Consider the following 126,179-nt stretch of genomic DNA (forward strand, 5'->3'; position numbering starts at 1 on the left):
ACTGCTCACGGTCGTAAAGCAGAGAAGCAAACGTACTCTGCTTCACGGAAACATGGCTTCACTCGTAAATTCCAGACAACGCAGTGGACCTCACAAATCATGTGCTTATCAGAGGGGACAGAACAGCAATCTCAGGTAAAAAACGTGCCGGCAGAGTATGCATGTTTATCAATAACACATGGTGTGATAACTGGGTGGTTAAGGACAGGATATGTGCCAAAGACTTTGAAATGCTTGTTGTTGGATTACGCCGCTTCTACTTGCCAAGAGAATTTGGTCAAATCTTCATTTTCTGTGTGTACATTCCCCCACAGGCAAACGTTAAAGATGTCAGTGAGGAAATTGCTGCTAAGGTCAATGAAATTGAAAATTTATCACCAGACTCTCCAAAAATTATCCTCGGCGATCTTAACCAGTGCAGCTTGGACTCTACACTACCAGCATATAAGCAGTACGTGGAACAAAACACTCGAAGTAACGCCAGGCTGGACCTCTGTTACAGCAACATACCAAACGCATATCGATGTATCAAGGGTCTGCCCTCAGCTTGGGAATTCTGATCATTGCACTATTCTGTTACGCCCAAAATACCGCTCACCTTTCAAGGTGTAAGCCGGTGACTGGAGAAAGACAGGTTTGGAACACAGAATTGACTGAAGAGCTGCTTGCCAACTTGGAGTGCATCGACTGGGAGGTTCTCCTTGACTCGGCGAACACAGTGGAGGATATGGTAACCATCGTTAATCATTATATTTTGTTTTGTGTCCAGTCTACAATCCCTATCCAGAAGTTTCGAGTTTATCAGAACAACAAACCATGGATTACAAAGGAACTGAAGGGTCTTCTGAAGCAGAAACATGATGCCTATTCTAAGGGTGACACAGTTTTACTGAAAGCTCTACAAAAGAAGATAAGGAAACAGATTTCAATTTGTAAAGCAGATTATAAAAGGAAATTGGAACAAGATTTTAGGAGTTGTGATGTAAAAGCAGAATGGAAGAAAATGCAAACGATTACAGGTTTTAAACAGGGTCCTTGTAAACAAGAACTTGGTAAAGATGTCATAGATGAGCTTGGTGAATTTTACGGCAGATTTCATACTGATGATTTTTCTGGTTTAAATGCTGCTGCGGAGGAAGTGTTGAATATCAAAATCACAGAATCTAATGATGAGTTAAAAGTTTATGTTCATGATGTTCGTAATTTGTTTGCGAAAGTTAAGGTGAATAAAGCAACTGGTCCAGATGGGATTACAAACAAAATCCTCAAAGTTTGCTGCCAACAACTTGCAGGTGTTTTTACACATATTTTCCAAGTCTGTGTAAACTCTGGGAAGATTCCACAAATATGAAAATCTTCAATCATAATTCCAGTATCAAAGGTAACCAAACCCACAGAGTTGAACCATTATCGACCGGTTGCTCTCACCTCTAATGTAATGAAGCATTTTGAGAAAATTCTTGTCAAACTTCTTAAAGGCCAGACTGGCCTTTTTGATCCAACTCAGTTCGCTTATCAAACAATGTTGAAGATGCTGTACTTGTTTTCCTGCATCGTGCCAACATTTAGAAACTCCCAAAGCTTTTGTACGGTCTGTGTTTATTGATTTTTCAAGTGCTTTCAACACCATAGTTCCACACAAATTAGTTGATCATTTGCTCCATTCTGATGTTGCTCCTATGCTGGTTAGGATAATCCTCGATGTCCTTGTTGATAGACCACAGTGGATTCAATGCAATGAATTATCCTCTGATGTGAGAAAGATTAGCATAGGTGCCCCACAGGGCTGTGTACTATCTCCTCTGCTCTTTTCTCTGTATGCTAGTGACAGTACATCTTTGTTCTCCAAATGTTCTGTAATTAAGTACTCAGATGACACAGTAATCAGTGGATTTTTGAGACAAGATTCCACAGAGTTTTTTCAGGAAGTTCAAGTTTGTTGACTGGTGTGATCAGTTCAGTTTGGTTCTTAATGCCCAAAAGACCAAGGAAATCATCTTTGATTTCCGTCACTCCCCTTCATCAGATTACCCACATGAGCCTTTGATGATTCATGGTCAACCCATAGAACAAGTGTCAGAGTATAAATACTTGGGAACAATAATTGATAACAAACTGAATTGGAATTCGAATTCACAAACAGTGGCAAAGAAGGCAAATCAGAGAATGTACTTTCTAAGGAAACTCAAGGAATTCCGAGTAGATAACACCATTCTTGTATTGTTTTACCAATGTCTGATACAGAGTGTCATAACTTTCAATCTGCTTTGTTATGGAGGAAATTTGACAAATGAAAATCAGAAGAAGTTTGAACGAGTCAGGAAAGTGGCGCAACGAATTACTCGGTCAGAATTGCCCACTTTTATTATGTTGTATCAAAAGCAAGTTTTTATGAAGATTCACAGAATTATGCAAGATTTGACACACCCAATGCATGATATGTTCAGATATAACCGATCTGATATTCGAATAATTGTTCCTAAAACTCAGCGATGTAGATTTAGACAATTACTTGTTTCAAATGCTATACATATGTTTAACAACTCTGTGAAACGTTAGGATAAGTTTGGATGATATTGTCCCAAAGTTATTTGTATATGTTTAAATTTTAGGAAAGTGGCGCAACGAACTACTTGGTCAGAATTGCCCACTTCTGATGTTGTATGAAAAGCAGGATTTTATGAAGATTCAGAGAATTATGCATGATTTGACATACCCAATGCAGTATATGTTCTCATGTGATAAGCATGAAGTATTATGTGGAATACCAGTAGTGTATCAGCTTTTCTTTCTTGACGAAGCTAGATTAGGGGGCGCTTAATCACCTGCGTTGCTACGCAACATACATTCCGGACATTTTACGAATGCGGCACAGTGTTTATGTTGGGGTACGCACGTGCCTATGGAATCAGTGCAGTGCAATACATGGTGTACTCAGCGCCTTGGTCACCGCCTCCTGGGCGTGGCGCGCATTATAATTAAAGGTTTAGGGTCTGTTGATAATACTCTTGCTGCCTCACTATTAGCCGACGCTGCACAGGACTGGTAAAGGGAATGCAGAGTGGGAGGAGTTTTATTTTGGGTGAGCCGCCTGCCCTTCGCGGCTTTCTCTGTGTAAACTTGAGCAGGGCAGCGCTATGTGCTGTGCTGTGATGTTTGGTGCTGGCTGCTGTTTTGTGCTGGCCAAGCACCTAGGCGAGTGCCTTAGTAGTTGGTAGTTTAGACGTGGGGGTGTCGGAGGAAGACAATGGTGATTTTAGTGTATGTTTGTTACTACATGTCTCGTTTAACTTACGGGTTTTTGTGTACGATTTATTTTTTTTGAAGGGTAGTCTTGTGTTAATTGTTTTACTCTTGTTAAATGTTGGTGTACATGTATTTCCATTTTTGGGGTCTTTTTATTGGCCAGGTGCTTTTTAAGCCCCTCCTCATCTCTCCCAGTCAATACCTTCGATCCAGCTTTCTTCTTCTCCTAACTTCTCTCTATGACATGATCTTTTTCCCTTTCATCTACTTTTTCATCATAACTTGCAGAGGAAATGGGAGGGATGGGGAGGGGGACGAGAAGTTATACAGATATCTAGGAACTGAGGAAGTGTGCAACTAAGGTCTGGTAGGGTATTTTTAGACAGCTTACGTGTGTGTGCAGGTGTGTGAGTGAGTGTATGCGGGTATTCATGTGTGTGTGAGCAGGGAGATGACACCTCCCTGGTGCGAGCGTGCACATGTGTATGTGTAACTTCGTGCGGGAGTTTGTGTATATATTCTTTTATATAAATTACAGAGATTTTTATTGAAATCATTCAAGACACTGTCCATTCAATGCTTTTGTTTGTCTGTTTGTATACCACTATTATAATACGTGCAATATATGTTGTCTGCTCCTTTTCTTTTGTTATGCCAGTGGAAGACAAATTTCTGTATTTTTAACAGACAATAAAGTTCTTTGTATCCTTGTATCCTTGTACACGTCAATACAGACACTATTTGTTGGGTAAACATTTCACAATCCGTACTGACCATGGGAGCTTGACATAGTTGATCAACTTCAAGGAGCCATAAGGCCAATTGGCCTGTTGGCTTGAAGAACTTAGTCAATATGACATGAAGGTTGAACATCGACCCGGTACGAAGCATCAGAATGCAGACGCATGCCCCAGGGTGACTTTCTCTGTGAGAATTATCGCCTGGGCATGGAGCCAGATGATCTACCTTGTGGTGGATGTTCACATTGCAGAAAGGCACATGACAACTGGTCCCTTTTTGCTGATGTCATACATGACGTTGTTCCACTAGCACAAAGAAATAACATCTCGGAGATCACAGTGGATCAGAGAGTAGAAGGGAACCTCTTAGTTACCCATTTAGACATAGATTGTCAGGAAGGTTCCCCCTCTCTGTCCATTAATGGAGTGGCAGATGTCCCTCAGTCAACTTAGACTCGACAGACTTCCTACAAAAAGAGCAGGAGGCAGACGCCCAACTGTTCCTTCTACGTAGGTGGTTAGTAAGTAAGGAAGAGCCGGACGAGGGCACAATTCTCTTGTTGGAGCCCGCCAGCAAATTCCTCTGGATCAACCGAGACATGTTTTTCTTAAAGGACGGCGTCATTTGAAAACAGGATGATGAGTCTTTGCTGGTGGTGCCAAAATCATTGCACAGCAGGAGGTGATGAGATTAAATCATGACCTACCCTCCGCAGCACATGCAGGTGTGACTCGACCAAAAAGCAAACTAAAGTCCAAATACTTCTGGTATGGCATGTCACAAGACATTCAGGAGTATCTCAAGAGGTGTACCACCTGTAAGCGGAGCAAGAAAACGGTCAGGTATGGGAGGCACCTCTTGATAAACTACAACATCATGCGGGAGCCCCCATGGAGCGAGTACACCTGAACTTTATTGGCCCACTGCCCAAAACCACACAGGGCAACGAGTACATTCTCATGATGGTGGACCAGTTCACCAAATGGATAGAATGTGTCCCCCTGCCCTCGCAGACAGCTGAAGTCACGGCCCAGGCTGCAGTTAATGAATTTTTCTGTCGGTTTGTGTACTCCTTCCAGATCTTCACTGACCAGGGCAGAAACTTTGAGAGCAAGCTGTTCACCAATATGTGCAAGCTGTTACGCATCTACAAGGCTAGGACAACTCCCTACAGGCCATCAGCAAACGGGCAGGTTGAAAGATTCAACCGAACCTTGATGGATGCAGTACGCTGCTATATTGATAAGTCCCAATGCCAGTGGGACCAGTATCTTGCTCAAATAGCAGGGGCCATTCGTTCCACTGTGAATCGCAGCACCGGATTCACACCAAACCAGCTGATGCTAGGTTGGGAAACCAACCAGCCCGCAGAACTAGTCTACCCCCTTCCCCCATCCGTCCCAGTCGGATCACTGGATGAATATTCATCTACACTGGCGGAAAATATTCGTCGGGCACATGACACTGCCCGAATTACACTCCAGTCGACACAGAGACGGATGAAGAGGGACTATGACGTAAAAACACATCTACGTCAGTTTCGGGAGGGAGACAGGGTCTACTTGTTGGTTTCAGGTACCCCCAAGGGGAAGTGCAAGAAGTTACTATCCCCATGGAAGGGTCCTGCCGTAATCCACAAAAAGTAAATCCCCTATTGATATCGAGTCGTATACAGGAATAAGGTGTTTACCATAAACCACAATAGACTCAAGGGGTGTACAGATCTCAGTGAGATCCCCAAAGTAACTTTTGGAAAGACCTGTATTGTTTCTGCAGGAAGCCTGATGGTGGTTCCCTTATGATCCAGTGTGACGGCTGCGATGAATGGTTCCATGGTGCCTGCGTCTGTATCACGGAGGCAGACAGCATGAACATAGACAAGTATTTTTGCCCCTTCTGTAAGCAGAAGAAATAGCGCTTTTATATGAATGTGGGCAATGCTTATTTACCATTTCATCCTGCAGGTCATAACCATGGAAGATCTCCACGAGGTAATGGAGGACCTGCGTGTCTTCGACGCAGAAGATCCAGCAGGAGGGGAGCCGCAGGACACAGTCACTGAAAAAGGGGAATTTGTGGAGGCAGGACCTCCTCCACCTCCTCCATCTTCACCTCCATCCCCGGGGGTACCTCCCACGCGGGCGAGGAGGCGAACCCATAGGAGGAGAGCCCGATGCCTCAGGGCAAGGTCCAGTGGGCCCCAAGCCCCAGCCCCCCAGCCCTCCCAAGCCATGGCTCGGGTATGGGAGGGGATGGCCCGGGGTAGAGGCTCGCCCAAGGGCTGGAAGCTGTTATCAGGACGTGACCCAGAGACCTACCTGGACCTCGACTTCGTGGACTGGGTGGTGGCGACTCAGGACGGGGGCAATGCCTGGAAGCTTGCCCTGGGGATACATCCCAAACATGCCTTCACCTATACCGACCTGCATTGGCAGGCCCTCTTACACCACTTAAGTCATCCCCGGGTGATAGGGCTAAGCGAAGTCGGTCTTGACTTCACTGTGCCCCCCGGCAGTGGCCAGAACAGGAGAACCTGTTTAGGGCCCTCCTGGATCTAGGCACGAGGGGGAGGATCCTGATCCTCCACCTCAGAGGTGGGGGGAATCAAACGGGCATCAATGCCATCAGCCGGCGCCTTATCCAACGAAGCTGCCCGGTCGACCAGCGAATCCACCTCCAAAGGTATGTCTTTAGGTTAAATTTCAACGTGGCCAGAGCTTCTGCTCATCAGATCTTGACTTCAGTTGAAGGGCATTCCACAGAAATGTAACTGCTACATTGTACTGCAAATGCCTTTCCTTACAATTGTCATTATTACTATTGTTGTTGTTATTTACAAGTAGAGATTTAGCATTTAGTATCGAATTATTATTGTTTTCATAAGATATTTGTACCTCATTATTCCTTAATTTTCATAATTCCTTATTTTTCCTTTATTCCACTTTTAGGTGATCAGGAAGAGGCATCAGAACCTACTCCGAGTTCATCAAACACCAGAACCAAACAGTCCAAGACAAGTAAGTATGATATATTATTGTGATCACCATAGTTATGTAATTTGACATTGGAAGGAGTAAGCCAATTCCGTAAATTATATTTGCCTGTCAACAATTAGGCCTTTGTTTGGTAAGAACCATTGTACGAGTGAAGAGTTGTGATTAATTTTCTTGCTATCAATCTAAATAAATCATGCTCTAGGTTTTCTATGTTTTATATTATCGCCCCTCCCCATCTACCTCCATGCTGTGAGTGTGTATATATATATCTTACAATTATTATTTATTTATCACAATGCTTTTAAATGTAGGTTTTCAAACCATGAAAATGGGTAGTGATCTAAGATATTTCTGTAGTGATAAAAACTCTTGCAAAACTGCTGGAAGGTGGTACAATTCTATAAACCTAATTCTAGACATACATGTATTTTGTTTTTCTTTCAGGGTTTGGTACTTTGAAGAAAACAGTGGAGGAAATGGAGTTCCAAGCAGCGTTCATCATGAAAGAAGCATTGGCTGAGCTAAAAGTGGACCCATTGTACAATGACACTGAGTTTGGGAAGACAGTGATTGGTCTTGCAAACAATATTGCTGACACTTCAAATGGGTTTGAAGAAGCGGCCAAGTCTACCGTGAGGGACATTGAAGGAATCTTTTCATTAGCGAAAGACAAAGTAGTAGGACCAATGGCTAATACTTTTATCTTGACAAAATTTCACGCATATCGCACCGATACAAAGACAAATGAAATTTTTCATGGAATGATGGGACCCATTCCAGCTGAAGACAAGAAGCAAGCATCATTCTTCCAACAATATGTTTTGCGATTAGTTTTGGAGAGACTACTTAAATTGTGCAATACTGAAACTCATTCTGAGATGGAACATGCAACACTCACTGTACATGATGAGCAGGTACTGCGGTATGTAGCAGGATATGTCCCATATGCCCTCGTAAAACATTATGGAAAAGAAAGCTCCCAAGCTGCGAAAGAGATCACCAAATTTCTGAACAGTTGGAGAAAGGATGATGATGACACAACAGAGGCGGACTCATTTCTTGAGTACACAAATGTATGGATTACGATCCAGAACCGCGGAGGGTTGTTTCTTGTGTCTGACAAAGTATACACATTGTTCCGTGCCATGGAGTTAGCTACGAGAAAGCAGTTGCAGACACGGGCACTACACAGCTCAACTGACACGATCAAAGACAACATAATGAAAAACATCTATGGCAGTCCCCACGTGCAAAGCCTCTGGTTTGCATTATGTGCTGATCTCCAGGAAGAGGTGTCAACTGCTTTGCTCACCACCACTGTGAACTACTGTATTGGTCCAAGATCACAGTCACTGCTTATGTCAAGTTGTACGTCATCATGCTTAAACAGTCGAGTAACAAGAAAAAGCAAGGGAAAAAGGCACTCCGGAAAGAACTAAAGAAGAAGCATGAGGATAGATAATATGTTATGGAACTGAAGTGATGTCAGTACCCAAAACATGATAGCATGCAGTGTACAGTCAAACTTGCATACACTGTACGTAGACCTTCCATTAAGTCAAATATTTGCCCATGTCAAAGCAATTATTTAGACCGTATTATGCAGAACATGTTGTTTACCTCTTCCAGGTGGATCAGATTTCTGTGCTCTCAAAAGATTCTGCTTAGAGGCATAGTTTCCTGAATACAGGTGTATACATGTACAATGAAACACCGTTATAACGAGTTCGGTTATAACGAGGAACCGCTTATAACGACGTGATCGTGTCGGTCCCGTTTTCCTTTGCATGTAAACCTATGGCAGAACGAATCGGTTATAACGAGTAAAGGTCTAAATTGGGTGCATCATCTCCCGCTTTAGGCAAAACTCACGAACGGAGAGCCAAAAGAAGTTCCAAACTGGAACAGCCCATTCAAAAATTTTCTATGGCCAACAGAGAAAATTGAGCAAGAAGGTATGCCAAGGTGTTCACGGCAACATCACAAAATGGTTGAGGGAGATCAAATCAGTTGCTACTGAAGACCATAAGGCATTTCGGCGACTGAAGAACTATGAAATATCAGGAAAAGATAAAAAATGTGCCTACTTACAGAATTGGTGACACAGTTCTTATTCGTTTGAAAACAAAAAAGTCAAGAGTAACTCACAAGGTAACAATATGCACAGGAACGGTTGTCAAAAGAAAACTGCGCAGATGTACATTGTAGGTACAGAATTTAATTCCTTCATCAAGTTACTTAGAAAAGAACACTGTAATGGATTAAGGTTGAAAGGATTAATGTCACTTATATTAAGGGCCAAGACATACCCAGTTACTTTAAATTGTCTGTCAGCAAAGTTGACCCTACCAAGTCAAATGAACGGAATTTTCCGGAAAGGCATTCAGCTTTAATAATGAAAAGGAGAGGGATAACTGTTATAAAGAGCTCGCCACATCCTCCTCAATCTCAGGGAAAGGTAGAATACTCACATACATGTAGAAATCTAAAGCAAAACATGCTGTTTGATCTACACTGTAGTATCATGCGAGGATAAAGGTCTCAATCAGGTGCGTCATCTCCCACTTTACGCAAAATTCATGAATGGTGAACCAAAAGAAGATCTAAATTGGCACAGCCCATTCGAACTTTTTTGACAGTTGACAGAGAAAATTTAGAGAGAAGATATGCCAGGATATTCATGGCAACATCAGAAAATGGTTGAGAGAGATCAAATCAGTTGCTACTGAAGACTATAAGGCATCACGACGACTGAAGAACTATGAAACATCAAGAAAAGATACAAAATGTGCCTACTTACAGAATTGGTGACACAGTTCTTATTAGTTTAAAAACAAAAAAGTCGCAAGTTTCTCACAAGGTAACAACATGCAAAGGAACGGTAGTCAAAAGAAAACTGTGCAGATGCAGGTATAGAATTTCATTCCTTCATCCAGTTACCGAGAAAAGAACACTGAAATGGATGTCTCTAGCTGATATGACAGCAGACACTCTTGCTAAACAAAGAAAAAGGGGAGGGAGAATGGCACACGTCAAAGGATGATGAGACGCCAGCATTTCAGAAAGTATCATCATGATCCGACACATACCGACAGGACAAATGCCATTAAATGTAATTTTGGATTAGAAATCACATAATGACCCTCAAGGTGATGGCAACTGCCAATTTAGGCCCCAAGCCCCGGCCCCCAGCCCTCCCAAGCCGTGGCTCGGGTATGGGCGGGGATGGCCCGGGGTAGAGGCTCCGCCCAAGGGCTGGAAGCTGTTATCAGGATGACTCCAGCTCCAGCCATAGGTTGGGGCAGGGGCCTGCTGAGGCTTGTCCCTGCTCCTGAGCCCCTGCTGCGGTATGACTCTCATTTCCACCCAAATCGGTTGCACAACAGCATGTGGAGTCAACCGAACCCTGGCAGGGGCCCCGACCACCCGGTGCACTTGGTCGGGGGGGGGGGGGGGGGGGGGGTACTCAATTACTGTGACCCAGAGACCTACCTGGACCCTGACTTTGTGGACCGGGTGGTGCCGACTCAGGACGGGGGCAATGCCTGGAAGCTTGCCCTGGGGATACACCCCAAACATGTCTTCACCTATACCGACCAGTAAAGTTGACCCTACCAAGTCAAATGAACAGAATTTTTCGGAAAGGTGTCCAGTTTAATGAAAAGGAGAGGGATGACTCCTATAAAGGGGGGGGGGGGGTACTCAATTACTGTGACCCAGAGACCTACCCGGACCCTGACTTTTTGGACCGGTGGTGCCGACTCAGGACGGGGGCAATGCCTGGAAGCTTGCCCTGGGGATACACCCCAAACATGTCTTCACCTATACCGACCAGTAAAGTTGACCCCACCAAGTCAAATGAACAGAATTTTTCGGAAAGGTGTCCAGTTTAATGAAAGGAGAGGGATGACTCCTATAAAGAGCTCTCCATACTCAATCTCAGGGGAAGGTAGAATGCTCACGTAGAAGTCTAATAAAAAAATGTTGGTTTGATCTGGTATCATGCGAGGATAAAGGTCTTAAATGAGTGCATCATCTCCCGCTTTATGCAAAACTCATGAAAGGAGAGCTAAAAGAAGTTCTATTCTGGAACAGCCCATTCAAATTTTTTTATGGCTGACATAGAAACTTGAACGAGAAGGTATGTCAAGGTGTTCATGGCAACATCACAAAATGGTTGAGGGAGATCAAATCAGTTGCTACTGAAGACCATAAGGCATTACAGCGACTGAAGAACTATGAAACATCAGGAAAAGTAACAAATTGGTGACACAGGTCTTATTCGTTTAAAAACAAAAAAGTCAAGAGTAACTCACAAGGTAACAATATGCACAGGAATGGCATGTCGTATGCACAGGAACGGCATGTCGTATTGACATGCGGCCGTTGGTGAGAGCAGACGCATAACTTTCATTCCCCAGCCACCGCCTTACACCGTCTGCAGACAGCACATTTACTCTTTAGTTTTCTTTGTTTTCTTCGCTTATTTTGCACCAACCTCATTTACCACATTTAAGTTACTGGTACGAACCTTGACTACTGGTCTCACGCCAATTTTTTCAGCAAATTCTGTTTCTACTAATTAAGCACAATTATGCCCATGTCGACCAGAACAACGGTGCCACGCCCATCTGCATGCAAGCAGCCGAGCCGCGATCCTGCTACTGCAGCAGCAGGGGAAGCTTCCCCAGGCCAGACGGCGGTTGTGGAAACTGCCCCGTTAACCCTGGAAGACTTGCAACGCAATCTCACGCAGTTTTCCGCGAGAATTTTTGGAAAACTAGACCAACTTTCTGATGACGTCAATGCCATGAACAAGAAATTTGATGAGCTGGAGTCAAGCGTCAAGTTTAACTCTGCCAAAATAACCGAAATGGAAATGGAGGAGCTACCCAAAATGAAAGCAATGCTCGACGAGAAAATTGAAAAGCTGGAGGAGAAGCTGATTCTTCTGGAAATCCACAACCGGAAATCCAATCTCCTGTTCTATGGAATTGAATCTCAGCAAGGTGAGGATATACTATCTACTCCACTCTTAGGTCTACCTTCATCAATCTTGGAATAGAGAAACGCGTAGCCGACAGCACTGTCATCGCCAACGCTCACCGCCTGCCGAGGTGCAACGCTACCGTCGAAGGTCCTGTGCCTATTATCGCGAGATTTTGCTACATGCATGAACGCGACCTTGTACTAGGTGCCTACGAGAACCAACAGCGACAACCACAGCGCGGTATCACTGATGGTGCTCCAACTCAACCGCGTCCGCGAATCTCGGTGCGAACCGATCTGCCGCCCACCCTCAAGGCCAGACGAGGAACCCTCTCGAGTGTCGCGTACAAAATGCGAAAAGACACGGGTCTTTCAACCAAAATCGCCGTCCAAGGTGCCAGAGTAATCCTTCAGTGGAAAGAAAAAGGCTCGTCGAAATGGAATCTCTACACTGACTGACCAGAACGCCAGATCATGATTCTCGTGTAAGATTGTTCTTATGCCCTTATTTCACTCATTTTTTGCTCTGATATCTCCTCTTTACGCATTAATTCTGTATGTAAGTTGGTTCCCTTTCAAGTAATTTAACGTGTCTGAATGGAAAGAAATGAAAATGCCTTCTGTACATTATCACGTAGAGGAATGGTTCAAGATTTTTAAGTGCATAATAGGTCTATTAATATGTCATTATTGACATAGGTATAATTTACACTGGTTCATTTTTGCTTAAAATCAGCATAACCATATATTGTGTGGATTTGTTTATAGAATTGAATGTTATTTTCTTAAATATATTTCATAAAACTGCAAAATTATAGTATTCATGTCACTTCTTTCTCGAGCGCAGTGCGCAAAAAATTTTGTTTGTGTATCAAGATATTACTTCTTGTCTTTTCGTTTGTTTGTTTGTACCAAAACTCATGTGTTATGCATTGAGACCTAAAAAGAACGAAAATATTTCTCCCTTTTATCACTAAGCTGAACCAGCCGATTACATAACATCCGAATGATTCAAAAAAAAAAATCATACATAAACTAAAATATTTCGTATGGAATATTGATGGAGGATTTCTATTTCCGCCTTTTTTTAATGTCCTTGTTTCATTCCCCTGATAACAAGCAATGAAGTTTCGTATCTACCGCAACTTTGTTTGCTGATTTTTTGTTGTTATAGCTGATTTATATAATAACATAACAAAGAGTGACACAGATAATAATGCTGCTCAACTGAGAGTAGTATGTAGAATTTGTCTACTATTTAATAGTATAATTTTCACATTGGATTTATTCAGCATATCTTGACGCATGCTTGATATGACAACTTTTTCCGGACTTTTTTTCTTCTCTCTCCTTCAATACCTTTACTCCCAGTCATACGACTGTTTTTGCTTGAAATGATAGTGCATATTATTTTTTCCCCCATCTTTTCTTGTTTTATGTGTGTTTTCAACTTAATGTACTCACACATACTGATTTCGATGTTAGAGTCTGCTGTATCTTGCGACCCTCCAGACTATCGCATTCTTTTCTAGGCAGATCCTGACGTACCGCGAACATCTGATGACGAACGAATGTTCGGAATGTATTTGTTATGCAAAGGTATGTAGATAGCATTCCCGAGAGTAAGACTTTCTCCTTCAAGACCTTTATTCCCCGTCATATAGCTGACCCTGCCTGAAGTTACAGTGCATATCTTTTTTTTTCTCCATCCTTTCTCTTGTGTGAGTGTGTGTTTTCTACTTACCGTCCTCATACATCAAACATGATTTTGATACTCATTAGAGTCTGCTGTAGCATGCAACCTTATACAATAGACCATCGCGTTCTTTTCTAGGCAGACCCTGGTTACGTATACCGGACTTCCGATGGGAAACGAATGTTCGGAATGTTTTTATCATGTAAAGTTATGCAAATAATTTTCCTTGAGTAAGACCCGCCTTGTATTTTTGTAGTCTGTTCATGATTCACAGTATTCTCTTACCACCATTTTTGTTTTGACGCTCATTGTAGTTTAATCATTATACGGTTACCCCACATACTGACTCTCACTTGCGTATAGGCATTATGCTTTACTCGAGTCACTTCTTTTATGTGACACTCAATACCCCAATGAGATAAAATCTGCAATTATTATGTCATGTGATACGAATCAAATTTTTTTCTTGCTTTTTTTTCATCCATCATGTTTGGCTCTTCTTAGTTTCTCGTAGAGTAAGCTTCATATTCTTATACCAGTAACCGAAACATGACGTTTTATTATTCCATTGATTTAACCATTCTACCATTGTTACACATAGTTTTGTCGTAGGAAATATAGAGCTTTAAATTAGGCGGTAGCCTAATTTGTGCCATAAATTGTGAACTTCATAAAAGAATTTAGTGACATTTCTGTTGATTTATCTCACTGAATAGTTTATTCCAGCATTTATGGCATCTTTCGTCCGCAATTGAAAAAAATATATGCAATTTTTCTGTATTAAGATGTTATCTGCCCTGCTTTGGCAAGGGGAAGCGAGTCACAAAAGTGACATTTCTCGTAAAAGAGCTAAATGTGTCTATTATTTACACTGATGTCAATGGACTAACATGATGTCTTATCTAACATATCCCCTAGTAGGATGAGTGTTTCTGCACGAAATTTGGCCTGAAAGAAGAACTCATTATATGAATTATGAAAACATCCATAACTTTGTTCTTCTCTCTCATCGTTATTGACCCTTCTAGCCCAATTCATTCTGCATTCTTTTACTCCCAGTTCCCTTCCTCCGCAATGATCCTCTATTTATTCAAGTCTTTACACAACCCATGCACACTGTTATGTGCATCGATTATTTCCCGCGCCTTGTCACATTCCGTCTGCCATGTCTGCTCGCTATTCTCCCATTGCATAATAACCTGGCCTTCCTTCATTACAGCGCTACTGTTTATGCAGGTTCATATCTTAGACAATTTCATCTTTCGTTATGGCTGATCTCTCGAATGCACCCTTTCATTCCGTGCCAAATGACGATTTTTTTTAATTGTATAGGCTCACAACATCCGAATCTGACTCAGTTGATGAGACACCAGTAACACAAACAACTCCTTATGACAACTTCGTTGCCGATAATCTTAATTCAGCAGTAAATGATCTGCCTTATGATCTTAGTAATGATTTAAATCTGAACATGTCATGTAATTACATAACAGTTAATCAATTCAAAGATATGTATTTTAATTTCTCTAAAGACACGTTTTCTCTGTTGCATTTTAACATAAGAAGTTTGAATAAACATTTTGATGAGTTAAAATTCTTATTAGAATCCGATGCTAGCCAATCACTTTCTATCATTGGACTTAGCGAAACCTGGTTGACTTCCACTACGGAAGATTCCTTTGCAATTGACGGATACAATATGTATGTCAGTAATAGATCGGACAGAAGTGGAGGCGGTGTTGCATTTTATGTATCAAGTATTTACAAATGTATTGTTCACAACAACATTTGTAGAATGGACAACACTGTTGAATCTCTTTTTGTAGAAATTTCTATCCCAGGATGTAGGAATGTGTTATTGGGTATAATATACAGACCTCCTAATTCGAATACTTTAGATTTTGTGACTTATCTTTCAGACCTGGTAAAAAACCCAGTTTTTAGAAATAAGGATTGCTTTCTACTTGGTGATTATAATATTGATTTGCTGAAATCTGGAAATGATTATATCTCAAGCGAGTTTCTTGAGACACTTTTGTCTTCATCCTTTCTGCCACTCATTACTAAACCGACTCGTGTCACGGATCACTCTGCTACTTTAATTGACAATCTGTTTTGCAATATCTTACCTCTTCCCGATTCTTTTATAATTCTCTCAGATGTGACCGACCATTTCCCAATCATGACTCATTTTACTTTGAAAACTTTGGCTAATGATGCTAAACCTTCGGCTCCTTTATGCAAACGTAGAGTCTCATGTGAAAAGTTAGCTAGTTTTGATGCCGCTCTTGATAATGCTGATTGGTCACGAGTTTATGAAAATGATGATGTTAATCTGTCTTTTGATAATTTTATGGAAATATTTAATTTTCTTTTGGATGATATTATTCCAAAGCAAAAAAGTAAAATGGATAATTATAAAAAGACGCCTAGGTTACCGTGGATTTCAAAATCAATTCTTCGTTCAATTAATAGAAAAAAATGATTGTATTATAAATATAAAATGGAAAAAACTGAATGATCAAAGAACAGATATACAATATATAAAAACACATTAACTAGGATTTTACGTTTGGAAAAGAAAAGGTATTATTCTCAGCAGTTGTCGAAATTTAAGTTTGATATTAAAAATACCTGGAAAGTTTTAAAGCAGGCAATGAATTTTCCGAATAAAAAAGCAGAAATAGATGAAATAAAGTGGGATGATGAAATAATTGATGACCCTATTGATATTGCAAATGTTTTTAATTCTTATTTTTCAAAAATAGGTGAAACGCTTGCTCATGGTGTTACGGCTACAGAACATAATTTTACTGAATTCATAGGCCAGTGTAACCCCAACTCTATTTTTTTAACTCCAACAAATAGATATGAGATTATGGATATTGTATCCTCTTCAAAAAACAAACATAGCTCCGGTTATGATGATATAGATAATTGTATCCTTAAGGGTGTTATATCATCAGTTGCAGATCCCTTGGCTCACATTTTTAATCTGTCAATTTCTAATGGTATGTTTCCTGATAAACTGAAATTGGCTAAAGTAATTCCAATATTTAAAAAAGATAATAATCTGGATGTCAGTAATTATCGTCCAATCACTTTATTATCTTCATTATCGAAAGTTTTAGAAAAAATAATATACACCAGAATTACCAAATTTTTAAATGTGCACAAAATATTCACAAATTCCCAGTTTGGTTTCTGAGAAAAACATAGTACCATCCATGCAGTTCTTCATTTTATTGATAAAGTCGTTAATGCAACTGACAATCATTCTCATTTAATTAGTATATTCTTGGACTTCTCCAAGGCCTTCGATACAATTAATCGCAACATTTTACTCCACAAGTTATCGCACTACGGAATACATGGGAAGGCCTTGGAGTGGTTTAAGACTTATTTAGCTGACAGAAAACAGTTTGTTTCAATTAAAGATATAAAGTGTGGTGTTCCACAGGGAAGTCTTTTAGGGCCACTGCTATTCATGATATATATCAATGATTTTTCCTCTGTTTCAGAGGTACTTTCCTTTATACACTATGCTGATGACACCAGTGTTTTTCTTGCTCATAACGATATCAATGTTCTTGTTCAACAAGTTAATACAGAATTGAAAAAAGTGACCAACTGGGTCAGAGCTAATAAGTTGTCATTGAATGTTCAAAAAACAAAATATATGCTTTTCAGCAATACTGTTGATTCTTTGAATTCAGAAATAGTTCTGGATGATTGTAATTTAGAAAGTGTGTCATTTTTCAAATTTCTTGGTATTTTTGTAGATAATAAACTTTCTTGGAAAATACATATTGATCATATTTGCAAAATCATTTCTCGTAATATAGGTGCTATGAACAGACAAAAATTTTATATTCCTGAAAAGACATTACTTGTGTTATACTCCTCTTTGATACTCCCTTACCTTCATTATGGAATTTTAGCTGGGGGCAATACTTATCAGATGCTGCTGAATAGAGTGTTATTACTGCAAAAGCTTTATGCAAAACTCATGAAAGGAGAGCTAAAAGAAGTTCTATTCTGGAACAGCCCATTCGAATTTTTTTATGGCTGACAGAGAAAATTCAGCAAGAAGGTATGTCAAGGTGTTCATGGCAACATCACAAAATGGTTGAGGGAGATCAAATCAGTTGCTACTGAAGACCATAAGGCATTACGGCGACTGAAGAACTATGAAACATCAGGAAAAGCGACAAATTGGTGACATAGTTCTTATTCGTTTAAAAACAAAAAAGTCAAGAGTAACTCACAAGGTAACAATATGCACAGGAACTGTTGTCAAAAGAAAACTGCACAGATGTACATTGTAGGTACAGAATTTAATTCCTTCATCAAGTTACTAAGAAAAGAACACTGTAATGGATTAAGGTTTAAAGGATTAATGTCACTTATATTAAGGGCCAAGACATACCCAGTTACTTCAAATTGTCTGTCAGCAAAGTTGACCCTACCAAGTCAAATGAACGAAATTTTCCGGAAAGGCATTCAGCTTAATAAAAAGGAGAGGGATAACTGTTATAAAGAGCTTGCCACATCCTCCTCAATCTCAGGGAAAGGTAGAACGCTCACATACATGTAGAAGTCTAAAGCAAAACATGCTGTTTGATCTACACTGTAGTATCATGCGAGGATAAAGGTCTCAATCGGGTGCATCAAAATTCATGAATGGTGAACCAAAAGAAGATCTAAACTGGCACAGCCCATTCAAACTTTTTTGACAGTTGACAGAGAAAATTTAGAGAGAAGATATGCCAGGATATTCATGGCAACATCAGAAAATGGTTGAGAGAGATCAAATCAGTTGCCACTGAAGACTATAAGGCATCACGACGACTGAAGAACTATGAAATATCAGGAAAAGATACAAAATGTGCCTACTTACAGAATTGGTGACACAGTACTTATTCGTTTAAAAACAAAAAAGTCGCAAGTTTCTCACAAGGTAACAACATGCAAAGGAGCGGTTGTCAAAAGAAAACTGCGCAGATGCAGGTATAAAATTTCATTCCTTCATCCAGTTACTGAGAAAAGAACACTGAAATGGATGTCTCTAGCTGATATGACAGCAAACACTCTTGCTAAACAAAGAAAAAGGGGAGGGAGAATGGCACACGTCAAAGGATGATGAGACGGCAGCATTTCAGAAAGTATCATTATGATCTGACACATACCGACAGGACAAATGCCATTAAATGTAATTTTGGATTAGAAATCACATAATGACCCTCAAGGTGATGGCAACTGCCAATTTAGAGCTTATCGGTACGCGAATCAAAAAGGAAGACATTTCTTGCCTTTGACAGATGAGGAGCTCATCGGCTTCATAGGCATCAATTTCTGTATGGGTTATCACCATCTTCCATCATGGCGAGACTTCCGGTCGTGTGATGAAGATCTTCATGTGGATGTCGCGGCACGTACAATGCCAAGAAAACGGTTTGGAGACATCCTCTCTAATCTGTACATAAACAATAACCTAGACATGCCAGAGGAGAACATAGACCGCATGTTCAAACTCTGACCACTAGTTGATGGTATAGAGAGATTTGCTTATCTCTACAACATGGATCGAAAGCAGAGCATCAATGAGAGCATGATTCTGTTCAAAGGAAGATCAACACTAAAGCAGTACAACCCGATGAAGCCTATCAAGAGGGGATACAAGATCTGGGCCAGAGCAGATAACTCAGGTTATATAGGGCAATTTGAAGTCTACCAGGGGAAAGGAGGCAATGCAGATGTTCAGCTGTACCCAGATAACTATGGTTATGGTGAGAAAGTCATCCACACGTTCACCAGACCCCTTACAGGGAAGAACTACACCGTCTTTTTTGACAATCACTTTTCTTCTGTTCGTCTGATGGAGGACCTGAAAGAGGACAAAGTGTTGGCTTGTGGAACCATCAGAACTACATGTACGTGCAACCTGCCTGACCTTACTGATGACAAACAACCTAAGGAAAGAGGGGAATTTGACTATCGCATAAGCGAGAAAGACATCAGAGTCTTCAAGTGGAAGGACAATAAACTAATGCATGTCATCTCAAACTATCACGGTACTGAAGAAACCACTGTCCGAAGGACCATGAAGGATGGCACCAAGAAAGAGGTCAAGTGCCCAATTGCGATTGCCGACTACAATGAAAACATGGGGGATGTAGACAAGGCAGATATGCTCCGCACTCTTGACAGGGTAAATCAAAAATCAATGAAGTGGTGGCATCGGATTTTCTGGGGTATTCTTGACATCACTTTTGTCAATGCGTATGTTGTGTATCAATCTATGTTTGGTAAGATGCCCCTCATAAAGTTCAGACGAAAAGTCACAATGGGTCTCCTAACCCTGGCAAAGCCAATGCCATCAGCACCAAAGAGGGGAAGGCCTTCATCTCCAGGTGCTGCCCAACCGCCTCCAACCAAACTTGTGAAAAGGCGCAAAACCGGGTTCAGTGTCCCGGATGATGTGAGAATGCAAAATCCTGCATAGAGTATGTCACATAAAGTGAGCATGACAATGCAGGTTTAATTCTAACACATTAAACGAATAATTGTTCTTATAATACAATAGCACAGCTATGTGTAACTTTTTGATCATGTCATGTCTAAAGGGTAGTACATGACAGTATTTTATGGTACACTGTACTGAGTTTACAATTAAATCAGCTTCAGACAAAACACATGAAAACCACTTAATAATCAAACCAATGGGAATGGACCAGATAATTGAATATTTTACACAATTATTTTCCTTTCACCAAGATGATAGCACTTAAAGATAAACTTGCTTCATATTCCATATATCACTGATATGTAATTATAAAGATTCTCAAATCGCAACTACATGTACATCCCTAGTAAGCGCGCTTATTCAGTCTTGAGTCGCATTTGGTATACTTCTTAGATATCAGTTGCAATTTTCAGTTTGTATCATGATCATGGCAGCTGTTACTAATTTCAGCACATTTGTTATTATGTCTTTTACAAGTTTACTATGATTAAAGTCTTTGCTATGTAAACTATGTGAAGCTATGATGTAAACCATGTTTATTCAACGTATTGGCATAAGACATGCGCAGCTGCAGCAGCATGCCATGCAGTATAGAAGTTTTTATCATTGCACAAGTATATACTTGTTTGCAAATTTACCATACTCTCAAATTTTACATATTTTAAGGGGAAAATATGTTTCTATATTGAGTTTATTGATTAAAAATAATACAATTTCATAAAATTGCAGCATTGGAATCTGTTTATCATGAATGCATTTGTATTTGAATGTATGAGAGAGTGGGAAAGAAACGGGACTTAAAAGTCCCAGTGACCATAACAGCCGTGCTTCATAGCCTGTCGGGACTCAAAAGTCCCGTCACTAATTAACAGTGTTAATTAATCAATGAAACAATCAAACATGTTTTTCAAGCATTTTTTGTAATATTTGACCAATGAAAAACCTTTAAAAAAGGTTAGGACTGAAATGAGAAATTAACTCTTATTTTGGTCATGAAAGGGTTAAACTGACGAAATAACACTTCAAGCTGCAGCTGAGATCTTCATGACCCAGATTTTGATAGCTTCATCACTTGATGGAGCTCCGACTCCCTTACGCCCTGATGGTAGTAACTTTTTTCATGTTGGACAATATGTTACGTGGAGTCCAACAAAATAATATTTCAGATCCAAAGTAAGCGAATGGTTAGAGGATGCCTTCTAAGGTAAAGCCATATTTACACAAGACCACGTCACTGTCTCTAGTACAATCATTCTATGCCTCTCACTGCTCTACTGACATTTATGTAGCTTTCTCTATGAACACCACACAATTTAAAATCCTGTCTTTTGCCATAATTTACTTGATCTAACTGTTTCTAACTGTTTCTACTCTTAGTCAAATCCATCAGTAGTGCTCTCCGGCAATCAGAATCACATACATTACGTAGTTCTGTTTCTACTCTTAGTCAAATTCACCAGTAGTTCTCTTCTGCAATAAGAATCACATACATTGCATAGTTCTGTTTCTACTCTTAGTCAAATTCACCAGTAGTGCTCTCCTGCAATAAGAATCACATAGTATTACATTACGTAGTTCTGCTGGAAAAAAAAAGGCACATCATGACAGCAAATTTGATTTCCAGGAAGCAGAAATTTTCCACTCATGTTTGAGCGCAAGATCATTTAAGATTCCATTTTTTCTTCCCCTCTCATTCAGAAATATTACCTTAGGCAAAAATTACTACACCAGTAAGGCACAAGAATACATCAGTTCATACAGTCCACAGTCCAAACACTTCTGAAAGGCCATCACAACTGTCTCACTGACGCAATAAATTTGATCCGCTTGGTCTCACCAATTATTGCACAGGTTATTTGTTGCTTGTGGGTCAACTTTGAGACACTCTGCTCTGCTTTCCCTGAGATCACTGGAGTGAATTTTCATCACATTCCAAGACCCCCTGTACACAATGAAAAATGAAATGAAAGGTATGAAACAAACACTGGGCTGGTCTTAAATGCCAATTGTACACCATATTAAAGTCATAACATTCATTCTTTCTCCAGCATTCGTTATTTTCTTTTCAGGATAAAGCCTACTAATGTACATGAACATGGATATATATAAGAATCCAGACAAAGAGTGCCTTTACAGACACATAAACATGTTTTTTATGACAACTAGAAAATTATCAATAAATCAGGCTGTCAGATTCTTCCTATAAATAGTGTTACAGTATCCTTGTTGACAGATCCAGTCCCACATACACACACACTGTCAGTATACTTGGTTAACCCGTTGAGGACGAGTCGAGGAGGTTGAGGAGGTGTCTACGGGAATTGCGTGATGCAGCAAAATCAAACTGTCCTCAACGGGTTAATATGCTGCTCTGAAAACTACAGGCAGTGGTACTTTCACTCTCATGTCTAAAACCAGGATGTTCATCCCTTTTGTGTCATGAAAATGTTTATTTAGAGTTGCTTAATGATAAACTTGGTCAAACTGTCCAGCATCTTCTGGTAGCAACAGTAACCCTATCACACTGGAGATAAGACTACCATGTTCAGTAGCTATGAAAGATTAAAACAGAGGTGCTAGAAGGGTTAATAAAGAAAGCTCTCTGTGCAATAGACTCACCTGTCACCTCAATGCTGGCCCCTGTGATGTATGAACTCTGGGAGGAGGCTAGAAAGAGGCAAGTCTCTGCTATGTCTTCAGGCCTTCCCATGAAGCCTAAGGGAATCATTTGCACCATCTAGTGACAATGGGACACAAATGGATGGAAGATGGTTCGTGTTTTTAGATGAATTCAAATGCAGGTCATAAGTTTGAATTCTGCATAATATACAGCAATTTAATAGCCTTGGTCAAGATGTTTATGTACATTATTCCTCTTCCAACAAGATGTTTATGTACATTATCCCTCTTCCATAAGGTGTGCAAATGAGTCCCTGGCAATGCAGGGGGTACTACGGTAATTATGGCAGGGCCCTTTCTAAGAACAGCACTAACACTGACAATACTGCCCAAGGTTACAAAAACCATATGGAGAGTTCACACGAAAAAACTGGAACTGTAAATCAATTTTATCACCATGAGATATTTGACATTTAATCTGCTGAAAAAAAAACCCCAAAGAAATAATGAAAACATATGTAATAACCTAAATATTGTCAAAAAAAAATTTCTAGTTATGAGGGCAGTATCATTGAAAAGACTGAATTTTCTCTATTTGATGATGACCTTACCTAAAATTGAAAATGGCATTTATCTGTATTTGCAATCAAATATCATAATTATGGAGGGCTGCCAACATTCACACATGAATTATTTCATGGGGATTACACAGAGTAATCAGGGTAATGCATGTCATGCAATATAGTCAGTACATGAAGAGATGTTGAACTGCTGCAGGAGCCTCCCAAAAAATCATGGGAAACTTTGCCGAAATGACACCAGAAGATTACTGGTCATTCATGTCAATGAGTTACAAGAAGTAAAATATTTCATACCAGTATGCTGTTAATTTTCTGACTGTTGAGCTTCTCACCATTTGTAAGACTTTCTCAGGGATTTTATCCGTCATCGGCGTCTCTATGAACCCTGGCAGGATGGCATTACATCTGATATTGAATCTGAAAAAGTAATGAATGCAATCTCTATAAAGATGCTGCTCTGTACACCAATGAGAATTGCTCTGCAGCATTCTTTCTCAAAAGACCATTCCCAGCATGTGAAATTCATGACAGCTTGGCAGAAAAAAAAACATGCATTCAAACAAACAACAAAACTTTTAAGACAACAACAACAAAGAAAGACTATCAATAAACTGTCAATAGTTAGAACTGTTTTGAATGTAAGCAGGAATGCATTAACTCAGAAAAAAAAAATATGAACAAAATACAAAGTTGTAGATTGTATATTCTCCTGTCCAATGTAGCAAACATTCTTCATGACCTGACCTAAATACATCACAATTTCCATGGCAACAAATCAAAGTTTTGTGAACTGACCTGCTGAGTTCTTTGGCCATAGTCTTTGTCATTCCTATCACGCCTGCTTTTGAAGCAGAGTAGTTAGTCTGACCCATGTTACCCACCTACGGATGAGGACAAAATACACCAGTCTGTCAAGCCAGTGGGGAAACAGCAACTACACTCTGTGACACTAATATTCAAGACACTACAACTTTTGTAGATTAGCATGCGTGAATGTTTAATTTGGGGTTTGTTTGTTTTATACTTGTTTTGGTGCAATTCAAGAAATGCATCCCAATGGTACAAAGGGTAGGAAGCTACCTCTAAATGAAAGCCCTATCTGAAACATACTTATATGCCTGAGAGATGTTAAAATAATGTGCACTAAAATGCCCATACAAACTCATTGACACTTTTGCACAACTACATTGACACTGAGCACTGAATTCCAACACTGAACAGTTACAAGTCTGATTCTCATGTTCATGCACTTTTAAATAAATCTCTTCTTTGTGATGATATCTTAGTCCTTCTTCCCTGATGTGTACAAAACATTCTCATTGCATATTCAGCCTTGAATTACACACAGGTGGTGCATTACGAGTACAGTGCACTCCCATTATAACGAACAAAGTTATAACAAAATTCCGGTTACAACAAAGTAAATATTCAGACTGGAACGTTATCCGCTCTATGTTTTTTATTGTTCTTTGTCCGGTTATAACGAAATTTCGATGTAACAAAAGAACACTGCCAGTCCCGAAAACTTTATTATAACGGGAGTTCACTGAAATCAAATCACTATAATCATGATCAATGACTAGTTTGGAGATAGAAAGTCGATAAAGAAGTCATGCGATGTCTTATGATGTCACATAGGATATTCATGGTTCTTTTTGGACAAAAAAAATCACAGATTGAAATAGTTTTACTCTTTCCTGAGTTGCATACCTTTGCCACTATACTAGATATGTTGATGATACTGCCTTCAGACACCTTACTCTTCACCATTGCTTGACTGACAGCCTGAGACATCAGGAAAGTGCCCTGTGATCAATGCCATATCAGGACAAAAAGAAGAAAAGGAAGAATTGTAACAATCAACATCACAGTGATAATCGCCTCTGTCTGCTATGCTGTCATCTTCCATCATACCAATCCAAGGAGTTGAACCAACTCAAAGGGTCATGTGATATCAGCCACATGTTAAAAAGTTGTTATGGTACCAAGGTGCATTTGGCTATACACTCTATTTGAAATGTCAACAGTTATCAAATAATTAGAAAAATTGAGGAATTCCTTCTTAACTTTAGACAATTATGCAATATATACAACAAAAGTGAATATACTGCAAGGTAGTTCATCTTGCTGGACTTCAGTTGTTCTTCAAGTGTGACTGATACGGAGTCATTCTCTCTTGGTTCACTAGCACATTAAATTAGGCAGTACTACAATGAATGGAATGAACAACTACAAACCCAAATCACTCTGGCAATGATTTGACTGTTGAACATCCATGCGACTCATGACTATTGATGACTATGCGTTATGAAAGGAAGTTGACTAATAAAAACACGGACGCATGTGACTTCAAAAGAAGTGACTTTGTACCTTCAAATTCACATTGATGACATCAACAAAGTTTTCCTCCATCATCTTGAGGAGGAGCTGGTCTTTTGTGATCCCCGCTGAGTTTACAAGAACAGTAGGTGGCTTCTCATAGGCGGCAGTTACCTCGGCAACCAGAGACTGAACTGCATCTCTGCATCTGACATCTGCAGCAAAGGCTCTGTGTGCCTGCCCATGACCTTCAAGTGTTTTATCGAGACTTGCTACTGTGTCCTCTGTGGCAGCTTGGGTGAGGTCAGCGGCAACGACGCTTGCACCGTTCTTGGCAAACAGCTGGCAAACGGCCCGACCTATTCCACTTCCTCCTCCTGTGTATAAAGAACGGAAGAGATATCCAGGAAGGATCATCAAGAATCATTTCAGCGGTTCTCTTGTCTTCTGTCACAAAAAGATGTAGGTCCCCTCGGATCCTAAGCAAAGAAACATCTCATACTGCTATGCCATGACTCAATCAATTACAGAAATATCACTCCTGTTCAAAGTCGGCATTGAACAAGCATTCTCTGAACTTGCATTTTGATGAGCAAGTGGTGGAACTTACTTGTTGATTACAGAATATGCACACAGGAATTTAAAACTATCAATCAAATGTCTACATACATCCCTGGTCCTGACCAGTGAAACTGACCTGTGACAATTGCTACTCTTCCTGCGAGGACTTGTCCGGTTGCCATAGTGATGCTGCTTCAATGTTCTTTAAAATTTATTATGGATACAGGTAGGTCAATCTGTCAAACAAAGACAACATTGTAGGAAAGATATTCAGAAGCTTGTGGTACGTACTGCAAGGAAGAAAAAGTGACAACTTTCAGAGACAGATGGACTCTGTGATACTCAAATCCATCACACTTTCTAACAAATATAAACTTACCAAATGCAATACTATTAATTCACTCCTTTTTACTATAATATAGTCATATGGTACAATTGGGGTTGAAGGATGTATAAATAGAATCCATTTACATTTGTATATAAGATATTCAAACACAGACTGGATGCCCTTTCAAGTTCCAAATACAAACATAATCTAACTTCCTCTAAGTTTGCCTTGGATCATTGGTTATTGCCAAATAGAGAGTGTATACATTGATGATTGATGTTTTCATGAGTCATTTCATTCATTTCTCTTCAAATCTATTTTGATTTTGAAACAAAAAATGCAGTTACACTTACAGTGTAAAGTAAAAACATTTAGATACCTAGCTAGATCTAGAAACCATATACAAAATCAATACCGGTACTAAACATTAATACAAAGATTGTAACTACACGCAGCCGCTGTCGTGAAGCGACAGCGGCTGCACGTCTATTCCTTCGCAGACGTTGTTATTTCTCAGCGGTGGGTGTGCGTTTCCTTCATGAATATCTCTATTAATCGTGGAAAACTAAAATATAAGGAATCCCCGTAATCTATGATAATCATTCAATAATCGGTATGCAATTTTTTGTTTAATTACGTCAAAAACTCGCCAAAATCCGTGGCTAAAGTCAGGTCTGCAAACGTCCGTATTGCTTCACTCCTCATTTGCGTGTTATTTGAATGGCATTCACTCTCATATACTACAACGTAGCTAGTCGGGGTGACCCATAAAAAGGTCAAATCATTGCCGGCGCAGCACACGCGGATACGAGTGCTGTAGCTTTACGTACGTAACACATAAAACGCACGGGCGCACGGGCGTACGTAAAACGCAACCATTTAGTTCCGGTTGCGCATGCGTGGTAGTTTGTTGATTTTGTGAAGCTCTCGAAGGAAAAGATGCCACCGCACAATCTACTCCGAAAATTCAACAATAAGGTCTGGATACCAACAAAACGCCGAATTCAACTCAACCATGGCATCAGGAAAATACGCTGTAGGTGAGTTGTAAAAATTATCTTACTCTAAAAATCAAAATTAAGTTGATTAAATCTTTGTATGCAGAGCAGCAGTCAGCTGTTAGATTGGAATGTGGCACCACGGACTGGTTTGGCATCAAGAAAGGAGTACGACAGGGATGTACACTCTCTCCAGCACTTTTCAACATCTACACAGAGAACATAATGAGGGAAGTACTGGACAGAAAACAAGCAGAAAATTTTGATCTCCTACATGTTGGAGGGAAAGAGCTAGGAGATTTGCGATATGCAGATGATGCAGCTATAATCTCTAAATCAAAAACTGGCCTGAGAAGTTTTGTCACAACCCTAAATGAGAGAAGCAACTCATATGGTCTGAAAATGAACACATCAAAGACAAAAGTTATGTCAGTGGCTAAAGAGACGAGGGGAAATGATGAAAGAGTTAGCATTGATGGTTCAATACTGGAGGAGGTTGACAACTTCGACTACCTTGGGGTGAGAATGCAGCAAAATGGTGATAACAGCAGGGAAATCAAAAGCCGACTAGCTATGGGTTTGAAGGCATTGAATGCCACGAAGAAGCTGTGGCAAGGACAAGACAAGGAGACAAAACTCAGAGTTCTCAGAGCCTGCATTTTCCCAATTGCAACCTACGCATCCGAAGCTTGGGTTCAACGGAAGGCAGATGAGAAAAGAATCTGTGCATTTGAAAGCAAATGTTATCGCAGAATTTTGAGAGTCCCATGGGTGGAACGACGAACAAATGAAGACATCAGAAAGGTACTCAATGTACCGAGTGACTAGCTGGCTACTGAAGTATGTAAAGAAACAGAAGCTTGGATATTTTGGGCATATTATGAGACACAGTGGGATGGAAAAGATAGTCCTTATGGCCCAATTCCCTGGAAAGCGTAGTAGAGGGAGACCAAGATATAGATGGGACAGAACGGTGAGGGAGACATTTGGTTCTATGGAGAAAGCAACTAGAATGGCTCAAAACAGACGTTTGTATCATGCTGCCGTGAGGGTAACTACACGCAGCCGCTGTCGCGAAGCGACGCGGCTGCACCTGTATTCCTTCGCAGACGTTGTCATTTTTCAGTGTGGTTGTGCGACTCCTTCATGAATATCTTTATTAATCATGGAAAACTAAAATACAAGGAATTATCGTAATCTATGATAATCATTCAATAATCGGTATGCGATTTTTTGTTTGATTACGTCAAAAACTCACCAAAATCTGTGGCTGAAATCAGGTCTGTAAACGTCCTTATTGCTTCACTCCTCATCTGCGTGTTATTTGAATGGCATTCACTCTCGTATACTAACAACGTACAACGTAGGTAGTCGGAGAGCTAGAGGGCTAGAGTAGCTACCGTGAGGGAAGCTACGCTCTGACAAGAGTATGCTGCGACGACGACGACGAAAAATCAAACAAAATAAGAGGCATTTCATGTGATTTTGCCGTCAATAGTGACGGTCGTTTACAACGTTTAAACACTAATACATGTCAGACCCGAAGCACAGCGGTCTGGTCAGGCTACAAAGATTGATGTAATAAGGTAACAATAAACACTGGCACTGCACCAGCGACCCTAACCCCGTCGCGGGGTTTACAGCGACCCCAACCCGTATCGACTGGTTACAGCGCCCCGCGCCGGGGTTACACTGCACACAGTATGATAGTCCAGTCAAAATACGACAAAAAGTGGGTTAACCCACAACTAATTGCAACAGAAACGATTCCACTTGCATTTGACCCGGAAGAGCTATTAAAATAACGTATTAAAAGTTCCCTAAAATTCGAGTAGTGGATCAGTGTCTAATTTGCATAAATTCAAAATGGCCGCCATACAACCTGTTTATGCCTATATCTCGGGATACGTAACCAATAGAAAGTAAATTCCGGTTTCTAAACCTATGTTTCTTAGGTCAAGGAATACAATTATGTTATCTGTAGCAACTTTCAAGCATCCCTTTATATAGTTTTTGCATATATTTGCATATAATTATATGCAAAATGGCCGCCATATTGCCTGTGCAAGCCCGTATCTTCGTATATCATTAATGAAGTACACTCAGGAATAAGTCGCTATATATCTGGACATAAAACCCACAAAAAAATATATTCTGGTGTCTAAACCTATGTTTTTTTTTAGGTCAGGGAATACAATTATGATATTAGCAGTAACTTTCAAGCTTCCCTTTATACATTTTTTGCATATATTTGCATTTAATAGATGCAAAATTGCCGCCATAATTCCTCTGCAGGCTTATATCTCTATCTGTAAAAGGTACCAAGTGGTGGTGTCTATGGTCTTAATTTTACTGCTGAAAGTCACTGTTGTAGAAAACGTTCCAATCAGGAATAATCACCTATATTTCACTAAAAATTTGCATATATTTATACATAAATCTATTCAAATTAAGAGTAGCTTATATCCATAAGCTACTCTACAAAAGTTTCATGAGTTTGGACATTTGTTTAGAGAATGTTCTTGTCATATCAGGGTACCATGTCACTCACTCACTTTCTGAATAAAAGACCCAGGGGTCCAGCCCTCACTGAGTATCTCAAGTTCACCTTCCATCCATTCTTACAGACTATTACTTGGGAGAGAGGAAATTGGAAGACTTTGGGAACCTCTAGGGCCATATCTACAAGCCTTTAGGGACCTCCATGGTCCAGGGAGGCATGATGTTCATATATTCATGACACTAGCAATAAATGCACCTACAGTACTAAGTTTGTTGAAAATTTGACCATATGTTTTCAAAAAGAGGATCACAAATCAAAAGTGGCCCCCAATAATTTGGTCCCAGCCCCAAGGCGTCCGGTATAGGTAATATTTAAGGTGCCTTTGGGCATCCTGTGGCCTGGGGTGGAGGGGGGGGGGGGGGGGGGTTGGGGTAGATGGTTCCCGTAATATATATATATATAATAGATGACGAAGTATGGTGGTAATGCATTTCAGTTCAACAGTGCTATTTATTCAGACCAAATTTTCGACGGATACATTCGTCTTCCTCAGGATCGACGACAATCGTGAAGAAAGACGAATGTTTTCGTCGAAAATTTGGTCTGACTAAATAGCACTGTTGGACTGAAATGCATTACCACCCTAATTCGTCATCTTTTCTGTACTGGTGCCAACACATGGATTACAAGTATCATATATATATATATATATATATATAATATATATGTACAATGTGTAATATTTCGAAAACAAGTTAAACTGCGAAAGTAAACTTAAATCTATATGCAATCTCCAAGATATTCAACTTTGTACATTATACCTAGCTCTGTTACACTTGGTTCTACTTTTGTGTGTGTGTGTGCGTGTGTGTGTGTGAGGGTGTGTGTGTGTGAGGGGAGTTTTTTTTATAATAGATTCCTTAATTTCGGGGTTCTGGGACCTTTTGGACATGGTGTCTATTTGAACACCTTGAAAGTCTATCATCCTTGGGATGCTACTTGCCTAGTTTGTTGAAAATCTGTCATTACATGGGTTTTTTAAAGAGAACCTGGAAATGGTTTTTGAAAATGTATGCATGACCGACGACCGGACAGTAGAATATAAATGAGGGCTATTTGCAATATTAGCTTGAACCTTTTTTGCTGTCTTGAACCTTTGGCTAAGATGAGTTTAAAATCTAATGGATCAAAGTCACTTGATTTCAAGAAAACTTTCTTTCGTTTCCTGTACATTATTTTCATTTTCTAGCTTGTGATAATACAGATACTAAGGTATGTAATGTGATCTCTCAAAATAGAGATCAATGATAAAAGTGAAAAACGAGTATACAAAACTATAGCTTACACTCACAGTGTTTTATGTGTTTACCACAAATTCTGGACTAGGATGGTGTGAAATTGCAGTTGATTAATTTAAAGCAAACAGGATCTCGGCTCCATTTCATACTGCAGGGGCGTCACCAGCTTTTTTTCAAGGGGGGTGCGTTTTGACCATAATGTAACGAGATTTTTTTTTGTGGACAGACATATGGAATATAGGAAGCTCTCAATCCCTAGACTTTTACTGTTTTTGAGGGAAACCAAGCGGGGAAAGGGCACCGGCGTAGCTAGGATTTCATCTTGGGGGGGGGGGGGGGGGGGGGGGGCGTTAGTATGCGAGGGAGCGAGCAAGGGGGGAGAGGGTGTGGAAGTGCCTGTTGTCCCCCCCCCCCTCCCACGGTGAGATTTGCATTTTGATGTTGTAAATGGTGCAATTTGATACAGGCTTTTTGCGTGTTTTTATCGACTTGAAACAGTCCCACTTGTTTAAGGTAGCAGTACATTTTGATGGAATTTGTTGTTGAACAATGTGCCTATAAACTATATCATTTCAATAAAATTCTTGTATTAATTCTTACACTGATGTCATGCATGCGACCGAGCCCGAGCAAGCGGAGAGAGCGAGGGGGGATTTGATGCATGTTTTGCTTGTTTTATCGACTTGAAACAGTCCCACTTGTTTAAAGTAAAGCAGTATATTTTGATGTAGATTATATCGAACAATTTGCCTATAAAATAGTATCATCCAAATAAATTTCCTGTTTTAATATTTACACTGAATATCATGAACGCGGCCAAGCAAGAGCGAGAGGAGTGAGCGAGGGGGGAGGATCGTGTGGGAGGGAGTGTCCCGGCCCCTCCCACGGTGAGCACTTTTTGCATTTTGATGTTGTAAATGGTGCAATTTGATGCAGGTATTTTGCATGTTTTATCGACTTGAAACAGTGCCTCTTGTTTAAGATGTCAGTACATTTTGAAGTAAATTGTTATTGAACAATTTGCCTATAAATGGTATAATTCAAATAAACTTCTAGTAATAATTCTTACACTGATGTCATGAACGCGACCGAGCCCGGACAAGCGGAACGAGCAAGGGGGGAGGTTGTGGGAGGGGGTTGTCCCCCTATAAATGGATTATGGAATGACGGTGTGAAACGACAAATTACTGGCAGCATATCGGGAGAATGGCTTAACGATTACATGCGAGCGAGCGGAGCGAGCGAGCTTTAAAATTCTGACATTTTACAGTCCCAAAACTGCCGTTTGTAGCCATATTTTTTGCTTTGGAAATTAAGGTGGGGGGGGGGGGGGCGCACCGGGCGCAACTGCTGGCAATTACTGGCAGCAACATCAGGTGAATGGCATAACGATTAAATGCGAGTAAGCGAAGAGAGCGAGCTCGGAAATTTTGACATTTTACAGCAAAAAAAAACTACCATTTGGAGCTGTATTTTTTCGCTTTGGAGATCATAGGGGGAGGGCGCACCGGGCACAACTGCCGGCAATTACTGGCAGCAACATCATGAGAAAGGCATAACAATTAAATGCGAGCGAGCGGAGCGAGCGAGCTTGAATATTTGGACATTTTACAGTAAAAAACAAAACAAAACACTGCCGTTTGTTGCTATATTTTTTCGCTTCGGAATTTAAGGGGGGCGCATCGGGCGCAACTCCTAGCAATTACTGGCAGCAATATCAGGAGAGCATAACGATTACATGCGAGCGAGCTTGAAAATTTTACATTTTACAGTCCAAAAGCTGCCGTTCTTAGCCATATTTTTTCGCTTTGGAAATCAAGGGAGGGGGCGCACCGGGCGGAACTGCTGGCAATTACTGGCAGCAACATCAGGTGAATTGCATAACGATTAAATGCGAGCGAGCGAAGAGAGCGAGCTTGGAAATTTTACATTTTACAGTCCAAAGACCGCCGTTCTTAGCCATATTTTTTCGCTTTGGAAATTAAGGGAGGGGCGCACCGGGCGGAACTGCTGGCAATTACTGACAGCAACATCAGGTGAATTACATAACGATTAAATGCGAGCGAGCTTGAAAATTTTACATTTTACAGTCCAAAAACTGCCGTTCTTAGCCATATTTTTTCGCTTTGGAAATTAAGGGGGTGGAGCGCATGCCACCGGGCGCAACTGCTGGCAATTACTGGCAGCAACATCAGGTGAATTGCACAACGATTCAATGCGAGCGAGCGAAGAGAGCGAGCTTGAAAATTTTGACATTTTACAGTAGAAAAACTGCCGTTTGTAGATACATTTTTTCGCTTTGGAAATCAAGGGGGGGGGGGGCGCACCGGGCGCAACTGCAGACTATTACTGGCAGTAACATCAGGGGAATTGCATAAAGATTAAATGCGAGCGAGCTTGAAATTTTGACATTTTACAGTCCAAAAACTGCCGTTTGAAGCTATATTTTTTTGCTTTCGAAATTAAGGAGGGGGCGCACCGGGCGCAACTGCTGGCAATTACTGGCAGCAATATCAGGAGAATTTAAATGCGAGCGAGCGGAGCGAGCGAGCTTGAAAATTGTGACATTTTACAGTCCAAAAACTGCCGTTTGTAGCTATATTTTTTTTTGTAGTAAGGGGGGGGGGGCGCACCGGGTGGAACTGCCGGCAATTACTGGCAGCAACTTCAGGAGAATGGCATTACGACTAAATGCCAGCGAACGGAGCGAACGAGCTTGAAAATGTTGACATTTCACAGTCCAAAAACTGCCTTTTGTAGCTATACTTTTTCGCTTTAGAAATGAAGAGGGGGCGGGGGGGGGGGGGGACGCCCGGTGCGCCCCTCCCCCTGGATCCGCCACTGGTAGTCAAGGGTGTCGGTTTATGTTCATGACTGGGGGAGGTATGACCAGCAAGTTGGCGTCGAAGTGACCAAGCATGGGAAGGATGTCCAAAATCTATCTAAATAGTAAACACTGTATAGAATACACTTGTACTAGTAGATATGTATAAAATCAGTGCTGCCATAACCAGGGGTGCGAATTGTTTTTGCCTACGATTTTGTATTTTGTTTTTTTTTTTCCCGATGCAATTTTTTTTTTTTTTTTTTTTTTTAGGGTCTGAAGGGGGGTGCGTTCGCACCCAACGCACCCCCCCTGGTGACGCCCATGTACTGAAGCGTGGTAAGTCTCACGTTTCTTATTCCTAGTCACCAATTAGAATAGCATAATCTCACTCCTCACATATTTTAGAAATACAACATTACAGGTGTCTGATATATAATGGCCCGCATCTGACACTGGTATGGGTTGTGTGCAGTCAAATCTGCTTGCCCTGCAACTATACACTGCCAGTTGCTAACATCCTGTCTTGCAGTTGCATCAGACTTTCTTCAGGAGTTCCTTAATAGCTGCAGCTTTGTCTGTAGTGATCAGAACATATTTGATTTTTTGATTAAACATCTTCCTCAAATCGTCCCAATTCCAATGATTGTATGTCATTTCCCTTCCACTGTTTAACTTGAAGAAAAGCTGCTACCGAGGTGGAGGGAAGGGACCTTTTGGAAGGGTTAGGAACAGAAAATGATGTTATGTATTTTCTTTTTTATCTGACTTAAGACTGCTTTTTCGCCAGCAAAATTGAATTCAGCCTTCATTCTGCTCGCATTTCTAAAAAACAACAACTGTGTGTTGGTGAAAATGTTATTAGTGCGAAGCCTCAATGCAATAGGAAACATTTCTTTTAATAAAGCTGCAGAAACAACACGAAAAATTGTAAAAGTAAGACTTATAAGAATTTATATGTGTTGTATGAGCTTGAAGCCAATGAGAAGGATGCTGTTTGTACTGATCGACTGATGAATCCAGAGTACTAGTAATAGAAATGTTAAGGCATTTCCTTTTTTTTTCTTTTTCTTTGTATCTGGCTGTAAATCACAACGTTTTACATTTTCAGTGAGTCACTGGGTGAAACCGTGCAAAAATATGACAAAATCCACTTCCATACAAATTATCACGGTCATATGTTGCTCATTGATAAACATGCCTTTACCAAAAGTTTTGCAACAAAGGACACAAGTATCAACTAAACATGGATGTAAATCATCGCAGGTAAGAAAAAAGATGTTTGAAAAAAAACCCTGCTGAATGATTTAAGACCAATTTTTGTGTACCGTAAGCACACTTTGAAAGCTATATGAGATATGTCCAAACTCATGAAACTTTTGTAGAGTAGCTTATGGATAATCATGAACTTGATGATATGCCCCCCCCCCCCCTTTGGCAAAAAAAAAGAGAGAAGAAATAAAGAATTGCAACATAGACACAAGTAATAAGCAGTAAACATGAGGGCAAATTACAAAACATAATACATTAAATATCATGCAATCATGAAATATTTTAACGATTCCTACTACATAATTTCAGAATTTAATATTTGTGTACCTATTGAGCACACTTTGGAAGATAAGTTGAATTTACAGTTAAATAAAGGTATGTTCTATTCGATGCTACTTACAGTTGTTTTCTGTTTTGAGGCTGTATCTCAAGAAAATGTGAGTACATTGTAATACAATACTTTTGATAACTGCAAGAATATACACACTAGGAGTAGGATAATCATCAAGGTTTTAAATGGTATTATAACAATTTTCCCTTGATATCTTGGATGAGACATTACAGTACAAATAACGTTCTGCAGCTTGTATTCGTATATCTGAAATCATATTCACGGTAGTAATTTGAATAGATTTATGTATAAATATATGCAAATTTATAGTGAAATATAGGTAACTATTCCTGAGTGGAACGTATTCTACATCAGTGATTCTCAGCAGTAAAATTAAGACCACAGACACCATCACTAGGTACCTTTTACAGATAGAAATATAAGCCTGTAGTGGCACTACGGCGGTCATTTTGCATTTAATTGAATGCAAATATATGCAAAAACTGTATAAAGGGAAGTTTGAAAGTTACTGCTTATATCATAATTGTATTCCCTGACCTAAAAAACATCTATAGGTTTAGACACCAGAATCTATTTTTCTGCGGGTTTTATGTCCAGATATATAGCGACTTATTCCTGAGTGTACTACATTAATGATATACGAAGATACGGGCTTGCGCAGGCGATATGGCGGCCATTTTGCATGTAATTATATGCAAATATATGCAAAAACTATATAAAAGGATGTTTGAAAGTTGCTATACATAACATAATTGTATTCCTTGACCTAAAAAACATAGGATTAGACACCGGAATTTACTTTCTGTGGGTTATATATCCCCAGATATAGGCATAAATAGGTTGTATGGCGGCCATTTTAAATTTATGCAAATTAGACACTGATCCACCACTCGAATTTTAGGGAACTTTTAATATGTTATTTTGATAGCTCTTCCGGGTCAAATGCAAGTGGAATCGTTTCTGTTGCAATTAGTTGTGGGTCATTTCATATTTTGACTGGACTATATGAACACACCAGTGAAATAGGCGCCTCCCTATTTTTGCATTGGAGAGTGGGGTGGTCTAAAACTGTAATGGAAACTTACTTGAGTCCTTCTCCAGTAAATAAGTGTCAGTAGATTTGGGATTTTGATAGTGCACCAGCACAACAAAAAAGCACTGGAGGGTTTCCAGGAATGCCTACTGCGATTCGATCTCCTGTTGACAGCGGCTACTGTACAGGACCAGAGCAGAAGAGCCTTTTGCCAAGGGAATGGCGCGGCCCAGGGTAGGCGTCTGTCGATCGACTGACTCGGTCCGTCCCAGAACTGGCTGGGCAGGCAGCTAGCTAGCCAGCTGGAAGCGAAAGCACGCTCGTATCGGAGCGACGATAGCTAGCCTTGTTCAATAGATGGCGCTATTTAAATAAGGAGGACAGTGAAGGAGGAGTTGAACGCGAGCTAGATGTGCGTACAAGTTGTACAGCGTGCATGCATGCTAGATGCTGAAACTGTACGGTACGATGGGTTCGAGCACCGCGGGAAGCTCAATACCGTTCGAACAACAAAACAAGGATCGCAGTCAGAGAGAACGATTACTATGCCGTTGGAAACTACGCCTAACTTATGAACTGACATCTCGACGTCTCTCATGTTTATAATTTCGTCATTTTACTGATGTGGAAAGCGCAGAAACTGGGCACTGGATAAGTTTTCTTGTTGGTGATATTCTTGGTGAGAGGGAGTGAGTAGGTCTCTGTATTGCATTGGGAACTCCACTGACTGCCACTGCAGTGCCAGTGGGCACTGCCAGAGCGCTCCCTTGCCGAAGGAGTAGAGCCTAACGTTAGATTTGAAATAGATTATAATGTTACACCAGAGAGGTGTTACAGAGATGGAGTGGCAACTCTTCGTAATTCATGCAAACACATGTTTGGGTTCAAGCGTTACAATGGGATGTCTAGCATTCCACTACGCTTTTTAATAGTTTTAAGTCGTGCTCGGCATCGCGGCACCGCTCTAACAACAGTAATTGCAAGACGATCGTTCGGAGACGAAGAACGCATTTCACCCTTTGTTGAATTACAAGCTTTATTTCACCGTAAAATTTTAAATGAAATACTCGAATTGATTTAGAATAGTTTACGAAAGAATTCAATGTTATAAACATGTATTTCTAGTTTCTTCGTAATGCGCAAATCGAAATGAAAATTGAAATAAAAGTTAGGCCCTCTTAAAACTAAACCTAATATTTTTCTATAACGGTTAGAAGTCTAATGTTAGGCCTAAATGCGCACATTTCCGCATGTTAGTTTTCTGTCTTTCAATCTGGGATATTTTGATCTTTCAAATAAAGTAAACTTACTCCGCTAAAGCGTGTTCCAGTAGGCTTTTAAACTAACCGTTAGAATCTATTTGCTGTTAAAATTGTCAGTTTTACACTGAATTTTGATTTGCTGCTCCAATTCAAGGTACACAAATTCATTGTTGCCATCACATTGAAAGAGAGCGAATTGCAGTAGGGGCAAGTATTTCTAGATGTGAGAGCGCTAGTCCCGATTATTGATGCTCTCTTTTGTCAAAGCACATGGGTAACACCTGTAGTTGAACGCATAACTTCTTGGCGGTGCCGCGCATGACTTCAATTTGTTCAAAGGAGAGCAGTAGTTGTCTCTCTCCTTCTCTAATACCTCCCTGGTTACCGATGGTACACAGTGTAAGTTCAATAGAAGTCTACAGGTGTAAACTGCACAAGGCAAGGGAAGTTGAAGTTCTAGTATAGTTGGGTGTCTAACACATTGACACCCTAATGCCAATGCATAATGGTTTTCTTTCAATTGATACCGGTACTTTAACTGAAATTTATCTCACCTAACCGTTACATTAAGCCTAACATTACAAATCTCTGAATTTACAGGAGCGCATTCAAAATGTGATGTGATACCTACCTATGGATACCTATGGAAGATTCTGAACGCAGGCTGAGCCTCTGTATTCAGATCCAGGTTTAGTCCTTGAGATTAGCTGGGTCATGGCCAGGTGGCGTGGCGTCGAACTTAAATTTTATGGGTTCATTGTCCCAGAATTTATCCAAACCAACTTCAAAACTGAGGACACTGGGTGCACCTATTAAATTTCTTGGTAAACTATTCCATGGTTTCCTGATACGCATGTAAAATGAGTTTCTTCTTCCAGTGGTATGTGATCGAAAAATATATAACTATGTCCTCTTGTACATTTTTTTTATTAAACCCAAATCAGGCACTACTTCCTGATCATATTTATGAAATAATTTAAAAGTTTCAGTGATTTGCGTTAGATTTAGGCCTAACTGCGAAATACAGCCCAAACTCGCTGGCAAATTTCAACTTAAGTACTTCTGTTTCTGCAATTCTCTATTTTGCAGCCTTCCACAAAAAACTCGGTAAACTGCAACTTCTTCAGAATTGTGCCGCTAGATTAATTTTACTTACTTTCACGAAGAAACTGTGCATAGGGCTAGGGGGCTACTTTTAATAGTATACAAAACTTTGGTCCCTACACTGGCTCCCTGTAGAAAAACGTATGAACTTCAAGATTCTTCTTCTTGTTTACCGTACATTGCACAAATTTGCCCCTGCCTACTTTCAAAATACTCCTCATCTTCACCAACCACCATGAAATCTCCGTTCTTCAAACTCGCTAAAATTACAGGTAGAGAATGTCTACCTCGAATCAAGGATAATTGGGGGATCATGCTTTTTCATACATGGGCCCAAAACTTTGGAATAGCTTGCCAAAATCTCTTCGACCAGAATCTTCTATTGATGGTTTTAAAAAGAACCTCAAGACCTACCTTTTTAATTTAAATTGACAATTGTTTACCTGTATGTATATGTGTATCTATATTGTTTGTTTGTTTATTGTTCTTATTATCTTCTGTGATACTGTTGTAACGTGATACATTATGTCAGGGAATAATTTTCGTGGTATCGCATCGCAATTTGCTCTGCATTTTTACACCACTGCTACACAAGCTAACTTTTGTGTAGCAGTTTTCTTCCAAAGAAGTGCACAGGATACCATTTGAAATATTGTTCATCAGCTGAAATTGCTAATCAAATTTGAGCTGGAAAATTATTCCCTGTATGTACTCTGTTCTATAGCGCCATGAATATCTTTTTAGATAGAATGAGCACTTAATAAATTATTATTATTATTATCATTATTATCATTATTATTAGAATTTGTATAATTTGAATACCAGAATTGGTCCAATTCAGTTGTTGATAATAATACTTGCCTAGGCCTTGGTACGTTTTGCTCCTCCAGTGGTCCGTTTCTGTAAATATTGGACACCTTAAATGATCCGGTCAAGAGAAATCTGTGAGAATAACAACTGCTCCGTTTGACGGATTTGAAGTCTGTGTGCATGCGCTAACCGGAGTGCAATGTAGCCTTTTCACAAGGCCTTCTCGCTGTATTGCGTTGCTTTCTGGACGAATGAAGAAGCAATATCCCAGGCAAGCGCACATCGTGAGAGCGAAAAACATTGTGCTGTTCATGCATATTCATATCACCAATGCGCTATCTGCCTTTGCAAAGGTTGTTCATGTTGTTTCGAAAAATGAAGGGAGGAACGGGGAGAACGGAGATGGACCCGTAGAAAAACGTCTTTCCAAAACCAGTTTCAAAGATCAGTTTCAAAGTGTGCAAGTAAACGGCAAGTATGAATTAGATAAGAAATGTATGTAGAGTATATAAAAGTAAGCCTTTTTCTGGTGAAATACGTAACTTAATGAGCCGCGAAAATTTGGGGTTGTCTTTGAACGTTCAGTGACAGCGCTCTTTCAACTCGGGGAGCTCCCACAGTATAACTGTGTACAAGGAGCGCCCCCGGGTTAGATCTAGGCCTAGGTCTACACACAAATGCTTGCGTGGGGTGTTATTTTGATGCACTCAGTTCAGTTACACCGTAATTTTGGTTCTGAAACCAACACCCCTACCCTCTACTATCTGTCTATTGACAATACATGTGAAATACCAAAGTACACGTTTAAATGCTTTTCCAATGTATATTTATAATCTACGGTACGGGGTACCGGTACGGTAGTCAGTAGTCTCATCCGTGAAAGTTTGTTCTTTATGTGCAATGCTATAGTCTTAGACTCTTCTTCTTCTTTCAATAAAGTACAGCCCATCTTGTTGTGTGTCAGCGTACTGGTCAACTGGTCAAACTCTGGTAGAAAGGTGTCGGTTTCATTGTAGACCTTTTGGCTACAGTCTCGATGTGTAACGTGAGGCAGTTTTTCAAATGCGATGATGCACAATGTATCCTACATTGAAGTGTGTGTGTATAACACATGCGCTAGTAATACGTGGCGCGCTATGGGCGGCGGACTAATACAGTAGCTAGTGCTATCGTTAGTTCGCCAACCTGGAAGTGCGTAGGAAATACACGCAAGTGGCGACTACATGGTAATTGATGTTAGTCTTTTCATCCTGCAGTGACTGAGCAGAAACTTCAAAAAATTCACAAACTTTTGAACAGATTGTGCGATTTTCCTCAAACTTTCTCTTGCTCACTGATGTGTTGTCCATAATCTTAGTACTGAAATTGTTCAGGAATTATTTGTGCAGAAATACATTGACAGCTTATATTGGTGATCATGCTCTTTTCCTCTTCCCTGTCTTCTAGAATATGGCCTGAGTTTTCAGTGTCACTCTTAACAATGTCGGAGAGTAATGAGGATCTGCTGCTTAAGAATGTTGCTGATCTACGTAAGAAACTCATCCGGACTGAACACAACCTTCAACTACTCCAAACACCCAGCCATGACCTGCAGTAAGGGTTGTAGAGTTTGAAATAAGAACGGGAACCCCATTATAACTAGAATGCCAATTTTACCTTGTTTAAATGTTACCTCATAAATGCACTGAAAAAAAGAGACAGCTAAATACAGTAAAGGAAAATCAGGACGGCCGAATTCATCTCATCAAATGTGGTACCCTGTTGTAAGCAAGCTCATTAGAATGGGGTTTCCCTGTGTATGAATTTGAAAAAAAGAGTAATGTGTGAAAAATTATATGTTCACAATGTTACATCATGTAGATCAACTCTAGATTATAGATACCCCTGTAAGGTAATGCATGCATAAACTATTGTTGTTTTACATACTTTACAAGCTCTAACATTCAGAACAAGACAGCTAAGGAACTTTCTGTCAAGAATGAACGTTTCAGCCCAAAATCAAAGAGTATTACGTCCTCGCGAGAACATCAAGTTGGTGGTGTTCATGAATAATACCTCATGAATACAATGTGTAACTGATGTGATTCTACAGTACAGTCTTAACCAAGCCCAAACCCCATAACAATGTGAAAATGATGCAAATTTGACCTCTTGAGACTTGAAGTCTAAATATGTCAGAAGTGATGCTTTGACTTCAACTGCCTAATAGCACACTCATGTCTGGGTACAATCTGCAAACATTAGTTTCGATTTTCAACGTAAAATCTTTTGCTCAGTGAATCAATAAACAGAAAATGTGCACTATACCTGCATCTCAATGCGTAAAGATTTTGTGTATAACATCAGCCACAGGTATGGAACAGATGACATCATTGACCCAGAGGGGCAGCTACGACCCTTGACCCTTGATGATTTGACCCCAGAGCATCTGACATCATCCATGTCGTCTTTAAGATCAAGCACAAGCAGCTATACCAGGAGCAGCAAGAGGATGTCGATGATGACTTCACCTGGGCTTGATGGCAAAGGGTCACATCAACACATCAAGGTATTTAAATGGATTACATAGGTTTATTGCCACTTGGTCTACTATCAGATGGTCTACTTCTCAGTTTGTAAAACACCACTACGGCTAATTCACTTGGTCTACTATCAATTTCGTCTAGTACCCATTTGGTCTACTTCTCACTTGGCCTAATGCCCAGTTTGGCTACTTATTTTTTCGTCTAATGACCAGATGTTCTAATTGCAGTTGTCTCCTTGGACTTTTTCCCATTTTGTGTACTAAACTGTGGGTATCACACAAAGTGAGCATTGTCCATCTGGAAGTAGACCAACTGGTAATAAGGGTAAGTGGCAATTGGACTTAGTGGTCATTAGACGAACTGGTTGTAGACGAAACAGGATTAGACCATGTGGACTGAGAATAAATGGCTACTAGATGAAGTGGGAGTAGACTATTAGTGATAGATCACTGATTAGATCAAATACCTTACAATTAATAATTCATACACAATGGAATTATGCTTTTTGTTTTTTGTGTCTGTACTTGTAAGTTATTTCGCTCAAGGTTGATACATTGTATCTACACCTTGTAGGGACCCTAAGGAACGGATTCTTCTAAATTAAAAAAACAAAAAACAACTTTCATTATGCAGAGTCTAATGGATATTAAAATGTGTCACATAAATCACCTTACTACATCCACATTCTGCTTACTCAAAGAATGTGCTTCATTGTATAATGCAACAAATTGAGTATGATGATTCTTTCCTTTATTTTTTGTTTCTCCATAGACTTGTGTCATAGTGGTTTATTGAGGGTAATTTTGATTTTATATGGTTTTTAAAACCCGAAAGAGAATCTACATGTACATGAAAGCTGGTGTAGACATATATTTTTAATATTTCGTTCTGTATGATCTGTATCTTTATGGGATTCTATGTGGGATTCCCGGTGGAATCCCATTTTCTTTGCTCATTTTTCCACTAAATTGAATACTCTATATCTTTGTATACATCTCAAACTTATTTCTCCTCCAGCAGAGTGAAAGAGATAGCAAAGTGCCAAGAGAACCTGCAATGAGCTCGTCTGCACTGAGAGAGACATCGGAGAACAGACACCTCCGCAAGAAGCTGCAGGCGCTACGTGAAGGCAACACCCGTCTCGTGACGGAGAACCACAGCCTGCAAAACAACCTCGAGACTTGCCAGTATGACCTCAGAATGACCAAGGCACAGGTAAGAATTCAACCATGGCTATCTGAGCTGTAGCATACTGTACTTCAATTACAAGTGGACTGTGCCTCACATTTTTGGAGGAAGCATTCATTCAATGTGTTAGTCAGGGTCCTTGTGATTGAATTTTAACTTTCGTTGGATTTTTGTGGAGGGTATGAAAACTATACATTTTTGGAAATGTTACAGTATAAGCAATCAGACAAGCAATGTTTTCATTTCCCCGGTACATTTATGGTTTCTATAACCCTTTTATTCGTAGCTCAGTGTAGACCCTTTCATTTGTCCGGACAGTTTCTATAACCCTTTCATTCCCGGTTCAGTGTAGACCCTTTCCTATGGCAGGACAGTTTCTATTACCCTTTTATGCCCAGCTCAGTGTAGACCCTTTCACTTGTCCGGACAGTTTCTATAACCCTTTCATTCCCAGTTCAGTGTAGACTTTCATATGGCAGGACAGTTTCTATAACCCTTTTATTCCCAGCTCAGTGTAGACCCTTTCATTTGGCAGGACAGTTTCTATAACCCTTTTATTCCAAGTTCAGTGTAGACCCTTTCATTTGGCAGGACAGTTTCTATAACCCTTTTATTCCCAGCTCAGTGTAGCTCCTTTCGTTTGGCAGGGCAGTTTCTATAACCCTTTTATTCCCAGCTCAGTTTAGATCCTTTCATTTGGCAAGACAGTTTCTATAACCCTTTTATTCCCAGCTCAGTGTAGCCCCTTTCACTTGAAAGGTCAGTTTCTATAACCCTTTTATTCCCAGCTCTGTGTAGACCCTTTCATTTGGCAGGACAGTTTCTATAGCCCTTTTATTCCCAGTTCAGTGTAGACCCTTTCATTTGGCAGGACAGTTTCTCTTACCCTTTTATTCCCAGCTCAGTGTAGCTCATTGCAGTTCATTGCATACCCTTTCGTGTGGCAGGTCAGTTTCTATAACCCTTTTATTCCCAGCTCAGTTTAGATCCTTTCATTTGGCAAGACAGTTTGTATAACCCTTTTATTCCCAGCTCAGTGTAACCCCTTTCACTTGGCAGGTCAGTTTCTATAACCCTTTTATTCCCAGCTCAGTGTAGACCCTTTCGTTTGGCAGGTCAATTTCTATAACCCTTTTATTCCCAGCTCAGCTTAGGCTTTTTCATTTGGCAGGTTAGTTTCTATATGACCCTTTTATTCCCAGCTCAGTGTGGACCCTTTCGTTTGGCAGGTCAGTTTTTATAACCCTTTTACTCCTAGCTCAGTGTAGACCCTTTCATTTGGCAAGACATTTTCTATAACCCATTTATTCCCAGCTCACTGTAGACCCTTTCATTTGGCAAGACAGTTTCTATAACCCCTTTATTCCCAGCTCAGTATAGACCCTTTCATTTTGCAGGAGAGTTTCCATAACCCTTTTATTCTCAGCTCAGAGTAGGCTTTTTCATTTGGCAGCACAGTTTCTATAACACTTTTATTCCCAGCTCAGTGTAGACCCTTTCATTTTGCAGGACAGTTTCTATAACCCTTTTATTCCCAGCTCAGTATAGACCCTTTCATTTGGCAGGTTAGTTGCTATAACCCTTTTACTCCTAGCTCAGTATGGACCCTTTCATTTGCCAGGACAGTTTCTATAACGGAAAACCCTTCTATTCCCAGCTCATTATAGACCCTTTCATTTTTAGCAAGACAGTTTCTATAACCCTTTTATTCCCAGCTCTGTGTAGCCCCTTTCGTGTGGCAGGTCAGTTTCTATAACCCTTTTATTCCCAGCTCAGTTTAGATCCTTTCATTTGGCAAGACAGTTTGTATAACCCTTTTATTCCCAGCTCAGTGTAGCCCCTTTCACTTGGCAGGTCAGTTTCTATAACCCTTTTATTCCCAGCTCAGTGTAGACCCTTTCGTTTGGCAGGTCAATTTCTATAACCCTTTTATTCCCAGCTCAGCTTAGGCTTTTTCATTTGGCAGGTCAGTTTCTATAACCCTTTAATTCCCAGCTCAGCTTAGGCTTTTTCATTTGGCAGGTTAGTTTCTATATGACCCTTTTATTCCCAGCTCAGTGTGGACCCTTTCGTTTGGCAGGTCAGTTTTTATAACCCTTTTATTCCCAGCTCAGTGTAGCCCCTTTCGTTTGGCAAGACATTTTCTATAACCCATTTATTCCCAGCTCACTGTAGACCCTTTCATTTGGCAAGACAGTTTCTATAACCCCTTTATTCCCAGCTCAGTATAGACCCTTTCATTTTGCAGGAGAGTTTCCATAACCCTTTTATTCTCAGCTCAGAGTAGGCTTTTCCATTTGGCAGCACAGTTTCTATAACACTTTTATTTTCAGCTCTGTGTAGACCCTTTCATTTGGCAGGTCAGTTTCTATAACCCTTTTATTCCTAGCTCAGGGTAAAACCTTTCATGTGGCAGGACAGTTTCTATAACCCTTTTGTTCCCAGCTCAGTGTAGACCCTTTCATTTGGCAGGACAGTTTCTGTAACGCTTTTATTCCCAACTCATTGTAGACCCTTTCATTTTGCAGGAGAGTTTTTATAACCCTTTTATTCCCGGCTCAGTATAAACACTTTCATTTGGCAGGTCAGTTTCTATAACCCTTTTATTCCCAACTCATTGTAGACCCTTTCATTTGGCAGGACAGTTTCTATAACCCTTTTATTCCCAGCTCAGTGTACACCCTTTCATTTGGCAAGACAGTTTCTATAGCCCTTTTATTCCCAGCTCAGTGTACACCCTTTCATTTGACAAGACAGTTTCCATAACCCTTTTATTCTCAGCTCAATATACACCCTTTCATTTGGCAAGACAGTTTCCATAACCCTTTTATTCCCAGCTCAGTATGGACCCTTTCATTTGGTAAGTCACTTTCTATAACCCTTTTATTCCCAGCTCATTGTAGCCTCTTTCATTTGGCAGGTCAGTTTCTTTAACCATTAAATTCCCAGCTCAGTGTAGATCCTTTTATTTGGCAGGACAGTTTCTAAAACCCTTTTATTCCCAGCTCAGTGTACACCCTTTCATTTGGCAGGACAGTTTCTATAACCCTTTTATTCCCAGCTCAGTATAGACCCTTTCATTTGGCAGGTTAGTTGCTATAACCCTTTTACTCCTAGCTCAGTATGGACCCTTTCATTTGCAAGGACAGTTTCTATAACGGAAAACCCTTCTATTCCCAGCTCATTATAGACCCTTTCATTTTTAGCAAGACAGTTTCCGTAACCCTTTTATTCTCTGTTCAGTGTACACCCTTTAATTTGGCAAGACAGTTCCATAACCCTTTTATTCTCAGTTCATTGCATACCCTTTCATTTGACAGGTCAGTTCTATAACCCTTTTATTCCTAGCTCACTGTAAACACTTTCATTTGGCATGACAGTTTCTATAACCCTTTTATTCCGAGCTCAGTATAGACCCTTTCATTTGGCAGGTTAGTTTCTGTAACCCTTTTATTCCCAGCTCAGTGTAGACCCTTTCATTTGGCAAGACAGTTTCTATAACCCTTTTATTCCCAGCTCAGTGTAGACCCTTTCATTTGGCAGGCCAGTTTCTATAACCCTTTTATTCCCAGCTCAGTGTAGACCCTTTCATTTGGCAGGACAGTTTCTATAACCCTTTTATTCCCAGCTCAGTATAGACCCTTTCATTTGGCAGGTTAGTTTCTATAACCCTTTTATTCCCAGCTCAGTGTAGACCCTTTCATTTGGCAAGACAGTTTCTATAACCCTTTTATGCCCAGCTCAGTGTAGACCTTTTCATTTGGCAGGACAGTTTCTATAACCCTTTTATTCCCAGCTCAGTGTAGACCCTTTCATTTGGCAGGACAGTTTCTATAACCCTTTTATTCCCAGCTCAGTGTAGACCCTTTCATTGGGCAGGTCAGTTTCTATAACCCTTTTATTCCCAACTCATTGTAGACCCTTTCATTTGGCATGACAGTTTCTATAACCCTTTTATTCCCAGCTCAGTGTACACACTTTGATTTGGCAAAACAGTTTCCATAACCCTTTTATTTTCAGCTCAGTGTAGACCCTTTCATTTGGCAGGTTAGTTGCAAAACCCTTTTACTCCTAGCTCAGTGTAGACCCTTTCATTTGGCAGGACAGTTTCTATAACCCTTTTATTCCCAGCTCAGTGTAGACCCTTTCATTTGCCAGGACAGTTTCTATAACGGAAAACCCTTCTATTCCCAGCTCTTTATAGACCCTTTCATTTTTAGCAGGACAGTTTCCGTAACCCTTTTATTCTCTGTTCAGTGTACACCCTTTAATTTGGCAAGACAGTTCCATAACCCTTTTATTCTCAGTTCATTGTATACCCTTTCATTTGACAGGTCAGTTCTATAACCCTTTTATTCCTAGCTCACTGTAAACACTTTCATTTGGCATGACAGTTTCTATTACCCTTTTATTCCCAGCTCAGTGTAGACCCTTTCATTTGGCAGGTCAGTTTCTATAACCCTTTTATTACCAACTCATTGTAGACCCTTTCATTTGGCAGGACAGTTTCTATAACGGAAAACCCTTTCATTCCCAGCTCAGTATGGACCCTTTCATTTGGCAGGACAGTTTCCATAACCCTTTTATTCTCTGTTCAGTGTACACCCTTTCATTTGGCAAGACAGTTTCTATAACCCTTTTATTCCCAGCTCACTGTAGACCCTTTCATTTGGCAAGACAGTTTCTATAACCCTTTTATTCCCAGCTCAGTGTAGACCCTTTCATTTGGCAGGACAGTTTCTATAACCCTTTTATTCCCAGCTCAGTGTAGACCCTTTCATTTGGCAAGACAGTTTCTATAACGGAAAACCCTTTTATTCCCAGCTCAGTATGGACCCTTTCATTTGGCAGGACAGTTTCCATAACCCTTTTATTCTCAGTTCATTGCATACCCTTTCATTTGGCAGGCCAGTTTCTATAACCCTTTTATTCCCAGCTCAGTGTAGACCCTTTCATTTGCCAGGACAGTTTCTATAACCCTTTTATTCCCAGCTCAGTATAGACCCTTTTATTTGGCAGGTTAGTTTCTATAACCCTTTTATTCCCAGCTCAGTGTAGACCCTTTCATTTGGCAAGACAGTTTCAATAACCCTTTTATTCCCAGCTCAGTGTAGACCCTTTCATTTGGCAGGAGAGTTTCTGTAACCCTTTTATTCCCAGCTCAGTGTAGACCCTTTCATTTGGCAGGCCAGTTTCTATAACCCTTTTATTCCCAGCTCAGTGTAGACCCTTTCATTTGGCAGGACAGTTTCTATAACCCTTTTATTCCCAGCTCAGTATAGACCCTTTCATTTGGCAGGTTAGTTTCTATAACCCTTTTATTCCCAGCTCAGTGTAGACCCTTTCATTTGGCAAGACAGTTTCTATAACCCTTTTATTACCAGCTCAGTGTAGACCCTTTCATTTGGCAGGAGAGTTTATATAACCCTTTTATTCCCAGCTCAGTGTAGACCCTTTCATTTGGCAGGACAGTTTCTATAACCCTTTTATTCCCAGCTCAGTGTAGACCCTTTCATTGGGCAGGTCAGTTTCTATAACCCTTTTATTCCCAACTCATTGTAGACCCTTTCATTTGACATGACAGTTTCTATAACCCTTTTATTCCCAGCTCAGTGTACACCCTTTCATTTGGCAAAACAGTTTCCATAACCCTTTTATTCTCAGCTCAATATACACCCTTTTATTTGGCAAGACAGTTTCCATAACCCTTTTATTCCCAGCTCAGTATAGACCCTTTCATTTGGCAGGTTAGTTGCTATGACCCTTTTACTCCTAGCTCAGTGTAGACCCTTTCATTTGGCAGGACAGTTTCTATAACGGAAAACCCTTCTATTCCCAGCTCTTTATAGACCCTTTCATTTTTAGCAAGACATTTCCATAACCCTTTTATTCTCAGTTCATTGTATACCCTTTCATTTGACAGGTCAGTTCTATAACCCTTTTATTCCTAGCTCACTGTAAACACTTTCATTTGGCATGACAGTTTCTATTACCCTTTTATTCCCAGCTCAGTGTAGACCCTTTCATTTGGCAGGTCAGTTTCTATAACCCTTTTATTCCCAACTCAGTGTAGACCCTTTCATTTGGCAGGACAGTTTCTATAACGGAAAACCCTTTTATTCCCAGCTCAGTATGGACCCTTTCATTTGGCAGGACAGTTTCCATAACCCTTTTATTCTCTGTTCAGTGTACACCCTTTCATTTGGCAAGACAGTTTCTATAACCCTTTTATTCCCAGCTCAGTGTAGACCCTTTCATTTGGCAAGACAGTTTCTATAACCCTTTTATTCCCAGCTCAGTGTAGACCCTTTCATTTGGCAGGACAGTTTCTATAACCCTTTTATTCCCAGCTCAGTGTAGACCCTTTCATTTGGCAGGACAGTTTCTATAACGGAAAACCCTTTTATTCCCAGCTCAGTATGGACCCTTTCATTTGGCAGGACAGTTTCCATAATCCTTTTATTCTCAGTTCATTGCATACCCTTTCATTTGACAGGTCAGTTCTATAACACTTTTATTCCTAGCTCACTGTAAACACTTTCATTTGGCATGACAGTTTCTATTACCCTTTTATTCCCAGCTCAGTGTAGACCCTTTCATTTGGCAGGTCAGTTTCTATAACCCTTTTATTCCCAGCTCAGTGTAGACCCTTTCATTTGGCAGGACAGTTTCTATAACCCTTTTATTCCCAGCTCAGTATAGACCCTTTCATTTGGCATGACTGTTTCTATAACCCTTTTATTCCCAGCTCAGTGTACACCCTTTCATTTGGCATGACAGTTTCTATAACCCTTTTATTCCCAGCTCAGTATGGACCTTTTCATTTGGCAGGACAGTTTCCATAACCCTTTTATTCTCTGTTCAGTGTACACCCTTTGATTTGGATGGCCAGTTTCTATAACCCTTTTATTCCCAGCTCAGTGTAGACCCTTTCATTTGGCAGGACAGTTTCTATAACCCTTTTATTCCCAGCTCAGTGTAGACCCTTTCATTTGGCAGGACAGTTTCTATAACCCTTTTATTCCCAGCTCAGTGTAGACCCTTTCATTTGGCATGACTGTTTCTATAACCCTTTCATTCCCAGCTCAGTATAGACCCTTTCATTTGGCATGACTGTTTCTATAACCCTTTTATTCCCAGCTCAGTGTAGACCCTTTCATTTGGCATGACAGTTTCTATAACCCTTTTATTCCCAGCTCAGTGTAGACCCTTTCATTTGGCAGGAGAGTTTATATAACCCTTTTATTCCCAGCTCAGTGTAGACCCTTTCATTTGGCAGGACAGTTTCTATAACCCTTTTATTCCCAGCTCAGTGTAGACCCTTTCATTGGGCAGGTCAGTTTCTATAACCCTTTTATTCCCAACTCATTGTAGACCCTTTCATTTGGCATGACAGTTTCTATAACCCTTTTATTCCCAGCTCAGTGTACACCCTTTCATTTGGCAAAACAGTTTCCATAACCCTTTTATTCTCAGCTCAATATACACCCTTTTATTTGGCAAGACAGTTTCCATAACCCTTTTATTCCCAGCTCAGTATAGACCCTTTCATTTGGCAGGTTAGTTGCTATGACCCTTTTACTCCTAGCTCAGTGTAGACCCTTTCATTTGGCAGGACAGTTTCTATAACGGAAAACCCTTCTATTCCCAGCTCTTTATAGACCCTTTCATTTTTAGCAGGACAGTTTCCGTAACCCTTTTATTCTCTGTTCAGTGTACACCCTTTAATTTGACAGGTCAGTTCTATAACCCTTTTATTCCTAGCTCACTGTAAACACTTTCATTTGGCATGACAGTTTCTATTACCCTTTTATTCCCAGCTCAGTGTAGACCCTTTCATTTGGCAGGTCAGTTTCTATAACCCTTCTATTCCCAACTCAGTGTAGACCCTTTCATTTGGCAGGACAGTTTCTATAACGGAAAACCCTTCTATTCCCAGCTCTTTATAGACCCTTTCATTTTTAGCAAGACATTTCCATAACCCTTTTATTCTCAGTTCATTGTATACCCTTTCATTTGACAGGTCAGTTCTATAACCCTTTTATTCCTAGCTCACTGTAAACACTTTCATTTGGCATGACAGTTTCTATAACCCTTTTATTCCGAGCTCAGTATAGACCCTTTCATTTGGCAGGTTAGTTTCTGTAACCCTTTTATTCCCAGCTCAGTGTAGACCCTTTCATTTGGCAAGACAGTTTCTATAACCCTTTTATTCCCAGCTCAGTGTAGACCCTTTCATTTGGCAGGCCAGTTTCTATAACCCTTTTATTCCCAGCTCAGTGTAGACCCTTTCATTTGGCAGGACAGTTTCTATAACCCTTTTATTCCCAGCTCAGTATAGACCCTTTCATTTGGCAGGTTAGTTTCTATAACCCTTTTATTCCCAGCTCAGTGTAGACCCTTTCATTTGGCAAGACAGTTTCTATAACCCTTTTATGCCCAGCTCAGTGTAGACCCTTTCATTTGGCAGGACAGTTTCTATAACCCTTTTATTCCCAGCTCAGTGTAGACCCTTTCATTTGGCAGGACATTTTCTATAACCCTTTTATTCCCAGCTCAGTGTAGACCCTTTCATTGGGCAGGTCAGTTTCTATAACCCTTTTATTCCCAACTCATTGTAGACCCTTTCATTTGGCATGACAGTTTCTATAACCCTTTTATTCCCAGCTCAGTGTACACACTTTGATTTGGCAAAACAGTTTCCATAACCCTTTTATTCTCAGCTCAATATACACCCTTTCATTTGGCAAGACAGTTTCCATAACCCTTTTATTTTCAGCTCAGTGTAGACCCTTACATTTGGCAGGTTAGTTGCAAAACCCTTTTACTCCTAGCTCAGTGTAGACCCTTTCATTTGGCAGGACAGTTTCTATAACCCTTTTATTCCCAGCTCAGTGTAGACCCTTTCATTTGCCAGGACAGTTTCTATAACGGAAAACCCTTCTATTCCCAGCTCTTTATAGACCCTTTCATTTTTAGCAGGACAGTTTCCGTAACCCTTTTATTCTCTGTTCAGTGTACACCCTTTAATTTGGCAAGACAGTTCCATAACCCTTTTATTCTCAGTACATTGTATACCCTTTCATTTGACAGGTCAGTTCTATAACCCTTTTATTCCTAGCTCACTGTAAACACTTTCATTTGGCATGACAGTTTCTATTACCCTTTTATTCCCAGCTCAGTGTAGACCCTTTCATTTGGCAGGTCAGTTTCTATAACCCTTTTATTCCCAACTCATTGTAGACCCTTTCATTTGGCAGGACAGTTTCTATAACGGAAAACCCTTTTATTCCCAGCTCAGTATGGACCCTTTCATTTGGCAGGACAGTTTCCATAACTCTTTTATTCTCTGTTCAGTGTACACCCTTTCATTTGGCAAGACAGTTTCTATAACCCTTTTATTCCCAGCTCACTGTAGACCCTTTCATTTGGCAAGACAGTTTCTATAACCCTTTTATTCCCAGCTCAGTGTAGACCCTTTCATTTGGCAGGACAGTTTCTATAACCCTTTTATTCCCAGCTCAGTGTAGACCGTTTCATTTGGCAAGACAGTTTCTATAACGGAAAACCCTTTTATTCCCAGCTCAGTATGGACCCTTTCATTTGGCAGGACAGTTTCCATAACCCTTTTATTCTCAGTTCATTGCATACCCTTTCATTTGGCAGGTCAGTTTCTATAACCCTTTTATTCCCAGCTCAGTGTAGACCCTTTAATTTGCCAGGACAGTTTCTATAACGGAAAACCCTTCTATTCCCAGCTCATTATAGACCCTTTCATTTTTAGCAAGACAGTTTCCGTAACCCTTTTATTCTCTGTTCAGTGTACACCCTTTAATTTGGCAAGACAGTTCCATAACCCTTTTATTCTCAGTTCATTGCATACCCTTTCATTTGACAGGTCAGTTCTATAACCCTTTTATTCCTAGCTCACTGTAAACACTTTCATTTGGCATGACAGTTTCTATAACCCTTTTATTCCGAGCTCAGTATAGACCCTTTCATTTGGCAGGTTAGTTTCTGTAACCCTTTTATTCCCAGCTCAGTGTAGACCCTTTCATTTGGCAGGCCAGTTTCTATAACCCTTTTATTCCCAGCTCAGTGTAGACCCTTTCATTTGGCAGGACAGTTTCTATAACCCTTTTATTCCCAGCTCAGTATAGACCCTTTCATTTGGCAGGTTAGTTTCTATAACCCTTTTATTCCCAGCTCAGTGTAGACCCTTTCATTTGGCAAGACAGTTTCTATAACCCTTTTATTACCAGCTCAGTGTAGACCCTTTCATTTGGCAGGAGAGTTTATATAACCCTTTTATTCCCAGCTTAGTGTAGACCCTTTCATTTGGCAGGACAGTTTCTATAACCCTTTTATTCCCAGCTCAGTGTAGACCCTTTCATTGGGCAGGTCAGTTTCTATAACCCTTTTATTCCCAACTCATTGTAGACCCTTTCATTTGACATGACAGTTTCTATAACCCTTTTATTCCTAGCTCAGTGTACACCCTTTCATTTGGCAAAACAGTTTCCATAACCCTTTTATTCTCAGCTCAATATACACCCTTTTATTTGGCAGGACAGTTTCCATAACCCTTTTATTCCCAGCTCAGTATAGACCCTTTCATTTGGCAGGTTAGTTGCTATGACCCTTTTACTCCTAGCTCAGTGTAGACCCTTTCATTTGGCAGGACAGTTTCTATAACGGAAAACCCTTCTATTCCCAGCTCTTTATAGACCCTTTCATTTTTAGCAGGACAGTTTCCGTAACCCTTTTATTCTCTGTTCAGTGTACACCCTTTAATTTGACAGGTCAGTTCTATAACCCTTTTATTCCTAGCTCACTGTAAACACTTTCATTTGGCATGACAGTTTCTATTACCCTTTTATTCCCAGCTCAGTGTAGACCCTTTCATTTGGCAGGTCAGTTTCTATAACCCTTTTATTCCCAACTCAGTGTAGACCCTTTCATTTGGCAGGACAGTTTCTATAACGGAAAACCCTTCTATTCCCAGCTCTTTATAGACCCTTTCATTTTTAGCAAGACATTTCCATAACCCTTTTATTCTCAGTTCATTGTATACCCTTTCATTTGACAGGTCAGTTCTATAACCCTTTTATTCCTAGCTCACTGTAAACACTTTCATTTGGCATGACAGTTTCTATTACCCTTTTATTCCCAGCTCAGTGTAGACCCTTTCATTTGGCAGGTCAGTTTCTATAACCCTTTTATTCCCAACTCAGTGTAGACCCTTTCATTTGGCAGGACAGTTTCTATAACGGAAAACCCTTTTATTCCCAGCTCAGTATGGACCCTTTCATTTGGCAGGACAGTTTCCATAACCCTTTTATTCTCTGTTCAGTGTACACCCTTTCATTTGGCAAGACAGTTTCTATAACCCTTTTATTCCCAGCTCAGTGTAGACCCTTTCATTTGGCAAGACAGTTTCTATAACCCTTTTATTCCCAGCTCAGTGTAGACCCTTTCATTTGGCAGGACAGTTTCTATAACCCTTTTATTCCCAGCTCAGTGTAGACCCTTTCATTTGGCAGGACAGTTTCTATAACGGAAAACCCTTTTATTCCCAGCTCAGTATGGACCCTTTCATTTGGCAGGACAGTTTCCATAATCCTTTTATTCTCAGTTCATTGCATACCCTTTCATTTGACAGGTCAGTTCTATAACACTTTTATTCCTAGCTCACTGTAAACACTTTCATTTGGCATGACAGTTTCTATTACCCTTTTATTCCCAGCTCAGTGTAGACCCTTTCATTTGGCAGGTCAGTTTCTATAACCCTTTTATACCCAGCTCAGTGTAGACCCTTTCATTTGGCAGGACAGTTTCTATAACCCTTTTATTCCCAGCTCAGTATAGACCCTTTCATTTGGCATGACTGTTTCTATAACCCTTTTATTCCCAGCTCAGTGTACACCCTTTCATTTGGCATGACAGTTTCTATAACCCTTTTATTCCCAGCTCAGTATGGACCTTTTCATTTGGCAGGACAGTTTCCATAACCCTTTTATTCTCTGTTCAGTGTACACCCTTTGATTTGGCAGGCCAGTTTCTATAACCCTTTTATTCCCAGCTCAGTGTAGACCCTTTCATTTGGCAGGACAGTTTCTATAACCCTTTTATTCCCAGCTCAGTGTAGACCCTTTCATTTGGCATGACTGTTTCTATAACCCTTTCATTCCCAGCTCAGTATAGACCCTTTCATTTGGCATGACTGTTTCTATAACCCTTTTATTCCCAGCTCAGTGTAGACCCTTTCATTTGGCATGACAGTTTCTATAACCCTTTTATTCCCAGCTCAGTGTAGACCCTTTCATTTGGCAGGACAGTTTCTATAACCCTTTTATTCCCAGCTCAGTGTAGACCCTTTCATTTGGCATGACAGTTTCTATATAACCCTTTTATTCCCAGCTCAGTGTAGACCCTTTCATTTGGCAGGCCAGTTTGTATAACCCTTTTATTTCCAGCTCAGTGTAGACCCTTTCATTTGGCAGGACAGTTTCTATAACCCTTTTATTCCCAGCTCAGTATAGACCCTTTCATTTGGCAGGACAGTTTCTATAACCCTTTTATTCCCAGCTCAGTATAGACCCTTTCATTTGGCAAGACAGTTTCTATATAACCCTTTTATTCCCAGCTCTGTGTAGACCCTTTCATTTGACAGGTCAGTTTCTATAACCCTTTTATTTCACTGTAAACACTTTCATTTTCTTCCCAGTTTTCAGTTTCTTCCCAGCTCAGTGTAGACCCTTTCATTTGGCATGACAGTTTCTATAACCCTTTTATTCCCAGCTCAGTGTAGACCCTTTCATTTGGCATGACAGTTTCTATAACCCTTTTATTCCCAGCTCAGTGTAGACCCTCTCATTTGACAAGACAGTTTCTATAACCCTTTTATTCCCAGCTCAGTGTAGACCCTTTCATTTGGCCAGGTCAGTTTCTATAACCCTTTTATTTCACTGTAAACACTTTCATTTGGCATGACTGTTTCTATAACCCTTTCATTCCCAGCTCAGTATAGACCCTTTCATTTGGCAGTACAGTTTCTATAACCCTTTTGTTCCCAGCTCAGTATGGACCCTTTCATTTGGCAGGACAGTTTCCATAACCCTTTTATTCCCAGCTCAGTGTAGACCCTTTCATTTGGCAGGCCAGTTTCTATAACCCTTTTATTCCCAGCTCAGTGTAGACCCTTTCATTTGGCAGGACAGTTTCTATAACCCTTTTATTCCCAGCTCAGTATAGACCCTTTCATTTGGCAGGACAGTTTCTATAACCCTTTTATTCCCAGCTCAGTGTAGACCCTTTCATTTGGCAGGACAGTTTCTATAACCCTTTTATTCCCAGCTCAGTGTAGACCCTTTCATTTGGCAGGACAGTTTCTATTTATAACCCTTTTATTCCCAGCTCAGTATAGACCCTTTCATTTGGCAGGACAGTTTCTATATAACCCTTTTATTCCCAGCTCAGCGTAGACCCTTTCATTTGACAGGTCAGTTTCTATAACCCTTTTATTTCACTGTAAACACTTTCATTTGGCATGACTGTTTCTATAACCCTTTCATTCCCAGCTCAGTGGAGACCCTTTCATTTGACATGACAGTTTCTATAACCCTTTCATTCTCAACTCAGTGTAGACCCTTTCATTTGGCAGGTCAGTTTCTATAACCCTTTTATTGCCAGCTCAGTGTAGACCCTTTCATTTGGCAGGACAGTTTCTATAACCCTTTTATTCCCAGCTCAGTATAGACCCTTTCATTTGGCAGGTTAGTTTCTATAACCCTTTTATTCCCAGCTCAGTGTAGACCCTTTCATTTGGCAGGACAGTTTCTAAAACCCTTTTATTCCCAGCTCTGTATAGACCCTTTCATTTGGCAGGTTAGTTTCTATAACCCTTTTATTACCAGCTCAGTGTAGACCCTTTCATTTGACATGACAGTTTCTATAACCCTTTCATTCTCAACTCAGTGTAGACCCTTTCATTTGGCAGGTCAGTTTCTATAACCCTTTTATTGCCAGCTCAGTGTAGACCCTTTCATTTGGCATGACTGTTTCTATAACCCTTTCATTCCCAGCTCAGTATAGACCCTTTCATTTGGCAGGACAGTTTCTATAACCCTTTTGTTCCCAGCTCAGTATGGACCTTTTCATTTGGCAGGACAGTTTCCATAACCCTTTTATTCTCTGTTCAGTGTACACCCTTTCATTTGGCAGGACAGTTTCTATAACCCTTTTATTCCCAGCTCAGTATGGACCCTTTCATTTGGCAGGACAGTTTCCATAACCCTTTTATTCCCAGCTCAGTGTAGACCCTTTCATTTGGCAGGCCAGTTTCTATAACCCTTTTATTCCCAGCTCAGTGTAGACCCTTTCATTTGGCAGGACAGTTTCTATAACCCTTTTATTCCCAGCTCAGTATAGACCCTTTCATTTGGCAGGACAGTTTCTATAACCCTTTTATTCCCAGCTCAGTGTAGACCCTTTCATTTGGCAGGACAGTTTCTATAACCCTTTTATTCCCAGCTCAGTGTAGACCCTTTCATTTGGCAGGACAGTTTCTATAACCCTTTTATTCCCAGCTCAGTATAGACCCTTTCATTTGGCAGGACAGTTTCTATATAACCCTTTTATTCCCAGCTCAGCATAGACCCTTTCATTTGACAGGTCAGTTTCTATAACCCTTTTATTTCACTGTAAACACTTTCATTTGGCATGACTGTTTCTATAACCCTTTCATTCCCAGCTCAGTGTAGACCCTTTCATTTGACATGACAGTTTCTATAATCCTTTCATTCTCAACTCAGTGTAGACCCTTTCATTTGGCAGGTCAGTTTCTATAACCCTTTTATTGCCAGCTCAGTGTAGACCCTTTCATTTGGCAGGACAGTTTCTATAACCCTTTTATTCCCAGCTCAGTATAGACCCTTTCATTTGGCAGGTTAGTTTCTATAACCCTTTTATTCCCAGCTCAGTGTAGACCCTTTCATTTGGCAGGACAGTTTCTATAACCCTTTTATTCCCAGCTCAGTATAGACCCTTTCATTTGGCAGGTTAGTTTCTATAACCCTTTTATTACCAGCTCAGTGTAGACCCTTTCATTTGACATGACAGTTTCTATAACCCTTTCATTCTCAACTCAGTGTAGACCCTTTCATTTGGCAGGTCAGTTTCTATAACCCTTTTATTGCCAGCTCAGTGTAGACCCTTTCATTTGGCATGACTGTTTCTATAACCCTTTCATTCCCAGCTCAGTATAGACCCTTTCATTTGGCAGGACAGTTTCTATAACCCTTTTGTTCCCAGCTCAGTATGGACCTTTTCATTTGGCAGGACAGTTTCCATAACCCTTTTATTCTCTGTTCAGTGTACACCCTTTCATTTGGCAGGACAGTTTCTATAACCCTTTTATTCCCAGCTCAATGTAGACCCTTTCATTTGGCATGACAGTTTCTTTAATCCTTTTATTCCCAGTTCAGTGTAGACCCTTTCATTTGGCAGGACAGTTTCTATAACCCTTTTATTCCCAGCTCAGTGTAGACCCTTTCATTGGACAGGTCAGTTTCTATAACCCTTTTATTCCCAACTCATTGTAGACCCTTTCATTTGGCATGACAGTTTCTATAACCCTTTTATTCCCAGCTCAGTGTACACCCTTTCATTTGGTAAAACAGTTTCCATAACCCTTTTATTCTCAGCTCAATATACACCCTTTTATTTGGCAAGACAGTTTCCATAACCCTTTTATTCCCAGCTCAGTATAGACCCTTTCATTTGGCAGGTTAGTTGCTATGACCCTTTTACTCCTAGCTCAGTGTAGACCCTTTCATTTGGCAGGACAGTTTCTATAACGGAAAACCCTTCTATTCCCAGCTCTTTATAGACCCTTTCATTGTTAGCAGGACAGTTTCCGTAACCCTTTTATTCTCTGTTCAGTGTACACCCTTTAATTTGACAGGTCAGTTCTATAACCCTTTTATTCCTAGCTCACTGTAAACACTTTCATTTGGCATGACAGTTTCTATTACCCTTTTATTCCCAGCTCAGTGTAGACCCTTTCATTTGGCAGGTCAGTTTCTATAACCCATTTATTCCCAACTCAGTGTAGACCCTTTCATTTGGCAGGACAGTTTCTATAACGGAAAACCCTTCTATTCCCAGCTCTTTATAGACCCTTTCATTTTTAGCAAGACATTTCCATAACCCTTTTATTCTCAGTTCATTGTATACCCTTTCATTTGACAGGTCAGTTCTATAACCCTTTTATTCCTAGCTCACTGTAAACACTTTCATTTGGCATGACAGTTTCTATTACCCTTTTATTCCCAGCTCAGTGTAGACCCTTTCATTTGGCAGGTCAGTTTCTATAACCCTTTTATTCCCAACTCAGTGTAGACCCTTTCATTTGGCAGGACAGTTTCTATAACGGAAAACCCTTTTATTCCCAGCTCAGTATTGACCCTTTCATTTGGCAGGACAGTTTCCATAATCCTTTTATTCTCAGTTCATTGCATACCCTTTCATTTGACAGGTCAGTTCTATAACACTTTTATTCCTAGCTCACTGTAAACACTTTCATTTGGCATGACAGTTTCTATTACCCTTTTATTCCCAGCTCAGTGTAGACCCTTTCATTTGGCAGGTCAGTTTCTATAACCCTTTTATTCCCAGCTCAGTGTAGACCCTTTCATTTGGCAGGACAGTTTCTATAACCCTTTTATTCCCAGCTCAGTGTAGACCCTTTCATTTGGCAAGCCAGTTTCCATAGCCCTTTTATTCCCAGCTCAGTGTAGACCCTTTCATTTGGCAGGCCAGTTTCTATAACCCTTTTATTCCCAGCTCAGTGTAGACCCTTTCATTTGGCAGGACAGTTTCTATAACCCTTTTATTCCCAGCTCAGTGTAGACCCTTTCATTTTGCAGGACAGTTTCTATAACCCTTTTATTCCCAGCTCAGTGTAGACCCTTTGATTTGGCATGACTGTTTCTATAACCCTTTCATTCCCAGCTCAGTATAGACCCTTTCATTTGGCATGACTTTTTCTATAACCCTTTTATTCCCAGCTCAGTGTAGACCCTTTCATTTGGCATGACAGTTTCTATAACTCTTTTATTCCCAGCTCAGTGTAGACCCTTTCATTTGGCAGGCCAGTTTCTATAACCCTTTTATTCCCAGCTCAGTGTAGACCCTTTCATTTGGCAGGACAGTTTCTATAACCTTTTTATTCCCAGCTCAGTGTAGACCCTTTCATTTGGCAGGACAGTTTCTATAACCCTTTTATTCCCAGCTCAGTATAGACCCTTTCATTTGGCATGACAGTTTCTATATAACCCTTTTATTCCCAGCTCAGTGTAGACCCTTTCATTTGGCAGGCCAGTTTGTATAACCCTTTTATTTCCAGCTCAGTGTAGACCCTTTCATTTGGCAGGACAGTTTCTATAACCCTTTTATTCCCAGCTTAGTATAGACCCTTTCATTTGGCAGGACAGTTTCTATAACCCTTTTATTCCCAGCTCAGTATAGACCCTTTCATTTGGCAAGACAGTTTCTATATAACCCTTTTATTCCCAGCTCAGTGTAGACCCTTTCATTTGACAGGTCAGTTTCTATAACCCTTTTATTTCACTGTAAACACTTTCATTTGGCATGACTGTTTCTATAACCCTTTCATTCCCAGCTCAGTATAGACCCTTTCATTTGGCATGACTGTTTCTATAACCCTTTTATTCCCAGCTCAGTGTAGACCCTTTCATTTGGCATGACAGTTTCTATAACCCTTTTATTCCCAGCTCAGTGTAGACCCTTTCATTTGGCATGACAGTTTCTATAACCCTTTCATTCCCAACTCAGTGTAGACCCTTTCATTTGGCAGGTCAGTTTCTATAACCCTTTTATTCCCAGCTCAGTGAAGACCCTTTCATTTGGCAGGACAGCTTCTATAACCCTTTTATTCCCAGCTCAGTATAGACCCTTTCATTTGGCAGGTTAGTTTCTATAACCCTTTTATTCCCAGCTCAGTGTAGACCCTCTCATTTGACAAGACAGTTTCTATAACCCTTTTATTCCCAGCTCAGTGTAGACCCTTTCATTTGGCAGGCCAGTTTCTTTAACCCTTTTATTCCCAGCTCAGTGTAGACCCTTTCATTTGGCAGGACAGTTTCTATAACCCTTTTATTCCCAGCTCAGTGTAGACCCTTTCATTTGGCAGGACAGTTTCTATAACCCTTTTGTTCCCAGCTCAGTGTAGACCCTTTCATTTGGCAGGACAGTTTCCATAACCCTTTTATTCTCTGTTCAGTGTACACCCTTTCATTTGGCAGGACAGTTTCTATAACCCTTTTATTCCCAGCTCAGTGTAGACCCTTTCATTTGGCAGGACAGTTTCTATAACCCTTTTATTCCCAGCTCAGTGTAGACCCTTTCATTTGGCAGGCCAGTTTCTTTAACCCTTTTATTCCCAGCTCAGTGTAGACCCTTTCATTTGGCAGGACAGTTTCTATAACCCTTTTATTCCCAGCTCAGTGTAGACCCTTTCATTTGGCAGGACAGTTTCTATAACCCTTTTGTTCCCAGCTCAGTGTAGACCCTTTCATTTGGCAGGACAGTTTCCATAACCCTTTTATTCTCTGTTCAGTGTACACCCTTTCATTTGGCAGGACAGTTTCTATAACCCTTTTATTCCCAGCTCAGTGTAGACCCTTTCATTTAGCAGGACAGTTTCTATAACCCTTTTATTCCCAGCTCAGTGTAGACCCTTTCATTTGGCAGGACAGTTTCTATAACCCTTTTATTCCCAGCTCAGTATAGACCCTTTCATTTGGCATGACTGTTTCTATAATCCTTTTATTCCCAGCTCAGTGTAGACCCTTTCATTTGGCATGACAGTTTCTATAACCCTTTTATTCCCAGCTCAGTATGGACCTTTTCATTTGGCAGGACAGTTTCCATAACCCTTTTATTCTCTGTTCAGTGTACACCCTTTGATTTGGCATGCCAGTTTCTATAACCCTTTTATTCCCAGCTCAGTGTAGACCCTTTCATTTGGCAGGACAGTTTCTATAACCCTTTTATTCCCAGCTCAGTGTAGACCCTTTCATTTTGCAGGACAGTTTCTATAACCCTTTTATTCCCAGCTCAGTGTAGACCCTTTCATTTGGCATGACTGTTTCTATAACCCTTTCATTCCCAGCTCAGTATAGACCCTTTCATTTGGCATGACTGTTTCTATAACCCTTTTATTCCCAGCTCAGTGTAGACCCTTTCATTTGGCATGACAGTTTCTATAACCCTTTTATTCCCAGTTCAGTGTAGACCCTTTCATTTGGCAGGACAGTTTCTATAACCCTTTTATTCCCAGCTCAGTGTAGACCCTTTCATTTGGCAAGACAGTTTCTATAACCCTTTTATTCCCAGCTCAGTATAGACCCTTTCATTTGGCAGGACAGTTTCTATATAACCCTTTTATTCCCAGCTCAGTGTAGACCCTTTCATTTGACAGGTCAGTTTCTATAACCCTTTTATTTCACTGTAAACACTTTCATTTGGCATGACTGTTTCTATAACCCTTTCATTCCCAGCTCAGTATAGACCCTTTCATTTGGCAGGACAGTTTCTATAACCCTTTTGTTCCCAGCTCAGTATGGACCCTTTCATTTGGCAGGACAGTTTCCATAACCCTTTTATTGCCAGCTCAGTGTAGACCCTTTCATTTGGCAGGCCAGTTTCTATAACCCTTTTATTCCCAGCTCAGTGTAGACCCTTTCATTTGGCAGGACAGTTTCTATAACCCTTTTATTCCCAGCTCAGTATAGACCCTTTCATTTGGCAGGACAGTTTCTATAACCCTTTTATTCCCAGCTCAGTGTAGACCCTTTCATTTCGCAGGACAGTTTCTATAACCCTTTTATTCCAGCTCAGTGTAGACCCTTTCATTTGGCAGGACAGTTTCTATAACCCTTTTATTCCCAGCTCAGTATAGACCCTTTCATTTGGCAGGACAGTTTCTATATAACCCTTTTATTCCCAGCTCAGCGTAGACCCTTTCATTTGATAGGTCAGTTTCTATAACCCTTTTATTTCACTGTAAACACTTTCATTTGGCATGACTGTTTCTATAACCCTTTCATTCCCAGCTCAGTGTAGACCCTTTCATTTGACATGACAGTTTCTATAACCCTTTCATTCTCAACTCAGTGTAGACCCTTTCATTTGGCAGGTCAGTTTCTATAAACCTTTTATTGCCAGCTCAGTGTAGACCCTTTCATTTGGCAGGACAGTTTCTATAACCCTTTTATTCCCAGCTCAGTATAGACCCTTTCATTTGGCAGGTTAGTTTCTATAACCCTTTTATTCCCAGCTCAGTGTAGACCCTTTCATTTGGCAGGACAGTTTCTATAACCCTTTTATTACCAGCTCAGTGTAGACCCTTTCATTTGACATGACAGTTTCTATAACCCTTTCATTCTCAACTCAGTGTAGACCCTTTCATTTGGCAGGTCAGTTTCTATAACCCTTTTATTGCCAGCTCAGTGTAGACCCTTTCATTTGGCATGACTGTTTCTATAACCCTTTCATTCCCAGCTCAGTATAGACCCTTTCATTTGGCAGGACAGTTTCTACAACCCTTTTGTTCCCAGCTCAGTATGGACCTTTTCATTTGGCAGGACAGTTTCCATAACCCTTTTATTCTCTGTTCAGTGTACACCCTTTCATTTGGCAGGACAGTTTCTATAACCCTTTTATTCCCAGCTCAATGTAGACCCTTTCATTTGGCATGACAGTTTCTTTAATCCTTTTATTCCCAGTTCAGTGTAGACCCTTTCATTTGGCAGGACAGTTTCTATAACCCTTTTATTCCCAGCTCAGTGTAGACCCTTTCATTGGACAGGTCAGTTTCTATAACCCTTTTATTCCCAACTCATTGTAGACCCTTTCATTTGGCATGACAGTTTCTATAACCCTTTTATTCCCAGCTCAGTGTACACCCTTTCATTTGGCAAAACAGTTTCCATAACCCTTTTATTCTCAGCTCAATATACACCCTTTTATTTGGCAAGACAGTTTCCATAACCCTTTTATTCCCAGCTCAGTATAGACCCTTTCATTTGGCAGGTTAGTTGCTATGACCCTTTTACTCCTAGCTCAGTGTAGACCCTTTCATTTGGCAGGACAGTTTCTATAACGGAAAACCCTTCTATTCCCAGCTCTTTATAGACCCTTTCATTTTTAGCAGGACAGTTTCCGTAACCCTTTTATTCTCTGTTCAGTGTACACCCTTTAATTTGACAGGTCAGTTCTATAACCCTTTTATTCCTAGCTCACTGTAAACACTTTCATTTGGCATGACAGTTTCTATTACCCTTTTATTCCCAGCTCAGTGTAGACCCTTTCATTTGGCAGGTCAGTTTCTATAACCCATTTATTCCCAACTCAGTGTAGACCCTTTCATTTGGCAGGACAGTTTCTATAACGGAAAACCCTTCTATTCCCAGCTCTTTATAGACCCTTTCATTTTTAGCAAGACATTTCCATAACCCTTTTATTCTCAGTTCATTGTATACCCTTTCATTTGACAGGTCAGTTCTATAACCCTTTTATTCCTAGCTCACTGTAAACACTTTCATTTGGCATGAGCTCAGTGTAGACCCTTTCATTTGGCAGGACAGTTTCTATACCCTTTTATTCCCAGCTCAGTAGCTGGCAGGACAGTTTCCATAACCCTTTTATTCTCTGTTCAGTGTACACCCTTTCATTTGGCAAGACAGTTTCTATAACCCTTTTATTCCCAGCTCAGTGTAGTGGCAAGACAGTATTCCCAGCTCAGTGTAACCCTTTCATTTGGCAGGACAGTTTCTATACCCCAAGCTCAGTGTAGACCCTTTCATTTGGCAGGACAGTTTCTATAACGGAAAACCCTTTTATTCCCAGCTCAGTATTGACCCTTTCATTTGGCAGGACAGTTTCCATAATCCTTTTATTCTCAGTTCATTGCATACCCTTTCATTTGACAGGTCAGTTCTATAACACTTTTATTCCTAGCTCACTGTAAACACTTTCATTTGGCATGACAGTTTCTATTACCCTTTTATTCCCAGCTCAGTGTAGACCCTTTCATTTGGCAGGTCAGTTTCTATAACCCTTTTATTCCCAGCTCAGTGTAGACCCTTTCATTTGGCAGGACAGTTTCTATAACCCTTTTATTCCCAGCTCAGTGTAGACCCTTTCATTTGGCAAGCCAGTTTCCATAGCCCTTTTATTCCCAGCTCAGTGTAGACCCTTTCATTTGGCAGGCCAGTTTCTATAACCCTTTTATTCCCAGCTCAGTGTAGACCCTTTCATTTGGCAGGACAGTTTCTATAACCCTTTTATTCCCAGCTCAGTGTAGACCCTTTCATTTTGCAGGACAGTTTCTATAACCCTTTTATTCCCAGCTCAGTGTAGACCCTTTGATTTGGCATGACTGTTTCTATAACCCTTTCATTCCCAGCTCAGTATAGACCCTTTCATTTGGCATGACTTTTTCTATAACCCTTTTATTCCCAGCTCAGTGTAGACCCTTTCATTTGGCATGACAGTTTCTATAACTCTTTTATTCCCAGCTCAGTGTAGACCCTTTCATTTGGCAGGCCAGTTTCTATAACCCTTTTATTCCCAGCTCAGTGTAGACCCTTTCATTTGGCAGGCCAGTTTCTATAACCCTTTTATTCCCAGCTCAGTGTAGACCCTTTCATTTGGCAGGACAGTTTCTATAACCCTTTTATTCCCAGCTCAGTATAGACCCTTTCATTTGGCATGACAGTTTCTATAACCCTTTTATTCCCAGCTCAGTATAGACCCTTTCATTTGGCAAGACAGTTTCTATATAACCCTTTTATTCCCAGCTCAGTGTAGACCCTTATAACCCTTTTATTCCCAGCTCAGTGTAGACCCTTTCATTTGGCAGGCCAGTTTGTATAACCCTTTTATTTCCAGCTCAGTGTAGACCCTTTCATTTGGCAGGACAGTTTCTATAACCCTTTTATTCCCAGCTTAGTATAGACCCTTTCATTTGGCAGGACAGTTTCTATAACCCTTTTATTCCCAGCTCAGTATAGACCCTTTCATTTGGCAAGACAGTTTCTATATAACCCTTTTATTCCCAGCTCAGTGTAGACCCTTTCATTTGACAGGTCAGTTTCTATAACCCTTTTATTTCACTGTAAACACTTTCATTTGGCATGACTGTTTCTATAACCCTTTCATTCCCAGCTCAGTATAGACCCTTTCATTTGGCATGACTGTTTCTATAACCCTTTTATTCCCAGCTCAGTGTAGACCCTTTCATTTGGCATGACAGTTTCTATAACCCTTTTATTCCCAGCTCAGTGTAGACCCTTTCATTTGGCATGACAGTTTCTATAACCCTTTCATTCCCAACTCAGTGTAGACCCTTTCATTTGGCAGGTCAGTTTCTATAACCCTTTTATTCCCAGCTCAGTGAAGACCCTTTCATTTGGCAGGACAGCTTCTATAACCCTTTTATTCCCAGCTCAGTATAGACCCTTTCATTTGGCAGGTTAGTTTCCATAACCCTTTTATTCTCTGTTCAGTGTACACCCTTTCATTTGGCAGGACAGTTTCTATAACCCTTTTATTCCCAGCTCAGTGTAGACCCTTTCATTTGGCATGACAGTTTCTTTAATCCTTTTATTCCCAGTTCAGTGTAGACCCTTTCATTTGGCAGGACAGTTTCTATAACCCTTTTATTCCCAGCTCAGTGTAGACCCTTTCATTGGGCAGGTCAGTTTCTATAACCCTTTTATTCCCAACTCATTGTAGACCCTTTCATTTGGCATGACAGTTTCTATAACCCTTTTATTCCCAGCTCAGTGTACACCCTTTCATTTGGCAAAACAGTTTCCATAACCCTTTTATTCTCAGCTCAATATACACCCTTTTATTTGGCAAGACAGTTTCCATAACCCTTTTATTCCCAGCTCAGTATAGACCCTTTCATTTGGCAGGTTAGTTGCTATGACCCTTTTACTCCTAGCTCAGTGTAGACCCTTTCATTTGGCAAGTTTCTATAACCCTTTTATTCCCAGCTCAGTGTAGACCCTCTCATTTGACAAGACAGTTTCTATAACCCTTTTATTCCCAGCTCAGTGTAGACCCTTTCATTTGGCAGGCCAGTTTCTTTAACCCTTTTATTCCCAGCTCAGTGTAGACCCTTTCATTTGGCAGGACAGTAAACACTTTCATTTCTATATTACCCTTTTATTCCCAGCTCAGTGTAGACCCTTTCATTTGGCAGGACAGTTTCTATAACCCTTTTTTCTATAGACCCTTTCATTTGGCCCTATAACCCTTTTGTTCCCAGCTCAGTGTAGACCCTTTCATTTGGCAGGACAGTTTCCATAACCCTTTTATTCTCTGTTCAGTGTACACCCTTTCATTTGGCAGGACAGTTTCTATAACCCTTTTATTCCCAGCTCAGTGTAGACCCTTTCATTTGGCAGGACAGTTTCTATAACCCTTTTATTCCCAGCTCAGTGTAGACCCTTTCATTTGGCAGGCCAGTTTCTTTAACCCTTTTATTCCCAGCTCAGTGTAGACCCTTTCATTTGGCAGGACAGTTTCTATAACCCTTTTATTCCCAGCTCAGTGTAGACCCTTTCATTTGGCAGGACAGTTTCTATAACCCTTTTGTTCCCAGCTCAGTGTAGACCCTTTCATTTGGCAGGACAGTTTCCATAACCCTTTTATTCTCTGTTCAGTGTACACCCTTTCATTTGGCAGGACAGTTTCTATAACCCTTTTATTCCCAGCTCAGTGTAGACCCTTTCATTTAGCAGGACAGTTTCTATAACCCTTTTATTCCCAGCTCAGTGTAGACCCTTTCATTTGGCAGGACAGTTTCTATAACCCTTTTATTCCCAGCTCAGTATAGACCCTTTCATTTGGCATGACTGTTTCTATAATCCTTTTATTCCCAGCTCAGTGTAGACCCTTTCATTTGGCATGACAGTTTCTATAACCCTTTTATTCCCAGCTCAGTATGGACCTTTTCATTTGGCAGGACAGTTTCCATAACCCTTTTATTCTCTGTTCAGTGTACACCCTTTGATTTGGCATGCCAGTTTCTATAACCCTTTTATTCCCAGCTCAGTGTAGACCCTTTCATTTGGCAGGACAGTTTCTATAACCCTTTTATTCCCAGCTCAGTGTAGACCCTTTCATTTTGCAGGACAGTTTCTATAACCCTTTTATTCCCAGCTCAGTGTAGACCCTTTCATTTGGCATGACTGTTTCTATAACCCTTTCATTCCCAGCTCAGTATAGACCCTTTCATTTGGCATGACTGTTTCTATAACCCTTTTATTCCCAGCTCAGTGTAGACCCTTTCATTTGGCATGACAGTTTCTATAACCCTTTTATTCCCAGTTCAGTGTAGACCCTTTCATTTGGCAGGACAGTTTCTATAACCCTTTTATTCCCAGCTCAGTGTAGACCCTTTCATTTGGCAAGACAGTTTCTATAACCCTTTTATTCCCAGCTCAGTATAGACCCTTTCATTTGGCAGGACAGTTTCTATATAACCCTTTTATTCCCAGCTCAGTGTAGACCCTTTCATTTGACAGGTCAGTTTCTATAACCCTTTTATTTCACTGTAAACACTTTCATTTGGCATGACTGTTTCTATAACCCTTTCATTCCCAGCTCAGTATAGACCCTTTCATTTGGCAGGACAGTTTCTATAACCCTTTTGTTCCCAGCTCAGTATGGACCCTTTCATTTGGCAGGACAGTTTCCATAACCCTTTTATTGCCAGCTCAGTGTAGACCCTTTCATTTGGCAGGCCAGTTTCTATAACCCTTTTATTCCCAGCTCAGTGTAGACCCTTTCATTTGGCAGGACAGTTTCTATAACCCTTTTATTCCCAGCTCAGTATAGACCCTTTCATTTGGCAGGACAGTTTCTATAACCCTTTTATTCCCAGCTCAGTGTAGACCCTTTCATTTCGCAGGACAGTTTCTATAACCCTTTTATTCCCAGCTCAGTGTAGACCCTTTCATTTGGCAGGACAGTTTCTATAACCCTTTTATTCCCAGCTCAGTATAGACCCTTTCATTTGGCAGGACAGTTTCTATATAACCCTTTTATTCCCAGCTCAGCGTAGACCCTTTCATTTGATAGGTCAGTTTCTATAACCCTTTTATTTCACTGTAAACACTTTCATTTGGCATGACTGTTTCTATAACCCTTTCATTCCCAGCTCAGTGTAGACCCTTTCATTTGACATGACAGTTTCTATAACCCTTTCATTCTCAACTCAGTGTAGACCCTTTCATTTGGCAGGTCAGTTTCTATAAACCTTTTATTGCCAGCTCAGTGTAGACCCTTTCATTTGGCAGGACAGTTTCTATAACCCTTTTATTCCCAGCTCAGTATAGACCCTTTCATTTGGCAGGTTAGTTTCTATAACCCTTTTATTCCCAGCTCAGTGTAGACCCTTTCATTTGGCAGGACAGTTTCTATAACCCTTTTATTACCAGCTCAGTGTAGACCCTTTCATTTGACATGACAGTTTCTATAACCCTTTCATTCTCAACTCAGTGTAGACCCTTTCATTTGGCAGGTCAGTTTCTATAACCCTTTTATTGCCAGCTCAGTGTAGACCCTTTCATTTGGCATGACTGTTTCTATAACCCTTTCATTCCCAGCTCAGTATAGACCCTTTCATTTGGCAGGACAGTTTCTACAACCCTTTTGTTCCCAGCTCAGTATGGACCTTTTCATTTGGCAGGACAGTTTCCATAACCCTTTTATTCTCTGTTCAGTGTACACCCTTTCATTTGGCAGGACAGTTTCTATAACCCTTTTATTCCCAGCTCAGTGTAGACCCTTTCATTTGGCATGACAGTTTCTTTAATCCTTTTATTCCCAGTTCAGTGTAGACCCTTTCATTTGGCAGGACAGTTTCTATAACCCTTTTATTCCCAGCTCAGTGTAGACCCTTTCATTGGGCAGGTCAGTTTCTATAACCCTTTTATTCCCAACTCATTGTAGACCCTTTCATTTGGCATGACAGTTTCTATAACCCTTTTATTCCCAGCTCAGTGTACACCCTTTCATTTGGCAAAACAGTTTCCATAACCCTTTTATTCTCAGCTCAATATACACCCTTTTATTTGGCAAGACAGTTTCCATAACCCTTTTATTCCCAGCTCAGTATAGACCCTTTCATTTGGCAGGTTAGTTGCTATGACCCTTTTACTCCTAGCTCAGTGTAGACCCTTTCATTTGGCAGGACAGTTTCTATAACGGAAAACCCTTCTATTCCCAGCTCTTTATAGACCCTTTCATTTTTAGCAGGACAGTTTCCGTAACCCTTTTATTCTCTGTTCAGTGTACACCCTTTAATTTGACAGGTCAGTTCTATAACCCTTTTATTCCTAGCTCACTGTAAACACTTTCATTTGGCATGACAGTTTCTATACCCCTTTCATTCCCAGCTCAGTGTAGACCCTTTCATTTGGCAGGTCAGTTTCTATAACCCTTTTATTCCCAACTCAGTGTAGACCCTTTCATTTGGCAGGACAGTTTCTATAACGGAAAACCCTTCTATTCCCAGCTCTTTGTAGACCCTTTCATTTTTAGCAAGACATTTCCATAACCCTTTTATTCTCAGTTCATTGTATACCCTTTCATTTGACAGGTCAGTTCTATAACCCTTTTATTCCTAGCTCACTGTAAACACTTTCATTTGGCATGACAGTTTCTATTACCCTTTTATTCCCAGCTCAGTGTAGACCCTTTCATTTGGCAGGACAGTTTCTATAACGGAAAACCCTTTTATTCCCAGCTCAGTATGGACCCTTTCATTTGGCAGGACAGTTTCCATAACCCTTTTATTCTCTGTTCAGTGTACACCCTTTCATTTGGCAAGACAGTTTCTATAACCCTTTTATTCCCAGCTCAGTGTAGACCCTTTCATTTGGCAAGACAGTTTCTATAACCCTTTTATTCCCAGCTCAGTGTAGACCCTTTCATTTGGCAGGACAGTTTCTATATCCCTTTTATTCCCAGCTCAGTGTAGACCCTTTCATTTGGCAGGACAGTTTCTATAACGGAAAACCCTTTTATTCCCAGCTCAGTATGGACCCTTTCATTTGGCAGGACAGTTTCCATAATCCTTTTATTCTCAGTTCATTGCATACCCTTTCATTTGACAGGTCAGTTCTATAACACTTTTATTCCTAGCTCACTGTAAACACTTTCATTTGGCATGACAGTTTCTATTACCCTTTTATTCCCAGCTCAGTGTAGACCCTTTCATTTGGCAGGTCAGTTTCTATAACCCTTTTATTCCCAGCTCAGTGTAGACCCTTTCATTTGGCAAGCCAGTTTCCATAGCCCTTTTATTCCCAGCTCAGTGTAGACCCTTTCATTTGGCAGGCCAGTTTCTATAACCCTTTTATTCCCAGCTCAGTGTAGACCCTTTCATTTGGCAGGACAGTTTCTATAACCCTTTTATTCCCAGCTCAGTGTAGACCCTTTCATTTTGCAGGACAGTTTCTATAACCCTTTTATTCCCAGCTCAGTGTAGACCCTTTCATTTGGCATGACTGTTTCTATAACCCTTTCATTCCCAGCTCAGTATAGACCCTTTCATTTGGCATGACTTTTTCTATAACCCTTTTATTCCCAGCTCAGTGTAGACCCTTTCATTTGGCATGACAGTTTCTATAACCCTTTTATTCCCAGCTCAGTGTAGACCCTTTCATTTGGCAGGCCAGTTTCTATAACCCTTTTATTCCCAGCTCAGTGTAGACCCTTTCATTTGGCAGGACAGTTTCTATAACCCTTTTATTCCCAGCTCAGTGTAGACCCTTTCATTTGGCAGGCCAGTTTCTATAACCCTTTTATATCCAGCTCAGTGTAGACCCTTTCATTTGGCAGGCCAGTTTCTATAACCCTTTTATTCCCAGCTCAGTATAGACCCTTTCATTTGGCTGGACAGTTTCTATAACCCTTTTATTCCCAGCTCAGTATAGACCCTTTCATTTGGCAAGACAGTTTCTATATAACCCTTTTATTCCCAGCTCAGTGTAGACCCTTTCATTTGACAGGTCAGTTTCTATAACCCTTTTATTTCACTGTAAACACTTTCATTTGGCATGACTGTTTCTATAACCCTTTCATTCCCAGCTCAGTATAGACCCTTTCATTTGGCAGGACAGTTTCTATAACCCTTTTATTCCCAGCTCAGTATAGACCCTTTCATTTGGCAGGACAGTTTCTATAACCCTTTTATTCCCAGCTCAGTGTAGACCCTTTCATTTGGCAGGACAGTTTCTATAACCCTTTTATTCCCAGCTCAGTGTAGACCCTTTCATTTGGCAGGACAGTTTCTATAACCCTTTTATTCCCAGCTCAGTATAGACCCTTTCATTTGGCAGGACAGTTTCTATATAACCCTTTTATTCCCAGCTCAGCGTAGACCCTTTCATTTGACAGGTCAGTTTCTATAACCCTTTTATTTCACTGTAAACACTTTCATTTGGCATGACTGTTTCTATAACCCTTTCATTCCCAGCTCAGTGTAGACCCTTTCATTTGACATGACAGTTTCTATAACCCTTTCATTCTCAACTCAGTGTAGACCCTTTCATTTGGCAGGTCAGTTTCTATAACCCTTTTATTGCCAGCTCAGTGTAGACCCTTTCATTTGGCAGGACAGTTTCTATAACCCTTTTATTCCCAGCTCAGTATAGACCCTTTCATTTGGCAGGTTAGTTTCTATAACCCTTTTATTCCCAGCTCAGTGTAGACCCTTTCATTTGGCAGGACAGTTTCTATAACCCTTTTATTCCCAGCTCAGTATAGACCCTTTCATTTGGCAGGTTAGTTTCTATAACCCTTTTATTACCAGCTCAGTGTAGACCCTTTCATTTGACATGACAGTTTCTATAACCCTTTCATTCTCAACTCAGTGTAGACCCTTTCATTTGGCAGGTCAGTTTCTATAACCCTTTTATTGCCAGCTCAGTGTAGACCCTTTCATTTGGCATGACTGTTTCTATAACCCTTTCATTCCCAGCTCAGTATAGACCCTTTCATTTGGCAGGACAGTTTCTACAACCCTTTTGTTCCCAGCTCAGTATGGACCTTTTCATTTGGCAGGACAGTTTCCATAACCCTTTTATTCTCTGTTCAGTGTACACCCTTTCATTTGGCAGGACAGTTTCTATAACCCTTTTATTCCCAGCTCAGTGTAGACCCTTTCATTTGGCATGACAGTTTCTTTAATCCTTTTATTCCCAGTTCAGTGTAGACCCTTTCATTTGGCAGGACAGTTTCTATAACCCTTTTATTCCCAGCTCAGTGTAGACCCTTTCATTGGGCAGGTCAGTTTCTATAACCCTTTTATTCCCAACTCATTGTAGACCCTTTCATTTGGCATGACAGTTTCTATAACCCTTTTATTCCCAGCTCAGTGTACACCCTTTCATTTGGCAAAACAGTTTCCATAACCCTTTTATTCTCAGCTCAATATACACCCTTTTATTTGGCAAGACAGTTTCCATAACCCTTTTATTCCCAGCTCAGTATAGACCCTTTCATTTGGCAGGTTAGTTGCTATGACCCTTTTACTCCTAGCTCAGTGTAGACCCTTTCATTTGGCAGGACAGTTTCTATAACGGAAAACCCTTCTATTCCCAGCTCTTTATAGACCCTTTCATTTTTAGCAGGACAGTTTCCGTAACCCTTTTATTCTCTGTTCAGTGTACACCCTTTAATTTGACAGGTCAGTTCTATAACCCTTTTATTCCTAGCTCACTGTAAACACTTTCATTTGGCATGACAGTTTCTATTACCCTTTTATTCCCAGCTCAGTGTAGACCCTTTCATTTGGCAGGTCAGTTTCTATCACCCTTTTATTCCCAACTCAGTGTAGACCCTTTCATTTGGCAGGACAGTTTCTATAACGGAAAACCCTTTTATTCCCAGCTCAGTATGGACCCTTTCATTTGGCAGGACAGTTTCCATAACCCTTTTATTCTCTGTTCAGTGTACACCCTTTCATTTGGCAAGACAGTTTCTATAACCCTTTTATTCCCAGCTCAGTGTAGACCCTTTCATTTGGCAAGACAGTTTCTATAACCCTTTTATTCCCAGCTCAGTGTAGACCCTTTCATTTGGCAGGACAGTTTCTATAACCCTTTTATTCCCAGCTCAGTGTAGACCCTTTCATTTGGCAGGACAGTTTCTATAACGGAAAACCCTTTTATTCCCAGCTCAGTATGGACCCTTTCATTTGGCAGGACAGTTTCCATAATCCTTTTATTCTCAGTTCATTGCATACCCTTTCATTTGACAGGTCAGTTCTATAACACTTTTATTCCTAGCTCACTGTAAACACTTTCATTTGGCATGACAGTTTCTATTACCCTTTTATTCCCAGCTCAGTGTAGACCCTTTCATTTGGCAGGTCAGTTTCTATAACCCTTTTATTCCCAGCTCAGTGTAGACCCTTTCATTTGGCAGGACAGTTTCTATAACCCTTTTATTCCCAGCTCAGTGTAGACCCTTTCATTTGGCAAGCCAGTTTCCATAGCCCTTTTATTCCCAGCTCAGTGTAGACCCTTTCATTTGGCAGGCCAGTTTCTATAACCCTTTTATTCCCAGCTCAGTGTAGACCCTTTCATTTGGCAGGACAGTTTCTATAACCCTTTTATTCCCAGCTCAGTGTAGACCCTTTCATTTTGCAGGACAGTTTCTATAACCCTTTTATTCCCAGCTCAGTGTAGACCCTTTCATTTGGCATGACTGTTTCTATAACCCTTTCATTCCCAGCTCAGTATAGACCCTTTCATTTGGCATGACTTTTTCTATAACCCTTTTATTCCCAGCTCAGTGTAGACCCTTTCATTTGGCATGACAGTTTCTATAACCCTTTTATTCCCAGCTCAGTGTAGACCCTTTCATTTGGCAGGCCAGTTTCTATAACCCTTTTATTCCCAGCTCAGTGTAGACCCTTTCATTTGGCAGGACAGTTTCTATAACCCTTTTATTCCCAGCTCAGTGTAGACCCTTTCATTTGGCAGGCCAGTTTCTATAACCCTTTTATTCCCAGCTCAGTGTAGACCCTTTCATTTGGCAGGACAGTTTCTATAACCCTTTTATTCCCAGCTCAGTGTAGACCCTTTCATTTGGCAGGACAGTTTCTATAACCCTTTTATTCCCAGCTCAGTATAGACCCTTTCATTTGGAATGACAGTTTCTATATAACCCTTTTATTCCCAGCTCAGTGTAGACCCTTTCATTTGGCAGGCCAGTTTCTATAACCCTTTTATTTCCAGCTCAGTGTAGACCCTTTCATTTGGCAGGCCAGTTTCTATAACCCTTTTATTCCCAGCTCAGTATAGACCCTTTCATTTGGCTGGACAGTTTCTATAACCCTTTTATTCCCAGCTCAGTATAGACCCTTTCATTTGGCAAGACAGTTTCTATATAACCCTTTTATTCCCAGCTCAGTGTAGACCCTTTCATTTGACAGGTCAGTTTCTATAACCCTTTTATTTCACTGTAAACACTTTCATTTGGCATGACTGTTTCTATAACCCTTTCATTCCCAGCTCAGTATAGACCCTTTCATTTGGCATGACTGTTTCTATAACCCTTTTATTCCCAGCTCAGTGTAGACCCTTTCATTTGGCATGACAGTTTCTATAACCCTTTTATTCCCAGCTCAGTGTAGACCCTTTCATTTGGCATGACAGTTTCTATAACCCTTTCATTCCCAACTCAGTGTAGACCCTTTCATTTGGCAGGTCAGTTTCTATAACCCTTTTATTCCCAGCTCAGTGAAGACCCTTTCATTTGGCAGGACAGCTTCTATAACCCTTTTATTCCCAGCTCAGTATAGACCCTTTCATTTGGCAGGTTAGTTTCTATAACCCTTTTATTCCCAGCTCAGTGTAGACCCTCTCATTTGACAAGACAGTTTCTATAACCCTTTTATTCCCAGCTCAGTGTAGACCCTTTCATTTGGCAGGCCAGTTTCTTTAACCCTTTTATTCCCAGCTCAGTGTAGACCCTTTCATTTGGCAGGACAGTTTCTATAACCCTTTTATTCCCAGCTCAGTGTAGACCCTTTCATTTGGCAGGACAGTTTCTATAACCCTTTTGTTCCCAGCTCAGTGTAGACCCTTTCATTTGGCAGGACAGTTTCCATAACCCTTTTATTCTCTGTTCAGTGTACACCCTTTCATTTGGCAGGACAGTTTCTATAACCCTTTTATTCCCAGCTCAGTGTAGACCCTTTCATTTGGCAGGACAGTTTCTATAACCCTTTTATTCCCAGCTCAGTGTAGACCCTTTCATTTTGCAGGACAGTTTCTATAACCCTTTTCTTCCCAGCTCAGTGTAGACCCTTTCATTTGGCATGACTGTTTCTATAACCCTTTCATTCCCAGCTCAGTATAGACCCTTTCATTTTGCATGACTGTTTCTATAACCCTTTTATTCCCAGCTCAGTATGGACCCTTTCATTTGGCAGGACAGTTTCCATAACCCTTTTATTCCCAGCTCAGTGTAGACCCTTTCATTTGGCAGGCCAGTTTCTATAACCCTTTTATTCCCAGCTCAGTGTAGACCCTTTCATTTGGCAGGACATTTTCTATAACCCTTTTATTCCCAGCTCAGTATAGACCCTTTCATTTGGCAGGACAGTTTCTATAACCCTTTTATTCCCAGCTCAGTGTAGACCCTTTCATTTGGCAGGACAGTTTCTATAACCCTTTTATTCCCAGCTCAGTGTAGACCCTTTCATTTTGCAGGACAGTTTCTATAACCCTTTCATTCCCAGCTCAGTGTAGACCCTTTCATTTGGCATGACTGTTTCTATAACCCTTTCATTCCCAGCTCAGTGTAGACCCTTTCATTTGGCATGACTGTTTCTATAACCCTTTTATTCCCAGCTCAGTGTAGACCCTTTCATTTGGCATGACAGTTTCTATAACCCTTTTATTCCCAGCTCAGTGTAGACCCTTTCATTTGGCAGGACAGTTTCTATAACCCTTTTATTCCCAGCTCAGTGTAGACCCTTTCATTTGGCAGGACAGTTTCTATAACCCTTTTATTCCCAGCTCAGTGTAGACCCTTTCATTTGGCAGGACAGTTTCTATAACCCTTTTATTCCCAGCTCAGTATAGACCCTTTCATTAGGCAGGACAGTTTCCATAACCCTTTTATTCTCTGTTCAGTGTACACCCTTTCATTTGGCAGGACAGTTTCTATAACCCTTTTATTCCCAGCTCAGTGTAGACCCTTTCATTTGGCATGACAGTTTCTTTAATCCTTTTATTCCCAGCTCAGTATAGACCCTTTCATTTGGCATGACAGTTTCTATAACCCTTTTATTCCCAGCTCAGTATGGACCCTTTCATTTGGCAGGGCAGTTTCCATAACCCTTTTATTCTCTGTTCAGTGTACACCCTTTCATTTGGCAGGCCAGTTTCTATAACCCTTTTATTCCCAGCTCAGTGTAGACCCTTTCATTTGGCAGGACAGTTTCTATAACCCTTTTATTCCCAGCTCAGTGTAGACCCTTTCATTTGGCATGACAGTTTCTATAACCCTTTTATTCCCAGCTCAGTGTAGACCCTTTCAGTTGGCAGGACAGTTTCTATAACCCTTTTATTGCCAGCTCAGTGTAGACCCTTTCATTTGGCAGGATAGTTTCTATAACCCTTTTATTCCCAGCTCAGTATAGACCCTTTCATTAGGCAGGACAGTTTCCATAACCCTTTTATTCTCTGTTCAGTGTACACCCTTTCATTTGGCAGGACAGTTTCTATAACCCTTTTATTCCCAGCTCAGTGTAGACCCTTTCATTTGGCAGGACAGTTTCTATAACCCTTTTATTCCCAGCTCAGTATAGACCCTTTCATTAGGCAGGACAGTTTCCATAACCCTTTTATTCTCTGTTCAGTGTACACCCTTTCATTTGACAGGTCAGTTTCTATAACCCTTTTATTTCACTGTAAACACTTTCATTTGGCATGACTGTGTCTATAACCCTTTCATTCCCAGCTCAGTATAGACCCTTTCATTTGGCAGGACAGTTTCTATAACCCTTTTGTTCCCAGCTCAGTATGGACCCTTTCATTTGGCAGGACAGTTTCTATATAACCCTTTTATTCCCAGCTCAGTGTAGACCCTTTCATTTGGCAGGACAGTTTCTATAACCCTTTTATTCCCAGCTCAGTATAGACCCTTTCATTTTGCAGGACAGTTTCTATATAACCCTTTTATTCCCAGCTCAGTGTAGACTCTTTCATTTGACAGGTCAGTTTCTATAACCCTTTTATTTCACTGTAAACACTTTCATTTGGCATGACTGTTTCTATAACCCTTTCATTCCCAGCTCAGTGTAGACCCTTTCATTTGGCATGACAGTTTCTATAACCCTTTCATTCCCAACTCAGTGTAGACCCTTTCATTTGGCAGGTCAGTTTCTATAACCCTTTTATTGCCAGCTCAGTGTAGACCCTTTCATTTGGCAGGACAGTTTCTATAACCCTTTTATTCCCAGCTCAGTATAGACCCTTTCATTTGGCAGGTTCGTTTCTATAACCCTTTTATTCCCAGCTCAGTGTAGACCCTTTCATTTGACAAGACAGTTTCTATAACCCTTTTATTACCAGCTCAGTGTAGACCCTTTCATTTGGCAGGACAGTTTCTTTAACCCTTTTATTCCCAGCTCAGTGTAGACGCTTTCATTTGGCAGGACAGTTTCTAAAACCCTTTTATTCCCAGCTCAGTGTAGACCCTTTCATTTGACAGGTCAGTTTCTATAACCCTTTTATTTCACTGTAAACACTTTCATTTGGCATTACTGTTTCTATAACCCTTTCATTCCCAGCTCAGTATAGACCCTTTCATTTGGCAGGACAGTTTCTATAACCCTTTTGTTCCCAGCTCAGTATGGACCTTTTCATTTGGCAGGACAGTTTCCATAACCCTTTTATTCTCTGTTCAGTGTACACCCTTTCATTTGGCAGGACAGTTTCTATAACCCTTTTATTCCCACCTCAGTGTAGACCCTTTCATTTGGCAGGACAGTTTCTATAATCCTTTTATTCCCAGCTCAGTGTAGACCCTTTCATTTGGCAGGACAGTTTCTATAACCCTTTTATTCCCAGCTCACTGTAAACACTTTCATTTGGCATGACAGTTTCTATACCCCTTTCATTCCCAGCTCAGTATAGACCCTTTCATTTGGCAGGTCAGTTTCTATAACCCTTTTATTCCCAGCTCAGTGTAGACCCTTTCATTTGGCATGACAGTTTGTATAACCCTTTCATTCCCAGCTCAGTGTAGACCCTTTCATTTGGCAGGACAGTTTCTATAATCCTTTTATTCCCAGCTCAGTGTAGACCCTTTCATTTGGCAGGACAGTTTGTATAACCCTTTTATTCCCAGCTCAGTGTAAACACTTTCATTTGGCATGACAGTTTCTATAACCCTTTTATTCCCAGCTCAGTGTAGACCTTTTCATTTGGCAGGTCAGTTTCTATAACCCTTTTGTTCCCAGCTCAGTTTAGACCCTTTCAATTGTCAGGACAGTTTTTATAATACTTTTATTCCCAACTCAGTGTAGACCCTTTCATTTGCTTATACATATCCTATAGCCCTTTTTCCCCATCTGTGTGTAAATCCTTTCATTTGGCATGGCAGTTTCTATAACCCTTTTATTCCCAGGTACTTTGCACACCTCTTCATCTGGCAGGACAGTTTAGGCCCTTTCATTTGCCAATACAATATTTTTTACCACCCTTTTATTCCCAGCTGTATATAAACCCTTTCATTATACCCCGGGGATATTTGTAAAGAAAAATCCGGCAAAATTACTTTAGGAACCTGACTGTGTATGCTAAAATGAGTTTGTGTGTTCGAGAATGTTCAGTTGCTTATTTTTATCCGTTTTCCTGTAATGTCTTGTCTATTCCTCTATTTGACTGTTTTCCATTTAGTATTAAATTGGATATACCTGTGTATGGCTTTTCTATCTTGAACCACACTGGTTTATTAGAATTTCAAGGGTTTGAAGGGTTTAAAAAAAGAATTATCTTGTACTGTTGTAGCTGAGGATGCTGAGAGTGGAGACAGAAGCAGGCAAAACAAGTGTGGCCAGCCTTGAGGATAAATGCAGTGCACTAAGGACAGAACTGAAGGCAAACGATGCAGCTCTCAGGTATGTGTCTCTGTGGCTTGTTGGTGGAATTGTGTTTCTCTGATGCTTTAAAGCTTTAACCCTCCGCATGCTGTGAGAGTCAACTGACATGGAAAACTCTATAGCAGTGTACACGCAGTCTGAGGTGTCTGGCACAGAAAGGGTTAGTAAGCATTTCTTGCTAATTTGAACTCATGCTTGCAATATAGTGTTTGTCTGACATTATGGTTTGTAGACTACATCCAACTCTTTAATGTTTAGGCTGCATTAGTAGATTGACATCAGCATGTGGGATGACAGTTGTCTAGAATTTTGTGTTTGCTGGTCAGATTTAAGAATTGTTTGTGTCATAATTGAAGAAACAGTGTAATGGTATTCAGTGTGTATTGTAGTGTGTTAAAAGTTCATAAGGGTGGGATTTCACGGAGCACGCGAACGATTTGCGAATAACGCGAATGACAAAATCCAACATTCGGAAAAGTTTTTCTCCGAATGTGTTCCGACAATGAAGCCGAAAACTATTCTTGCGCAATTTGTGCGAAGTTTTCACGACGTATGTGCGAATGTCGTGTGTATCATTGCTAAAGTACAGCATGTTACGTACACGAAGAACACGTGACGGAAATGCGAACAACAAAAAATTTCCAATAATCGTGGTAGAAAATGTACCCAAGGAGAGATGGAAGCTGTCTTGAGTTGATTTTTTTTTTCTTTCCTTCTATTTCTCCTTTCTTTTGTTGTCATTTCTCTATCGTGTGCTTGCCTACATTTTTTTTCTTAATACCTATCTCCACTAGTAAAGCATTTGATTTTTTTTGTGCAGTTCCTCCAACACATAATCTCTATAGTTCAAATGAAATTTTAGATACTTTAGACTAATTTTAAGTGTATTCTGTGATTTTTTTTTGAATATCAGACATTTCTTTCTCTTTGCTAGTCTTTCATTTCTTTTGTTACCATAGTTGTTAATAATTCTTTGATGTTTAGATGTATGCTACGATTTTTATTTGTAGAAAACGTATAGGTCATACATCCCCCAAACGTGCGCTAAACGTTCGCGAGAATGTCTCAAAAGGTACGCGAACTGTTTGCGATTACGTCGTAAAATGATCGGAAAAACTTCGCAGATTTCGCGAAACATACGCGAGACATTTTCCAAAGTTTCGGAATCTGTTTGGGGTTTCACGAACATTTTGCGAACATCGCGCGTGTCTTGCGAAGGTCTTGCGCATATGACGAAGCTTTAAAGACACTTTCGAGAACAATTCACGAGCAAATCACGACGAAGTGAGCGGAAAACGTTCGCAAAAAATTTCAAACTTTTTTGAAATTCTCGCCGAAGTAAAAACGACATTCGCGAACAATTTACGACGCTTCCGAACCCTCACGTTCGTTTGGCGATCTTTTGCAGACTAAAATACGAATGCTGGATTTTGCCATTCGCGTCCTTCGCAAATCGTTCGCGTGCTCCGTGAAATCCCACCCTAAAGAGTATTGCCTGAACAAAACAACAATAACAAAAAGAAATGTTGAATGCTCATTGTGTGTGTGTTGTTTTCCAAAAGCATAGCCTGCTCCCTGGATGGAAGAAACAGGATGATGAATATCTGATGTTTACTTGTCGTTTACTGGTTGATAAAAAACACTCCCTGTTCTCATTACATGTACTATGTGTGACTGAGGGAACAAAAAGCTTGATATAAATTGTGTGGTTGTTCAGTTTTGTTTACTTCTTTGTTGTATGTCCAGGCTGGCAGAGCAGAGCTTGGAGGAGAGTGGTAGGCAGCTGACTGAGAGAGACTCATTGGTCCACAGACATCAGCGGGAAGTGAGGAAACTCAGAGCTGAGCTGGCTGAAGAACAGAAACTTAAACTCAGGTAATGTGGACAGCAAATGGTGCTACAGACGTGTAGTTGAAGTCACAGACAATATGCAATGTATGATGATCAGGTTGATTGACAGCTTGAAATTTCAGCATGTCAGACTTACTGTTGCATGGGGTATAAAAAAAAATTGGATATTGTTTGAAAATGTACATGCCTGAAGACAAGTCACAAGCATGTCCCTGGTCTGGCGACAATGACTCTGGAGCTGTTTATCAGCCAGGAAGCTCTTGGGCTCTCTGGATGCTTTCTTGTGCCATCTTAGCCTTGTGTTTCAGCATTCTACCACAGTGAATGAGCTGCAATCCAGAAATACAAATCTGTAGCTGGATGAAAATAAGTTGGAGGAAATTTTTTGAATGTGCAAATTTCCTTGTGTCAGGTAGATGTTATTTTGACGCTTAAAAGTTGAAAATTTCTCAAAACATTGAGCATGCTGCTGTGATGCGTTTTTTTTTTCTGAAACCCTTGTTTATCATCCATCCTGTATGATGGTCTTTGACTATAATGATACAATAATTATAAAATTGCTTTGTATTAACATTGTTGTACGAGTGCTAGGAAGGATGGAGAGCTTTACATTTACACAGATAATAGTGATGATGTTGCTAATAATGATAATCATCATATAAGTGACAATAAGTTAGGTAGTAATTATGAGAAATTTTTAAGTCAAGTTTGATTTCTAATGTCTTTGTTGGAGACAACTCCATGATGCAGATTACAGAGTAAAATGCTAGAGGACAGGTCACTCTGTTGTATAATGTCATCCTGTTAGGAAGGATCGTAGAAATGTCTAAAGAAGCATCTAAATTTTGTCTAAAGTGACCCCCTTGATTGGCACTGTGATCTGTACCCCTGATCAGCACAGCTGCTGGTATGCCTTTTTTTTTCTTGTTCTGATGGCACAGACTGCTGTTCCACACTTGGCATTGATCTGCATAAGAGACCCTCATGCATCAAGTGAAAACTTGTTGATCTCCTTTTGTTTGAATGGTTAGACTTGAAGAGCAGAGGGATGTGGTGGTGAAAGAAGTGGAGGAGCTGAATGAAAAGATGGATAACTTCAAGCTGCGGACTCAGAAACAACTCACCAAGGTAGGTGGTATCATGGTGTGCTGTAAAGATGTTAACCAATTCTTAAAGGGACGCAGTCCTCACGAAATTTAAAAAAATATGTTGTTGTTGGTACCTCCAATGAACTACTTTCATCATAAACAAACTTTCAAATCACCAAATAAGCTCGTACATTTCGGTTAAAAAAGTGTGACTCTTCAAATGAGCAAGTCTTGGCGGAGAGTCATACGTCGTCGATGCACAACTCTTTCCAGCGGTGTCCTGCTCGTCATCCCTAGTTATTTATAAATACATGTTTACTATTTATTTTTATATTAATTGTATATATAGATAAGCTTGAAATATTTTGTTTGAAATAATAAAACCACATATTGTCACATTTTATGAAAAAATCAGATATGATCATTTTGAACACTTAAATTGGTTTTCTGAGGCATGGCTGTCAACTTGAGAGTAGGGCATCAATGACGTTGCACCTTTTGGCAGGCTCTTACACGAGCAGGAATTATTTTTTAAAAATCACGTACGGAGACAATTTTTGATGTCCACGCGTATAAATTGGTGAAAGGTTATATTTTTTACTCTTCTTAATTATCAGTACAGTGAAAATCTCAGGACTGCTTCCCTTTAATGCTCTCACTTCTACCAAACTGGAGAATAGTAAATTGTGTATCAGGTACACACAAATTAAATGTGAGAATGGGGAATCTCTGAAATGTTGATAAAAATCTGGTGAATTTATCTTTGCACACTCTCCCAAACAAGGGAATTTCATTTGTCAACACAAGTTTTGAAAACAAAATTATCATGTGAATGTGTTGCAATTATGATATATGAGCAAACAATACTACATGTGACTGTAACATGTCTGTCAAAATGTATACAATGGTACATGATGTACACCCATTAAAGCTGTCACTTTGTATTAACCAAAAAGAAAAAGAGCTTTCTTGAATGCTCTCTTGAATCCAATCAAACTGGCTCAGGTTTTACGTCGATACCTCTTGTGTCAAGCAAAACAACTCTTTGCGTATACTTGTATGAGATGTTTTATTATGGTAGAGAAATATAGAGTGTAATTCACCATTTTGTCTTGTTGGACCTCAGCATTCTGCTACAGAAGAGCACCTGAGAGGTAGCCTGGCCCACTGTGACAAGGAGCGAGAGGAGCTGCTAGCCAGGGCTACATCCCTTGAGGAAGACCTCCAGGATGCTAAGGATCATGTCAGGTGGGAAAGGAGCAATCTCAGCAATGTGATGATCTTGGGACAAAGATGCTTCAGATCAAGAAACCAACCCCTTGTTGGTTTCTTGATCTGTCCGGGTTGGTTTCTTGATCTGTCCAGAGTCCCTGAAGAGTCAAAAGGGACCTGAGCTTTCAATCCTAGCAAAATCTTTGTCAGAGGCAAAATTACAAACACACATGTAAAATCTAACATTCACTTTCAATACGAGCTCCAGACATATGCCGTGGTAACAGCATCACATACACTGGCTGGGAGGGGCTAGGGATACAGGACAATGAAGACAAAAAGGGTAAATTTGAATGTCAAACACTTGAAGCCAATCAGGTATGGAAGGGGGATTTGGGGGCATTTTTCATTGAATTGAAAAATTGCATTAATCAGAGGGCTGATAGTTATTGAGGATTTCATATTCAAGCTCAACCAAAACCTAGTGGTAAGACAAACTGAAAAGTGGTAGAATACATGCAAAGAATAGATACCGTCTACTCCCCCAGGACACTGTTGGAGAGCAACTCTAGTCTGCAAGGAGCAGAGACCTCTCTGAAGGCCTTCAGGCAGGAGACGGACCAGCAAGGCCGGAAGATCCAGGAACTGGAGGCAGAGATCCGCATCAAGGAGCAGGAGAACCAGGATCTGAGGGAGCTGACCAACAGGCAGAGTGAGCGTCTGGCAGAGTGCCAGAGAGACATGGAGCTGGACCGGGAGGAGATGCAGAGACTGGAGCGAGAGCTGGGAAGGAGGGGGCCCAGAGAGGTATCAGTTGCACCCCTTTGGCTGGTAGAAGGGTGCAGGTGGTTCTAATGTAAAACCAGAAATTTTTGTATGCATGAAACTTTGATAAATTTCGCAAGGAGCCATAATTCACAAAAGTACAATGAATGTGAAAGTGTAGAAAGTGAATTTCAAAGTGTTTGCCTACAGAATTTTTTAATCGGTGGCAATTTGCGAAAGTTTCATGTCATGAATGTTTCTGGTTTTACAGTAATGATAAACCATTAAAGCTGAAATGCTGAATTACTGACACTCACCTAACTATTAATTTTGGTTACTGTTGTAGGTATGCAACTAGAGAAGACCAAATAAGATTGGTGTCCATTGCATGTGATGTAAAGCAGGTTTAGTGATTTGTCTTATCGAGGATTTGTTTGTTTGGTGGTTGCATGGTTGTGCTTTATATGAAGGTTATAATAATGTCATATTCTTAAAAATACAATTGTCAGTTAAGTACGGACAATATGTCTGCACCTAGAATAAATATGAAAGAAAAAGAGCTTTTATGAAAGTCAAAGAATATGAATTCACATGCATTGCCAACACTTATTATTTCAAGAATCATTTCATCAAGTCAGACCAGTGCTATGCTGTCACATTGTACAATGCTTGTTCTTTGTCTGTGCATATTTTGTGTGAAAGTATGTGTATTTACCTCTTTATAGATATCATGGTACCATCGGTATACATAAGAATTTCAGGACAGGAATCTAATCAAGTTATGAAAGAAGATGCTGTTTTCTTACCTTTTCTGTCTTGTCCTGCTCTTCCATGCTGCTTCCCTTCCTTTCTCTCTAATTGTCCTCTTCCCTTTGTCTGTCAAACCCTGTTTTTACCATTATATGCTTGATTGTGTGATCCAGGTTGAACAAAATGCCAGGGATGTGAAGAGAAGAGATGGGGCTGGTAGTACCCCGCCCTCTTCACTGTCTAAGGAGCTCGGTGTGGACTCTGGTTTTGAACCTGAGACATACAGTGTAGTGAGTCACAGCCAAACAGTGATCTCCGAGCTAAGGTAGGTATCAGAGCTCACACATTCTGGTTGGGGTTGTTGTTTTTTTTTTTTGTCCCTTCATATGCTTTGCTCCGTTATGCAAGTGGTCCCTTATGCACTGATGCTAGCCAAGTAAATCGAGGCCAGTAGAAATTGATGTAAGACTGGCAAAGATTCGAAACTGTTGAATGCAGGTGGTCCAACTATGCATTGATGATGTCAGTGTGAAAAAGTACATAGAATAATTCTTTGATTTATTCTTCTATGTCTTATGAAAAAGCAAGTCAGGAAGTTGCCATGTGTAGTTTGTCTGAAGGAATTGTAACTTGGGAGCTACCATTCATAAAATGTTGTATAAACGGTGTTTGTACACTGCTTTGGGGCAGCATATATATACAGCAGCTGTGAATGACAGTACATGCTTGCAAGAATGAGCTACATCTGGTTTCAACTGGCCATTAACAAAATATTTTTGTGCCACGTGTTTGACATGGTCACCTTTCCCATACTGATTTATGGCTATGATTAAACATACATCTGCTTTGGTTGTTTCAACGCAAGATTGTACTCTAGTTTTTAAAATAGTTTATTTTGATAAAAGCTAATTTGTGTGATTACATTATCATTTCAGCTTGTTGTGTAGAAGGATAATGAAAATTCAAAGGTCATCAGTAAAACAAGGATACTGAGAATAATTTGGATTGCAGTTATCAGGTACGACTTACAGGAAGTCATTATTGATGACAAGAGTTTAATTCTGGTGACATAGCAGTGAACAAGCCATAGAAAAGCAATTCATAGTGTAGATGTCTACAGATCATGTGACATGGCATCAGACGAGGCTGTATAGTTGCCATTTTGGTCATGTGACTTATGATTTGCTGTCTGTGATTGGCAGACTTCAGCTTGCCGTGAAGGATGCCGAACTACAGCACCTGAAATCCTCGGCCAACGTGCCCTTGCCCCAGTCAAGCTTGTCTTCCTTGCCAGAGCTAGGATCCAGCCGCAGCCCCACCAGCCTGCGCGCCCAGCTAGCAGCTCTCATGGAAAAGAGTAAGCTAGGTGAGCATCAAAATAATTTTCATCAAGAGTTTTTGTGGTGTTGTTTTTTTTTTCTTTCTTTCTTTGTTCACTTTCTACTGTTAATATCATTCTTGTAGTCCATCTATTCATGCACAGGTCAGCCATTTGGCATTAAGCAAATTGGCGTTAAGCAAAAAGAGATGGTAGAGTTTTGGTTGAGATGGGGATACAGGTTTTAACTCTTTGTTAGATAATAAGAAACCACTTATATGAAATATTAAAGAGCATACAATTCTAAGAGGAATTCAAAGTTTATTTGATGAAAATCGGTTTTTAATTTTTTTATATGTCCAAAAACAAAGAGGTCATAATAAAAGGTACAGCCTGTACACTGTAGGACCCATCTTTTATTAGGACCACTTTATTTTGCTTTGCTTTTAGATATCTCAGCCATTTCAGAACTGATTTTCATCAAATGAAATTTGAATTCCTCTTAGAATTGTATAATCTTTAATATTTCATATAAGTGGTTTCTAATTATCTCACAAAGAGTTAAAACCTGAATCCCCATCTCAACCAAAATTATACCATTTCTTAGAATTACAAGTGAACACAAAAGTTTTGGCTGTATGATTGCACTTGTCATCATGTGGAGTCACCCTATCTTGCTGTCATCCATTAATCTCTGTGCTGTCATGGTAACAGAAGAGAAAAAGACCCAGGAACTGGAGAAGGTGATTCTCCGTCTCGAGTCCAAAGCGGGGAAGCAGTCTAGCGATATCAACCACCTCCAGCATAAGCTTGCCAAGACCGAGGCTGGACGGGCCTCCGCTGAGTCCCGCATGTCCCTGAGAGACGGCCAGCTAGCTCAGCTCCATGCTGAGGTGCAGGGGAGGGCCAATGAGGTGGCAGTTCTTGAGAAGGAGGTACAGTGTGATGCTGTCAGAATCTTAGCACCATTGCAAGTCAGTCTTCTTTCGTTGAGACTCGAAAGCTTCAAGCATGCTTCCTAACATGAAACATCTCATATGTGTGCTTACAGTATGAACACATTCACTGTGGAAATACATGTATATAAGAGCTGTCAAGAAGACAAGGTAATTCTTTGCCTTCTTGACCTTTTCGGGTTTGAGAAGATGAGATGTGAGATCTTGTCCTTTTGTCTTTTGGGGTCCATGAATTCTAGAATACAAATCTTGGATCTTGCCAGCCCACCTTCTCAGACCAAAGAGGTCGAGATGACAAGATCTTTCGTCTCATCTTCTTGTCTACTACTTACCCAAGAAGTCAAGATCTCGGATCTCACTTCCTTGCATTCTTGCTTTGTCAGACTCAAATACGGTTGAGAAGACAAGAAACTAACTTGTATTCTCCGTGGCACACACTAGCTTCAGTACATTCGTGAACCCTAATTTTGTCACAATTTTCCTCTAGGCTTGGAATTAATCAATGCACAAAGATTTACTCAGTATGACAACAAACAGTCAGGGCCATTGATTTAGAAAGCTGTGGAAGTTTTGTTTTCCTTCCAACTCTAGCACTGTGGCTTCAAATGAGAGGGATAGAGATTTCATGAGAATTCAAGCCTCCTCTTCCTTTGTGCAAGTTTGAAAGTCCTGCAAAAGCAGGTTTCAATTCAAACTGTTTTGTTAAGTGGCACACAAAATGGAGGATACACATCAGTAGAGATGATGCCATCATACCTCAAAGTCAGATGCCTTGCTACACAGCACAAAGTTACTGGTAGTATTTTGTCTCAAAACATTAATGTCTGAGAGTTTATTGAAAGTTGCATTGAAATTTGTAATGATATCATTCATGAAACTGTAAACTGCCTGCCACTTTCTTCATATCTAAACAGCTGAAAAAGTGCAAAGGTCAGGTGTCTGCTCTGGAGTCTCAACTCAGTGAGAAGACCTCAGCCTTCTCATCGCATGTGGCCAAACTACAAGAACTTCAGGCTGAAGTGGAGGCTAAGTCATCGCAGCTGACTTCAGCAAAGGTACACAGAGCTCTGGCTGTTTGCTGCAATGTATAGTTTTGATGTGTCATTTTATTGCCATTCCAAAGGATTAAATATGTTTCTCTTTTTTTATGAATCTGTTGTCTCCAGAATTTTTCATGATGGTTTTGTTTCTTTGTTCTATCATCAGGAAGAGCTGAAGAGCAGAGAGCAAATTGAAGAGGGCTATGCAGCAAAGCTTGCAGAGATGCGCAAACTGAATTCTGAGCAATGCCATGAATTGCAGCAGCAGCTTGAAATGGTTAGTGATACAATCTTTCCTGGTATATCTATCCTTGTGTAGAATCAGTCATGCTGTTCTACCAGTTTCAAACCCCCCCCCCCCCCCCCCCCGAAAAGTGATGTAGATCACGTTTCTATAAGATTATTGTCTTTTGGCGTAATGTTGATAATACAGTTTTGTTTAATTTTCCTATTATGTTAGGTGTCCAAATAATCTTTTATGCTCAAAATTAAGTGCACATTCTTTGTTGCCACCACTGTCAATCTTGAAAGATATTTCCATGCTTTTTGTTTGTCCTATAACTGTAGCTGCAGCAAAAGACAGAGACACAAACCACCGACCTCCAGACTCTGAGAGAAGTCAAGAAGCAGGCTGAGAGAGATGTGAGCCAGAAAGAGGAACGTCTGCAGCGCCTTCAAGACGATCTCTCCGAAAGCCAGAAGGTATGTGATTCAGTCTGGTTCATGTGTGTGAGAGAGAGAGACTCTGAGATTCTCTAAGATGAGAGGTATCCCTTTTGATGTCAAGTTAAAGGAAATGAGACAGGAAAGTTGTCATCCTGTCAGTACAAAGTCAAGAGAGTTGGTACTTGGTCTGAGTTCAATGTGACATACTAGTAATTCTATCATTACATTCTGGCAAAGTATGCCAGGAGTGTTAGAACCCATCACCTCCTGTGTGTTGTGCATCAGAACAACTCACAGCAAGGTAATTTATCCACTTCACAAGTCTGAAGTGAAAAGGAGAGAATATTATTGGATCTCCTTTCCCAATGCTGCTTAGATATGAATGAATTTTGACCATGATGACAGATTAATGTGAATGATTTCAATTGGGATTGATACAGGTGACTCCCATTATGACAAAGTGCTTGAGACCTGCAGTTTTCTGTTGTCATATTGAAATTTTCTTTAAAGTCAAACAAATAAAAGTATATGAAGATATGTAGACAATAATTTGGGGACCCAAATTTTCACTGCTTTGTAGTAAGATTTTGCTTTTACCATGTTCATTATTACAGGTGTGCACTGTATTGTCATTGTTTGCCAGTAGGATTTGGTTTATGTGTGAGCCTCTTGTTTGAGCGTATTTCATAAACAGAAAAGAAAATGAGAATGAAGTAGTATATCGTGTACTCCTGTTACAACACGTGGTGGACATGTCTGTGGACGATATGGCGTGATATCCATACTGAATGTTTGCTCAGTATAAGAGCAGTGACGTGTAAAGTGTTGCTCTATTTTATTAAACCAACATGACACTGTTTGAATCTGCACAGGAGGTTATCAAGAAGAATGTTGAGAACCAGCAGCTGTGGAACACACTTCAGAACCGAGCAGACGAGGGCTCCCTTCGACTGTCACAGATGGAGGCTGCCCTCGTAGTCTGCAAACAGGAATTGGCGATGTACATCGACCAGCTGGAAGGGGAGAAGAAGAAACATGATCAGGAGATTGAGCTGAAGAACAAAGAAGTGAGGCTCGGGTTAAAGTTCTTTCATGTGAAACTTAGAAAATGACCAACACCACTGCACTTCATGTTTCTGTTGGTCAGCAACACCAGTTTGACAATACCATATTTCACAGTTAGTTCTGAATGGTTTAAAGTGCAATTTCTCATCATGTTCACCTGAGCTGTATTACAAAGAGAACATCAGACACACATAATGGTTCACAGGTTTTCACTGAGAAGTGAGATTGGTTGTAACCACGCATGAATAGTGGAAGAGGCTGTGATGTCAATACCTTACAACTCTCCCATTGGTTTGTGCACATGAAATACATACAGTATATTTCTTTTAAATCGGGGGGGGGGGGTGTTTGAAGATTTAGCACCTACAACCTCTTCTCCCCTCAAAGTTTGTGTTGTTGGGTTATTACATGCCAATGATAATTTTATATGGAGGATACATCATATTCTTATTGATTTTATGTCAACAACAACAAAAAAAAAATTAGTGAAGATTTTCATACAGATGAAAGGGAAACTTGTCCTGTCAGCTGATGACATCACCTCAACCAATTAGAATACCAGAGGTATAGGTTTTTGTCTAACATAACTAGCTTGTGAAAACAGGACGCTAAGATCCCAATCATTTTTTGTGTAAGTCACATTTTGATAAATCCTCTTTTATTCTGATCATTTGACTTTACTCTCTTTGTTAAGCCTCTCTGTGCCAGGAACTTTAAACAGTGTTAACAATCCTATGAGGTTTTCTGTGCCAATCGGCACTCACAGCACACAAATGTGTTAAAGCTACTTAAAGGCACATGGTCCCGGTGGTTTAGTCAAATGCGTACCGCGGGCGCTTGGCGCAAGTTTCCTATAGAGACCTACGCTATCGACTCCTCTTTAGCGCTTACGCTATGGCCCATTTCCCCCGAGTCCGAAGAAGTCTGATCTACTGTAGTCTGTGGTCCGATCACAGTTCGGCTCATGATTCGGCTGAGGGGGATGGCAGCTTTAGCAAACTTCTTTTGTGATGTCATACAAAGAAGCACATAAGCACGCTTCCTCGCATCACTACAGACTGCGTGACGTGCAGGCAATGTTACCTAGCAACACCTACGCACTTTACTCTTGATGACAGCTCGATTTCGGCAATCTTCGTATCATGCTAACAGTGATTGGCAGTATCATCCAACAGTGCCCTCTAACCCACCGGGACTATGCGCCTTTAAAATATGGTGTGTAATGGCAGATGAAGATGGATGTGAACTGTTTAATATTGAAGGTTGCTGACCTAGAGGAGCGCTGGGGGAAGGCATCTGCCGAGATGGAGGAGAGAGGGTTGAGGTCCTCCGAGCTGGAGAGGGCCTTGAGGGAGAGACAGGAGATGTTGCAACAGAGCACGGAGAGGATCGCTGAGCTGGAGGATCGGGAGGCACAGCTGGAGCAGCAGGTAACACACTGCATCCTTATCCTCGCCTCTCAACACTGACAGGGGTCAAAGAAGTACTCTTTGGAGTAGATTACGGGTACCAGCTAGAAAAGCAGGATGTTGAAAAAGCAACAGCAAAAGTAGTTTACATATTTGTATGTTGAACCAAACAACTGGGTTTGACTTGCAATTTCACTAAGATTGTATTATATGACAGTAGGCTATAAAAGGACAGATGATACGGTTTTCTCAATAATGAAGGCCAAAAGTGTAACAAGAAAACCCCCAAAATTTCCTCTTTGCGTGCTCTGTAGAGTTGTAAGATAGAAGCTACATTTGTAGCTATCTAGAACACCACATGTACAACCAATTTGCAGGATATGGTACTTTGTTTTGATTGGATTGGGTTTTTTCAAGACAAAATGTGAGACTAATATTGAAAGAAAAGGTTCCAATGGGTGAACAAGTATGATTTTCATAAGACAGCAACATTACTGATAATGTGGAATACAATATACAACATAATGATAAAAAAATATTTCATACACCTGCACAGGGCTTACGACAATGATTGTTTCATAGGAGCTGATATCATTTAAACAAAAACAAGAAGAAAATGATATGTAAGCCAGCATCACAACATGCTAAACCAATGAAAGGATGTCAAAGTACAAAGTATATTCAAGTGTGATATTGACGGCAATGTATTTAGCAAAGACTGCAAAATAAAAGTTGGGAAAATGAGCAAAGAAAATGAGATTCCATCGGGTTTCGAACCCGAGACATTTGGAGCTAGTCCAGTGCTCTACCGACTGAGCTATGGAAAGCCCTGGTACAGTGTTCATCCCAGAAACCCTTAATGCTCAATGCTTGAATGGTGAGAAGCTACATTGTATAGCAGCGTGTATGTGTATGACACACATGCACATTGTACTTAAACCTGACATAAACCCATGTAGAGGTTTCCTGTAATTTCTTGAAAGTGTCTATAGCAAGTAACAAATTACTATGGTATAGATGAGTCCTATGACAGCATAACATGGCTAATACTGATGTGAGATGTTAAACCCTTCTTGACCCAGGTGGCTGGTCTCACCAAGGAGTTAGGCCAGCTCCGTGTGGCAGCAGCCAGGGAAGGGGATTCCCTGGAGAAGAAGCTACACCAAACTCGTCTTGAGGTGGAGGACAGGACCCAGCAGCTGAGGGAAGCCAAGGAAACTCTGAGGTTAGACCAGCTGTAGCATGCATTGTGATGTGGCTTTTAAAGAGGCCAACTGGTTCTCATATGCAGCATTTTGCACTGTCTTTTTAAAGCAAAATATACTGCAGGTTTCAGGGAAAACCCTTTCTTCCCCCCCCCCCCCCCCCCCCACACACACACACACACACAAAGAATTGGAATACTTCACAAGTTCATTGCAGGAAAGGTAAAAATGCTACTTTTCAGCAACAACAAAGTAGCAATTGCCTTTCAGCCCTCAGAATACTGCAATGCTGTTTACCAGGTCAGCATCTCTGGTCTTGTCATGGTGTCTCCATGACAGCTTACACTGAGAAGCTTGGCCTTGTGCATGCAGAATCATTCTTTGCCACACCAAATATATCCACTGCTCAATAATATGGGACAATGTGTAGAACCTGCACACTATCATGTGAAATATTGGAAAGAGAGGAGGAAATATGTGCTCTCTCTATGACCCTTTCAGGAAGTGTAAGTTAAACTCCAAGAGTGGTATTAGTTCTAACTTGTTAAGTTCTTTTATCATGCATCGGAATCTCTTCTTTATCGATGTTGCTGGATAGTTGCCATTTTTCCAGCTGTTACAAGTCACCCCAGAAGAAAAACCATAAACAATCTGAATCATCCTACAATGTGTACCTCTATTCTCTTGACAGAAAATACACCAAAGAAAGATTTGAGCTACCTTAAATAAAATTGGTGAAACTGAAGTTTCAGATTGGCAAAGGTTGCAGTCTATTCTTATGCAAGTAGGTGAAAAAATGCTTATATACAAATGTAAATTCCTGTCTGAAATTGAACTAGAGACCCTTAGTATCTGAAACACAGTCTTCTTTGAGCCAACTTGCCTCTGTATTCACTCAGTTCTACCTTCTCTTACAGCACAATGCTAAATCACAGGCCAAGTTGATAATATAATGAAGTACTGCAAGAGGTGATTGTACATGTACATATCTCTATTTTCCGTCCGTCTCTCTGTGTTTGTGGGATTGTAACACTCTAGTACTGTCCAGGCAGACCTGAGCCAAGCCAAAGTGACATGCAAGGACCTTGAACAGAAGCTGAGAGAAGCTCGACAAGATGGCGAGAATCAGGGAGAGAAGACTGCACAGCTGGAGACAGAACTCAACTCAGCCAAAGCCAAACTTGAAGACATGCTCGGGAATGGTACAACTATGTGAAATCTCAGGCTTGATTTCATTGTGCAGACAAGTGTACTTTCAATCATAAACCCAGCTATTTTAGTGTCTGTGTGTTCACATAAACACCAATGCTCTGATATGAAGGACATCACTAAACATGTGCCACAGTTCACTTATTTGCTACATTTCTCTAAGGATTGATTGATTGATTGATTGATTGATTAAAAGGTCTTTATTCAAATAAAATCTGAGTCGGCGACTAAAAGTCGAATTACACAGATATACAGAGATTATACAGCAAAACAGATGAAATAATAACATAATCATAATACATAAAAAATATATTACATTCAAACATTCTGTATACACAACTAATACATTTTTAACGCTACAGATTGTTATATAAATACAAAAAGAAAAAAAATGAATGGACATTTTATAAACAGTAGCGGTACACTCCTAATTTTTTTTTTTTCCACAGGAAAAAAAAAAAAAGAAAAGGAAGAAACACTCAGGGCTACTCAACTCATTGTCGAAAGAAGAAGAAGAAAAAAAATGTAAGCTCTTCTACAGATACAAAAGGGAGTACAGGAGTTTGCAGTGTGGTTGGAAAGACGCGTCAACAACCTACACTATACATTCCACAAATACTTGCAGTAACATTATTTTGTTGGTGAGGTGATCATCCCCCTCCCCCGTAATGTACACACATTCACTACCCACTCATACCTAAAGCATTTCTCACTGGCATACTCTCTCTCTCTCTCTCTCTCTCTCTCTCTCTCACACACACACACACACACATGCACACATACAACAGTACTGTACATTGATGTGTAGATCGAATATCTGTACAACACTCACAAACGCGCATGAGCATAGACACAGTGCACATGCTCGATGTACAATACAACGTATGTACACACTCACATCCACGCGCATACATTTACATACATATACACTATACGTACACACAGGGAAAGCACACACACACATATTGCAGCTACAAACACACACACACATAAACACACACACACATACATTACTCACACACACACACAAGCACCGTCATGTCCACAAGACCACACCCAACACACGCCCATACAATGTACCTGTGCTAAGTGCACGTTTAAAGACAGGCCCACCTACAGGTGTACATGTATTGTACATTGTGTAAATGTCTAACAACTAACTTTGAGTGCAGTATGGAAAAAGTGGGGTTTCCTAGCATGCATAAAATACATAAAAATTTCCTAATCAAATGTATCATTTGTCTTCCCTACCCACCACGCTGCAAACTCCTATACATATAACTATATAAATAAATTTACCAACACATTAGACAGTAGTGAGAATAAAAAACTCTACTAAGAGTCATTGCAGTAATAATCATTCAGTATATCAATAAAATACGGTATTGCACTTTTCTTAAACCGATCAGTTTTACAATGCAGTTGAGAATATTTTGTAATATTTCTTAAATTGATTTTAACATCTCTTTGATCCGGTAACCACAATGAATGATTGGGGTGCTTTTCTAACTGCAGAGCAAAATCTAAACACAATTTCCTTCTCCTTTCTTTTAAAGATAATAAATTGCACACTTGTAAGGCCATATCATATGTAACATAATTACAACCTAATATGATTTTCAACACACGTTTTTGAATCTTTTCTATTACCTCTGTGTGTTTTTTTGTAAGACTCGAATGAAAAAGTGGGGCACAATATTCTAGAATTGGTCTGATATATCCTGTATACACTGTAATAAGATCAACTATTGATAAATTAAAGTGTTTCAATTTGCGTAACATAAACAATCTCCTATTGCATCTTTTCACCATTTCAGAAACATGTGCATCCCATTTGAGATTCTGCTGAAAATACACCCCTAAAATCTTAACAGTGCTTGTTTCTTTCAAAAAAATTTCGTTGATACACAAACTTTGCTGAATTGATTGCTTCATAAAAGAAATTGTCATAAAAACACATTTCTGAGGATTAAGTTTCATGTTATTCGACAATGACCAACTTGCCAGTGCATTAATTTGTCTTTGTATCTGAGATGGTTGATTTCTATTCCTAGCCTCTACAATAGTCAAATCATCAACATATTTATAAAATGAAAAAGGGCAATCTTTACAAGCATCATTTATCATAATCAAAAACAAAACCGGTCCAAGTTTTGTTCCCTGCGGAACCCCTGCATTGCATTCTCTAATATCAGAAATACTGCCATTGTATTTAACAACCTGTTGTCTGCAATATAAAAAATCCACAACTAATGAAATAACAAATGGGCGCACATTCATAAATACCAACTTATGAATCAGAATGTTATGATCAATTCGGTCAAATGCTTTCGAAAAATCTGTTAAAACCATAGTTGATACATTGCTTTGCTTTTCAGCATTTTTATACAGGTTATGAAGCATTGCAATCAAATAATGACAAGTTGAAAGACCAGGGCGGTTACCAAACTGATTGATATCGATTTGGTCCCTAATGTCTTCTAACAGCCATTTAACTATGAAAGACTCAGCAATCTTAGCAAAATAAGAGGTCAGAGCTATTGGTCTCAACTCAGATACTACTGGGGGAAAACATTTGGGAATTGGAATAATTTCAGCATATTTCCACATTTTTGGGAAAGTACCCTGCTCAAAGGCAATGTTGATAATATGACATAAAGGAAAACATATCTCATAAGCAAATTCTCGGATTATTCTCACTGGCAAATCATAAGACACAGTTGATTTTCGTAAACTCAACTTACGTAACTTATTGAAAACATCATGTGGTTGTATGACTGGGCATTCATAAGGTGAAGGCAGATATGCAGGTAACTGTGATCTGTCCAGTTTATAAAAATCAGTTGTTACAGATAAAAACAATTCATTAATATAATTTGCTACATACTCAGAATTATGACGTTCGTTTTCACTAATATCAGGTACAAAAAATTGTACATCAATCTGCATTTGACATTGAACTCCATGAGTCATCAATTTAATATGTTTATACCAATCAGCAGGATTGTTAATTTTCAACCTTTGTATTCTTTCATTATAAAATTTATCCTTGGCTACTTTTACTGCTCTTTGCACTTTGTTTCTAAAATATTTCCATAATTTAACATTCTTAAGGATAAAAAAAGGGAATAGCTTTTGAGATCACATACCACACTAATGACAATTTCTGTTCTGAAAGATCATGTGTTAATCAGTCAGAACTTATTTTGGTTGAATTTGATTTTCTTTCAGCTAAATCTTGTGAATGTACAATTGGCACTTCAAGCCAATTATTATGTAAAATGTGAGAAAACCTGCTAATGTGGACAGCATACAGGCAATTTCAAATTTCAAGTACTAATTTCAAGACCACTTTTTGTTGTTAAGTGTTACATTAGTCATTGGTGTCACCATTGTATGAGGTGGTAAAAAGCTGTGTATAGATGCATAAGAATAAGTTGCAGGTCCATATAGTATAATACTGACTTGCCCATATTTGTGTTTTCGTTGCAATACTGACTTGCCCATATTTCTGATTTTGTTAGTTTCATCTTCATTGAAAGATGAAATGACATGTTATATGAATCAAAGATTCATGTAGCTGCATTTATATCCCATCCTTGGTTGCTGTCGTGTCCCTCCCAGCCAAGGAGATGGATGAGGTGCTTGAGAGGACCCGGGAGGAGTCCCGGCAGTCCAAGGAGCGATGCCGTCACCTTGACGACGAGCTGCATCAGGCCCAGGAAGACCTGAGGGAGGCGGCCACCCAACTGGGAGAGCTCCATCGGCTGCTACAGAGGAGCAAAGCTGACAACAAGCTGAAGGAGGAGCGCATGCAGGAGCTTAATGACTCTCTCAGGTCAGCAGAGAATCCAGGGACTTAACTTGATCTCTCAGCCTACTTTTTAAGTGCTATGGAGTGAGAACTGGGCCCTGTTTCACTAACATGGGAACTGTATTGAGCCAAACAATGATCCCACAGTTGGGACAGATTCACAACAGATGTAGTTGGCAAGGATACATAGATATTTAAGATGCAAGGATACATAGATATTTAAGATGTGCTCTAGAATGTGGCAAGGTGGGCACGAGATGTTTGTCGCAAATAGCTTTAGTGATACAGTTCCTAGCTTCTGAGGACTTATTGATCCCAAAATAGTCCCTTAGATTTGTTGAATTGAACTTCAGAATAATTTCAGCACTAAATAAAACAGCCCCAGGTGTCTGACTGTCTAAGACCAATGTAGGAAACACAGGAAGTATTAGTGTATGTAGAGTTTACCAGTTGTGGGTAATGCAGTACAAATGTAGCATACAGTGTATTTTCTGATTTGCTTAAACAATTGAAGATGGATTGATTTTGCTATAACACACAATTCCTATAGACACTTGCCCGTGTATACTAGGGACTCATCCTCAACAGGTTAAGAGTACTGTTGTTGCTGCTTTTAAACTGTGACATATCGTCACAGTTTGATCCTGTCCCCAACATGTGACAAAAATATCTAATCATATTCATATGTTATGACATTTTGAGAAGAACATGAATCAAAACATGAACACCCCTGTATACAGTCAGGAAATTACACTGCTTTGAAGATGGTATGACAATCTTATGTATACCATAATGATTTGTTAATTAGAAGAAAGTTTCAAATTTGTACTCTTCATGATATCTCATTTTTGGTAAAGTCATATGTGGCATACATGAATTTAGGATTCATTTCATAATTACAGATGTGTGACATGACTACAAATAGAGTTGTACTCGCTGCTGCTCTCTGTCTTTGCTGGTTTTAGTATGTATGTTTAACCTGTGATTTACAGACAGAGTCAGGAGGAGGTTAGGAGCAAAGAGAGAGACATGGCTGAGATGGACTTGGCTCTGAGGACCAGTCAGAGGGAACTACTCCAGCGATCGGCCCAGGTGAGGGAGCCCTTCGTCGATGTGTCATATATTCTGTTGTTTAATAGGACTTTTCCATATCAATCCATGTTGCCTTGACTTGTATTTTCGAAGCTTTGTTTGAGGGGAAGAAGAAGTGGATGAGCTTTCTTGTGTGAAGTAAAATTATTTGGAGATTGAGATAAGCATTTATGATATAGCACAAACTATTTATTGGTTTCTTACATATGCTTCAGAAACCAGAAATGATAAGTACTATCTTTAGTGCAAGTTGAATCGTAAAATCTAGCAAACAAGCATTATAACCGTTTGACTTTATTGCAGACTGCAAGCATATTTATTTGTGTGTTCTGTTCTCAATTAAGACTTCTTACATCATGAACATTTTGCATAACTTCACAAGTGTTTGCCTTGTAGACCAGCACCTGATAACCAAAAGCATACCCCTGTAACAATTCGCTCTTGGTGCTGAGCTTCAGAATATACCTCAATGTTGCAAGAACACATGAAACGGAATTCACAGCGTTAGTTTGAATCAAATCCATGGTTTAACCTTAATCCTTGGACTCAAGCATAAAGTAGGCATACCTCATGCGTGGACGTGTCAGCCTGCATTTACTATGGGATGTCTGCTTACATAATGATGTGTCATGTGCGTTAACACAATCACAAATTTCAAATCAATGATTCTTGAGGCAAGTTGTTTTTGTTGCAACTAATTGACAAATTGCCCTTCATTGATGTAAATAAGCACCAATTATTCAGTGTTTAGGGTAACAGCTTTAAAAAAATATGGGCATGGGCATAAATCCCACCTGAGTATTTACATGTATGGTCATGAGTTTTATCCTAGCTGTTACTCTAAACAATGAATAACTGGTGCTTATTTATTCAGTGAAGGGCATTTTGTCAATCAGTTGCTATAAAATCTCACATTTTCTTGCTCTACAAACTGTACATGATATGGATGCACCTCAGTTAAATGTGGCTTTTGTATGTTTTCTTTTCAATACAGGTTAGTCAGCTGGATGTAACAGTGAAGGAGAGACAGAGTGAGATGGAGAGAGAGATCCTACAGCTACAGACAAGTCTCAACAAGTGTCAGTATCAACTGAAGCAGAGTAAGCAGAGGGTGAGGCTCAAGCTGTGTGCTCTATGACCCCGTTTACAGTGCGGGGCTGGGCCGAGCCCCGCAATTTTGTCCGTTTACACTACCGGGCCTGCCCTGGGCTTTTAATCCAAACCTTTCAATATTTTGTTGTAGTGGTGCTCTGCTTGCAAATAAATGGAATTTGGTATAATCTGGTTTCCAGACCCTTTGCCATCTTGACTCCGTGGCGGCGACGAAGTTGCTGAAGGAAAAATCCTTCGCAGAACAAAACCACCTTAAACTACACTAGCTTTCGACGTTGAGGGCGTTAATATCCTGAATAGCGAAATAGTACGGACAGAGGGTCTGGAAGCCAGACTAAATTTGGTACCGCATTTGGCCCAGTTTGCGTTTACATTGAGAAAAGGACGGGCTCGGCCACGGCCGAGCTGCAGCCTAGCCACCTCCAGAGCTGGTAAGACAGTGGACATACATATACTTCTCAATCATACGCAGCATGCCTGTAAATTGGACAATTTTGACAGATAATGACATGGGATTTGAGGTGGAAGAATTGATATTTAACTCGTCATAATATAATCGGCTTCCTGTTTATTTTACTACCAGATTACAGAGCTGGAGAAGAAGGAAGGCAAGCTACGGGAGGATGGTCAAGCAAGTGAGCTACGCGTACATGACCTGAAGCAGACTATACAGAAACAGGACAGTGACCTTGCACTCAAGAGCAAAACAGTGACACGGCTAGAACAGGTGAGCAAAGATTTGACATAATTTTTACTTGTGTTTGCTGTTTTCTTCTTTCCTTTCGTTTTTAAAGATGTAATGTAACATGTCCTTGCAATACATCTTTAAATATAACTGGTACTCAAGTATCCAAATAATACACAGGTGAGAGTGTGTTAGTGGAGATGCATTGCACTCAGGGGCATTTGCAATGTTGCAATACAGACACGACACAGGCGAGTGCATGTTGTAAGACATTGTGAATATCTGAAAGTGTGCTACTTCTCCACTGACGTCACAATCTTACAACTGTGCATTATTTGTTTTATAGAATGGGTCTATAAATGAACTACAGTTGTATGATATCAGCTGATAAAACTTTGTATTGCTGTACAATGGGGCTGCTCTTGGCAGTGCAGATGACCATGTGTTTCATGCTGTGCACAGCTATAGCTGCACATAGCAATCAGAAATAGATCTGTACACTCATCAATTAGTAACATTTTATGGCCTTGTGTATTCATCTATTTATTGGAGAGATGTATTGATGTCTTCTGCAGGTTTTGTTTGTTCAAGTCAAGTTGGTTGCCAACCTGTCAGTGATGGCCATCTGTCTTTAATCCTTTTTGTGCTCAGTCACTTAATGTACATGTAGCCTAACTTGCCAAGCAGCTTTGTCTTTAGCATTCAGCAGTGCATCCAAACTTGACCTAGTTTGAGATTAGTAAGCCGCCTTGGTGTACCCCAGATCAACAGGAAGGCCCTTGTGACACTATAGGGATTAGGGGGATTAGGTCATCTCTGTTAATTGACAATTCATTCCCAGGCATCTGTGCCAGTTTGTGAAGAAAGCACTCCAGCATTCATGCTAAATGCATGCTAACTGGTGAACAAAGAACAGTACGGGTCAATTGCCACCTTTCTTATTGCCTCCGCCAAGGAAGGAGGAGGTTAATAAAAGTGATGATCGGCGTTGGTTTGTCTGTTTGCAAAATAACTCAAAATGCTATGAATGGATTTGAATGAGACTTGCACTAAAATTTGATAATGACACCATGAACAAATTCAATATTGGCAGTGATTAGAGAATTTTTGTGGATTTTTAAAGGATATTTTATCTTTTTGCAGATAGGGTCGATGAAATCGGGAATTCAAGCTGCGGGTATTTGAGGTTTGCATACATGCTTTAGAGCGTGTGCTCTGCTCGGGCAAGGGGCTGCGTAACTGAAAGCTGATGATGCAAACAAAAGGCTCCTATATTGGAAAATAAGGCAATTTTCAGCATGCGTGTACAATAATGGGTGGAAATGACCTGCTTAATTAGCAGAGGTCTGTGCTCTCCAACTGCTTTTCTAGTTTTCAGTGAGTGATTGCTATTATGCAGCTATGACTGTCCTTGATACTCTATGATCCCGTTTTCCCCCCAGAGAGTGGAAGAGTTGATGTCAGACCTGAAGACCCAGAGGGAGGAGTGCATGGAGAAGGGACAGCAGCTGAGGCTAGGCAGGGAGCAGGCTCAGCAGGCCCAGGTCAGTCTGGCTGAGATGCAGAGACAGCTGGCTGAGGCTCACAGGCAACAGGTCAGACATCTTTCTTGTCAAGCTGCTTGCAAGATCTGTCGAAATCTCCTCTAATCTGCCATTGATATTAGGAGATGGGTAGGGTGAAATATGAACCACCTTAGTGTCATGTAGCTACATTGTAAGTTGAAATGAAAGAGTTTGTGCGAATGACAATTTACTTTAAAAAAAAGAGAGAGATATAATGTATGCTTCATAGAAACTGCTAAGAACACTCATGGACATCTGTTGACCATGAATTAATTCTGTTTTGTAAAGGAAGAAGGTTTAAACACTAAGTTTGCATATCTTGATCACCGGATATACAGCATACTGTAGTGTAAAAGTGGAAATTTTCGCGATGTTGAAATTTTTGCGCTTTTCGTGCAACCACAAACTAGTGTGGAAATAAAAGCACGCAAATATTTTTGCTTGCTGTATGTTCCAGTAGTTGATGTCTTGATTCTGTGGAATTAAAAATCACAAGAAACTCTCTTTACCCGGACGAGAGCGAAAAATTAGTTGCGCAAAAAATATCAACTTTTACATATGTGTTAGGTCCTTTTCATTTTTTGAAGATTTTAATGTGAATGTGTACAATGTATGTGCACAGAGCAATGCAGGCAATGCAATGCATTGTATCATAAGTCACATTGGTTGGCAAAAGCCATGAGTAGCCATCTAGATTTGTGGTGTTGATCAATGGATTTCTTGCAGGATAATCTGTCCAGTGAGTTGGAGGAGGCCCTGGCAGCCAGCAGGGCCAAGGACTCAGAGCTGGCTCACCTAGCTGAGGATCTTGGTGCGGCCCGGGCCCAGGAGATGGCCCTGCAGACCCAGTACACCAGTGAGCTGCAGCAGATCGCCAGACTACGGGATGAGGAGGTGGAGCTGAAGGAAGATGAGGTAAGGCAGACCAGTTTTTAACCCGTTGAGGACGGTTTGATTTTGCTACAACACGCATTTCCCATAGACGCTTGCCCGAGTATACCCAGGACTCGTCCTCAACGGGTGAAAGGGGACCTCCGGATGATTTTCAGACTTTTACATTTGAACAACTATATAAAACTAGTTAAACTGAGGACTGAGTTTCAGAATTTATAGTGATTGGGATGAGGAATGAGGATGTTTTCAAAATTTATAACAAATTGCAATGAACAAGGATGATCACATGGCAGACTCATCATAAGAATGCATGAGTTGGGGCTCAAGGAAGCATAACAAAAGACTTAGGCATGCATAGATTCTTCACAGGTGAACTTGTTAAGCTGGTGGTATTGTAATGGGAATTACACTGCTACATTTCTGAAATATGTGAGGCTGTGATGTCATCAACACTGTTCAGTGTAATTTGTTTAAGATTTTCAGTTTATTGGTTTCTCTGCTCAAGGACAACAATAAATTTCACGAATCTATACATGGAACTGTCGATTTATGTACTACATGATGTGAAATTATGAAAATCGTCTGGAATGCCCCTTTAAAATTTAAAGGTCTATGGAACAGTGAAATTTAAAGTTTATCAAAGTAAATTCTCCTCTACAACTGGCCTCATTTTTTGAATATCTTTGCTTCTTCTCTGCTTGCATGTGTAAAACTTTCTTGTTCCAATCTGTTTAGTTTGTAGTATGAAATATCTGCAGCTGTTATGTATTGCAGCACTGCTTCAGATCAAGATGTTCTAGTTTCAAAATCATGTTTCTTTGCAAAGTTTATTATGATATTTATAAAATGCAATAACAGTAGGTGAAATGGTATCACCTTGACAACAAATAATTCTTGATAAAGATAATTGGCAATGATCAGCCAACCGCTATGTCAAATATGCTCAAGATGGTGGCCTGTGTAATGATGAGGAAAATTTCTCTATCTGTTCTGAAAGTAAGTGCATAATATCATGTGCTCTACCAGGTTGCCCAGCTGCAGGAAAGCCATGCAAAGCTGCTGGCATCCAGAGACCAGCTAGACTCCTCTGCCAGACTCCAGATCAGCCAGCTGAAAGCAGCCGAGCAGGGAGCCCGGGAGGAGCTGAGTGAGGCCCTGAAGAAAGTGGCTGAGTTGGAGGCTGACCTAGCAGCATCCAGGGAGGTCATTAATGCCACCAATGAGGCTATTGTTATCAAGGTGAGTGTTTTACAATCTGTAAACTGACAATCACCAGTGAAAACTGGTTTTCATTTCCTACCTATTTTTTTTGTGTGTGTTTTATTCTCAAGGGGATCTGATTTTACTTGTTTTAGACAACATATCAGCAAGAAGTGTGTCTTGTTATTTTGTATGTTAACAATGTTCTCTCTGATAAGAGTAGTAATACGAACAGTATTGTAGAATATTAGCCATTGTAGTTGTTTGTCTATGTTTGCCAATGACTTGATGCCTCAGGTTTAACAAGACAATGAAGAAGTCTGCATTCCTTGATGTAAATAACTACTAGTACTTGTATTTCTGTTCTCTGTTCCTCTATTTTTCTTGCCAGGAGTCTGAGGTGGCAAGACTAAAGGCCAAGGTATCGGGATACGAGAGGGCCATGTTTGGCATTCACTTCAACTCTGGAGCCTCTTCCAGAGCTTCTCCCCAGCGACCCAGCAGTGCTGACTTCATGTTTGACTCCTCCCCTTCATCTGGAATTCACCATGGGAGTCTGGAGCACAGACTATCATCGCCAGCTTCTCATGGGATGAATGGTAGTCTTGAGCTGAGACCCAGCGTAGAGGAAAGTACAGTGCCCACAAAGCTCACTGACAAACAGACTCACACTCAGAGTGTAGCAGAGACCAGTGTAGAGGAGAGACTAGTAACACAATTCTCTCAAGCAGAATTTCAGGAGTTCAAAGATGATAGAGTGAGTTTAGAGCAGCACAGTGACTTTCCCTTGGGTGACAAAGTCAAACTCTCATACCATCAATCAGAGACTAAATTTAATAGCAAAGTGGATAAATTCTCCGATGTGACTGATACAGACTCAATTATTTCAGGTATAGAGCGGCTGCCAGAGATGCAGCCAGAAGAGCAGCCAGGAACCTTCCAAGCAATGCTGGACTTTGTGAACCAGCAAATCTTGTCGGAGAATGGCGGTGGCACGACAGTGGATGACATGAGCTGGCTAAACCCAGATGACATGTCTGACGGAGGTCTGCTGCTCACCCCAACTCACAGCAGCCGAGCCTCATCCCTCTCCCCTCCCACCCCGCTCAAGAGTGCCAACTCCTCTCCATCGTCACGGTCTGCCCCTCCGACGCCCGGCTCCCCTCGAAGAAAGAGTGGAATACCCCTGAGGAAGGGCTCCTCACCAGGACGTAGAGTACTCCATTTCTCCAGAGGGGGGACTGGGCACTCGGTGTTGGCATCTTTTCGAGGGGGGAACCAAGTCATGAGGAGTGGACGACAGGCAAAATCACCGGACAAGCGAGCAGGTAAACAAGATATCCTTGGAGGCAGTGTGCTGACTGTTTATAAATGTCAACTTTCAGTCTTGCCTCAAGACCTCATTATTCGTGGACATTAGTTGAGATAAAAAATAAGACCTTGAATCAATTTTAGCTCCACCCACTGAAGTCCCTGTCCTTATGGTCGAGAACATGTCACTTCCGGTATGGCTGGAGTGAAGACAAACAGCTCGCCTTTACAGTACCTGTGCGGAGCTTGAGCGTGTTGTGAATGCAGTGCGTTCAAATATTCAGTGTGCAAATCTACGTGGTGATGCGATGTCAGCATTTAGGATCCTTGATCTACCATTTTCTACCATATATTGTCAACATTTCTTGTGGCTATGTTGTGGCTAGAAATGTGAAGATGAATCAATGTGACTGTTTCATGGTATTTCAAAAAGAAATATGGAAGGAAAGTAGATACAATTGTAGATTCGTCTAAAAAACATGATGATCGTTGGTTTTTCTCCCCAGCTGCCGATTAGAATACCTGTGTGTCTAACCATGAGAACTGATGTTTTACATACGTCTAGTTTTCATTTCCATTTATAAAGGAGTAAAAAAAAAATAATGATGTTTTGTTCAAGTCATCATTATGAACTCGCTGAAGTTCAGCACTGTTCTGAGAGGAGAGAAAATATTGTGTGGGCTTTGTTATAAGTTTGTTATAACCCTGAAAAGACTTACATGTGATTGTTTCTGCTAGAATACTGGTGCTATGGACGTACAGTCAAACCTGCCTTAGCGGCCATCTGTCTACAGCAGCAACCTGCTCTATACAATCACTAAAAGGAAAATCCACAGAGAAAGAGCGGCCATGTTTTATGACCCTGTCTATAGTGGTCATCTGTCTATAATACTATCAATAGCCACTTTGTGTTGTCTCCCCTGGGTGGCCGCTATTAACAGGTTTGAGAGTACATATAATCATTGTACAGTGTTACAAGATTAGAATTGTTTTCCTACATTCTTACCAGCAGAAATGAAAGTGAGATTTGGGTCATACATAAGGTGATAAATAAACACACTTCTCAATGATGTGAGCTTCTAGAGTCCTTAAAAGAATACAAATATGCTCTCTTCTCCATCAAGGAAATGGAAACAGCTCACCGGAAACCACGCCCCTCAAGCAGAAACTGGCCAATGAGAAAGCAAGGCTGAAATCACAGGGGAAGGCTAAACTAGGTGGATCAACTCAACTGAAACCAAAGCAATGGTGAGTGCAGGGGTGATATACCTGGACAAAATAACTGTTGCTTTTTTTTCCTTTTATTTCTGTGTTAAAAAAAGAATCTAATTGCTGGAAGAAACAAGAAACTTTGTTTCTTGAGTAATGTTGAAAGCTTATGCTGCTGCTTTGCTCCAATGGGAACTTCAAGATATCTTGGGAAACAGAAGATGGCATTGATATGAAAATCATTTCAACAGCATCATTACAAAACTTGAAAGAAGCAGTATTGTTGAAACTTTTTCCCATATGCTGTAGAGAGACAGGTGAGTAAAGACCTGTAGTGTTCTCTGTAGTGAAGTCAAACAAACGAGCCACACGTGTATGGATGTAGGAAATAGAAGAGAAGGAAGTAAGATTATTGTTGCAAGATCATTAACTCTTTACACACTTTATGTGCCTACTTCACATGCCGGACTCAGTCGATGGTATGCCAACTTTGCATATTCTGCTCAAACGCATAAACTCGCCCAAACCGATCGATAAATCACCAAATGCCGCAGTGTAATGGAAGCGTTTCTCTTGATTCCATCCCTGTCACATGTAGCTTGCATTTCATGTGGTGATTGACTATCAAGGGATGTTCCCTACTGAATTTGCTAGTAAATTTTAAGTTACTGTAACTGTTTTGTGTGCAAAAGTCATGCCTTTGCCTTAATGTAGCTACTGGTCATTTGAAAGAAAAACAAATATAAACTTGTCATACAATTTACATCAAAGCAAAGCTTGGTACTTTCTCTGCAACTTTGCTCAATTCATATCCAGGGTAACAGATATCTATGAAAGTTACAAGGATTTGAAAAAAACACCAACGATGTTTTCTGAAAGCATGACGACGTTGCTGTCTCAGAATAATGTGGCATACAGGGGGTTTTCACCTTGGCGCATAAAGAGTTAAATACAGTATCTATATTTCTCTTCATTACCTTGACATTCCCCTATCTTCCCTTGCCTCCCTCTTATAGCATCGCTAGTTTACAGGCTCAACTGCAAGCCAATGATGCACGCAAACTGAAAATCAACGAAGCACTGTTTGGTGACATGGAGGGAGGAGATCGCGACCCATGATGGATGGAATCTTTGACTTTCTTCCCAATTACGTCTTCCCCAGTCTTCATCCGTCCCACCATGAAATGCCTTCAAAGCAGAAAGGGAACCTGGTCGGTTAAACTTATGTCTTGTGAATGCCGTACTATCAACAACAACGACAACAACTTATAAACAAACAAACGTATTGAGAGAGTTTTGATCCATTCATATGTCAATCATCTTCCACATAAAAATTATATTCATTTCTGGTCAGTTTCCTTCTGTTAGCGTTTGTTACATACTCAAAAAGCTGCATCACTTTGGTGATCCCTCGCATTTATCCCCAAGTTGAATTATCCTTCGGGTTTATGTCAGGTTTAAGTGTGTGTGTGTGTGTGTGTGCGTTTGTGTGTGTGTGTGTGTGTATCAAACACACGCACACTGCTATAGCTTCTGACCATTCAAGCATTGAGAATTAAGGGTTTCTGGGACACACACTGTACTAGGGCTCAGTCGGTAGAGCACCGGGCTAGCTCCAGAGGTCTCGGGTTCGAATCCCGATGAAATCCCATTTTCTTTGCTCATTTTTCCACTCTGCTAATATTAAGTACATTGAACTACCCGAGGTAGTCATTGTAATGGTGTGACCATGATGCTGCTTGCATAAGATGTACGTGATTTGAGCATGACCGTCAAATTACCTTGTTTTCTAGAGGATATATATGTATATATATCCCTCTGGATGCTCAAGAAATGTCATAGGTGTTGTTTTCCTGGATGAAGAATTCAGTAACTAACTTGATCATTTAATGTTGATATCCCAAGGTCTTTTTTAGAAGCTGTATCCTTTCATGCCCACTTCAGCAAGTTTGGGAAAACAAAAGTAACAAAATGCAGACATAGAACCTATATATTTTTTAATACATTTATGTCTTCTCTTAATTGGCAAGTCTTCCAAATATAATTCTGTGACATTAAGGAAAAGAAAAAAAAAATCTGTCTTTGAGGTTGCATTAGAAAGAAATTGTTTTGTTACAGCTGGAATACAGTCAGAGTTTCTGAGGAGCGTCTGTCTCTATACATCGTCTTGATTGGATACACAAAACCAAGATGCATTACCTTTGGATTTTACATTGAATATGATAAAGCCCACCATTACTGGCTTGAGTGGCTGTTTTTCCTGATTACTGACACTTTGCAATGTTATGTGCCTTGAATGCCTGACAGACACATTCTTAAACATTGGTTTTGCCTTTTTTGTTGTTGATGTAAGAAAATTTTCTTACAATAGTGTGCTGTGTACCTTTCTTTTGTGTTTGTCTTGCTGCTGACTCCCATATAAAGTTTCCAAGCAGTTTTGTGGAATTTTATGAGAAGAGCTTCTTCAGCAATTTTGGTAGATGCACAAAATTGGCCTGTAGGTTTATGGGATAGATACAGTCTACCTGTAATGTGTTTGTGCATGTAAAATAATTCATTGTTCATGTCATATTTTCTTTCAGTAGATCTATCCTGCCATTTATAAAATTTAATCTGTGTGATGTAGAATCTTCACAAAGTGAAGTCTCCTCTGTTGTTCATTGATGCACGTTATGTGTAAACATGGTGTGTACATTACACTCCCGCATAACTTCCGGTTATAAAGATATACATGTAGATGGTAATTTGGGGAACTGAATTCTTATTTAGTTGTACAAGAATTTACAAGAATTGTACAAGAATTGTACAGTGCACTCCCATTATAACTAAATAAGAATTCAGTTCACCAAATTACCATCTATATCTTTATACACTTTGCTATTCAGCTATAATGAAATTTCATTACAACGAAAATAAACTGCTGGTCCCTAGAACTTTGTTATAATGGGAGTGCATTGTATATTAAATGTGTGAAACTTTCATAGAAATTGTATGTGCACTTCTATGTGTAGTCTAACTCAGTCATTGATAAAATTGAAATTGACACTAAAAAATGCCCAGACATTCCACTAGATGAAATTTATGTAATTTCCAGATACGTTATATGTATGCAATTGTCTGTGTAAATACTACAGAGAATTACTTTGCATAATAAATATCGGAGACCAGCTATGTCAATAAAAATACATGTAAAGTGCATTTGCTTGCTGTTTCTATTGAACTAGACACCTAATCAGGCTGGGCTTTTTTGGCTATGCTATATCTGGGGGGGGGATTCCGCCCCCCTTTAGATCTCGCCTATGGAACGCGCGATCGCGCCGAAAATCGGCACACGCGACGCCCGCGACGTATTCTATCAAAATGTATGGTTGCTTTCTCCGAAAAAATTTTCTTATATTTAATATTAACAAGGAAAAGTAGAAATTACGCGGTGCGTAAAATATGTCCCCGCCGGAAGTAGCATTTAGTAGCAAAATGTACAATATCGGTAAAAAATCAAGGTCAAAGGTCAAAGAAGTCAAAGGTCAAAATTCTGTGTAGAAGTTTTGAAGCCCTCACCTAGTGCCATCACAAAAAGCAGACGGAATCGAAATCTGGTTAGAAATGGCGAAGGAGTAGCATTTTGTAGCCAATGTACAATATAGGTCAAAAATCAAGGTCAAAGGTCAAAGAAGTCAAAGGTCAAAATTCTGTGTAGAAGTGTTAGCCCTCACCTAGTGCCATCACATAAAGAAAACGGAAATGAAATTGGGTTAGAAATGGCAAAGGAGTAGCATTTTGTAGCAGAATGTACAATGCAGGTCAAAAATCAAGGTCAAAGGTCAAAGAAGTCAAAGGTCAAAATTCTGTGTAGAAGTTTTGAAGCCCTCACCTAGTGCCATCACATAAAGCAAACGGAATCGAAATCGGGTTAGAAATGGCGAAGGAGTAGCATTTTGTAGCCAATGTACAATATAGGTAAAAAATCAAGGTCAAAGGTCAAAGAAGTCAAAGGTCAAAATTCTGTTTAGAAGTTTTGAAGCCCTCACCTAGTGCCATCACATAAAGCAAACGGAATCGAAATCGGGTTAGAAATGGCGAAGGAGTAGCATTTTGAAGCAAAATGTACAATATAGGTCAAAGGTCAAGGTCAAAGGTCACAACTGAAATTCTGTGTAGAAGTTTCAAAGCTCCCATGTAGTGCTATCATATAAAGCAAACAGAATTAAAATTGGCTCATAAATGACAGAGAAGTAGCAAATTGAATATTTTGATCACACACGGACGCACAGACAGACAGATGGACGGACAGACGGACGGACGGACACACGGACACACACACGTACGGAGCCCGTTTCATAGTCCCCTGCTCGAACTCGTTCGGCGGGGACAATTAATTACAGTCAACCTCGCGTAAATCGACATCGCATAAGTCGACAACTCGCTTAAGTCGACACAATAAAAAAGTCCCGATTTTTGCCTTTGTTATTCCTTGAAAATTTCTTCGTCTTAGTCGACATTTATAAGTCGACAACTCGCGTAAGTCGACCTGATTTTTGAGTGCCAACTGAGCTAAAATACGTGTTAATTCCCTCGTCTAAGTCGACATAATTTTTTCGCTCAAAATATTATCGCCATTCTCTGAAAAAGAATTGTTTTCCCGCTCCGATTCGCAGCATTTCTACTCGGTAATTTGCTAGTGTACGGCGCGGTAGCGTTCGCGCCACGCGTCCATTGTCTTGTACGCCAAAATAGAAAGGGCATACACTCATTTACTAGTCTATACATTGCAGAATTACATGTGGTACCGAAAGTAGTTCACTCTCCCCCTTTTCTCCTTCTCGTTATTCTCAAAACGCACAAATTTTGTAAACCTATAGGTCCTAGTAGAGAATCATTATCAGAACATAAAATAGGTGTTTCCGTTTATCCGAATATTCTTACGTTGATTACATGTATATCGAAACCGTATTAGAAACCTGGGCCCATTTTTAGAAAATAAATTAAAATGCAACTACATGTAACTAAATCCAACTAAAAATCAAACGCAGGTGTATCAAATCACGTGCAACATTGCACATAAACGCAATTGCATTGCTGAAAAGGCTTGCGTTTGATAATCATAAATATGAAACTACAAAATAGTTGTACGAACCTGAAACTCAATCGCGTTTAAACGCAATTTTAAAAATCAAAATGAAGTCCATCAAATCACGCGCAACGCTGTATTCAAACGCAAGAGCATTGCAGAGAAGACTTGCGGTTTTCGTAAGAAACTAGAAACTGCGTCTAAAAGCTTCTCTTAACATCCAAGGAGATGCGTCATTGTTGAAAAGATTTGCATTATTTTTTATTTCGTACGCAAAATTACAAATTAAACGCAACTCTGAAAATCAAATACACATCATATCACACGGAACGCTGAAAAGACTTGCGTTTGATAATCATACGAAACTAGAAAATTGTAAGAAACTTAAACTCAATTGCGTTTAAACGCGATTCTAAAAATCAAATGCAAGTCCATCAAATCACACGCAACGCTGTGTTTAAACGCAATTGCGTTGCAGAGAAGACTTGCAGTTTTTGTACGAAACTATAAGAAACTGCGTTTAAACGCATCTCTAAACATCTACGCATGTGCGTTATTATTGAAAAGATTTGCATCATTTTATTTCGTATACGCAAAATTAAAAATTGAACGCAACCCCGGAAATCAAATGCAAGTCCATCAAATCACACGGAACGCTGAAAAGACTTGCGTTTGATAATCATACGAAACTAGAAAATTGTAAGAAACTTAAACTCAATTGCGTTTCAACGCAATTCTAAAAATCAAATGCAAGTCCATCATTAATCACAAGCAACACTGTATTTAAAACGCAAGAGGGTTGCAGAAAAGACTTGCGGTTTTTTGACGAAACTAGAAACTGCGTTTAAACGCATAAAAATCTCTACGGAAGTGCGTTATTGTTGAAAAGACTTGCATTATTTTTTGTTTCGTAACGGAACTTTCGCCATGACTGAACTTAGTCTGCACTAGCAGGGGAAAGACATCGCAACATTTACACGTTTCAAACTACCGAAACGCATGCTGCTTCACGAAATGTCAATGAATGTTGTAGCAAATTATTGTTACAGTTCGCTATGCCGAAGGTTTGAATCTCAGACCAAAGTTAAATTAGTCCGACGTTGGGAAGTGATTTGTTTTTACGAAGGTTAGTAATCCGAAAGATGTCGTTTTTTGTCAAACTTTTTCTTCTTCTTTTTATTTCAGACTGGCATGCGCCATACAGATAGTCTGAGAGCTGGCTGCTGGTCAATTTACCCCATCAAGCCCAAAAGGTTTGACCCCTGAGAGTTGCTGGGGCCACCCTCCTCATTAAAAAAATGCCCGTCAGCCTGGTTCCTGAGGGCGGGTTCGGCCCCCAGGGACCCCCCGAAAAGGCCCTCCGGCGGGTGTAATTTACCCCATGGAGCCCATGGACAAAACTTGGCCTATATGAATGTCCTATGGGTGTACATAATCAAAATATAGAAACTGACAAAATATCTGGTCGGGAAAGGGGTTGCCAGACCGCTTGTTTGCAGGCATAAAACCTTGTTTTTGGTCAAGGAGTCTGCGCCAAGACTACACTGTCCCATAGGCCCTGTACTGTAGCGTCTCCCAACAGGCTGACAGACAGTGCCAGTTAGTGCATGTAGTAGTCTTGGCGCAGACTCCTTTACGCGCAACAAGGGTTATTGCCTGCAAACTACCCGTTATACCCTGGGACCCAGGGTAGTTTGCATGCATAGATTGACCACACACACACCCACCCCCCCCCACACACACACACATACACACACACACACGCACACACACACATACACACACAATTATGTTTACACATGACTCTATGTACAACTGTATATACCATAACACTAAACATGTTACAATTAATAGGTTTCTCATTAATGCAGCCATAATACCTTGCACATAATAAATGTCAAACCTATAAGATGTTCATTCCTTTTGAATGTTTTACATGGATACTATCAATACACCTTTAAGGAACACTGAAGAAATTTGAAATTTGTGTGAAGTTGTATTAGGTTTTATTGGCCACACAGCCTACTCTTTCTGTATGATGTATTCACCTTATGAGACTCAAATAGAGCTTTTCAGAAAATGCTGAAAAACCTTTGTTGTGAGTAAACTTCAGTTTAAGACCAACCACAACAGCGCTAAAGGCCAGTTGTATAACACATTTAAGTAAACATTTTCATCAACCGTGCATTAAACATAACTCTAATAAAGTTTATGTCAACAAGTGGGATGTAGCTTGGATTACTTCTTTTTCTCCTGCTTGATATCCTCTTTTAGATACAAATAACAAGTCTCAATCCTAATATAAGATTCCTTTGAAAACCTCAAACTAATAACTTTTTGTGTTTTTGGCTGATAAAAACCACCCTTTGATGTATGAAATAGGCAAGGATTACAGCATCCATGCCAACATTTCCTTTATTTGACTCTAATAAATTCCAAATCAGAATAAACTGCGTAACATAAGGAAGGAGCTTAATGGTTTTGGAAATGATATTGATCAATTTTCATACTCAGTAGTGCATGTCACCTCATAGTTTTGGACAAATATCTGCATATCTATAATACTAATGAACATGTAATTACGGTGTTCTATATACATGTATTTCTTCCTTGGAACCTCAAATAACAAGCTTCACAATAGAATGCTAACTTTCTGTAATGGAAATAAACAGGCCAAGAGCATTTACTTTGATCTTGTGTTCTCTTCATCTCTTCAGCGCTTTTTTTTTTTTTTGGTCATCTTCTTATTTCTGGAGATATATTTTATTTATAATAGTTCCCAGCCCCACACAAATGGTGTCACATACTGCAAACACTGCTAATGACCGTGAACAGTACACACCAAGTTGAAACATAATAGCTCTCTTTTTATATAGCATATAGGCTGAAAGTATTAACTTGGTCTTGTGGTCTCTTTATATCAGCAGTTTTGTCAACTCCTTATTTCTGGAGATACACTGTACTTCATCTTCAGTTCCCCAGCCCCACACAAACAAAACTCAACCTACGGTGTCACACACTGCAAAGAGCGCATCATAGTATATGATTGCCGTTAACCCGGGACATATACACACAACGTGAAACATAAAATTACCAGCTAAATGAAATGTTAGCTTAATTTCTTTTCTTTAACAATAGCATGCACGTTGAGAGCATTTACATGTTGTGTTCTCTTTTATATTAGAATTTTTGTCAACTCCTCATTGAGATACTTTGTCTACCCCCCTCCCCCCCCCCAAAAAAAAAAGAAGAGATAATACTTCCAGGGTGTCACATACCATATACAGTTACAATGCAGGTCCTAGTTCATATTCATGATTTAGTTGCCATTCAAAACCATGGCAATTACACATCAAACCATGCATCACACTCTATGGAAGACTAAAGCTTACATAAATTACGTATAATGTAGGCCTATGATAAGCATTGCACATGTTTCAGTTGCAGTCTTATGATTCCTGAACTGACCAGTATTTGGCATGAATTTATTTCATATAATATAAAACATAATTTCACATTTTAGACTATCATACAGTATAATGCATGATTTGAGAAACTGAAGTCTACTCACAACAAAGGGTTTATTTCAGCATTTTCCAAATATATATATAGGAGTCTTATATGGTGGATACATAATAAAGGGTAAGCAGGTTGTGTGGCCAGTAAAACAGAATACAATTTCACACAAATTTCAAAATCTCTTCAGTGTTCCTGCTTGAAGGTTCACTGATAGTATCGATGTAAAACATTCAAAAGTTATGAACATAATAATTATAGGTATGTGCAAGGTATCATGGCTGTATGGAGAAACCACTGGTCATGTTTTGTGTTACGGTATTCTTAGTATACATAGAGTCATGTGTGAATGTGTGTGTGTGTGTGTGTGTGGGTGTGTGTGTGGGTGTGGGTGTGTGTGTGGTCAATTTGTGCATGCAAACTACCCTGGGTCCCAGGGTATAACGGGTAGTTTGCAGGCACAAACCCTTGTTGGGCGTAAAGGAGTCTGCGCCAAGACTACTACATGCACTAACTGGCACTGTCCGTCAGCCTGTTGGGAGACGCTACAGTACAGGGCCTATGGGACAGTGTAGTCTTGGCGCAGACTCCTTGACCAAAAACAAGGTTTTATGCCTGCAAACAAGCGGTCTGGCAACCCCTTTCCCGACCAGATATTTTGTCAGTTTTTATATTTTGATTATGTACACCCATAGGACATTCATATAGGCCAAGTTTGGTCCATGGGCTCCATGGGGTAAATTACACCCGCCGGAGGGCCTTTTCGGGGGGTCCCTGGGGGCCGAACCCGCCCTCAGGGACCAGGCTGACGGGCATTTTTTTAATGAGGAGGGTGGCCCCAGCAACTCTCAGGGGGCAAACCTTATGGGCTTGATGGGGTAAATTGACCAGCAGCCAGCTCTCAGACTAAGAACGGTAATGTTGCGAATCGGAGCGCGAGAACAATTCATTTTCAGAGTATGGCAATAGAAATTTAAGCAAAACAAATATGGCGACGTAGGGATGGAAAATCACACATCATATTTCAACTCAGTCGGCACTGAAAAGTTATCTCGACAGAATCATACGAATTCACACGCATATCTTCGCAGCAACGCATTTGAATTTAAATCGAAAAGTTGCATGCAATTTGGGGGATATGCGTTTGATTTTTCAAATCAAATTTAAAACGTGCAGTGTCTAAAAACGGGCCCAGGTTTCCGATCCTGCTCTCTCAAAATCAAATTTAAAACGTGCAGTGTCTAAAAACGGGCCCAGGTTTCCGATCCTGCTCTCTCAAAATCTCTCTAAAGATTTTGGAATTGTGCGTTGTCGTTACTAATCCGCGCGAGATTTATGCATGATATAAAACATAATTGTTAATGTCAGTAGGTATGTTTTGGCGGCAAAAGGAGTAAGATTTGGGTAGCGATCCGCATCGTAATCTCACTCTGTATAGGGGAAATTTGTGTTCATTTATAAGTCGACAAAATGTCGACTTCCGCGTAAGTCGACTTTCGCGTAAGTCGACGTGTTTTTCTCAGTCCCGATTATGTCGACTTACGCGAGGTTGACTGTATTGTAATTTATGCATAAAATCAGTTTTGGGCTCTAAATCACTTAGTAATGCTCCAATTAAGCTAATTTCTTTTTGAAAATGTTTCTTGTATCATTCTTCTGAGACATAGGATAAAAAAAAATCAGTATCGAAATTAATTTCTTATGTATTTTATTGTTTTTTGAATTTCTTATGTATATCGTTGTTTTTTGACCTTTTGTTTTTGTTTGTTTTTTGGCCAAAATTTGTCACAGACATTTTTCGAAGCATTATTATGCTAAAATAAATTAATTTCGGCCATTCTAAGTGAAGATATGAATTTTTATGTGAATTAATTGAAAAAACACAATTTGCATTGGATTTGTACACAAAATCACGTTTTGGAGCAATTTTGGGGTTGACAAATTTTTTTCGAAAGGGCGTCGCGTCAAAACGGTACGCGCGGGCGTAACAATTTTGGTCTCAAAAGTTGCGCGATACTTGAAAGAAAAAAGTCATGAAACATCGCGGCGGGAGCTTATCGCGTTGCGAAGATATTGCGCGAAACGTCGAGGGGGGAGCGGATTCCGTCCCCCCCCCCCCCCCCCCCCCCAACCTGATTAGGGTTAAGGCACCTACTGCAAAAAGAAAAGAAAATCAGCTGTACACTCTATAAGAGTATCTTTCAAAATAGTTTATTGTGAAAAATAACGGTTAACAAAGGCATAGTCATCTTGACTCCTGGCTCACTAGCAATGCCCCATGCTAGTCACAACATCTACTGCATCCAATTCACAATATCAATTACTGTATGAGATTGAACGGGATACACACTTCACTTCTCCACTTACCAGAATATGATTAAATTCTAGGACTACACTTTTTATTTCCAAATTATGTACATAAACTTATCATACTCGAAGTGATGATTTCCATACTAATGCTATGAAAGGCAGACAATACAAGATAACACATCCTCAACACAATGTACAGAAAAAAAAGTCACAATATCTCCTTGAGAAAAATGCTAATTGCAACTCTTACTGGGAAAATATCAATATACCTGAGATAAAGTGAGAGACTTGGACATAAATGTACATGCACAGTGCTTACTGTAAAAAGAAGAATTCTCTTTAACATGTTTGTAAAACATGCATCGTAAGTTTTGTGCAATGGGGTAAACACTTTGAAGAATTTATCAATAGAAATGGATATCAATTTAACTATATCTGTAAATGTAAATGTCTAATTGTTGCACGTGCTGTTCTCACACCCAGCTTAGCTGGGAGAAAATGGAACACTGATAAGCAGTCACCCACAGCAAACTGTGCATGGGAATTAAGGATATGGCAACCTTCCAAAAATGTTCCTTTTTTTTCTTGCTGAAAAAGGACTGTCAGAAGGATATGTCCCTTTACTACATGTACATTGTACCATATTTAGCATTGAAGCCAGCGAAGTTAAAATATTGATTGACATGGTTCAGAGTGGTACAGTGATCTGACACTCTAAAGAAAACCTTTATCACAATTAGAAGGCTGTCAATCCAGATAAATGCTAGCTCATTGGATAAGGGGGAGCATGATACTTGGGTGTTTCACAAGGAATTTAAGGCAATCTTTAAATTTAAAGTTAAGATCAACTTAAAGTTATGGTATGCCACAATTTATCATATGTTTTCAGAATTCACTTAAATTGTTACAAAAATTTACAAATTCCTATGCCACTTCATTTTATTTTGTATAGTCATGGCTGCATAAATAAGTCTACAACACTTTCATTTTCATGCTGGAATATATCATTGAAAACACAGGGCATACCATAATTTGAAGTTGATCATATATTCTAAGATTGACTTAAATTCTTTGTAAAACACCCCTGTGGTAATGCCATTGAAAACACCACTCTGCACCGAGAGGTTTGTTTGACACCTGTACATGTATAATGGATACACTACCTGCAGTTATGTCTCATTTTTATTTCACAATTTGTGTTTGGTCAAAAAGAAGGATGTCCATTCATTGGGTATGAACAAATATTCTGGACTCTGAAGTATTAAAGTTGGTCAGGAAATATTCAATCTTTGCATGTTATTTTTGGCACATCCTGAATATATTACTGATGCTACGAAGCAACAGTATCGCTGGTCCCAGGGAATTTGTTGTCCTCGATTGTACACAATTGTAATGGCACTCTTTTACAACATTTACTATAATCCTGCAACAGTGGAAGGGCCTTTATCCAGACTTCAAACCAACACTTATCGCCTCCTCTCAAATTTTGTGTCCTAGCATCCAATGCCAAGGCAGTTTGCTGGCAAAATCAACGAAATGTGTGATATTCAATATTTTTCCCTTGTTTGCGAACACTACTGATGAGAACGCATATAAAGGGTATTGCAAACTTGAAATCACATACTTGTTTGAAGCTTTTAAATTCCATGGGGTATTGAAAGGCTGCATGCAACAAACACTGAGTTAAAAATAGCAACATCACGATTGGCTGCAAAGTATTGCAGCCTCTATCCAAATCATTTGAATAATCAAAAGTAAACTACTTTGCACATTTGTACATAATACACCATTATATCCTACACACTGCCACACTAACATTTGAAGGGAGAGAAAAAAAAAATCTCTGTACCTAAGCCTGTATTTGTGTATTACCCCTGTTGGAAGCTCTAGTATATTCCAGCTCACTATTTTGAAGATGCATTAAAGCAGTGGGAGCCAATTTTGTGAGAAAAATGTATGCACTGTCAATTCTGATTTCATACTGATAGTACTAAAAAAAAAATTCTTGTTGGAAAGTTCATCACCAAATAACTCGTTGGCATAATATAAACCAAAAGATAGTAAAAGTGCTTAAAATTTCATGAGTTGAAACATGGACAAATTGATAATATCTACAGGACAATGTAAAATGTTACAATGTAAAAAGACAAGTTTACAGGAATGTACAAAGAGATTTACAACTCATAAAAAATAGATGATCTTAATAACTTGGAGACACTGACATTCCTTGGCGATGTAACTATCACATGGCTAGCACATCCATCTTAACATTGTTTGAAAGTGAAAAGAAGAGAACAATCCTCTTCAAACAAATCCTTGCTACAAAATGAACCTGTTTTACATACATCAAACTACATATGTGAGAAACCTGGCCAATTAGTAAAATGACAAGATCTAACCTGAAGTCTGGACCGAGAAGGGTGGGGGTGGGGGATCACATGCTGGATATACATTTTGAACCTTAACATTCAGTTGTAATACATACAATGTGTAGACCACAAAAAGGCCTACCACACTTCACATGTCAAAAGAGGTAAACAATAAAATGATAGCCAGCTGTTCGATCACAGCCAACACTGCATTGTAAATTGCTTGGAATCTGTCTGAAGGTGGTCTATGTTTTTCTTAAGCTGCGTAAAAAAAAAAAAAAAAAAAAAAAAAAAAAAAAAAAAAAAAAAAAAAACCTCCCAAAAATATAGAAACTGACCTCTCATTGTGTTATCAACATGACATATCTCTGTGTCAACATTCTTTTTTTTGTTGAAAAATGAACATAAAGGAAATCCATCCTTTAAGATGTCAGAACAAATTTTTCAACATTTTCGTTCCTGAGCAAAACAAAAAGACAAGACTTTATGCAATCTACCATCATCAAAAAACAGCGGTTGTCAAATTCATCACAAGGACATTCTAGTGACCAAAATATTTGTTTGGCTGTGAATGCCTCAAACCCCCATAATGCTGATGTAATTAGACATAACATGCCTACAACATTCTCTACATGTGTTGGCCAGCTATCAGAGATGCAGTGTGTTCGGTTTGAATGCTAGAATGCGCACCTCCCTGCAATGCACTTTAAAGCCTATCATTGGTGGCGTTCTTTTGTACAGCAGTCAATAGAACTACACCAAGTTAGTCGTACACTGTACGCTGTAACTTCCTCCTTTGGCACCGATATCTGTAGAAGAGGGGAACGTTGTTATACCACGGAGGTTTCACAGCTGGAGTTCTAACTGCTGGCAATAATTATTCAAACAGTTGTCAGTTTTGTATTGATGTACAAAAGAATTCCACAGGTTCATTTGCGCCTTTGATGATCGATGTTCGATGCCGCCGTCTTGCTGAGCAATGTGAAGATTCATTTTGAACCCTAACATAATGTTGGCCATATTTTGTTTATTTATTTATTAAATGAAATAAAATTTCACGTAATGATAAAGCATGTAAAACAAAAGTGAATCCCGTCCAGAAATTTGTGCAAAAGTGTAAATCAGAGCTGCATCATGTGAAAAATGTTTTAAACTGTACCATCCTGGAAAGCCGGTTTTATCACTTTTCCACTTGATTTCCACAAACAAAACTAATATGGAATAATCTTCAAGTATAATTCTTTATTGATAGATATATCAGATTAGTGCCTGGGTATGCCCAGTCGAGTAATTTTCATCTTTATTTCAGCATTTTTTGCGCAATTTCTATTCGCACATCCTTGTGTCTGTACCATCAAGACCGTCTACCTTTTATAAGAGGGGATAGCGAAAAGTAATTACCATCAAAAAGACATATCTTCCTTAGAAAGTGGCTCGTGATTATGCAATGAGACATGAGTCAATCATTTTCCTATCTGCGTGGCACATGCTTCAAATATATTTGAGCGGTGGCATCGAACATCTAGCAAAGGAAATAAGACGATTGTGACTCCATTCTCTTGAACATCCTTGGTTATACTGAGCTCCTTGGGACATCTAAAATTTGCTCATTACATCATGGATAGAAACAAAAATAATATACTGAGTGAAAGGAATGGGACCTGTAAAATTTACCTTTTATATCAGGTATCTCACTATTTTGCCCTCATCGTAACGAGGTTCCATTAAATTGTAATTATTGCGTAACAGTGGAAACTACATAGGACGTCATTGGCACCAGGACTTTTTAATCAAATTAGATTTAGTACAGTGTACATTGCATTATATTTCATCAAATCCCTGCATATCCAGTTTCCACCAATATTTATTTATTTTTTTATGCTAAGTGATAACTGCCGGAGTAAGAGACTAATAGCACACATGTAGTATCTTGCACAACACCTCAACTTTGTCACTTCACTGTGATGACATTTATATGACCATTGTACAATACTGTTCTTGCATAAATTGCATTTACTTTCAATATACATGTACATTTTGTACATCTACTTGTATATCATACAAATGTGCATCTTCATATTCCTCAATGAGCAGAATTTGGCAGGTGAGTAATAGAAATTCATTGGTTTCATCTATATTGATAAAAAGCATGCACTGTCAAAATCAGTAATTTGCATTGAGAGATCAACCAACTTCACTTCGTTTGTGAAGATAGATAATGCCATATACCCTTCAATTCAATACATGGACAGTAGAAAACTAGATCACAGCTCAAATAATACACATCAGGAAGTATAACACCAACCAAATTTAAAAAGAAAAATCAACCATGAATATTCAGAGTGCACCAAATGACAATAAATTACTGTGTATTAGTAAGTACATTTGATTGGTCAGAGGACAGAATGAAGTGGAGGGTAGGTCCAAACAACACATAACTTCTTTGTATCTTTTGGACAAATGACCTCTCACACATGGTAGAGGCAGATGATACATATCATACACTCTAGTTCAGAGGAATAAGTAAAACACATTTTATCTTTTTATGGGCATTGAAACTGCATTAGGATATCACAGTCACCTGTAACATGTGGCAAAAAATTATTTGATCCTGCTTTGAAAAAAAAAAAAAATCACTTCTTTCCACTTTTTTTTTTTTAAAAGCAGCGAATAATGATATAGTGCACTCCCGTTATAACGAACATGATTATAAGAAAATTTTGGTTACAACAAAGTAAAAATTCAGGCTGTAACATTTTCCGCTCTATGTGTCTTTATTGTTTATCTGTTCAGCTACAACGAAATTTTGATACAGTGAAAGAAAACTGCCGGTCCCGAGGACTTCATTATAATGGGAGTCCACTGTACCACAATCACACTTATTTGCAGCATTTTAAGATGCGGAAAACGAGTGCGCATTTTTTTTTTTCCTGTTAACCTTCCTAAGGCATGTCTTTCTGTGTGTTTTTGGTTTTGTTTTGTCTAATAAAAGCTGATAATTGCTCCTCCATTTTGTGTCCCTTTTCACCCAAGAAAAGAATAAACATTACAGAACAAAACCAATGAACACCAACATCAAACATTACTGCTTTATCATTTACTGTTTTATATAGAGTTGATGCTACCGTCTCTCAGTTGCAGCCTTAAAACATAGGATAGTGTTGTGAAGATGATCACAATTTATATCCCGCCATGTAAACTCATTTCAATTACATATTAAGATTAAAAGGCTCAGACGATTCCTATAAATAAAGATACATGCACTCTGTGAGAATAACTCAGATGATTCTACAATGTACACTCTAGATATATTTCATATGAAAGACTGATGCAAATTCAAGTGCAATGGATGTTGATTGGCTGTTCGTACCTATCACAAGTACCACATTCTAAACACAAGAGTCACACTTGCAATAATTGAAGTGTTTCTGGTGCTTAAGAAAAAGTCGTAAAGTAAATATTGCCACTTGATTTTAAAAAGAAAAATCCCTGCAGCTACACATAAAGTGGTGCCAAATAAGCTTCAAACTTCCATGCACTTTTATATGTGTGCACTAGTTCTGAAATGCTTGACAGCTTCAAATTAAAGGGTATGACTTTAATTACAGTATTTCAAAACAGATGTGTTAATGAAGGTCCAACATTACTGATGATTTTCTTCTTAATGCTACACATTGGCATAGAAGTATGGTAACGATACTTTGAAAAAAAAAAACCCAAAGCAAAACTGAGTCTGATAATAGTTTGAGTGCGTGTACAAAGGGTAATGTACAGCTAGTATACAGTTTCTTCAGTTTCATCACTCATTTTTTTCCCCCACACTTTGTCACAACACACACACACTACATAACAAATTGAGTATACAGTGTACTTTCCATGCAAATTACATGCATGTGCGACGAGAAGTTTCCTTCTTCTTGTTGGCACCAACAGCTGCAGTCTGTAAATCGATAAATTTGTTGTGACACTTAAAACTCGTTGGAGAACTCAAACCATCCTCCATCTACACGAAAAGACTGTGGACATGATACAAGGCACTATACAAATTAAAAAATAAAAGTATATTTGCGACAAGATCAACGGGAGAGCAACGAAGCAAAAGATACATTGCTCCATGGCATCACACACAATGAAATATAAACCCACTTTCTTGCAAAAACAGCATAAATTTCTTGATTATGATACACTTCATAGACTGTACATACACATTATCTTTTTTTTTCAGAGCACCATTTTAGCATTTTTATATGAAAACATAACAGGAGATAAACAAAGGGAGTACAGACTTAAAAGAATCACAAAACGTTTATCACAAACACCATGATTCCTTTTATTCTTTTTCTTTCTTTTTTTGCTTCAGCTGACGAATCATTATCTGAGAACAATTCACATCCTCAGTGTAGATGGGTTACCATGACAACATAATACATGTCATTGACGTAACTGACCATAGAAATGGGGCTTCATGTCAACACTCTCTCTCTCAAAGTTTTGGTT

At 39.9% G+C, this 126,179-nt stretch overlaps 3 protein-coding genes across 3 annotated transcripts; 2 read left to right on the forward strand and 1 right to left on the reverse strand.

The window, feature by feature from the left end:
* Positions 1-19,249: 19,249 nt before the first annotated feature.
* On the forward strand, positions 19,250-20,173 carry LOC139718430 (piggyBac transposable element-derived protein 3-like). Its single transcript, XM_071629902.1, has one exon. The coding sequence runs from the start codon at positions 19,250-19,252 to the stop codon at positions 20,171-20,173; it is 924 nt and encodes a 307-aa protein (XP_071486003.1).
* Positions 20,174-21,209: 1,036 nt separating this feature from the next.
* LOC139718407 (estradiol 17-beta-dehydrogenase 8-like) lies at positions 21,210-26,456 on the reverse strand. Its single transcript, XM_071629881.1, has 7 exons — positions 26,411-26,456; positions 25,765-26,090; positions 25,105-25,200; positions 24,190-24,275; positions 23,727-23,811; positions 22,814-22,931; positions 21,210-22,136 (listed from the first exon to the last, which is right to left on the reverse strand). The coding sequence occupies exons 1-7, from the start codon at positions 26,454-26,456 to the stop codon at positions 22,120-22,122; spliced, it is 774 nt and encodes a 257-aa protein (XP_071485982.1). The 3' UTR covers positions 21,210-22,119.
* Positions 26,457-37,024: 10,568 nt separating this feature from the next.
* Positions 37,025-109,538, forward strand: LOC139718431 (uncharacterized). The gene is made up of 29 exons (XM_071629903.1): positions 37,025-37,116; positions 41,505-41,651; positions 42,405-42,606; positions 43,604-43,798; positions 80,911-81,020; positions 82,749-82,877; positions 83,885-83,981; positions 85,068-85,189; positions 85,702-85,960; positions 86,842-86,993; positions 87,871-88,034; positions 88,701-88,921; positions 89,857-89,997; positions 90,149-90,259; positions 90,550-90,684; positions 91,521-91,715; positions 92,976-93,143; positions 94,205-94,347; positions 95,366-95,529; positions 99,161-99,374; positions 100,343-100,442; positions 101,437-101,553; positions 102,139-102,282; positions 103,683-103,835; positions 104,532-104,720; positions 105,726-105,938; positions 106,291-107,227; positions 108,335-108,458; positions 109,436-109,538. The coding sequence occupies exons 1-29, from the start codon at positions 37,025-37,027 to the stop codon at positions 109,536-109,538; spliced, it is 5,241 nt and encodes a 1,746-aa protein (XP_071486004.1).
* The last annotated feature ends 16,641 nt before the right edge of the window (positions 109,539-126,179 follow it).

The sequence above is a fragment of the Diadema antillarum genome, unplaced genomic scaffold (assembly GCF_040938485.1).
Source record: "Diadema antillarum isolate AM-2024a unplaced genomic scaffold, OU_Dant_1.0 scf00000094, whole genome shotgun sequence".
Taxonomy (NCBI): domain Eukaryota; kingdom Metazoa; phylum Echinodermata; class Echinoidea; order Diadematoida; family Diadematidae; genus Diadema; species Diadema antillarum.

Excerpts from the sequence above, each read along its gene's own strand:
- LOC139718430 (XM_071629902.1), top strand. The coding sequence starts at position 19,250 with ATGGATCGAAAGCAGAGCATCAATGAGAGCATGATTCTGTTCAAAGGA.
- LOC139718407 (XM_071629881.1), bottom strand. The coding sequence starts at position 26,456 with ATGGCAACCGGACAAGTCCTCGCAGGAAGAGTAGCAATTGTCACAG. Across the intron at positions 25,201-25,764 it reads TCATCAATGTGAATTTGAAG|GGCACTTTCCTGATGTCTCA; the intron begins GTACAAAGTCAC and ends CATTGATCACAG. Across the intron at positions 23,812-24,189 it reads ATGGCCAAAGAACTCAGCAG|ATTCAATATCAGATGTAATG; the intron begins GTCAGTTCACAA and ends TTACTTTTTCAG.
- LOC139718431 (XM_071629903.1), top strand. The coding sequence starts at position 37,025 with ATGCCTACTGCGATTCGATCTCCTGTTGACAGCGGCTACTGTACAGGA. Across the intron at positions 85,961-86,841 it reads GAAGGAGGGGGCCCAGAGAG|GTTGAACAAAATGCCAGGGA; the intron begins GTATCAGTTGCA and ends TGTGTGATCCAG. Across the intron at positions 108,459-109,435 it reads CAACTGAAACCAAAGCAATG|CATCGCTAGTTTACAGGCTC; the intron begins GTGAGTGCAGGG and ends TCCCTCTTATAG.